The sequence below is a fragment of the Alnus glutinosa genome, chromosome 14, assembly GCF_958979055.1.
Source record: "Alnus glutinosa chromosome 14, dhAlnGlut1.1, whole genome shotgun sequence".
NCBI lineage: Eukaryota > Viridiplantae > Streptophyta > Magnoliopsida > Fagales > Betulaceae > Alnus > Alnus glutinosa.
In genome coordinates, this window is record NC_084899.1 from 7,225,099 (window position 1) to 7,369,277 (window position 144,179).

General features: G+C 37.2%; 4 protein-coding genes and 1 long non-coding RNA gene across 9 annotated transcripts; 2 read left to right on the forward strand and 3 right to left on the reverse strand.

Moving 5' to 3' along the window:
• Positions 1-18,992: 18,992 nt before the first annotated feature.
• LOC133858137 (uncharacterized) lies at positions 18,993-28,456 on the reverse strand. 4 transcript variants are annotated; one of them, XR_009898452.1, is made up of 5 exons: positions 28,271-28,456; positions 27,822-27,998; positions 21,885-22,364; positions 19,563-19,645; positions 18,993-19,397 (listed from the first exon to the last, which is right to left on the reverse strand). It is a non-coding gene; the product is annotated as an uncharacterized LOC133858137 (long non-coding RNA). The 4 variants fall into 4 exon arrangements; XR_009898450.1 differs by adding an exon at positions 19,908-19,967 and having other exon boundaries at positions 27,822-28,456; XR_009898449.1 differs by having other exon boundaries at positions 27,822-28,456.
• Positions 20,012-21,836, reverse strand: LOC133857421 (zinc finger BED domain-containing protein RICESLEEPER 2-like). The gene is made up of 2 exons (XM_062292688.1): positions 20,244-21,836; positions 20,012-20,146 (listed from the first exon to the last, which is right to left on the reverse strand). Exons 1-2 carry the CDS (start codon positions 21,834-21,836, stop codon positions 20,108-20,110), a joined length of 1,632 nt encoding a protein of 543 aa, XP_062148672.1. The 3' UTR covers positions 20,012-20,107.
• Positions 28,457-28,834: 378 nt separating the features above from the next.
• On the forward strand, positions 28,835-50,416 carry LOC133857082 (nuclear pore complex protein NUP1). Of its 2 annotated transcripts, none has more exons than XM_062292201.1 (7): positions 28,835-29,196; positions 31,371-31,414; positions 31,678-31,838; positions 32,090-32,243; positions 45,225-45,536; positions 45,636-45,722; positions 49,154-50,416. In XM_062292201.1, the coding sequence occupies exons 1-7, from the start codon at positions 28,899-28,901 to the stop codon at positions 50,111-50,113; spliced, it is 2,016 nt and encodes a 671-aa protein (XP_062148185.1). In that variant the 5' UTR covers positions 28,835-28,898; the 3' UTR covers positions 50,114-50,416. The 2 variants fall into 2 exon arrangements, with proteins under 2 accessions (XP_062148185.1, XP_062148184.1); XM_062292200.1 differs by having other exon boundaries at positions 28,838-29,196; positions 31,368-31,414.
• Positions 50,417-66,016: 15,600 nt separating this feature from the next.
• Positions 66,017-69,764, reverse strand: LOC133857608 (axial regulator YABBY 5-like). Its single transcript, XM_062292877.1, has 7 exons — positions 69,506-69,764; positions 68,381-68,500; positions 67,430-67,550; positions 67,279-67,327; positions 67,080-67,155; positions 66,879-66,947; positions 66,017-66,323 (listed from the first exon to the last, which is right to left on the reverse strand). Exons 1-7 carry the CDS (start codon positions 69,578-69,580, stop codon positions 66,276-66,278), a joined length of 558 nt encoding a protein of 185 aa, XP_062148861.1. The 5' UTR covers positions 69,581-69,764; the 3' UTR covers positions 66,017-66,275.
• Positions 69,765-97,570: 27,806 nt separating this feature from the next.
• On the forward strand, positions 97,571-100,713 carry LOC133856685 (uncharacterized). The gene is made up of 3 exons (XM_062291741.1): positions 97,571-98,376; positions 99,814-100,109; positions 100,424-100,713. Exons 1-3 carry the CDS (start codon positions 97,571-97,573, stop codon positions 100,711-100,713), a joined length of 1,392 nt encoding a protein of 463 aa, XP_062147725.1.
• Positions 100,714-144,179: the final 43,466 nt, after the last annotated feature.

The window sequence follows — 144,179 nt, forward strand, 5'->3', positions numbered from 1 at the left end:
TGTGGGCGAGAGTGCTATTGGTGGATGAAATCTTCTCTCCTTTTAGAATTCTTTCTCCCACACATCTTTGCCCTAAAGAATGCCAGGGTGACGTACCTACGAGCCATGACTGCGCAGTTTCATCATATGATTCACAAGGAAATGGAGTTCTATGTTGTTGACCGATTTCCTGACCAGCCTCAGCACTTGATGGATGAATAGGTAGGCTCCTAGGTAGGGGTGGCAAAATGGGTTGGCATGTCGGGTTCAGGTTGACCTGGTTGACTCGCCAACCTGTTAATGTCAACCCGAACACGACACGTTCATGAGCCGAGAAGCTCGACACGACTGACCTGTTTAGCTAGCAGGACATTCCGTGTTGACATGACTCAAATCTATGCTGCCATCCGATTTCTAGATTCTCAACTGTATTTGCACCTCTCAGTCCCTATTTTTATAGCGTTGAGCCATAGAGAGAGATCTAATAATGATTTTCAACCGTAACACACACCGAAGCAAACCTAGAGCTTCCCTCAGAAAGGAAAAAACCCAACACAATGTCCATATTGTCCTCCCCAATTTCCATTTTTTAGCTCTTCTGTGCCAAAACCACCTCGGCCACCGTCTAATTTCTTCGCAATCGATCATGGAGTAATGACTAGTGAGTACCTTTTCGATGAGCGACACTGGAGAGGAGAGTCACGAGTGGCTTGGCGGCGCTGGACAATCACGATCAGCGGTGGAGATGAGAGTCACGAGCAGCAGTTGAGCATGGAGATCGAGCGGTGATGGAGAGTGGAGATTGAGCGGCGCTACTAGAGTTTGTGTCTGCTAGGGTTTCTTCAAAGTTCATCGTGTTTTATTTTTATTTTTATTTTTTTTAAAAAAAATTAAATTAAATTAAACGGGTTGGCGAGTCAACCCGCAGTTTGACCCGAACTCGTTTAGTCTAAATCCAAACCCTATAACTTTGTGTCAGATTCGTGAGTTGTGTCAAAAATTGTCAACCCTACTCCTAGGTTGGTTTCTTTGAAGGAGACCCAAACCGAAGGATCTAATTTAGCTAGATTCTGCCTAATAAACACCGGGATTGATTACAAGTTTGGGATCTGGAAAGGAAGTGGGAGCAAGGTTTTTTATTCCTAAGAGTGAATGAGTGATATTAGCTCTTCTAGTAGCTCCTAAAATCACATAATCTATTTTTAGTATTCCAAAGAAATAATTGATTGATCAGTTGACAGATGATCTAGTGGTGCAGTGGTAGCCAGGTGATGAGCTTGAGGATTAGGCGTCCCCAGGGAGGGTTGAGCACGGAGTGGCCGTAAAAAAACCAATGTTGGTTCACACTTCACAATCAATAATATCATCACTGTCCAGAGTAACGATGAGTTAAAAAGAAAAACCAAATTCCTTTATTTGATGTCGATTCATCCACACTTTCATTCCTTGCGAGCGTATGATTTCTTCACTTCTTGCTGACCACTGGATTGAATATCAATAAAGCAAGAAATTCATTGGAGTTCTTTCCACTTCCTTTCCCAAATTTGAGCTCAATTTGGTGTTATGGAAGATAGTGTTCTTCGCTCTATAAATACAATGACCATAATTAAAGCAATGTTTGTACATTTCAGTAATGTACTCAATATTGGACTGCAAGCCTTGCTTGTGCATTTTAATAACAAGAAATGTTACTCAACAACGCTTGCAATATCAATAAAACGGGTATCCAAAAGTACATATCGTTTAGGTACTAAACTCAACAACAATGTAGTAAAAGATACCATAATTATTTAGGTACTCAACCAAAATTACTAAATAAAACAATGTCCAAAAGCTGACATAAGAAATAATAAAATGGTATAACCACATTTTGGCCACACTCACTCTTACAATACCATTGGCCAACCTCTGTGGGTTACTTTGCATTTGTCCATAATGACATACCATAAGTACATAATGTTGCAGAGCCTATATAGACAAAATAAAATATTAACTCCTCATTGCACAACAAAAAAAGTCCCTTAGCTTTTATGAAATTAGTGCTTCCAATCTAACTTCATCATTCTCCTCTTTCTACCCATAATTTCAATTCTCTTTTCTATAATTGTGGCAACATGTTTGCCTTTGCTTTGGGTTGCCAATGAAGATACAATTGTATCACCTCTTGTTTTAGTGCTTCTTGGTGTAACACCTTTTAGACTAGCCCCTATACCAAGACCAGTTGTTGAATCACCTTCAGTTAAGTCAATGTGTATAGTGACACATTGTTTTAGAGGAAAAAAAAAAAAATACCATTGACCCTATCTAATTGTCGAGTCCTTGATGCAGGTCATGTTGTGGTTGTGTTGACACTCTATCTCCTTGTGTTGTGGTTCTGTTTAGCACTATGCCCCGTGCTGGAGATGGAAAAATTCTTGTAGCAAATCCCGGGGGAGGTGTGACTCCTCTTACAACAGTGCCAGGTGGAGGTGGGGTATTTCTTACACCAGATGCTTGTGGACCAGCACTACCGCTAGCATTAGTTGGTTGATTTTTCCTTGTACTCTTATTGCAATAAAAAAACATAAACGTTGATACTAGTGTTAAATAACAATTGCAAATGAGGAAAAAAAATTGGAAATGTTTACTTAAGTACCTTTAGTACAACAAATGCTTGTGGACCAGCATTGTCACTACCATTAGTTGGTTGACCTTTGTTTTCACACTTCTTTGAACAAAAAAAAACATAAACAATTTTAAGTATTAGTGTTGATAAACAATAGCAAAAAAGGGAGAAAAAAAATTGACAAAGGTCTACTGAAGTACCTTTCATAAAACCCTACATTTGTCTTTGGTCAATATACTCTTGTTAATTGTTATAACCAACACATTGTGTGAATAAAGCAAAACATTAAAAAGCACGCAAGTTATTTAACAAGTTGATGAATGAAGCATGACATAAATAAGGATTGCAAGTATAATAAAACTCATGCTTGTTGCAGGTGGGGTAAGCAAGTCATTATGTGTGATAATGCATTCCATTGCCTCTAGCTTCGCAGCAATTTTAGGGCATAACTTACTAGTCAATTTTTCAATGACATCTCTTTTAACTTGATTCCTCCTCATAAGTTTTTTCCTTATCACAAGCATTGTCAAAATAAGCTTGTCATGAGCCTTTAGAGTGTAGGAGTTGAAACATTCACATATGTTGTTGATAAAAAGATCACACTTAGAGTACTTATTGAACCATGCTCTAGACCACCTATTGGGGTCAAACTTGTTCAAGTACTTATGGGCATCCTCGTTCATTCCCTTCAACTGCTCTATATGGGCAGTAAACTCACTTTTTGTATCACTCCAAAATAAAAGTTTGTTTTAATTAATTTTAAGTGTGCATTAATTAACTTTGGAGCTTTAGAAAAGGGTTGAATTTTAGACTTAATACTTTTAAGGAATTTGTGAGTAGTCGAACGATTGATCAATGCAAACCTAGTCTCAAATGATCAATGGACGGTTACAACAACTTGATTTTAAGATGTTTCTAACCTTTAGGACGTGCATGGGTTTGTTTTTAAGATATGCTTATCGACCCTTTAGCCTCATTTCGATATTTCTCATTCTCTAGAGAGAGAGAGAGGAGGATGAGAGAGAAAATGGATCTGAAGGGTTTACATTCATGAAGAGGTAACTAGCTTGTCTAATATAATTTATTTTGCTCTAATTATAGCTTCTAGTATGTTCCTACTTGTTTTACTTGCTGTATTAGTCTATTAATCATAGGATTTCGTAAGGTTTAGTAGATTATGATATCGAGGTCAATATCGATTGAGTTATTGATAAGTTGATGGTTAAATCGTCTTGGATTATGTTTTCCATGGTTATTTGAGATTCTTGGGAGTAATCTAGTTCAGTTTAAAGGTATGAAAGTAAATCTTTATGCTTAGACATTAATCTTTAGTTATTTAGCGTTGATTGAGGTTTTAGATGGTTTATGCATGGATGATGTGTTCCTGATTAGAACAGTGTTAGGATGCATGATAGTACCTTAGATTTTGGTTAGAATGAGTTAGATTAGTTTGAGTTTGAAGTGAAAATTTTTAGCTGCGAATCAAACGTTCGGTGGTCCAGTACGAACGATCGGTAACGATCGATCGACCAACAAATGAATGATCGATTGTCTGGCAGAATGACCATTTTACCTCCAGATTAAGATTTAGGATGTTTTAGCTTAAATTGAGTATTGATATTAGACATTTTCACAGATTTCGATGTTGGAGAATCTGAAGATGGTTACCAATGGGAGTTTAAGCGGCCGGGGTAAGCAAGCTATCATTGTGCCAATACAGTTATGCAAAGCTTTCAAAGAAAAACCCAGGATTACCGTTTGAGCATTCTTAAATGTATGAAATATTATTAAGCATGAAATGTGTGACATTGATTACTTTTATAAATGTTGTCTCAAATGATGCAAGAAGTAATTTAAATACTGTTTTATTATGCATAAATGAAATGAAATGCTTATGTTGTTATCTATCAAATGTTATGGAAAATAGATGAAATGTGAAACAGATTAATGAATGGTGACACCGGTACTATGTGTATAATGTAATATGTGTGGAGGCAATGCAACACACCATTTGTTGGGTGTGGCCTCACAGGCCGTTAGCCCTAAGTAAAAGGGAACTAGGCCAATAGGGTTCCATAGAGAGGGATTGAACAAACTAGTCATTCCCGAAAGGTAATGTGAGGACAAGCACAACCTTGCTATAAGGGTTAAGCAGAGCTAATGATGTTTGAATGATACTCTACGTAGAATAGAATGAATAAAAGGATGATAGTTACAAATGTAATATTTGTATTAAAAGGCTTAAGAGAACGTTTCTAAAAGATTAACCTTGGAAAAGAATGTTAGCTTAAAATAATTTAATTGCATGATGAAATGTTCATATTCACACACGGCACCAAATTACTTGCTTACTAAGTCATGGATTTACACTTTGCTTTTCTCCACCTATAAAACATATTGGATAGAGAGGAGCCTGTTAGGATTAGGAAAAAAGGACCTTGAGGCAGACGCCGCCATTTGGAGTGATGATATTGATCTGGTTAACGCTTTGAGGAGCCATTGCAGAATCTCGGAGGTCACTATGGTAAATAATGCTTTTGGGTGTTACGACAGACTTGGTGTTTTGATATTCATTTGTATATTACAGTTTAGTATGGATATTCTTTATAGTGGTGATATGTGTAATGTAATGTAATGATTTAAGTTAATGTGATGATTCTTAGTAATGCTCTGGTTGTAATAGTTATGTATTTTCAATGCTTAGTATTCTCTTTTTAAAGAGTAGAAGAACCATTGGGGTTTATTTACTTGGTAAATAGATCTTGACGTGCTCAAGAGTCAATTACCAGTTAATTAATTTCCAAGGATGTTACAACTTTAGTATAGGCAGATATTGTAGCCCATAACTTATCTTTCATGGCCACTCCTCGATGCCTTTCATCTATAAAGTTGGCATATAAATGCCTAACACAAATCCGATGATCCGCCATTGGAATCACATCCTCAAAACATGTTAGAAGACCATACAAAAGCAAATCAGAATATAATCAACCATAAATAATTATAACATAGTATGCAAACTTTGTAAGTACTAGATTTCACCTTCTGTCGATTTGAAATAAATGTAGGCCTAGTATGCCGCTCATGTGCTCCAAGATCTGACACTAGGGTTTCCAAGAACCAAGTCCAGTTATCTTTTGCTCAGCTTCAACAACAACAAATGCAATTGGGTACATGTTGTTATTGCCATCCTTACCAAAAGCAGCTAGGAGTTGGCCCTTAAATGGCCCTTTAAGAAACCACACATCCCCCTCTATCATAGGCCCACAACCCTCTAGTAATCATTACTTCATAGTCGCTAGAGAAAGGTATAGTCTTTGAAACGTTGGTGGCACATCAGGGTTTGTTGTGTCCACCTTCATCAACACACAACTTCTCTTGTTGGTCTGTCTGAATGTTTCACAGTAGTCCCACAATCTGACATACTAATCGTCCAGTTTACCATAAGTATTTTTCCCAACCTTTCTCTTAGCCTTAAAAATCATGCTTGGAGTTACGTCTACCTTCTATTCATCTTTCACTTCATTTTGTATCACATCCAATGGCATGTTGGGTTGAATTTCGAACTTGTCAATGAGTTTGTCGGCTACACAAGTCGAGTTTACAATCGAATTCTTGTATTTCCTGCCACACACATGTTTAGGCTGTAAAGATCTTATTTGAAAGGAGTCTTCATTGACCATTTGTCGAGCATATACTCGATATTGACACTTTGGATATGTACACACCACTATACACTTTCTTATTGCATTGTATTTTTTATTTTTAAAAAAATTGATTTCCTTCCCCCTTTTAAAATTAAACTCCCTAACAGCCTCTCTAACAGTTGTATGTTTGAGAATTTCATCTTAAAACTCAAGACTAGATCCTTTAGGTCCACTACATGGGCTCAAAACTGGGGACATATGTAATTCCATCATCTTCATCACTAATTACTTGTGACACTAGTATGTCACTTCTACCAATCTTTGAGTTATTCTCATCATCATTATCATCTTCAAATGATTTGACGAACTTACCACAACTCTGTGACCTACCACCATCATCCCCTGCACTATGATCTTCAGCCTCTTCACCACCATCCCTACCAATACCTTCATCATCACCCTCTTCATCACCTTCCTCATCATATTCATCACTTTGAGTCTCAGCTGGTAAATTCGAAGTGCTAGCATTTCCTATGGAGGGTCTAGCCATACCACCATCATCATCCACATCAATTAGATCTTGATCATCACTAATTTTATCTGCCCACCAAGGATCATTCAAATCAATCCTACTTCCACCATCATCGTCTTTTTCATAATCTTCTTCAGCACCTCCCCCCCTCCCCAACAGATATAATGTATATGTGTACAATAAAATGTCCAGTATAACAGGCAACCATAAAGAGCACATCATGGTCATATGTTATTAGGTGCAAACCACCAATTAGACTCTTATCAAGGCCTTTGAAGTACATTTAATCTCTTGACTTGTAGCCATATTATTTTAAAGTACCTTCCAACTCAAAATTGGACAACTCATTAGGGTGTAATTGACAGAATAATAATAGGATTATATTAATAGGGTGTAATTTTAACAAATTAATAAAAAGAAAAACTTGTATAGGGACCTTGCATAAACCAAGTTCTTTGCGCCCTCCAATAAAAGATAGACTCTTAAGCGTGGAACACCATAAGTGATTAAGACAAAAACACTAATGTTACACTATTCTCTTTAACCTATCAACAAAATCCCCCATTCCCCATTCAAGGGAATCAAATAAAGTTAGATTTTTCACTAAGTTACGTGGTTTTTGAGATGTATTAGACGCATATCTTTTTGTTTTCATTTTATTGATTTTTCTTCCCCTCTCAATAGTTTCATTGGTACTCATCTCCAATTTCAAGGTAAATTATAATCTCTTTCGCCGTGCTGATGGAACATTCAAGCGTGAGTTGGCAGAGTTTCTTGATCGTAAAGTCTCCACCAATATGATTGAAGGTGGCAGTTTGTGTTTGTGTGTTGAGTTTGGGTCGTGTTGAGGCATGCGTATAAGATTATATAGGTCAATCATAACCCGACCTATTTAATTAAACAGGTCAAACTCATCCACCCTAGCTCTCTAATTTTGTATTGGGTTTATGTCGAATTCGCAGGTTATATCAAAAATTGCTTACCATTATCTCGTGTGTCGGTTTCAGGTCGCGTTGAAGTATGGGTTAAGATTATATATGTAAACTCTAACCTGACTCATTTTAATTGAACGGGTCAGACTCCTCAACCCTAAACCTTTAATTTTGTATTAACTTCATGTTGAGTTCGCGGGTCGTGTTAAAAATTGTCTGCCCTAAATATAATTCCATTTGATGGGGTTTTCTCATTTGACCATGTTGATAGAGCAACTGACGGTGGAGCAAAGATGGAGCATTTTTTTTATTTGTTGGGTACACCACTATGTTGATGGAACAGTCTTTTTATTTGTTGCTGAATTTTTCTTTACGGATATCGTGAAGGTGGTATCTCTACAGGGAAAAAAGCTTTTGCACAAGAATGATTTAATCTCTGCAAAGATTTTTCTTTCTGTTTTCCTCGATAAGATTTGAGTAGAAACTAAATATGTGTTGTGCTAAATGGATTTATGGTATTGCATCTCTTGGATAGGCTTTGGAGGTGGCGTTGAATTCAGTGGAGAAACAAAGGCGTTGATTCTCTTAAAAGGGGAATGGGGCTTCAGTTGATGGTTACATAGATTGGTTTCTCTTAAGAGAATGTAAGAGATTACCTAGTGTTTTCGTCATAATAAATTTTGGTATTACAAGCTGAGTTGGCTGTCTATTGTTGGAGAACACAAAAAAACTTGAGAAATGTTACAGGTACTTAAAATTTTATAGAGGGAGCCTTACCAACTGATGCGGAATCCGACATGGCGTTAAAAAATTAAAAAACTTAGAGAGGTGTGTTGGGATAGACTGATGTGATATTTATGTTGGGTTGGGTTTCCCTCCTAAGTAAGGATGGCCCAATAGTAGCCCATGGGTGGAGGCCTATTTGGGAATAGGGTTAATTGACCTAGCCTTTGTTGCTGCAAAGAGACGCGTGAGAGAGCAATAGGAAAAACACAAGAAGAAAGAAAAAAAGGAGCTGCCGCCAGTTTTTGGAATTTTTGTCTAGATTTTATCAACTACTCCAATCAATAAGCATTTTTGGTTCGATTGAGCTAATATTTTGTGTAGATGTTCATGACACGTGAATCTTCATTGTGAATGGTGGAGATTAGATTTTGAGCATCCGGTGTTGGTTTTTCAGCCCATGAACAGTAGCCTCTTTTGGTGAGATCTTTCTTTAATTCTTGTAGAAGTTGATTTAAGCTAAGAAATTGTATTTCTTGAAGACAGTTGTTGATTGTATGCCTCTAGTTGAGACTAGAGAAGACATATGTATTCCCATAATTGTTGATAGCGGAATTGTTTGAGTGAACTACAGTCCAGTGGTTTTTTCCTTCTCACATCGAGAAGGTTTTCCACTTGAAAATTGTGTGTCTTGTGGTTATGGTATTTGGATATATATTTTCACATATATATTGCTCTATTTTGTAGTTTCCTTGTAGATTCATACAAAGAGGGAGTTTGTGTATTGTTGTTTCTCCCATTAAAGTGGTATCAGAGCCAAGTTATTATTTTGTTGAATATCTTGTGTTGAATTATGGAGGCTAATCTAAGTAGAATGGTTTCTTTGAATGGTTCAAATTATCATATATCGAAAGGCAAGATGGAAGACCTACTCTATGTGGAACAATTTCATTTACCTGTGTTTGCTTATGAGAAGCCAGAAAATAAATCTGATGAAGAATGGACTTTGTTGCATAGACAAGTTTGTTGTTATATTAGGCAGTGGGTAGATGATAATGTTTTGAATCATGTTGATGGTGAGATACATGCACGCACACTTTGGAAAAAAAACTTGAGGAGTTGTATGCTCGCAAGACCAGAAATAATAAAATATTTTTGATGAAGCAGTTGATGTATTTGAGATACCAAGATGGAACTCCCTTAACAGATTACTTGAACACTTTCCAAGGAATTATTAATTAGCTGGCTGGGATGGGTATCAAGTTTGATGATGAGGTTTAGGGTTAGTATTTACTTGGTACATTGTCATACTCTTAGGAGACATTTTGAATGTCATTATTTAACTCAGATCCAAATGGTGTAATCAATATGGATCTGGCTAAAAGTAGTGTATTGAATGAAGAGATGAGAAGAAAATCATAGGGATCCTCTTCACAGTCAGAAGTTTTGGTTACAGAGAAAAGGGGGAGGAGTAAGAGTAGAGGTTCGAAGAATAGAGATAAAAGCAAAAACAAGTCCAACAGGTTTGCTAATGTTGAGTGTCATCATTGTGGCATGAAAGGCCACATAAGGAAACATTGCAGACAGTTGAAGAGAGAGAACAAAGAAAAAGGGAAGGAGACAAAGAATGATGATCGAGTTGCCACCACTACTGCCAGAGACTTCTTCACTGTTTATGATGATGAAGTCATTAATCTTGCATATTATGAGGCCAGCTGGGTGATTGATAGTGGCGCCTCAACTCATGTTACATCTCGATGTAATCTCTTCACGTCCTATACAGCCAGTGACTTTGGGACAGTGAAGATGGGCAATAATGCCGTGGCCAAAATTGTTGGTATTGGAGATGTGTGCTTGGAGATGAGTAATGACATGAAGTTAGTTTTTAGAGATGTGAAGCATATTCCTGACATCCGTTTGAACTTGATTTCTATAGGTAAACTTGATGATGATGTGTATTGCAGCATCTTTCGTAATGGTCAGTGGAAGCTCACTAGAGGTGCCATGATTGTCGCTCGAGCCCAGAAGTTTTCTCCTTTGTACATGTTGCAGGCAAGCATCTCCAAATAAATTATTAATGCAATAGATGATGAGTCTTCAGTAGAGTTGTGGCACAAGAGACTTGCTCACATGAGTGAGAAAAGCTTGGTAATATTGGCCAACAAGAGTCTTCTATCTAGGATGAGGAGTGCATATTTGAAAAAGTGCACACATTTTTTGGCAGGAAAGCAAAACAGAGTCTCCTTCAAGAGTTCCCCTTTCACAAGAAAGCTAGGTATACTTGATTTTGTACATTCAGATGTCTGTGGCCCTATGAAGACTAAAACACTTGGTGGCTGCCTTTACTTTGTGATCTTCATAGATGATCATTCAAGGAAGGTATGGGTGTATACCTTGAAAAGAAAAGATTAGGTATTTGATGTGATTAAGCAGTTTCAAGCTTCAACTAAAAGACAAACTGGGAAGAAGTTGAGGTGCATCATAACAGCTAATGGGGGAGAGTATTTGAGTCCTTTTTATCAATATTGCAAGTAACAAGGTATTCGACATCGAATGACACCTCCGAAGACTCCTCAGTTGAATGGTGTAGCTGAGAGGATAAACAGAACACTGGTTGAGAGAGTGAGGTGCTTGCTTTCACAATCACAATTGCCAAACTCCTTTTGGGAGGAGGCTTTGAGTACATCGGTACATGTTCTTAATCTCACACCATGTGTTCCTCTTCAGTTTGATGTACTAGATAGGATTTGTACTGGCAAAGATGTTTCTTATGATCATTTGCGTCTCTTTGGATGTAAGGCATTCATGCATACTCCCAAAGATGAGAGGTCTAAGCTAGATGTGAAGACTCGACAGTGTATCTTCCTAGGCTATGACCTAGATGAGTTTGGCTATAGGTTGTATGATCTAGTTGAGAAGAAACTTGTGAGACGTCAAGATGTTGTGTTTATAGAAGATTAAATCGTACATGACATTGAGAAGACAAAAAAAAGTAATGCCTCAATACAGTGATGGTTCGATTGACTTGGATCTGGCTCCTTCGACAAAGTTGCCAGCACAGGTTGAACATGATGTTCAAAATGACTAGCAGGATGAACATGATTTTCAAAATGACCAGCAAAGTCCAGTTGGTACTGATGTTCCATCATAGGATGAGACTCATGATTAGTTGCCAGTACCAGAGATACCACCAGATGTTCCTCTTAGGAGGTCTACCTGAGACCGACATCCTTCCACTCGGTATTCTATAGATGAGTTCGTGTTACTAACTGATGGGGGAGAGCCCGAGTGTTATGCAGAAGCCATGGAAGATGAACATAAGTCAGGGTGGGTTGATGCTATGCAGGATGAGATGCAGTTATTGCGTGACAATCACACTTTTGAGTTGGTGAAGTTGCTTAAGGTCAAGAGAGCTTTGATGAACAAGTGGATTTAGAGGGTGAAGCAACGAGAACACACGTCACAGCCACGGTACAAAGCTAGACTGGTTTTCAAGGGATTCAGACAGAGGAATGTATTGACTTTGATGAGATTTTCTCTCATGTTGTGAAGATGTCATCCTTTCGTGTGGTTCTTAGTTTAGCCGCTAGCCTAGACTTGGAGATTGAACAGATGGATGTGAAAACTGCCTTCCTTCGTGGTGATTTGGAGGATGAGATATATATGGAACAACCAAAGGATTTCAGGGTGAAAGGGAAAAAGGGCTATGTGTGTTGGCTTAAGAAAAGTCTTTATGGTTTTAAGCAGGCACCCAGGCACTGGTATAAGAAGTTTGAGTCTGTTATGGAGGAGCAAGGCTACAGGAAGACTACTTCTAACCACTGTGTTTTTATGCAAAAATTCCTTGATGGTGATTTTATTATTCTATTGCTTTATATTGATGACATGTTGATTGTTGGCATGAATTCTTTAAGAATTGACAGGTTGAAGAAGCAATTAAGTCGGTCATTTGTAATGAAGGACTTGGGGCCAACAAAGCAGATTCTTGGGATTTGCATTCATAGATGCAGAAAAGACAAGAAGGTGTTTATATCACAGGAGCAATACATTGAGAAAGTGCTTGAGAGGTTCAACATGAACAAGGTTAAAGTGGTTAGCTCTCCTCTTACTACACGCTTTAAGTTGAGCACAAAGCAAAGCCCTTCAATAGATGAAGAGAAGGAAGATATGGAAAGAATTTCATATGCATCAGCAGTTGATGTGGTCTTTTGTTTACCAAAATATATCAATAATAAATAACCACTCGCAATAGGACGAATCCTTGTAGGATAAGGCTATAGAGAGGGTGTCGAACCTCAAGGACTACAGGGGTATTGCTATCAAGTTTATGAAGATTAAAAATAACTAATGAAAAGATTGTTGAATTTGTAATTAACTAAAGTGCATAAAAATAAACGTAAAAGAGAATTGAAATATAAGAGAGAGAAAAAGAGTAGAGTATTGACTTCACCGCTATCCGCACATCAATGGTTAATCATATTTAATTAGAGAAATTCATTCTATGCATGCTATAAATAAACAAGAAATTACCATATTAAAGCATAAGTATAATCCATCTTCGGTTGGCACGGACCGTCCACCTAACCACTAAGATGCGGTACGACCCGTCTTCCCTAGGCATGGATTAGCTACGTCTTTAATAGGATACATACAATCAATGAAAAAGTATAACCCATCTTCGGTTGGCACGAATCGTCTACCTAAATTACACTAAACTAGGGTGTAGTACGATTCATCTTCCCTAGGCATGGCCTATCTAATTCTCTTGATCATATGTCAATTAAACCCGTTGTATAATCATCATTCTCATAATCACAGAAAATAAGAATGATTTGTGTTCAATAAAGGTAAAAAGCTTTCTAAGACAAGAGAAGAATTCTACCAATATTGATTATGAATTGAAGAACAATTGCATTAAAAGATGAAGAACAATATCAAATTGTAGCAATTCTCATAATTATACAACCAACATGCATAAACTAAAATTCTCTAAATTAAAATACAATCAAACCATTGTGCTTGGATAGGGCTACATCAATACCCTACAAAGGTTTTTAGCCGCTCATGAAGTTGCTGCAATGGCCTCTTGCCATGATTACTTCTCTTCAACTCTTCAAGCCTTCAAGAAGTTTTTCTCTGAATTTTTTCTCTCGGTAGCAGTGTCTTTTCTCAATGTTTTTTTAAGGCCTAGAAGCTCTTGCCATTCCAGAAAAATCGTCTCTTGAGTCTTCTTGTCCAAGTAGGAGATTGAAACTTCAATCCAAGTAGGAAAAGGATTCCAAATTCGGCCAGAATTGTGGTCCTTTATTGCGAGGCGATTTTGATATAGTAAACGTCCGAATTTAGGAAAAGCTATTTCTGACATATTTGTTGGAATTTTTATTAGCTTTCCAACGCCACTAATTTCATCGCAATCCAATATCTGATGCAAAAGTTATGATTAAAACACTGAGACATGTGCAGAATCCAAATTTGAACCCAATCCGATTTTGACTCTTATTAGAGAAATTCCGATTTAATCCTTCACTTGATTTGATTAAACTTAACCACATCATATAGGTATTCTATTATGATTGGTTAAGCTTAAACATATCTTCTAGGTCTTCTCAAAGTGTACTTTAAGCCCAAAAAGCATGGAATTAATTGCATCTTTATTTAAAACCTGAAAACATTAAAACAACACAAAATTAAACAAATAACAATGCTAAGGAATTAACATATATAAGTTAAGGGGCTTGAATGTGTAACATTCAACGCTTATCAGCAGTGGTAAGCTTAATGTATGCAATGGTTTGTACGAGGCCAGACATAGCCCATGCAGTTGGTGTTGTTAGCCGTTTTCTCTCAGGTCTGGGAAGAGAACATTGGAATGCGTTAAAGTGGATTATGAGATATTCGCAAGGTACTTCCAAGTTGAGTCTTAGCTTTGGGAGTGGCAAACCAATGTTTGTTGGCTACACATATTTTGATATGGCTGGAGATGTGGATACCCGTAAGTCTACTTCGGGTTATTTGATCACTTTCTTAAGAATGGCTGTTTTATGGCAGTCAAGGTTGCAAAAATGCATTGCACTTTCTACAATTGAAGCAGAGTTGATTGCAGCAACAGAAGCTTGTAAAGAGTTGCTAGGTAAAAGTTTCTGCAAGAGCTTGGTTTCAAGCAACAACAATATGTGTTGTTTTGTGATAATCAGAGTACTATTCACCTTGCTAAGAATTCTTTATTTCATTCAAGATCGAAACACATCGATGTAAGATACCATTGGATAAAAGATACTCTTAATGACAAGTTGATAACATTTGATAAAATTCACACCGATGATAATGGCTCTAATATATTAAAGAAGGCCCTAGCAAGGGAGAAGCTTGATACTTGTTGCTCGATCGCCGGGATGGCGAATCCTTCCACCTAGTCGGGAAGGGAGAGATTTGTTGGGTTGGGTTTCCCTCCTAAGTGAGGATGGCCCAATAGTAGCTCATGAGTGGCCCATTTGGGAATAGGGTTGATTAACCTAGCCTTTGCTGTTGCAAAGAGACACGTGAGAGAGCAACAGGAAAAACACTAGAAGAAAGAAAGAAAGAAAGAAAAAAAAAAAAAAAAAAAAAAAAAAAGAGCTGCCGCTAGTTTTTGGAATTTCTGTCCAGATTTGATCAACTGCTTTGATCAATGAGCGTTTGTGGTCCGATTGAACTAAAATTTTGTGTGGATGTTCATGACACATGAGTCTTCATTGTGACTGGTGGAGATTGGATTCTGAGCATCTGGTGTTAGTTTTTCATCCCATGAACAGTAGCCTCTTTTGGTGAGATCTTTCTTTAATTCTTGTAGAATTTGATTTAAGCCAAGAAATGTATTTCTTGAAGATAGTTGCCGATTGTATGCCTCTAGTTGAGACTAGAGAAGACTCATGTATTCCCGTAATTGTTGATAGTGGAATTGTTTGAGTGGACTACAGTCCGGTGGTTTTTTCCTTCTCACACCAAGAAGGTTTTCCACTTGAAAATTGTGTGTCTTGTGCTTGTAATGTTTGAATATATATTTTCGCATATATATATATATATATATAGTTTCCTTGTAGATTCACACAAAGATGGAGTTTGAGTATTGTTGTTTCTCCCATTAATTTACTGTTCACATCAGTGTCTTTGTTGACAATTTTTTTGAAAAAGCTGCGTTGTTTCTCTCTCTCTCTCTCTCTATTTCAAAGCTTTTCATTTTCTGAGAAAAACTAAGACTAACGGTTCATCTTCCTGCTTCTCTCTTTCCTTCTTTTAGATTTATCTGTATTGTTTTTTTTTTTTTTTGGAGAAATAAGCAATGTAGAGGCCATTCAATGTGGAGAAATCATCTTTTAGATCTCTCCAAGGTTGCTCTCTCTCTCTCTCTCTCCAAGCTTTTCATTTTCTGAGAAAAACCAAGATTGACTCAAAACAAGAGACTCAGGTCTCTATGTTGATTTTCGAAGAAAATTAGCAATGTGGAGGCCATTTTTTCACACTCACAAAAGCAAGAGACTCGGGTTTCTCTCTTTAAAATTTGTTCACATTCACAAAACTACCCACACACATACACACAAACACAGAGTGAGAGAGACAGACAATAAACTCTGAGAGAGAAAAATGTATCTGCTCCTTCACCCACTGCTGCACATGATCTTTTCCATAATTAGAGACCCTATAGTGAAGAAAAAGAGAAATGGGTGAGATAGAATGATGGTTACCGTGTATATGAAAAGAAAAAAAAAAAGATATGATATATAATATATATATATATATATATATATATATATATATATATATATATATATATATATATATATATATATATGAGACAATATTTTATTCTAACATTTAGAAACTGATAAATTTTTAATTTTTTTTAAATAAAAAATCACATTCTTTGATTTTTGTTTCTATTGTAGAGAGCTTCTTTTAGCACAAAAGTTGAAGTGTGAACTTCTCTCCATCCAATTAGGATCTCCTATAACTTGTGAAATTGAGATCGAGGGAAATGATCAATGCATGTAATGATGAAGCTCTTGACCCTCCTCTTGGTTCTCCAATTGGTTAGTAAAAAAAAATTGTTTATACTGTATGATTTGTTCAACTATGTTAATTGTTTTTTTTTAACTTCTTCTTCTTTTTTTTTTTTAAAAAAAAAAAATAATAATATAGGTAATTACCTTTTCCCCCCATGAACTACCCGGCTGTGTCATTTTGCCCCCACGAACTACCACTTTGACAAAAAAAGAGCATTAAACTACCATCTTTACATACTTTGCCCCCTTTCGTCAGTCTAATTCATGCAAAGACTTAAATGCTCTAACTCAATTTCAAAAATTACCTAAATATCCTCATCTTAAAAAAAAAAAAAAAAAAAAAAAAAAAAAAACCTAAAGGAAAAGGGGTGGGCTGCGAGCCACCGGGCCACCTCAGGGGTGGCTGCCGCCACCCCTTTTCCTTCATTTTTTTTAATATATTAATTTTAATATTTTTTATTAATTACTGTAGAGGGCATTCTGGTCTTTAAATCGAACTTAACGGTAAAAAATGGCATATTCCATCCAAGTTAACGAAACTCTCTGACGGAAGGGGGCAAAGTATGTAAAGATAGTAGTTTGATGCTCTTTTTTGGTCGAAATGGTAGTTCATGAGGGCAAAATGATACAGGCCGGTAGTTCATGGGGGAAAAAGGTAATTATCCCGAAATAATAATCTAGATGGTATGCAAATTGAATATGAGTTAGATGTGAATGATAATGAGACAATGATGGACCAGAGGAAATTATTCTTGGAAATCAAATGGTTGAAGAACCGAAGATTGGTATGATTTTCGATTCTGAAGAAGATGTTTTATTATTATAAGCAGTATGCCAAGCAAGTGGGTTTTGGTGTGACAAAAAGAAGCTCTACAACTGGAGATAATGGAAAGTTAAGATACTTCACCATTGCATGTATTCATTAGGACACGTCAAAAAGCAAATCATCTAATATTGTTAAGCCAAAACCAATGGAGAGAATGGGGTGTAAGACGAAGATCAATGCGAAATTAACAAATGATAGAAGGTTTACATTGTTTACTATCGTGCTTGAACACACTCATGTTGTAAGCCCAAGCAAAGCAAAATATTTTACATGCCATAAGAAACTAGATGCTCATGTGAAAAAAAAAAATTTCTAGTAATTGATAAAGTTGGAGTCTGTCCGAGTAAGAACTACAAAGCTCTTGCTATTGAAGCTGGTGGGAATGAGAATCTTTCATTTGGAAAGAAAGATTATTGAAATTACATTAACAAAGTAAGGAATGAGTTGCTTGGGAAGGAGATACTGAAGCATTGCGTAACTATTTAATGAGAATGCAAGAAAAAAAAATGACCGCTTCTTCTATGTCATGGATCTGGATGAAGAAAGTCGTTTGAGAAATGTGTTATAGGCAAACGCACGAAGTAGGGAAGCGTATGAATCTTTTGGAGATGTCATAACATTTGACACAACATACTTGACTAATAAATACAAAATGTCATTTGTACCTTTTGTTGGAGTGAATCATCATGGTCAATCCATACTTTTTGGGTGTGGATTACTATCAAATGTGGACACCGATAGTTTTGTGTGGTTGTTCGAAGTATGGTTGAAATTAGTGCTGTAAATGAACCGAGTCGAGCCGAGTTCGAGCTTTTTTGGACCTGCTCAAATTTTTTTTAGCCTGTTCGAACTCAGCTCGTGAGCTCGAAAAATTTTGGAAATTCTATTCGAAGCTCGGCTTGTTAAGGATTTTTGAAGTTCGAACTCGACTCGAACTCGTTACATATTTTTGAAATGAACGAGCTCGAGCTCGGGTTTTTTTTGGGTACTTTCAAGCCATTATAACAAGCATTTCAAGTTTTTAACATTCAATTTCAAAGCAATTTAAAACATGTAAATTTAAATTGAAACATTGAAAGTTTTACATTGATTCAAACATTCATAAAGTCAACAAGCTATCAAACTTACAACTTAATATTTAAACTTACAACTTACAACTTAAAACTTACAAATTACAAATTACAATAACTTCCAAATAACAAATTACATTAATTTACAAATTACAACTTACAAAATACAAATTAAAAATTACAAACTACAAACAACAAATTAAAACTTACAAGTTACAACTCACTTCATAAAGCCAACATTCAACAAGAATTCCTACAACTTAATATTTAAACTTAAAACTTACAATTTACAACTTAAAACTTACAAATTACAAATTACAAATTTACAACAACTTCCAAATAACAAATTACATTAATTTACAAATTACAACTTACAAAATACAAATTAAAAATTACAAACTACAAACAATAAATTAAAACTTACAAGTTACAACTCACTTCAATGACTTCATAAAGCCAACATTCAACAACAAATTCCAGATTATACATTCTCAAGAGTTCCAACATTAAAAAAAAGGCAATATACAAGAATTCTCAAGAATTCCAAGTATTTCAATTTTCCAACACATCCAAGTATCCATCAATGATCTATCCAAGCTTTAAGCTAACAAGATTTTCAAAAATTTCAAATTTCCAAAACATCCAAATATACAAACATAGAAAACAACATGAACTAGAAATCAAAGTTATCTAAGTTATCTAAGTTCTAACTTCTAACAATAAACTAGCAAGTCTAGCATTCACAAAAACAAATCCAGTAGCATTTCCATGTGGATGGATAGTCCCCATCTCAAGAATTCCAACAAAAACTAGTCAATAGTTAACCTACCAAGGCTGCCAGCTTGCAAAGCTTCAAGCTAACAATATAACATCTTAACATACACAAAATAACATAAACTAGTAAACTACACAGTCTACACTACAGAACACAAGCATTAAAAAAAATTAAGTCCAATTGTCAAGCTTACAAAATAAACAAGTTTAAATACATGGCATTATAGCAGTGCAGCAAATCCCCCAGGAGGCAATGATTAACTTCTTCACCTGTTTATTACACATTTACAAGAGAAAAAGAAAAAATTAGTAAGAAATTAATAATTATAATAATAATAATAAAAAAAAAAAAGCATGTAAACAGAACATAATCAATGTATAACCAGTGTATAAATGAGTCTAAAATTACCATTAAATAAAGTATAATCAACTTACCATGAGCTTACAAAATACTAACAAAAACTTCCCCTAAATACAACACTTCCAGAATAGTTCCAATCCACTTCCATACCAAGTATCTACTTAAACCAAACAAAAAAATAGATGAGTTATTTTTTTCAAGGCAAAGTACAGAATAGCAAAATAAATAAATAAAAAATATATTAGAATTTGGTTTCATTAACTATAACAAAGAAAATACTCCATAATCTAGCACTAAGGTAAGTCAATTTCCACCAAAGAAGGTTCATCCAACTACAAAAAAAAAAAAAAAAAAAAAAAAAAAATTGGTTACTAACTTACTATTTATTTAAGGGAAAAAATAAACTCATAAATACTAACAAAAACTTCCCCAAATACAACACTTCCAGAATAGTTCCAATCCACTTCCATACCAAGTATCTGCTTAAACCAAACAAAAAAGTAGATGAGTTATTTTTTTCAAGGCAAAGTACAGAATAACAAAATAAATAAATAAAAAAATATATTAGAATTTGATCTCATTAACTATAACAAAAAAAAAAATACTCCACAATCCAGCACTAAGGCAAGTCAATCTCCACCAAAGAAGGTTCATCCAACTACAAAAAAACAAAGAACATTGATTACTAACTTACTATTTATTTAAGGGAAAAAATAAACTCATTTAGCAACACACCTACAAATTATAATACTCACATTAGAAGATTTACTAAGTCCATGTAGTGCTCGAACCCAATCAGCTCCACACAGCAGAATCTCAACAGTTTTAGTAGATAAAGATGCACGATAGGGATCAATGACCCTTCCACCAGCACTAAATGTTGATTCAGAACTCACTGTAGTGATAGGAATTGAAAGGATGTCCCGTGCCATCTTAGATAAAATGTGGTACTTAAGTTGATGAGATTTCCACCACTCCAAAGCATCAAACTTCAAATCAGCACCCTCATCACAGATATAAACATCTTCTTCCAAATATATTTCCAGATCCGACTTCACAGGTTGAAAGGTATCAACACTTCTTACAAAAGAGTTAAACATAGCCATTCCACTTTTAGTGCTTCTTTGAACACCACTAGATGAACCATCACTTGAAGATGAAGCAGAATTAGAATTACTTTGATACCCATGGTTTGGGGCAGCAGATAAGTTGTGGGCATCAACATACTCACCATACAACTCATTTAAGATACTATGTACCTTTTCAACATTTCTAGTGGCTTCAGGCTCTTCATAAATTTCAGGGAAACAAAATTGTACAAGTTTCAACTTAAACCTTGGATCCAAAACAGCACCAATAGCCATGAGCAGATTGCATTCCCCCCAGTATTTATCAAATTTCAAATACATTTTTTCTGCCATTGTTCTTACATAAACATTGGCATCCTTAGATTTTTTACCCAACACATCTCTTATTCTCCAAACCTCAGGAAGAAATAAATTAGAAGTTGGGTAATTACTCCCTGATACTATCTTTGTCACCTCATTAAAAACCTCTAAAACATGACAAACATTCTCAACTTTAACCCAATCATCAACACTTGGCACCCAACGAAAGCTTTGATCCCTATCTTCATACCTTGGGAACACCTCCCTAAACTCTAATGCAGTAGACAACATCATATAAGTGCTATTCCACCTAGTAGGAACATCTAAAATCAGTTTCTTATAGGACAATTGTAACTGCTTTGCAATTTCAGCAAATTGCTTCAACCTACCCTCCGATGCAACTATATACTTTATATCATCCCTAAAACAATCCACAATATCTCCAATTTGGCTAATACCATCTTGCACCAACAGATTAGTAATATGAGCACAGCAACATACATGAAAGAGTTGTCCCTTAATAGCTAATGTCTTTTTCAAAGAAAAATCATCTTTTAAAATTCGAATGGCCACATCATTGTTTCTTGCATTGTCTACTGTTATTGTAGATACCTTATTCTCAATTCTCAACTCAATGAAACTCTTTTGAAGTGCATCAGCAATTATAACACCACTATAAGGGGGTGGGACATTAAAAAAGTTCAAAACACGTTTTTGTAAATGCCACCAAGAATCAACAAAATGACATGTAACTACCATATAAGACACTCTCTGACTTGAGGTCCACATATCAGTAGTTATGTTTACTTTGTTAACATTTCTCAACAAATTTTTCAGCTTCTTTTTCTCTATTTCATAGGTAGATATACAATCACTTTTAACAGTTGCACGTGATATCTTTTGCCAATAAGGAGTGTTAGCCCTCATAAACTTGTTAAACAAAACATGTTCCACTACCATAAAAGGATACTCATGGTAAAGTATCATATGAGAAGCAAGCTCTCGTACCTTCTTATGATCATAAGTAAAACATGATGCGGAGCCCACACTGCTACAATCAGAGTCAAATGTAATCACCTTCTGCTTCTTGCTAGCTGCTATGCGTGGAATGCAGCTATTCAAGTGCCTATGAAATTGAGTTGTGGCGCCCGAAGCAGGAATGCCAAGGATAGATTTACAGTGAATGCAGAGCTTTCTTCACACCAGATTGCAGTAATTCCTTAAAGTCATTCCAAATTAGAGAGGTCATCTTCCTTGGCTTCCTTTCATAAGCATGCTTTTGAGGATCATTACCCTCATGAACCTCCTCAACCGCACAAGCACTTTCCCCACTGGGGATACGCTGGACAGCATCTCCATCAGGTGATTCAAGACTTGTAAGTCCATCATCATCATCTGATGCAATATTCATCAGATTTAGGTTCACATCAAGTGAACCTTCATCTACATTAACTATCAACTCGTCCATGGACAGAGAGTGGTAGCAAACTACATTACAATAATAAACATAGACTACAGTTACACAAAGATATACAGAGTATTAAATAAAACAGAATGAATAATAAATCAAACCTAAAAATTTAAATAGCATCATGTTCATACTACAAATTAAAACCTAAATAAAATCATAGTATATTATACAGAGTATTAAATAAAACAGAATGTATAATTAATTAAACCTAAAAATTTAAATAGCATCATGTTCATACTACAAATTAAAACCTAAATGATAATCATGAAACATCAAAATGTATCATTTTTCATGAATTTCTCAAAACCCAAACAGAGACAGAGAGCTGAAAAAAATCATAGTGTATTATCCAGAGTATTAAATAAAACAGAATGTATAATAAATCAAACCTAAAAATTTAAATAGCATCATGTTCATACTACAAATTAAAACCTAAATGATAATCATGAAACATCAAAATGTATCCTTTTTCCCGAATTTCTCAGAAACTAAACAGAGACAGAGAGCTGAAAAAATCATAATATATTATACAGAGCATTAAATAAAACAAAATGAATAATAAATCAAACCTAAAAATTTATATAGCATCATGTTTATACATTAATACCTAAATGATAAACATGAAACATCAGAATGTATCGTTTTTCTAGAATTTCTCAGAACCCAAACATAGACAGAGAGCTGAAAAAAAAATCATAGTATATTATACAGAGCATTAAATAAAAAAGAATAAATAATAAATCAAACCTAAATTGTCATAAAACCCTAAAATCAATTTATGATCGAACATCAAACAATTGAAACAAATCAATTAATCAAAAAAGGAAAAAGCTCTCTGTTTTCTGAAAAATGGATAAATGAGAAAAAATGATTTTTTTTTTTTGCCTTTCTCGGTTATCTTAGACCCAAGACTTAGGGCAAGAGATATGGCAAGAAAGAGTGAGAGAAGATGAATAAAATCAGAAGATAGGCTAAAAGGATGAAGGAGAAAAAGAGATTCACCAAAAAAATCGGAAGGCCTTTGAGATTTTTGGACAAAGCACTCAAATCTTAGAGTTCTTTCTACAGGAGAGGAACCGAACCGACTAAACAAAGAGCAAAGAGTAATAACAAAAAAAATATATATTTATACAACCCATAAGCCGATGAAGCTGAAGCATGCGAATCGTGGTGTGGATTGTCATCCTCATGCTCAAGATTTGACTGAAAATCGTAGATGTGAAGCCTCAAGATCTACTGGTACAGAGAGAGGATGAGAGAGGCTGAGAGAGGGGTTGAGAGAATCTGGAGGAAAAGCTGCTAGCGGTGAGGGTTATAGTCTTAGAGACGTTTGTGAATTGTGAGAGAGATGAGATCAAATCTCATTGAATGCAACAGGTGAGTGGTTGAGAGCATTTACTCTCCTTGAGTCTGTCGAGGTGAGAAACGAAGAGTCGAGAAGAAACTAAGAAAGTGAGCGGCGGAAATGACAAAAATGAGAGAAACTCAGAAAAGAAAGAAACCCTAAAGGCCTAAACTTAAAACAATATATCTCTCCCTCCATCTCTTTTTGGCTGTTGGATTTTCATCATTGATGAAGATCCAACGGCCAAAACAAAGACAACAAAATTGATAAAAAAAAAAAAAAAAAAAAAAAAGGGAGGAAGAGGCTACTTGCCTATTTGGTAATTACTAATTCCTAAAATCCAAATGGAATCAGACCTAACTACTAGTTAGGTTTTTAATATATATATATATATATATATATATATATATATATATATTAATTACTTATTATTATTATTATTATATATGAAAGAGCCTATTGAGCCTAGTCGAGTTTCTACGAGCTTTGGTCATGATCATAGCCCGAGCCGAGCCGAGTATTGACATGTTCAGCTCATTTATTAAACGAGTTTAAAAAAATGTTCAAGCTCTATTCGTTTAATAAATGAACCGATCCCGAGCCGAACTTTGTCGAGCCGAGTCCGAGTATGCTCACGAGTAGCTCTGCTCGCTTACAGCCCTAGTTGAAATGCATGTCAGGTCGAGCTCCTAATGCAATTATAACTGATCAAGATAGAGCTATGCAAGCTACAACTGCGAGAGTGTTTCCAAGAGCCAAACATAGGTTTTGTTTATGGCATATCACAAGAAAACTTCCGCACAAGCTTTACTCACACTCTCAATATGAAAAATTTAAGGGCGCTCTATTAAATTATGTAAATGACTCTTTGACTTGTGTTAAATTTAAAAACATATGGCAACAAGTAGTTGTGAGTAATCATCTTTAGGAGAATGCAGGCTGTGTCAGTTATATGGTGAGCGGCATCAATGGGTACCGACATATGTGAAAAATACATTTTGGGCTAGAATGTCCACTACACAACAAACCAAGAGTATGAATGTATTTTTTGATGGTTATGTGAGGCTAAGTACCCCGTTGAAGAAATTTGTTGAGAATTATGATAATGCTTTGATGAGAATAGTTGAGAAGGAGTGTCTAGCTGATGTTGGTTCGTTGAATAAAATGTTTCCACTCATAACTTTGCATTCTATTGAGAATCAACTACAAGGTATTTACACTAATGAAAAGTTCAAAGAAGTTCAAGAGGAGTTTAGTGGATTCATGATGTGTTTTGCATCCCTACTGAAACGCGAAGGTGCAATTTCTACGTATAAAGTTGATGATTGTGTAAGAGTTAATGATAACTTCACAAAAGAAGTAAAGTGTTGTGTTTATTTTTATAATAATGAATGTGAGGTAAAATGCACTTGTAGATTGTTTGAATTCAAAGGAATCAAGTGCAGGCATGCCCTTGTTTTTCTCATATTGATAAAAAGTATGAAAGAGTTGCCATCCAAATATGTTCTTCACCGATGGAGGAAGGACTTGAAAGAAAATATACCCTCGTTAGGAGTAGTTATGACGATTTGAGTAACAACCCTGAAGCACAAAAATATAACAATTTGTGCAATGACTTTTCAGAAGTAGCATTGATCGCATCAAAAGACATTAATGAAACCTATATGAAGGCGAATATTGGTGTACATAAGTTAAATGAGGAATTGCTTCAAAGTGGGTCAAGGGGTGAAAGCAATATAAGTAGTCCACCTTCTCATCACCTTTTAGGTGCATATTCCATTTGTAATGAAGCAATTCATGGGAGGTCTAAAAAATGTGATAAGTTGCAGAGTCCTATAGTTGCAAAAGGTAAAGGGAGGTAGCGGTCAACACAAATGGAGTCTGTTGTATAGAAGGTAGTTAAAAAGTTAAAATTCATATGATACAACAGAAGAAAAGACAAAAACAAGTTATTTGTTTGTCTTTGTTTTATTTGTATATCTTGCTCGAAAAGCAAGTGCATATTCTGAATCTTTCATGTGTTTTGTAACACTTGTTACTACTTGTTTTTGTGCATATATGATATCTTAATGAGAGACTTTCCAAGCAACAAGAGAAGTTGGAGTGAATTTAAATGAAGCCATCTTACCTTCTGTAGCCGCTCCACAACATGAATATATAATTGGAACTCAAGACGATGTAGTTACTCAAGTACAATTTATGTTTATAAGTGACGGTGAATATATGATCATTGATGCTTTGTACATGGAATTGTATGTCCTCTTTCATGAATTTAAAGCTTTTTTTTAAAAAAAAAAAAAGAAGAAGAAATATTTGCCAGATTGAGAGATGGAATGAGCAAAGAGAAAACATAGGATTTCAAGGTTATCTGTAGACAAGGCAATGACAAGCATCAGGTCAATATTTTGTCATCTTAATTCATTTCACAAATAGCTGAATTGATCATATGAGTTTATATTAGTTTGGTACATGGTCTATATATTATTTTGTATTTTTTTTTGGTTTGGTTGTATTTTGAGATATTTGAGTGATATTAGCTAGCTTTCTCTCTCTCTTGGACTCCTTAGGAAGGATGATTCAATGGAACACGGCCTTCTAATGATGGACAAATTCAGAATGTGCTAAAAGTACAAAGAAGGAATATTATATCTTCTAACAAGAAGAGGAAGTTTGTTGTATTTTGGTTTTGAACATTGAGGTATTTTGTATTGAACAGTTATAGATGTTGGTGGCATTTTGTTGCCTTTTATGATTGTAAGGAATAGTGAATATGTGAATGAAATTTTATGAACTTTTCAAATGTGTATGAACTAGCCATACTAATACTATGCACAATTGATCACGTCTTTGTTTTCTCAAGTTCCATACAAAAAAAAAAATCAAACTTTTTAGATTACTCATTTCTTTTCTTTCCCTGTAGTTTATCAAGAACCAAACAGGATACAAAACAAACCAGGAAATAGTACCGATCTAACAATGCAAAAGGAGGATAAAACATAGTAATAATAATCCATTCTAATGGTTTTTCCAAAAGCCAATTACAATTAGAACCCACACATTGACAATATAAAACAAATGGAATAGATAAGAAATAAGAAAAGTTAGGATCATAGATGAATTTGACAAGTGGAAACAATATAAGAAGCAAACTGTACAAATTCTCTTATGAATTTTATTCGGTTAGATGTGTTCAAGCAAGCCACATTCAGCTTTTGTGATAACATTCTCGTATTGTACAGTATTATTTTGAATGATACAAAAAAAATATCAACAAATCTCTACTGCTGTGAGAGTCATCTGGTCTGCATGTAATCGAAAATACAGCAGAACATGACAAAGTAAACTAAAACAACCGGACTAGCTAGCAGGGCAGCAGACTGGCAGCACATTAGTTCCAGATGAACATTTATATCTCATACGCTCTCTAAGTATCTTCAATCCAACACATGGGGTAGCTTGAACATTCCTAAAAACATTTGAACCTTCCTCTCAAGTTTTTGCTCCAGTTCCTTGGACAAAGCTAACTCATTGCAATTCCTAAAACTTTCCTCTATGTTCTTCCTTTGCTTTTGCATCCAAATACCAACATCCTAGATTGAAAGGAAAACCTAAAAAAATTTAGAATTGGAAGCGAACTAATTTGAAGAAAGAAACCCGAAGAAACAGAACACCACAAAAAAATTCGGACAAAACCTAGCCAAGCAACACCAAATAGAATTAACCCAAAATCAAGCCTCAACCTCAATCGGCCATCAACCACCATCGATAACAAACACTCACAGAAAATCAACCACCAATTAAAAGTCAAAAGCACCCAATCAATCAAAACTCAAAACCATAGAAAACCAAAAAATTTAGAATTGGAAGTGAACTAATTCAAAGAAAGAAACCCGAAGAAATAAAAAACCACAAAAAAATTCCGACAAAACCCAGCCAAGTAGCACCAAACAAAATTAACCCAAAATCAAGCCTCAAACGTAATCGGACATCAACCACCATCGAGAACAAACACCCACAAAAAATCAACCACAAATTGAAAGTCAAAAACACCCAATCAATCAAAACTCAAAACTATAGAAAACCAATAAAATTTAAACACAACCTAATGAAATCACCGAAAATTACCTACCAAAAACGATTCCAAGCTTTCTGCCTTAACCACTACACCTGTCTCTCTCCCCAGCTGCATGGTGGCCGGCATAGGAACGAGGTGGTGCAACGGCCTTCAACCGCCAGACACAAACTCTCTCTTTCGGTTCTCTCTCGATTTCTCTCTATTGCTCTCAGCTTGATCGTCTCTCTCTTGCTGCAGAACAGTTAAAGCAGATAATGTCCTCCACATGCAGCCAATTGAATGGCCTCTACATGAAAAATAATGTCCTCCAACAACTCCAAAAAGCAATCAGAGCCTTTTGCCTCTCTCTCTCTCTCTCTCACTCTCTTTGTTTGTGTGTGGGTAGTTTTGAGAGTGAACAAAGTTCTGAGAGAAAGGTAGAGAGAAACAGGAAGATAAACCAAGTTCGCCGTTGGTTTTTCTTAGAAAATGAAGAGTTTGGAGAGAGAGAGAGAGAGACTAACTTGGAGAGATCTCCTTAGCTGCACGATCTGAGAGAGAGGCTGTCTAGGAAGATTTAAGAAGACTCCACGTTGAATGGCTTTCACGTTGTAGTTGATTTGCCCAAAAACCAATACAAAGAGATCTAAAAGATAGAAAGAGAGAACTAAGAAGATGAACTTAGTCTTGTTTTTCTCAGAAAAGGAAAAACTTGGGGAGAGAGCAATAACACAGCTTTTTCAAAAAAAAATTGTCAATAAAAACACTGACATGAACAGTAAATATCACGTCAGTCTACCCCAACACGCCTCTTTAAGTTTTTAAATTTTTTAATGCCACATCGAATTCCACATTAGTTTATAAAATTTCATCTCTTGTAGCATTTTTCAAAAAACTTGATTTAATTTGAATTTGAATTTGATGTTTTTCCTCGGTCTTTTCCTAGAAAGCAGTCGGCTACACGTCTCTTACTTACTTTTTCTGTTTTCAAAACAGCGTCCAATAAAAAAAGGCCCTGATATAAATAGGTGATGCCACGCGGCCTTACCCCATTGATGATTCCAGCGTGTGGTCCCCACTACTGGACTGAAGTCGTGCGCTCCCTGGTGTCCTTGTCGAACCATCAAGCGCGCTTGGGACTGAGAGAGAGAGATGAGGGGGGACGGGCACACGCCGTCATCGGGGCTAAACGGTGCAGGGGATGAGAGGGGCGCCGGAGGGAAGGCCAGGAAGCAGCCGCCGCGGAAGCCGCCGTCTATTCCGTATGCTAGGCCGCCGCAGCCGCCGAGCCAAGCCGAAGCGGAAGCTGGTGGCCGACGCCGCTGGCTATCGAAGCTGGTTGATCCGGCTTACCGCCTAATTTCCAGCGGCGCCACACGGATTATCCCTTTGTTATTTTCCAAACCAGCTTCCCCTAATGCCCTTCCTTCGCCCACTGATCAAGACCTCCGTTAGTTGATCTCTCTCTCTGTCACTCTAGAATTCTCTTTCTGCATCTGATTTTGAGAGATTAGGGTTTGGAAGAAGTTATTATCTCAAACTTTTGAGTGTTATATATATATATATGCTTGCCTTATACCGAGATGAGGAAAGATTAAAAACTATTTCCTCTTTCCTCTCTAAAATGTTCAAATTTTAGTTTTTACATCTTAGAGAACATATAAAATATATGAATTAATGGATTTGATAATGAATGGCATTGGATTGACATGAAATTTAGGGGTGCATCATTAGCTAGCACAGAAAGAATTTGTAATCTAATTGTGGGATTGTCGAAATATTAATTCGATTACAACTTATTGACTGATGTAACATTAACAAAGCGTTACACCAGGTGTAACTTGAACTTGGCTCCGACATAGTAGTCTTTAATAAAGAGTGTGTGTGTGTGTTGGGGGGGGGGGGGGGGGGGGGGTGGTGCCATTTTGTGGATGATTCTAGGTTTCGCTTATTAGTTGCTTATTCTTGGTTGAATTAAACAGAAGCATAACTTTTTTGCTAACCTTCCTTATCTTATTTTAAGAAAAAAAAAAACCACGTTCATACTAATTTTGGTGCTTAATGAAGGAGTTTGAAGTTGGTTTTATAGAATAGCGTCGAATTAACTCGGAGTAGGCATGTGCCAGTTATAAATGAGTTCATAATCTGATCTGTTCAGCCCCAGCTACTGTCTTTTGGCAGTTTTTTTTTTTGGTACCACTGTGTTTCCAAGAGGAGGGAGCTTTGTTTAATCTAGCTGCTGACTTTTTTTGAAAATTTGAGAAATCAATGTGCACTCTTAGGCTCCGTTTTTATCGACTTAAAATGTTTTCAGTATTTTTGAGTGTTTGGTTGCACTTTGAAAATTTGGTTAACCAAAAAACATTTTTGGTCAACCGTAAAATGCCCTTTTGTTTCTGTAAAATGGTTTACGTTTAATTAAGGTGTGAACATTTTCCTTCTACAGCTTTTCTCTTCAAACCTTCTTGGCAAACGTCCACGCCATAGCACACCCTAGACACCACCCTCTCTCCTGTTGGCACCAACGCCTCCTAGAGCCACGCCCACCAGTGCAGCCGCCACCTGTTGGGTGCCTGTGGACTTTTGGGAAAGGATTCAAATAGCCAGTGAGAAGTGTTGATCCTTCATGTATCTTCTAAGATTTTAACATATTCACGTGATTATGGTGCTCATTATTTTGGTAGAAAGAGCTATTGATGCTGTGAAGATTGTAGATCAAACAGCGTATAATTTATTCTATATTATATACACTTCTGTATGTTCAATATGGTATCCCACGCACAAATAGCCAAGCCCTTTTTCTGGATTATAGCACTCATGCCTGACATATTGTGTCTCTCAAGAAGTATAGGCTTTGATACACTTTGAAATTGATGGGTTATGCCATTTGGAGTGTGTTAATCTACAGAAGAGGACTGGCACATGTGGCAGAGTTGCAATTTCATTTTGACTTGTTCAAGGAAGTTTGATAATTTTGCATAGTGTAAGAAAGATAATGAGGATGAGCACATCTGAAGAACATTGGAATATAGGAGTTACTACAATAAAAAAATTATATAAAAGGCATCATCACCCCAAACTGCTGCGGTAGGAAAGTACATTTTGTTTAGATGGTTTAGTCCTATCTCCTGTGCAGTGGTAGTTTATTAACAGGTGTGTGTGGTTGAGTGGCTCAAAGGAGGCTGTATTAAATACTTAAAAAGATGTGGAGCGACGTGCAGTAGAGAAGGAATATTTCCAGAATAGAATGAATTGACTTGGAATGTTTATTTAGCCCATACTGTTTGTGTGCTTACTTCGCTCGCAGTGCTGAAGTTGATGCTGTGAAATTGGTGGCATTTATCACCAAACCATTCTTTTAGAATATTAGGGATAATTTATTTATCGTTTTTCTATTGTTCTATTTTCTCTAGGTTGTGAAAAGCCTTTTTGTGCTCTCCATGCTTCTGACATGTATACATTACAATGATATCCTTTAAGCTCATTTTTTATTCATTGCTATTCATTTTCACTTTTTATATAATTATAAAAAATCACATACTGATTTGTGCTGAACTTTGGTCGTATAATTTCATCTTACTGATTAATGAGTTATTTTTGCAATGTAAAACTTGCATGCAGAAGTTGAACGAGATGGTGGGTTTGATGATGGCAAATGCACATTAGATGTAAGGATTCTGTCCTTTTTGTTAAAACATTTAGAAACCTTGCCTCTGGCCTTGATCCTCATTTCATTCAGTAGCATGTTTGGTTTTTTAAATTGACTGTTAAAAAAAATAAAAAATTATAAAAAAAATTTTAAATGTTAAAAGTTTAGTTTCAATTACTCATAAATTTGGATTAAATATCTTATATTTTGGAGGGCTTTGATTGAGTTAACCTTTCCATTCACATCAGCATTATTCTTGACTTTGGCCCTAATATTTTGCAGCTTGGATCAAACAGATCAGCTGTAGTAGCAGCTTCTAGCGGAGCAGCGGTGAATAGTGGTTCTGACTTTGATGGGCACAAACAAGACAAAAATGCTGACCTTTCTGATGATTACAGGCTTTTTGAAATCGAAAAGCTGTTGAAAGGGAAAAGATTTTCAAGGTGGGTCAAAATTATTGGCAGTCTTCTCTGATTAATTTGGGTGGCAACTGGTTGCTTGCTTTGAAGAACCCCGCTTCTGATCCCTGAATGATGTTTTGTTAGTTTTATTGATTTATCAAGTCTCCTTACTATTGAAGAATTTTAGTCTTGTGGAATGAAGTTTGTAAGTTTAAGCTTTTCTAGGAACACTGAGTTTGTAAAGTATTTAACGCTGACGTAGCCCTTTCTTAATTCCACTCATTACCATGCAGGGAAGAAGTTAATCATTTGAAGGAGATTTTGTCTTCTAGGGCTGTTGATCTTAATCCAAACATGACTGCAGGAGGAGACCCTGCAGGGCTTGTAGTAGCGCATGAAACTCCAAGAACTTCACTTGAAGAAAAAGATTCAAAGAGAGCTCTATGGGTAAGTTTGACCCCTCTTCTCCAGTCAGCTGTCTAGAGGAAGGCATCACTGTCAGCTTGGCTTTTGAATTGGTGTCATATATGCCTGTAGAACAAACTTTGTTAGGGATGCTAACGTATCCAAAGGTGGCTGTTTTTGGACTAGTAGTGCATAACTTTCTTTATTTATACAAGGTTTTTAAGTTTTACATATGGAAAAACACAATGCCTAGGTATCACATTCTTAATGAATGGAATATAAAACAATTCATCTCAACTACTTTTAGGAACCTATATAAATATATAAATGATAACCGAATTAAAAAGAAAAATACTTCCCGCTGTGAAATGAAACTTTAGCTTTGTTGCTCCAATTCTACAAAATGTGACATCGTTAGACTAATCTCAGAATTACTCGAACACAAACTTTCTAATGCTTCATCATTGCTATGATTGGAGGATGCATGCTTTGGTGTTTGATGGCATATATAAGGGTTGTTTGATAAGCATCCCCACAATATCAATACATGAGTGGAGGTTGGTGTTCTAAGGAGGTAGTGGGACCTTTAGGAGTTGGTGTGTGGGAACATATTAGGAGGGGGTAGGGATTTTTTTGGAGGTTTGTTAGATATGAAGTGGGAGATTGATAGGAACTATATTTGGGAAGTAACGGCTACTGTCAATTAGGGTTCCAGATTATCAATTAGGGTTCCGGATTATCAATTAGGGTTTCACCAAGGCAGGCGGCTGTCCAATAAGGGAAGTAGCAGCTGGCGCCAATCCTGTCCAGCCTCCAACGGCTATTTCCCCCCTTCAACCTACTTTCAGTATGGCAAGACAATAAGTTTATTTCCTTTCCTTGTAATGTTATTTCCTTTCCTTGTTTACCCAAATAAGTTAGCCTATAAGTGTAACCTTAATCCACGAGTTGATCATCAAGAAAATTATCAATAACAAGTCCTTTTGAGTTCCCAATTTTTGGGTTCTTATCATTTTGGTATCAGAGCAATTATGATCCAGTGTATGGTCCATACACGCAAGCAGAAACAGCAGAGAATGGATCTAGATCTTCTCACTCGTTTCATGGAGCGATCAGAGCAGCACATGAAGGAGATGACGGAAGCCATGGCCGCACTCCATCAGAAGTACGATAGTCTGTCCACCAGCGTGCAACGAATGGAAGCCGAATCCAGCAACGGCCGAACTAACGGGGGTGTCCACGGTGGTGCTCCACCACCTCCTCCACACAACCATGCACCGGAAGACGATTCCGGTACCGGGCATAACCACAACCAGCGACGTGGTGACAACTCCATCTACACTCGGGCCTTACGCCTCGACTTCCCTCGATTCGATGGCGGTGATCCGTCGGGATGGCTCTACAGGGCAGTGCAGTTCTTTGAATACCACCAAACCCAGGCTACCCAACAGATTCAGATTGCTTCCTTTCATTTGGAAGGAGACGCCCTTCAGTGGTACCGATGGGTGATGGCGGCCAATCCCTTGGCAACGTGGCCAGAATTCTCCCGGGCCCTTTTAACCCAATTCGGACCAATGGAGTATGACGACTCCGCGGAAGCTCTAGCGAAATTGCAGCAGGTAGGCAGTATCCGGGAATACCAAACCGAGTTTGAGAAGCTAGCCACTCAGGTCTCGGGTTTGAGCGAGCAGTTCCTAATTAGCTGCTTCATTGGTGCGCTAAAGGAAGAAATCCGTCTGAACGTCAAAATGTTTAGACCCACGTCTCTCTCCTCGACCATCGGCCTCGCCCGATTACAAGAGGAAAGGCAGACCCGCAAGCCACAACCCAAAAATTCCATCAAGCCCATCACCAGTTCTGTGGTTCCAGCAACACCGAAAATTCCCCCGGTCAAGCGACTGACCCCTGCTGAAGTCGCCGAAAGACGACGCAAGAACCTGTGCTACAATTGTGATGAACGTTGGGAAGTTGGCCACAGGTGCAAACAAAAAACTTTATTTCTCATCGAGGGTGATGAGACGATGGCTGAGGATGCAGACGACGTGTTTGAGGATGCCGAACCAGCTGAGGTATTGGAGATATCAGTTGCTGCCCTGGCGGGAGAAACAACCCCACAAACCATGCGGGTCACGCTGTACATCAAGTGACAACCACTCACGGCACTAGTCGACTCCGGAAGCACACACAATTTCCTGCACACACGGGTGATGCGACGCCTCCTCTGCCAAATTGATGTTGATGCGGTGCTGGAGGTCCGGATTGCAGATGGAGGTAGATTGAGAAGCACTGGGTGTTGTCCAGGTGTGCTGGTGTGATTACAACAGTTGTCTTTTTCGGCTGATTTCTACATCTTGCCGCTCGGGGGTTGCGACATGGTGTTGGGCGCTCAATGGCTTCGCACCTTGGGGCCCATTCTCTAGGACTTTTCGGAACTAAGCATGGTGTTCATAGTGGCAAACCAGCGGTACAAAATCATGGGCAACAAGAGCCAGCCTGTCCGTGGGGTAGGAATTCGTTGTATGGAGCAAGTATGGAAAAAGGAGAGCCCGGTAAGCAGCCTGCTGATCCAACCGCGATGGGTCTTGGACACCGAACTTGTGTCGATCACCGCCTCAAACCAGCCAGTCTTACCCCAGTTGCACCAGCTCCTAGATCGATTCAGCCACCTGTTTGCTGAGCCCACGGCGCTGCCTCCACAGCGTTCACATGATCATCAAATCCCATTGTTACCGGATAGTGCTCCTACCAACGTACGTCCCTACCGGTATGCCCAAATTCAGAAAGATGAGATTGAACGGACAGTCAAGGCACTACTCGAAATCAGGCTAATCCGACCAAGCCACAGCCCCTACTCTTCTCCGGTCTTACTTGTGTGCAAGAAGGACGGAACTTGGCGAATGTGTGTCGATTACCGGGCACTCAACCAGATCACCGTCAAAGATAAGTTTCCCATTCCGGTGATCGATGAGCTCCTAGATGAATTGCATGGTGTATGTTATTTTTCTAAACTCGACCTACGGTCCGGTTACCATCAGATTCGAGTGCACGAAACGGATATCCCGAAAACAGCCTTTCGAACACATGATGGTCATTACGAGTTTTTGGTCATGCCCTTCGGTCTTACCAATGCACCCTCCACCTTCCAACATCTGATGAACGAGGTATTTTGCCCTTTCTTGCGTAAATTCATTTTGGTTTTTCTGGATGATATACTAGTTTACAGCCCTACTTTGGAGGCCCATCTTCATCATCTCGAGACCACGCTATTACAACTTCAGAAACATCAACTCTTCGTCAAACGATCCAAATGCTCGTTTGGGGTAGAACAGGTGGAGTACCTCAGCCATATTATCTCCAAAGAGGGAGTTGCTGCCGATCCCGCAAAAATCAGTAGTATGCTTGACTGGCCCATCCCAAAAACTATCACGGGATTGTGAGGTTTTCTCGGCCTCACAAGCTACTACCGGAAGTTCGTCCGAGATTATGGAAAAATTTGCAGGCCTCTCAACGCCTTACTAAAAAAGGGCAATTTTGTGTGGAACTCGGGAGCCGAAGAAGCTTTCAACGCCCTCAAGGAGGCGATGACCACCACTCCCGTCCTTGCCCTACCGGATTTCTCCAAGCCGTTCGTGATCGAAAGTGACGCCTGTGGTAACGGCATTGGTGCGGTGCTGATGCAGTCCAACCGGCCCATTGCTTTCACAAGCAAGGCATTGGCATCTCGCCATCTTGGGCTCTCCACCTACGAGAAGGAAATGACGGCCATCATCCGTGCGGTCACTAAATGGCGTACTTATCTTTGGCTGCCATTTCGTTTTCAAGACCGATCACCAAAGTCTCAAGCACTTTTTGGATGCCCGTGCCTCTACCCCAGCACAGCAAAAATGGCTCACAAAGATCCTCGGGTATGACTACACCATCTCGTACAAAAGGGGGATCGAAAATCGGGTCGCAGATGCCTTATCCCGACAGCAGGAGGAAACGACCTCTCTATCAGCCATCTCATACGTACACTTGGACTGGCTGGACCGTATGAAGACAGAATTGAAGCAAGATCCTTGGATACAAGCCAAGATTGGTAAGTTGTAGCACGACCACTTTCTGGCCAAACACTATTCGGTGCAGGATGGACTGTTGCAGTATGATCACCGTCTCGTCATTAGCTTGGAGTCTCCTTGGCGGACTGTTATCCTCGATGAGCTCCATGCTAGCCCTGCCGCGGGCCATTCCGGCTACTTAAAAACAGTGCAGCGGGTTAACAAACTTTTCTACTGGCCCCATATGCGACCAGACATCCGCACATACATTGCGGAGTGTGAAGTATGCCAACGACACAAGTACGAGACCTTGTCCCCAGCCGGGCTGCTGCAGCCGCTGCCAGTGCCGGATCACATCTGGTCGGAACTATCCATGGATTTCATTGATGCTCTTCCCAACTCCCACGGTTATACCGTGATCATGGTGGTCGTTGATTGACTCTCTAAGGCAGCCCACTTTGTGGCCCTTAAGCACCCTTATACGGCGACATCCGTGGCACGAGCTTTCATGGATAACATCATCAAACTCCATGGACTTCCAAAATCAATCGTATCCGACCGCGACCGAATATTCACTAGCAAATTCTGGCAGGAACTCTTCCACTTGCAGGGTACTAAGCTGAAACTCAGTTCCGGTTACCACCCCCAAACCGATGGGCAAACGGAGGTAGTAAATCGTTGCCTTGAAACCTACTTGCGATGCTTTGTTAGTACGCAGCCCAAGCAGTGGGACCAGTGGCTGTCATGGGCAGAATATTGGTACAATACCTCCTATCACACGGCGACGAAGATGACACCATTTGAGGCTGTTTTCGGGTGACCTCCTCCGAACATGGTGGGCTATGATGCCGGCACCACCACGGTGGCCCAAGTGGACGATGCCTTAACATCCCGGGACATCATCCTTCGAGCTCTCAAGCAGCACCTCACCGAAGCTCAAAACCGCATGAAACAACAAGCGGATCAACACCGAACAGAACGAGAATATGCCGAAGGTGACATGGTGTTCCTTCGCCTCCAGCCATATCGCCAAAACTCAATCGCCACCCGCCGATCCATGAAGCTGGCCCCTCGGTTTTATGGCCCTTTCCGCATCCTCAACCGTGTTGGCAAGGTGGCTTATCGCCTGGAACTTCCCGCAGACTTGGCTGTCCACCCCGTGTTCCATGTTTCATGTCTCAAGAAAGTCATAGGTCGCACTAACATTCCAGCTTAAGCCTTGCCCACCTTCGATGACCAGGGGACACTACAGGTATTGCCCTATCGCATCCTCGACCGACGCCAAGTCCGCAAGTGTGGTCGTACTATCACTCAGATTCTAGTCCAATGGACCAGTTTACCCCTGGAAGATGCCACGTGGGAGGAGGCTCATTCCATCCAAGAGCGGTTTCCTAATTTTCAACCTTGAGGACAAGGTTGATTTTAAGAGGGCGGGAATGATAGGAACTATATTTGGGAAGTAACGGCTACTGTCAATTAGGGTTCCAGATTATCAATTAGGGTTCCGGATTATCAATTAGGGTTTCACCAAGGCAGGCGGCTGTCCAATAAGGGAAGTAGCAGCTGGCGCCAATCCTGTCCAGCCTCCAACGGCTTTTTCCCCCTTCAACCTACTTTCAGTATGGCAAGACAATAAGTTTATTTCCTTTCCTTGTAATGTTATTTCCTTTCCTTGTTTACCCAAATAAGTTAGCCTATAAGTGTAACCTTAATCCACGAGTTGATCATCAAGAAAATTATCAATAACAAGTCCTTTTGAGTTCCCAATTTTTGGGTTCTTATCAGAGATGGTACAAAGATAAGGTTCTGGGTACGATTTATGGTGTGGGGACCAGCCATTGAAGGAACCATTTTTGGAGCTGTTTAGTATTGCTTGCTATAAGGAGGCATGGGTGGCAGATCATGTGCAGTTTTCTAACGGTAATTTTCAGTGGAATTCATTTTTTTTTTTTTGATAAGTGGAATTTATCTTTTATCAAACTTGTGTAGGATTGGGAAGTAGAATTAGTGATTGAGGTAAGATAGTTTTATCAGAGGGTAGCCACTCCGACTAGTTCATCATTTCCATGGAAGACTATTTGGAGAGTCAATATTCCATTGAGAGCGAGTTTCTTTGTATGGACAATAACTCTTGGGAAGATTCTGACTTTGGTTAACTTGAGAAAGAGAGTAGTCATAGTGGTGGATTGGTGTAGCCTATGTAAAAGGAGCGGGGAATCCATAAATCATCTTTTTTATTGTGAAATAGCAAGAGAATTATTGAAATTTTAGTTTTAGAATTTTCGGAGTAGAACGCATCATACCTAGAAGGGTGATAGAGTTATTGGATTGTTGTAGAGGTCAGGTGGGAAGTCGTTCCGTTTTAATCGTTTGGATGATGTCCCCTTGGTGCTTAATGTAGTGTATATGAAGAGAGCGGAATGTAAGGTTTTTTGACAATCTTGAGATTTCGGTGGTAGATCTAAAGAATATCTTGGTCAATTCACTTTATACATGGACAAGGGGCGCATAATATCTCACAATTTAATTATTCCGATTTTGCAGGCTTTTGTTCTTTTTCTCATTAAAGGAGTTTTCTCTTGTATATATTCTGTGTACTTAAGATAAGATATTATTCCAGATGATGAGGTGGAGGATGTAGATAGTTTGGCTAGTATTATGGGATGTAGGGTGGCTATGTTACTGTTGAAATACTTGGGTATCCCTTTGGGTGCTCCTTATAAGTCCACTTCCATTTGGAGTGGCATTGTAGAAAAATTGAAGAGGTGATTGGCTTGTTGGAAGTGGCTCTATTTATCTAAGGGAGGTAGGTTGACTCTGATAAAAAATACTGTCTAATTTGCCCACTTATTACTTGTCTTTGTTTTCTATTCCTATTGGGGTGGCTAATAGGCTCGAGAGATTTCAACGTGATTTTTTATGGGGAGGCATGAATGAGGAGTTTAAGTTTCACATTGTAAATTGATCTAAAGTTGGTTAACCGAAGCAAACTGGTGGTTTGGGGGGTAAGAAGTTTGATTAAGTTTAATCAAGCTTTGCTGGGTAAGTGGTTATGGCGCTACGCCATGAAGAGGCAGTCTTTGTGAAGATTGGTGGTGGAAGCAAAATATGATAGTGTAAGTGGAGGTTGGTGCTCTAAGGAGGTAGAGAGGCCCTTTAGAGTTGGAGTGTGGAAACATATCAAGAGAGGGTGGGGAGTTTTATTGAGATTTGTCAGATATGAAGTGGGAGATGGAACTAAGATTAGGTTCTGGCATGATTCATGGTATGGAGATTAACTACTGAAGGAAACCTTTCGTGAGATGTTTACTATTGCTTGTTGTAAGGAGGTGTGGGTTGTAGAGAATATGCAGTTCTCTAATGGTAATATATCGTGGAATTTATCTTTTATAAGATCTGTACTGGATTGGGAGGTTGAATTGGTGATTGCATTATTGGATTTGTTGTATTCCCTTAATTTGAGACAAGGTGGTGAGGATCACATTTGATGGATTCCTTCAAAGAGGAAGAAGTTTGAGTTAAGGACGTTTTATCACGAGTTTGTTGCTTTGAGGGGTGCATCATTTCCATGGAAGAGAGTTAATGTCCCTTTGAGAGTTTCTTTGTTTGGACACCTGCTTTTGGAAAGGTTCTGACTTTGGATTATTTGAGGGAGAGAAAAGTAATTGTGGCGGAATGGTGTTGTATGTGTAAAAGAAGCAGACCATTCATTGATCGTCTTTTTCTCTATTGTGCAGTGGCTAGAGAATTAAGGAGTTTTTATTTTATTTTATTTTTTATTTGCCATTTCGGTGTAGAATGGGTTATGCCTAGAAGGGTGATTTAGTTGTTACGTTGTAGGCGATGGCTGTCGGGTAGTCGTTCAGTTTTAGCCGCTTGAAGGATGCCCCTTTTGTGCTTAATGTGGAATACTTGGAGAGAGCGGAATGCAAGGTTTTTTGAAAATCGTGAGAGGCCGATGGAAGAGTTCAAGAACATCTTGAACTCGTGTAATAGAGTTGTGCCCCTTTGCGCTTATTAATAATATGCATTACTTATAAAAAAAAAAATTTGTGTACTAAGGTTGCGCCTTTTTGTACTCTTATTGAAATGCATTAATATATATATATATATATATATATATATATATATATATATATATATATATATATATATATATATATATATATATATATATATATATATATATATATGTTTGATGCTTGAGTGATATATTTTATATTTTTGGATGCGGGTGAAGCCTCTTCCTTAGAACTTCCTTTTGAGGAAAGGGAGGTCTTAGAGGTGGTTAAAGGGTTGAATTGTGATAAGGCTCCAGGCCCTGATGGGTTGACTTTTGCGTTCTTCCAAGACTGTTGGGATGCGATCAAGATAGATCTCATGGGGGTATTCCAGGACTTTCACACTCATAGCAAGTTTGTCAAAAGCATTAATGCCACTTTTATAGCCTTAATTTCGAAGAAGCTTGGGGCTGTGGATGTTAAAGATTTTCGGCCTATTAGTCTTGTAAGTGGCGTTTACAAGATCATTGCAAAAGTTCTTACTAATAGACCTAGAAGGGTTGTGGAGAAGATTATCTCGAATCCTCAAAATGCTTTTGTGATAGGAAGGCAAATTCTTGATTCTGTTCTTATAGCTAATGAGTGTTTGGATAGTCGCATCAAATCAGGTGAACCAGGGTTACTTTGTAAACTGGATATTGAGAAGGCTTATGATCATGTCAACTGGGATTTCTTATTGTATATGTTGAGAAGATGTGCTTCAGGGAGAGATGGTGTTCTTGGATAGCGCATTGTATCTCTTTGGTGTGATTCTTTGTTTTGGTGAATGGCATCCCTTATGGTTTCTTTAGCAGCTCTCGTGGTCTTAGACATGGTGATCCTCTGTCGCTTCTCTTGTTTGTCATCGTGATGGAGGCCCTTAGTAAGTTGTTCTCTATTACTGTTCAAAGGGGCTTCCTCTCTGACTTCTCTATGGGCTCCGGCAGCAATGGAGTGATTAACATTTCTCATCTGTTATCCGCAGACGATACTTTAGTTTTTTGCGGGGCTAATCCTGATCATCTTCTTTATCTTCGTATGTTATTACTGTCCTTTGAAGCTTTTTCAGGTTTGAAGATTAATTTAAGTTTTGGTTCCTGTGGGTTATGTGGATAATATGGATGATTTGGCTGGCATCTTGGGCTGTGGAGTCTCATCTCTTCCTTTAAAGTACCTTGGACTTCTGTTGGGGGCCCCTTTTAAGGCTAAGTTCAGCTGGGATGAGGTAGTTGGTAAGATTGAGAGGCGACTGGCTAGCTGGAAGCGGTTGTATCTGTCGAAGGGTGGCAGAGTTACCCTTCTCTCTCTAATCTTCCTACGTACTTTCTTTCTCTATTCCCTCCAGTGTTGCTAGTCGTATAGAGAAGCTGCATTGAGATTTCTTGTGGGGAGGCATAGGTGAAGAATTTAAATATCATCTGGTTAATTGGTCCAAGGTTTGTTCTCCTATTTCAGACGGTGGTTTGGGCATCCGGAATTTGAGGATCTTCAATAAGGCTCTATTAGGGAAGTGGCTGTGGCGTTATGCCCATGAGAGAGAGGCTTGGTGGAAATCTGTTGTGGATGCAAAGTACGGTTCTACTTGGGCTGGTTGGTGTTTTTTAGACCCCCCTAGGTCACACGGAGTGGGGCTTTGGAAGAATATTAGGAAGGGGTGGAGTTTGCTTTGTAGCCATACCAGACTTATTTTGGAAAATGGATCTAGGATCCATTTTTGGGACGATGTGGTGTGGTGAGATGCCTCTTAAGGAAGCTTTCCCAGTTTTGTATGACATAGCACGTGACAAGGATGCACATGTTGCAGACTATTTGGTTGTGGTGGGCGGGTCCTATCAATGGGATGTTAGCTTCTTTCGAGCGGCCCACGACTGGGAGGTGGATGTTTTGGCCTCCTTTTTCTCTTTGCTGTACTCAACCAGAGTGGATTGTGATGGGGAAGACCAGCTCTGGTGGTCTCCTTCTCACAAAGGGAAATTTGATGTTAGATCTTTCTATAAGGTTCTTGCTTGCAAAGAGGCTATTCGTTTTTCTTGAAAAAGTATATGGCGGACCAAGGTTCCCTTGAAAGTGGCTTTCTTCGCTTGGACGGCAGCGCAAGGGAAGATCCTCACCTTGGACAATCTCAGAAAGAAGCGTGTTATTGTGATTGATAGATGTTGCATGTGCATAATGAATAGGTAGTTTGTGGATCACCTTCTTCTCCATTGCGAGGTTGCACGCGCTCTATGGAACGCCATCTTTAGTTGTTTCAGTCTGTCTTGAGTTATGCCTCTTCAGGTGGTAGATTTATTCGCTTGCTGGTGGATGCGTGGTCGCTTTCGGAGTGCGGTTGTGTAGAAGATGGTCCCTGGTTACCTTTTGTGGTGCTTTTGGAGGGAACGCAATAATAGACAGTTCGAGGACAAAGAAAGAATCATTGAGGAACTCATTTCCTTTTTCTTTCATTATTTGTACTCTTGGTCGGCTGCATTCCTCGCACCTTTAGTGATTAGTTTTAATTATTTCCTTGTTTTGTTTTCTTCTTCCTCTTAGATGCCTTTCTTGTATACTTCTTGTGTACTTGATTGTGCTTTGCGCTTTTTAATGATATTTCTCTTACTTATCAAAAAAAAAAAAAAAAAAAAAAATTATATTTTTTACTTTGCATATATTGTTTTGCTGTCAAGTATGTCGTATCATTATCAGTATTTGGGAGAAAATAGCTGTGCATAGATAGAGATAAGATGAATAGAGACCTAACCAAACTAATGGTGCTCGAAAAATTGTGCTCATCTAGGGATACACTATACATTAAAGGTGATTAGAAGATAAGTATATCAATTCATCTAATGTTTTTCAGGAGTAATTTGCAGATCAGGGCTTGCAAGGAGATATAAAAGGATCCAATGTCTTCAAGTTGTAGATATAGGTTGAAAAGAAATAAGGAAGAAAAAGGCTTGTGAGAGGAAACAATATGGAAGGACTCTCTCACACATACAAACACTCACACACACAAGACAGACGCATCATAGATAGTTTTTGTGTTGCAATTATTAAGTTTAGATCTCTGAGGAATTAGGGGTTGATTGCCTACTTGTTTGCTGTCAAATTAGGTTTGACATTCTAGTGCACCATAGTAACACCATGTGATAGCTTTCCTCAGGATCTGTGGTATAAGCAGCTTCTTGAGAAGATGTGTAGGTCCAATGCTTTGTATGGTGTTTCAAGCTACTTATTTAGCTGAATTCTTAAATTAGAGAAGTAGAAATTTGGAGCCTGATTGTCAATCAGCAATCCCTACCTGTCAGTTTAATGGTTCTAATTTATAATGTTGCATGCAAAATTATGGGATTTGTTTATTGTCAACTCAATGGAATCCGCTTAGGTGTTATTAGACCTCTTATTCTGTTAATATTACTTATAAGGAACGAGTTTGTTGCTTGACTATCGCCTTTTTCTTTTGTTGACTCTGGTATTCCCATTGCAGTAAATTGTTTCCTTTTGTTGGCCTCCACACCCCCCCCCCCCCCCCCCCCCCCCCCCAAAAAAAAAAAAAAAGAAGAAAGGAAAAGAAAAAATTGTTCCCTTTACTTTTATGTTTCTAATTATAATATTTTGTGTTGGACATTCTTGGTTGGTCTCTTAGTAATCCTTGTGAATTTTGGTGGTGGGCGCATCTGCATTATATAAGGAGATCTTGTCATGGCTTCTTCAAACCTATTACCATGTAAGATCCTCTTAGGGCCAAGTGATTTGCCCTCTTTAAGGGCTTTAGGTAGCTTCTATTTTGGAGATGCCTCATCTAATGCTTGAGGGTGAGTCTTTAAAGATTATAAGATGGGGTATATCATAACATCTAGATTTGGATGAATACTTGATTAGTCGTAAGAAAAAAAAGACGAATACTTGATTAGCTTGATATTCCTTTCTTTCAGTTTGATTAGGTAGTATAAGTGGTTGTTCAGTTTGGCAATTGAAGTGGACTATGACTTAGAGAGGGGTTAAGCTTTGCATTTAAAGGGCATATCTTTCACCCTGAGTGAGGTTTTATGCTTTAGAAAATTTTCTGTCTCCTATGTTCTCCTTATTTCTTCTTTCTCTAGCTCTTAAAGGAATCCTAGTCATATGTATATTACTTCTTAGTTATCATGAATGATGTCCGGCATCACTTAAGATAAGAGCAACAAAAAACAACACAAAAATTTGAGATATTGCTGTATATTTAAATTCAAGGCAAAGTTTTTGCTTTAGAGTCAAACTTTTAGTGTTGCTTAAATTTTCTGATTTAATGACTACTTGGTCTTTTTCTGGGTTTAATGATTATATTTCCTCGTGTTAGAAAAAGCAAATAGATCTAGCAAATTTGAAAACTTTTAGGATGTAACAGAAGTCGCTAAATGCTTGTAATTATCCTAAAGGCCTTTAAGATAACATTTTTACTAGGTTTGTATGATTCTATCTGAAGGGAAGTTCAGAATATCCTTATGTTTCATAGGGTGCGTTGGAATATAATATACATTGTTTTTTTTTTTGTTTTGATAAGTAATTTCAAATTCATCAATAAAGCGTAGAGGGGCATAATCATAATACGTGGGAAGTATACAAGAGCGCCCTTAAAGATAACATTTTTACTAGGTTTGTATGATTCTATCTGAAGGGAAGTTCAGAATATCCTTATGTTTCATAGGGTGCGTTGGAATATAATATACATTGTTTTTTTTTTGTTTTGATAAGTAATTTCAAATTCATCAATAAAGCGCAAAGGGGCGCAATCCTAATACATGGGAAGTATACAAGAGCGCCCTTAAAAGGGAGGAACAGGTAATAAATTTAGAAAGTCTACAAAAGTAAAAACACCTAGGTGGCAAAGACTGGACGCTAACCAAAGAAATAGCGTGTTAATATACATTGTTCATTCCTATATTCTGACAAGTTTAGGTTATATAAAACCTTATTAAATTTTCCAGGTGCGAGATGAAGTTGGTGCTTCACCAGTTGAAATTGCAAGAGCATACATGGGAAACAGAGTATCTGAAATAGGCCTTAGTTCTAAGCATATAACATTAGAAGATGATATGGCATTACTACAGGGTGATGAATCTGCTGCAAAATCATTTATTCCATCACCTTCGCCTAAGCCATCCGCATGCTGGCCTGGTGCCATGGCACAGGATCAACATGGTTATTTGACCCCTCAAAGCCACAGAAGCAGAGTCGGGCTTGATAACTTTCCCCGAACACCTTATTCTAGAACTATTTTTTCAAAGTCCAAGACCAGGGTATGTAAAATTGAATTAAGTAATTTAATGCTGTGATTCATTTCGAGGTGCTTTTTTGCACATGGCATTACCCATTTTACACTATTTGTATGTCATCAGATCACTCAATTACGAGGTGCTGGAAGTAGGGGCTTGAACATTTCATCTACTCCTTTGCAGCAATCACAAACTCCTATATACGGACAGGTATTTTTTCATGTTAGCAATCCCTTGTAATTCATGCCTGGATGTTGTAATATTCTTTTTTCCTGCAAGGATGGTCCTTTTTAAATTTTATAAAGTTTGGTTTGGATTTTGTAGATATTTTCGTGTTGATTCTCTGTCAAGAGTAATGAACTGGTACTCTTGTTGATTCATGAATGTTTTACGAAGTAATGAACATATGAAATCCTACTATTAATTAAGCGCTTAGACTTCTTTTGTCTTCCAAACAACTGGTACATCTGTTCACAGTTCATGTGATAGAGAGGAGTCGTGCTTTATGAACATATTTTGTTCTAATATGATGTACTCGAAAACTGACTGCAAATTTTTTTTTGGGGTTCCTCTGTTGAGTAGGCATCAGGATTTTGTAATAGCATCTTATTTTGTTGTTGCTAAATGCCTAATGGTTTTTCATGTCTGGGGTGTGTTGGTAACCAGATCAACTCAATGATGTCGCTAGAATACGGTACAAATTATTTCTTGAATTTGTGGGAGCCATACAAGCCCACTTTGGTGCTGGAAAAATCTAAGCCATGATATTGATCAGGTCAATATTTAGTCCTGCCTCATGGTCAAGTTTTTGGATTTGTCTCAGCCCATTTAGAGCATTAGCATTGGAATAGACAAATCCTCTTTTCAGCCAAAATTTGGTTAGAAATCATAAAATCACGCCAACATCAGACTCTTTACTACTACAGTAAAATTTGGGTTTGCTACAGTTGCTCTCCTATTGTGTAGAGCAACTGTAGCATCTCTAAAAGATTTTTTATTCATTTTTTTCCTCTCTCTCTCTCTCTCTCTCTCTTCTGCAACATGAGCAGATGACAACGAGCACCAGAGCTTCTCCAAACATGAGCGGAGGGCGACAAGAAAGTGAGTCTCTCATCATCTGAGAGTCTCATATAGTCCAATCTCTCTCTCTTTACCTATGCAGATTCATCCCCATTTTTCTCTGTTTTTGTGTTTGATCTGTGATATTTGACTGACCGTTGTGCTTATTTTGGGCTCCACTACTATGGATCTGATGTGGGTTTTATTTTGATATATGAATTTCGGTGTTGATCATGATATGATATGTGAAGTTGGTTACTTTTTGACTATTGAGTTTGATGCAGTGAGTTTATGATGTATGTTAGGAAAAGAAACTATTTTTTCACGGGCCACAGCTTTGGGTAGAATCCTCACGGTGGACAATCTTAGAAGGCGGGGGTTTCTGCCGATTAATCGTTGTTGCCTTTATAAGAAGGATGAGAAAACTATTAATCATTTTCTCCTCCATTGTGAGCTTTCTGTGGATATCTGGCACTTTCTGCTTAACAACTTTGGGATCTCTTGGGTCACACTTGGTAACGTGCCTCAACTTCTCAATTGTTGGAAATTCTTTGGGTATGGACATCCTAGAGAAGTTATGTGGAAAGTTATTCTTGCTCTCTTAATGTGGAGCATTTGGAGAGAAAGGAACCGTCGGCTCTTTGAGGATAGTGAGTCCAATGTGCTACTTCTTAAATTCTTCTTCCTAAGATATCTTCTGGATTGGACCCTTGCTTATGTTCCTAACTTCTCTTCATGGAATTTGGTAGATTTGATTTGTTTTCTAGATTGTAACAACAGCTAGTTCTTGGTGATCTTGTTTCTGTTGTATAGCAGCTAGTTCTTTGGTGCTATTGTTTTCTTGTATACTCTTCGTGTATGAGGAATTTCATTTTTCTTCAATAAAAATTATTATTATTCATAAAAAAAAAAGAAACTATTTTTTCACATTTGGGTGGTTGGTTTAGTGGATCTTTTGGTTGATGCTGTCACCTCGATTTATTCGTGGGTTGGACTCAGATTATGCAAGACTTTCAAGATGTTGTAGTGGGAGGAGGTGGCTATGATCGTCTCCGTACCACAAGGAGCCCTCCTCCAAATCCGCCTGGGTTTGTGTGGTTCGATCGAGAGAGATAGATCAGGAGGAGAGAGAAATTTGTTAAAAAAAAGAATAATATAATATTTTTTTTTTTTTTTTTTTTTTTTTTTTTTTTTTTTTTTTTTTTTTTTTCCTTCTGTAAGTGATAATCCAATCTTATTAAAAGTGTAAGGTGCTCTTAAGTACACCAGAAGTATACAAAATGAAACACTTAACTAGAAAGAGAAACATGAACAAGAAAATCGTCATAACTAATCGACATAGGAGACACAAATGCCGCTGTCCAAAAGTACAAAGTATGGAAGATTATTTAAAGAATATTTTAATAGAGTGGAGAAAGATTTAGAAAGTGGGATGTATGGTGTTTTTGAAAAGTAGGTAGCTTAAATAGAAAAATGGGGCTTTTTTAGCTAAAATTTGGCTGGTCCAATGCGAATGCTCTTAGAAGGTCCAGCTTGCTGCCCACTAAGCCCCGTTTAGTCCATGGCTCCTTAATTGTTATTGGTAGTGCCCTTGATTGTTCCGGAGAAAGGGATCATGGCGCCATTTTTGAACTTAATTAACTTAGTTCAGCTGTTGCTTGTTTGCTTGTTTGGGGGGACTCTTGGTAGCACTTAGAGTGCTGTTGTGTGGAAGATGGAGCCTTCTTACCTTTTGTAGTGTCTTTGGAGAAATAAATAATAGAAGTTTTGAGGATCGCAAAAGGACGGTGGTGGAAGTCCTTTTTTCTTTTAGTACTTTTTTATCTTTGGAAAACTGCATTTGTCTGTCTTTATATGCTTAGTTTTCATGATTTTCTTATTCTTTTTTCTCCTTCTAGATAGGTGTTTCTCTTGTATACTTCCTATGTACTTGAGTTGCGCTTTTCGCTTTTAATGATATCTCGATTACTTATATATAAGAAAAAAAAATAAAATCCAGCTGTTGAACTTCAGTTTTAGCTGTGAGAGCTTGTATAGCCTCTTTTACGTGCAATCCTACAAATTTTATTGACTATGCTAGTAGTAGATCAGCACCAAAGAAGCCAGGTCACATCTCTTTTCTGGTCTTTAAAGCAACAAATCAGGGTATCATTCCCTCTTAATGAATTTTGGATGGTCTTAGCGCTGTATTTAAGTACAAGATGGACTGGCAAGGTAGCTGAAGTTTTGGCTGCTTTACCATTGATATATTTCTCTGTTCGTGACCCTTTTTTTTTTCTCATAATTTCATAATTCTTGAAATTTCCTATGCTGTATGAATGATTGAGTCCATATGTCACTTTATTAACAAGCGGATATGAAAGATTTTATGTTTGTGTGCTGCAAAGACTTATCAACTTGTTATACATTTTGAATACATGTAAGGTTTACAGTTATGTTTCCATTGTTATTTTAATAGGCCTATCTACCCTTCGCTTTATATAACATCTTGGAACTTGAATATTTTGTATTGGCAAAATTGAATTGCTGTCAACATATATATACGTTGGATTGATCGATTTACTTGCTGTTTAAATGCGTAGGTAAAAAGGAGTGATGCGGATAGTGACTATGGATCAGTGGGACCTATACGGAAGATAAGGCATAAACCTCTTGCAAATTCTTCTTCAAGAGGATCTGCATATTTTCGTTCTTCTTTAGACGGTCCTTCACAGGTGGAAAATTCTAATTCTTCTGAAGGCTTCTTGCCTGCTGTCAAGAAAAATATGGTACTCGGAGGAACAAGTGGCACCCCAAACTCCAAGTCATTAAACAGCAAGCCACACAGCTCTGAGGTGGGTGCTCCTATGGTACATCCACATACTAATCAGATGGCTAGGAAGATTTTGGAACATCTTGATAGAAGTCATCCCACTCCTAAGGATAAGTCTGCTGAGTTGGAGCGAGCCGCCACATGGAAGAAACCTGAATCTTCTGGTGTCACCTATGTCATGTCAAATGAGCATAATAGCTTACCAAATTTAGGAGATTTTGATTCTTCTAAGAATAGAGATCAAATTGAACGGAAGAATTATGCGCAAAGGATTGAAGAAAGGCGGAACTCTCGTTTTAAGGTTCCGCCTCAGGAGAGCACTTCTGAAGCTTCTACTGATGCGATAAATAAAGGAATTTTGGCTTCTTCAGTTACTAAACCAGTTTTGCCTTCCATATCTATCAGCAAGCCCTACTCAAGGTGGCCGTTTACTTCAGATACTAGTTCTGGGTTTACATTCCCGGTTTCTTCCTCTGGATCGGAGCCGCCAACACCAACCATCACGCCATCATTCTCAGCCGGTGGTCCGCAGCAGCCAAAAGAGGAACCTACAGCTCCTTCGTATAATTTTGGCTCAAAAAGGTCTACTCCTGCCCTTGTTTTTTCCTTCCCTTCTACAAGCAGTGCTAACATTCACGAAGATGCTTTGGGTATTAAGTTCAGCTTTGGATCAGATGAGAATACGAGGTTATCTTTCAGTTCGTTTGAAAAAGACGCTGTCTGCTTTTAAACTAAAACGACGACATTTTAGGATTTTTTGTTTTTTACCCTGTCTATTGATTTTACTCTAGTAATTGATTGTTTCTTAGGTAACGGAAGAAAAAGGCGTTCGAAGCAGAAAATGGTACGTTTCATCCATTAATACATTAGTTCTTGTTACCCATGTGACGCATTAATGAGTTTATAATGGATAACTTTAACGGAGATGAGTCATGTCATGGTCGGGATTTAATGCTGTTGTATCAACGGTATGAAATTTAAATAATGACATGGCATCATATGCTCTGTTAGATACAACAATTTTATTATGAAATAGCTTCGATTTATTTTACTTGAAATGAAGAAGATTATATTTTCTAGGTCAGGGTTCAAAATCCCTAGCATCAATTCGGATTTTAAATAGGACGCATTATGTTGGTACGTTTGTAACCAAGGAAAATGAAAACAGAAACTAATTTAATGTGGATTGGATTGTATAATACTCTCATCTCTCTCTTAAGGATTCTGGATTGGACTGTAATTAAAATTATTTTTTTCTTGAGGATTCTGGGGCCAACATAGAGATGAAGAACCAGGATCCTCTCCAGTTGAGAGGAACTAGAGAGGAGCCGGTCAGTTATAACTAGTGATATTTTTGTAATTTCACATGATATCCTAGTCTTCCATCCCTATGTTATAACTGACTAGCTCATCTCCAGTTGAAAATCAACTGGAGAGAATCTTGTTGCAAGGATGGAAGGGATCTACAGAAGGGAAAAGAATATTGGAGCCTATATATATTCAAGATAATAAAACATGGCCACTTTTTCTAAAACCAAATGAGTAATACTACACACACTCTCACTTCTTTACACTCATTTTTTCTCACATTTAGGTGGCTTTTAAAACCACCATTGGCTTTAATATGGATATTTAATGGATTTTAATCTAATGGTAGTTTTAAAAGTCACATAATTAAGGATGTGAAAAAATGGGTGTGGATAAATAGGAGTGCGTGTAATATTATTCCAAATATAAAATACAAGATCGCTCAAGGAAGATCATAATGGATTTACATTCAAGAAATTGTATGGGGAGTTGGATGAAAGTGGATCAGAATCCTTTCAAATTATTTGTCCAAATTTGAGAGATTTTAGACAAGTAGTTATGAGAGACTACTTATGGGATTTACCTTATTGGATTAGTAGTTGGACTCCTAATTTTTATTTATCAGGTGAGTCTCATAAGTGGTCTTTCATAATTACCTGCTCAAATTCTCTCAAATTCGAACAAGTAATTTGAAAGGATGCTAATCCATGGAAATGCAATTTCATCATGAATGACATATGTTGCTGCTACCATCATAAATTCTTCACGCACGACAATGTTGAAGTTGAGCTTTAAAGTGTTAGCTCAGTGGTGTTGGTTCATTTCTCTTGACTTGCGTGTTTGGGAGTCTTTCCGTTATTCAAACATTGAGAAAGATGTATGGACTTCTTGTCAAGGGCACTCTTGTCTCTTGATATCAATTCATTGTATGAACGGTGTCAATTGGCCCAAAGCAAGTGTCTTTCATAAATTTTCTTCCTCCACTAGAATTTCTAATGGACCTCTCTTGAAAATAATAGATTCTTATGTGTGAAGTTTTCTTGTCTAGACTTATAATACATCCTCCCCGGTCATTCCATCTTTTAAAATCACTATTAGATTCGTAGGACTTATGTGGGTTCTACACATGAACACTACAAATCTAATGGTGACTTTGAAAAGTGGAAGGATATAAAAAAACACACGTTTTACAGGTGTAAAAATGCAAGCGTAAGTCCACAACTTATTGAATACAATACACAAGAATTAAGTGTTATTATATGATAAACTCAATTATTTAGCAAAAGGTTTGCTAATCACAAGATTAATAAGATGAGATTCTTAATTTAATGATAAAATGACATGATTATGTAATATAAATATAGTATATGATAATCAAGAGAAACATGTCAAAATTCAATTTCATATGGTCTATTCAAGTCCTTAACTCTTTTTTGATAAGGTTGGTGATGTCCCGAGAAACCTATAGCATAACATCGAAGCCCCGGTGAAGCCCGCATACCATTATCATTAGTGACTTGACCAAATTTAAACCTCAGATAATCCACATTACTAAAGATGTGGTAGTTGTGACCCTAATCGTACATGGTGCGCTAGTCATCTATAAGGTCATTGGATCCAAGACCAAACATAAAAGTAAATCTCTTTGACCATAGAGCTAACCCATATGATAGTAAGCTAATGGATGTTATCCTGTACAGGATGTACTATGTCATATGATGCAATTATTCAGTCTTTTACATGCATGCATTTACAAAAACTCATATTTCATTGTTTCATTATTCATCAATCATATTTACAAAATTAGAGTTCACATCATTCTAAAATATATTTCATGTGAGTTGTAAGCATGCATGTTTGTTACGTAAATTACTCATGTTATGAAAGAATTGAAATAACAACAATCTGTGTGAATTTTACTCACATTCAATGGCGGACCTACATGGGGGCTAGGGGGGCAACCCCCAGAATTTTTCTCAAAAAAAAAAAAAAATCTAAAATAAATAAAATAAAATAAAATTTTGCCCTTAATTTTATTTACTTTTTTAGGTTTGCCCCTCCAAATTTTTTTTCTTTCAATTTGGCCCTCCCATATTTGCAAGGCCGGGTCTGCCACTGCTCACATTGGTCGTATGTACGTAATATTCCTTCGTACAATCTTCTTGGTATCCATCGACCTCAAAATATGATAAATGGTCTAACACCAGTCTCCGATCTCAAGCTAAACACATTCCAAACTCTAAGTTATGTCAAAATGGATTCACTGCCTGTCATCGTTCAGAGGCTAGCTAGCTAAGATACAAGAATAAGACATAAGAGTAACAGAACATGATCATAATGTGCTACTAATGTGATAGAAATCGAGATATGAGCAAGGCTTACCTCTCTTGATCGATGACAAGACTTCAATTAAGAATAACCTCGATCTTCTCTCTCACACTCACACTTGGATCCCTCAGTTGAAGAAATGACAAAAAAGGAGGCTGATCGAGGGCATAAGAATAGTATTTAAAGCATGCGCAACCCATGCACGCACAAACGGCTATGGTGGCCAAACATTAAATGCTATCAGACAGTCATCAAACGTTCGCGATTCAACTTCAATCGTTCGCCTTCGAGTGTTCGAGATCAAACTTTGAACGTTCGATCGAGCAACACATGAAATTCCCGACACTCACTTATACCAATTGGAGTATACTTGATCCAAATTAAAGGTCATGATATTACAGTGAACCCGTGTCCCTTGGCCCAAAGAGGGACTTTGGGACAACTGGATCTTCAGGATGCTATTAGCGGATTCCTTATCAAAGTAGCGTCTAGTTTTTCTCCTCATCCTCGCTTCTGGTGTCATTAATTAATTAATGTTGATAAGCTTCGCCACCCACTAGATATTACCGTTGAGTAGGGGAGTTTTCTTTAGGGCGGCTGTGATTGTACTTGGAGATGTTTGAGATCCAAGCATCTTCCCAATTAATCTCTTGTTTTTAATTAGTATATATATATATATATATATATATATATATATATATATATATATATATGTCCAACCACGCATATTCAAGAGGCATTTTTTGAACGCTTGGGCTTAATTTCAAGATATTAATATTTTTGAGATACAAATTTCAATTCATATATATATATATTTTTTTTGGATGAATTAAGAAACTTTATAGAACTAGCTCAACATTACATAATCTCTCAAGTAAAGACTAGAACCGCATTCCCTAACCCAGGAAACAACTCAAGAAACTATAACAAGCAGCAAAACAACAACTACTAGAACACAAAAACCAGAGCTCAAGCATAGAATACAACCAACAAAATAGCTACAACAACAAGAGCTCAATCATAGAACCAAAAACAAAACCAAAAGAGAATGAAGGTTCCATTTGTGAATAATAGAATTATCCTTAGAGCATTTCTAGTAGTCTCACCAAAATAGATTTTTAGCTATTTTGGTAAATCTATTTTGGTGAGCTAATTTGATGAAAACACTAAAAACTCACTTCCAACAGCCTTACCACTTTAACAAAAAAGTTTTGGTGAGTGAAAATATTCACCAATTTGATGAGTAGTATTCACTCACCAACTCCCTCATCAATTTTGTTTAACCTTTCTCTCTCACACGATCACAACACTTTTTTTATTTTCTTCTCCCAACTCTCACTCGAAGCACCAGCAAGCCTCTGCGCACAGCAGCAAGCATTTGCACACAACTCTGATTCCAGCAAGCCTACACCCCCGCACAGCAGAATACGCACCCACGCACAGCAGAACTCAACCCAGCCTTTGCGCAACTTCTGCTCAAGTAAACCACTAAAAGACGATGGTTTACTGCACCGTAGAAAAACACCCATAAAAAGAACTGCTCTGATTCTTATTCTTTTTAATTTTTATTTTATTTTCCTTTTGGCCAAGAGTTGGAGCTTTTGATTGCTTATCAATGATGTTGTTGCTTTGTGGGTATGTCGTTGTGTTTTTTTGGAAGAATTTATCATTGTTGGTTACTTCTAGCCTTGCCTTTATTTTTTTTTATTTTTTATTTTTTTTAATTTTTTTAAAAAAAATAGAATAAGAGATACCCATTTGGAATTTTCCATTTGTCTGAATATATCAATTTCTAATTCTATCATGAAAATCCATCCTAGCGTGTGCACTTTTGATCTCGGTCGTTGTATGTGCACTTTTGATTTTGGTTATCATGAAGGATTTTGGGAAGAAAAGAGCAACTCTAAAGAAAAAAAGGAGCCATAAGAGTAAAAATAGAGATTGAATGGAAAATAAGTAGTGGTTGTGGTAAATAATAATTTTGGAGGAAATAGTCTTATTTATAGTGTAAAGCATATGACAGATTTTTTGAAAAATATGACTGTTAGGATAAGACAAATTTTCAAAAATATGACCGTTAGGAAAAGACAAACATTCAAAAAAGATTAAATACAGAAAGAATAAAGAAATCTGAAAAAATATTATTTAAATGAAATCGTAATAGTGAATAGTTAAAATAGTGAAGCTGTTAGAGAAACTTTAAAAAAATGGCTAACTAGAATAGATAAAAATGGTTTTTAGCTATTTTGGTGAGTAAAATTTAGTGAGGCTACTAGGAATGCTTTTAGCCTCAAGCTTAACCGGAGCTCAATCTAGCCAAAATCCTAAACCGCACCTCCCATCTAATCTGGCCAACAATGGCTTCATCTGTCTTAGGAGAATTTCCATCAAGCTAGCAGGGCATTTCTTTGTCTCCAAAGATGATAGATGCAAGTACCTAGGCAAAATTTAGCAAGGCAGACTTTAAGACTTTTACCCTTTAACTTAGCAACACTCTAAACCACAACAAAGTCCCAGTCAAATAAAGGAGCAGAAAAGCCACAATCATGCATGATAGTATACCAGGTCCTTCTCTTAAACCTACAGTAAAAGAATAGATGATCCCAGCTCTCAATACAGCCATCACCATCTCTAGGCGGCAGAGTGACAGCTAGCTATAACATGGAGTATCTTATCCAATTGAGTCCTTTATGTTGATTAGGTCCATCTCCATCCGACATTTTAATTTCAACATCTTATCGAAGTACGATGGAGTAAATCCTAGGTGTATTAATTGATTGTTTTGCCTTGTTCTTGTGGTCCAATTAATTCCCATGAAGAGCTTCGATTGGATGACTAGGCACCACGCGGCACTAATCATGTTCACAAATTGGAGGAATTTTGATAAAAGCATTTCTCGTAGAACATGATGCCATGGGAATCTCAAAGTTCACAATATTTCATCAAACCTACAAGGACCCACTCGGGCTAGCTTTGTCTAGAGCACCTCCACCAACATTCCCAGAGACAAGTCCGATTATTCCATAAGATTAGCACCAATCAAATTATGATCCGTCTTATCTATAAAACGTATTTTTACATTGTTTGACAGAAATTAGGTATATAAATCTATTTATTATTTGAAGAAGACTACACATAATTCTTTTTAAGTGTTTACTCTTTAATATAACAGTAAAAATTACTATTAAATATTGCACTTAAAGAGTATGCATACGTATTATTTTTGTTGTTATTTATGCATACCATAGGATTCTCTCCGAACATTTTTTATACTAAAAAAAAAAAAAAAAAAACTTATTGTAAATCGATGGAACTGTATAAACTTATCTTGTATTTTGGTTTTTTTAAAAAGAAAAAAAAAGGGGAAAGAGATAAGAGTCCAAAGTACAAAGTCCAAGGCTAGCGAGTGCGGAAGGGAAGGGGGCTCTGGGTCTGGGTCAGGGTCAGAGGTGTGGGGAAGTAGAGGTGAAATGACATGAATTTGACGTTTCAGATTCTAATTGTTAATTGTCAGATGTGTGTCGCATAGCAGCGGGATACCACCACCATGTACTAAATGCTTCTTCTTCTTTTTTTCAATAAAAAACAAAAGGTAATTAACGGGGACCATCCCATCCTTACTCCTTCCCTTTTTTTTTTTTTTCTTTTTTTTTTTTAATAATTTAAAAATATTTTAACTCATTTTATTTTTTATATTATATTAATAATTTTTTATTACTATTTAAATAAAAAACAACAACAGTACAATTTTTATTTTTTATTTTTTTTATTTAATTATTTTTTTTACTTTATATCATATCAACACTATCTTATTATTGCTAAAAACAAAATTCAGCTCAAAAATTTGCAATCCACTAATACCCACTTGCAAATCCCGAGGACAAGTCAATGATTACCAGCGTTGAGCTTTCTCCTCATTTTGCATCACAGATAAATAAAGAAAAGAAAGAAGATTTTTAAACCTTCTTTGAACAATTAAAATCTTATGTTATGCAGATCAGAGGAGTAAAATGTTGAAGAAGAATAACATGATCCCGTACGTACTTCACCCTCACAGTTTGGGGGCACTTTGTCTGTGCGTTAGTTGCTTCTGGTAAAGCTAGTGAGTCCAAGTTACTTTAGAAGACAATGGCTCCTTTTGTTAACAGTTTTATTTTATCTTTTCTTTCAAAAAAAAAAAAAAATCATAAAATCACAATTCTTTTTCAATGTTTTATGCCAATGGAGATAAGGCAAAAGCTCCATTTATCCCACTATCCTTTCAATTCTTTACATGTTTTCCGGTTTATCACCACACAGCGTCTGTATACGGTTTTTTCCTCCGCCCCTCACCGTGTTCTATGTAACTTTTGGAAAGGTTTTATGATTGAAATTTTCAAATCTAGATCTACTCTCCTACTTCGATTTTTACATGACACACTCCTCACCAACGGGTTCTCCGGCGTCCCCGGCTTCCATCGATGGTCTCCTGTTCCTCCACCGCCGCCTGCTTCCCGGCGCGTGGCTTACACGCTCCAGAGCGTTCCTCGTTCTGGCCGGCGCGTGACCACCCCGTTTGATCCCACCGCTTCCCACCACTTCGGCCACCGGTGGTTCCGGGTGAAACCGACGTTTCCTGTTGCTGAGAGGCCTCCTCTCGGCGGCGCGTGTTCCTCACGCGCCGTCACGGACGGCTCCCACTGCTCCTCCTGCCAGACGGCTGCTGATACTGTTTATGTGTTTATTTCTTTGTTGTTTTTTTGGGCTTATTTGTTGTATCCATCTTCCTCAGTTTACCCCTGTTTTTGTGTTTGGGTCCTTGTGACTCAATACACTTGTGATATCACCTTTAATGGTGACCCCGGCTTTGTGACATTAGTGCCTCGAGCCAAAGGGCCCGCATCTTCGGAAGCATTGCCCCCGCGTACTTTCATTCTTAGTTTAAATTTGGGTTACTCAAGCCCTCCTATTTTTTATTTTTTTAAATTTTCATTGTAATAGTTTCTGATGTACTTATAAAAAAAAAAAAAAAAAAAAATAGTTGAGATTTGAAATCCAAAATGAAAAATATTGCAACCCCTCAATATTATTATGTTCTTAAGCACTACTTGATTATCACCAAAAAAAAAAAAGGCACCTTCAATACATATATATATATATATATATATATATATATATATATATATATATATATATATATATATATATATATATATATATATATATATATATATATATATAGAGAGAGAGAGAGAGAGAGAGAGAGAGAGAGAGAGAGAGAGAACGCTTACAAGACACAATTGCTAGCCGTTTTTGCCAAAGAGCCACCTTCATGGCCATTGAGGGTGGATCGGCCACCCCACAAGGCAAAAAAAAAAAAAAAAAAAAAAAAAAAAAAAAAAGGATTTAGGGTTTGCCCTTCAGTATGGCCAAACCTACCCTCAGGTCAAACGAGGGTGGCTGAGCCACTCTCAAGGGCCATAGAGGCGGTTCAGCCACCCCCAGACCGGCCATGGGGTGGTCGGCCACCCCCTATTTTTTTTTTTTTCCAAAAGTTTTTTTTTTAATCGTTTTATTGTTAAATTTTATTTTTAATGGGACATAGAACGTGTGTCAATTTTTTTTAAGAGTGATGGCATGGACTTTCGTTAATTTTTGGATGAAAGTTGGACAAAAGTACCATCTCCATCTTTAGCCATAAACGGGGTACAATTTGCGGAACGAAATGAAGCATAGGGAACAAAAAACAAAGTCTTTAAACTACAGGGGGTGAAAATGTATTTAACCCCAAGAAATTTACTATTTTATTTGCTAAGTGCGTATGCCACCTTTTGGGCCAAATTAATGTAATAAAATCTTTCATCTTAGAGTAACGTTATTCTTCATATTTATTTCGTATCGGTTCACGTGTCGTGTTTTACGTAACTTTTCGTGTCAGCCAATATAAAATGAGTATAATAAATGAGTGTGGAGAGTAATAGCTAGCATTACTCGAGATCTTAAAGAGACGATTGTGATCGCTTAATTTTAAATTGAATCAAAATCTAATATTGCAGGTACGTACGTATTATATATGAAGATTTTGTTATTCATGAATGCCTTGTTTATTTTCATGAAGAAAGAGTGGTGGAGATCACTTTCCTAGCTACTTCACTAGACATTATCGTAAAGAGTGCATGAAATCCTGATTTTGCAACTTTTTTCTTCTTCTACCGCATTATAAGGATATGTTATTGCATCGATCTGAAGTGCATGAAATCATCGATCTTAGTCAAGAGCTGATAAGTCAAAATTTGAAGCAATCTGCAAAAGTAATTGCTCCAGCTTTAGTCAAGATCGAGCTGGCCGGTGACAACTAACAAGGTAGCTTTCACTATGGGGTTCTTTGGGGCCTTTCCAGGCTATGTTCCAAAACACTGTGCACGTGACTAATCATGGGGTAATCACCTATATATCCCACAGTTACCAAGTTAAATTCCTGGGATAATCACAAATAATTGACTAGTTTTTTTTTTTTTTTTTTTTTTTCCTCCTATAGAAGCACCAATAATTCACTAGATGTTAGTTATGAGAGAGTTGACTCATGTTACTGATCTAGTGCCTCAATGGGCCTTGTTGTTAAAGAAGCATCAATTATGGGATAATTGATTGGTTGGTTGAGATGGAGCTTTCGTTAGTAAGACACTCTCTCTTTAGAAAGCCAAAACCCTAGCTTCACCCTGGATCTCAGTTAGGAGGGAGGGAAGAGCTCCTCTCGATGTTACTTCATTTTTTCTTTGTTTTCATTTGTTAGGTTTTTAGTGTTGACAAATTTTGTATCAAAATATATTTTGATTTATGTTTTAGATCTATGGTTAGATCGGTATAAAAGTTGATTCACGACATCAGAATTCAAGTTTTTGTGTTTGTTGTCCAACATAGACCTAGTCAGAGCTCAATGACCATATCCTTTGATTATGATATTAGATGAAGGAAACCTTGGTGGCATTGGAAAGCTAATTCCAATGGCTACAACTTTGTATTTCACGAATAGTTTCCAATTCCAATTTTTACTGGGTCAAAACAAGCTGTCAATAGAAGTTGAAAAATCTAGACATCAATGGATCGATTGCAAGATTGGTTGCAAGGTGTCCGAACGAGATTTTACTAGAATGGCTCGATTGCAAGGATTCCGAACAAGATTCTAATAGAATGGCTCTATTGGAGTGTGGTTGGACCGCGTTCAAATGCTGCCAGTTAGAAAACCATTTTAACCTAGCCAACTTACCCTAAAAACCCTAGCTTTCTCAGTCTTTATAAGTCTCATAATGCAATACTTTTGGACTACTAGAGACGTCATTTCTTAGTTGTTTTGGAGTGGTTCTACAGTGTTCTTGAGCCTAAATAGTTCCATACCTTATGCTTGATAATTCTCCTCAAATCAAACCATAGAAAAGCCAACGTCCATTGGAGTTTCAGTTTGAAGTGGACAAGGTTCGTTCATGAAGTTGATCTATATAGGAAAAAATGCCAAAAGTTCTAGAGCCACTATTGTAGGACGTGAATTTGTTATTTATTGGGGTTGCAAATTAGATTTTCAAATTTACAAAGATTTTGTAAGTAACAACAATTTGTAACTTAAGTTTTCTATAGTGGAAGCCTTTAAGGTTGGCTAGACCCTAGATTGGTTATACTTTTCGAAGAGTTCTTAAAAAAATGTTTCTATTTCATTGCCAAAATCTTTGTGTTGATTTCTTTTACTGTTTTCTTGATTTCGGTATTGATATTTATGGTTGATGGATTTAAAGTTGAAAACTTTACTTTGTTAATATGACTTCTGATTTAAGATTGAGACATTTTCAAAATTGTTACAACTTGGGGTTTAAAATCCGTTATTTCATTCTATAGTTTTTTTTTGTCTTTTGTTTGAGTTATTGGAGGTTAGATCTACTACAATCCCTCCACCTCCACCTCCACCACCAACGCACCCTTCATCCTCCCTCCACACATCGATCCTCGCCTCTGCGCGTGTACCCCGCGTGCTGTTGTGGCATGCATGGGCTACATGAACTGCAACTTCTTTTTGTCTCCTGTAGCGGATCTTCTCCATTGCAATTCATCTGGATTTCTTATGGAGAGCTCTTTTGGTACACAAGAATTTCTAGATTTGGATCTAAGCATAAAAAAATTTGATCTTGATGTTTTTCTGCAAACTGCCTGTAACGAAGTCTCCACCTCTATTATATATCTATCTCTTAGTCTCCTAAACTCTGTTAAAAGCGGAACGAGAGCTAAGTAAATATGGGTACCATTTGTTGGCACTCACAACATCCGCCAAAGGTTGCTACAACCAGCTTTTCCGATCGCCTCCTCCACCTACAAGGATCCCACCGAGGTTGATTGAGGTTGAACTGCTGTCAAGAGCACTAAAGCTCAAAACAAACCAACAAACATCAAACTAGCATAGCAGTATCCATATTCCAGCTATGCCACAGGCTAATGTTAGCATTGGTTTTCTTAAATTTTCATTTTTTTGCAACTCAAGACCTAACTTCCCAGAATATATACTTCAAGATTTGTTCCTCTTTACGAGGATGGCCAACATGTTGCACTTCATTACAAGTTCTCCACAGACCATACATTGTAGAGCTTAACACTAACCGACAGACCACTCCAAAAATTGATTTAGTACTCCAATTTTTACAGCCTTCCTCAATAACATCTTGTCAAGCAAAACAAGGCTGCGAAATACAACAACGAAGCATACACTCCCTCCAAATCCGAGTATTAAAACTACATTGAAAAAACAAGTGATCACGACTTTCCGTACCCATTCTGCAGAAAACACAACTAGTATCACCCGCAAAACCCCATGACAAAAGACGATCACCTGTGGTCAAACGATTTTGAACAGCTAGCCAACATAAAAAACCCTGTTTCGGAATAGCCTGAGAAAACCAAACAAGAGACCATCATGGGACTAAACTCTTCTTTTGCCGTAGGTAGTCCCAAGTGTCAGCACTAACATAAGAACCATTCTTAGAGATGATCCATATAGGCCTATCAGCAACTTCAAATTTCACTTCAGGGAGACGACTCTGAATATCAACAAGAGCCTCAGAACGGGCCGGTCTCCAACACTACATACCATTCTTCAAAACCGAATCCAACTTTGCATTTAGACAACTTTGGGAAATTATTGTAAAAAATAGACGATATATCATTTTCATATCCAGATTACAAGGAATGATTACATACTTTTCGTTGCCACCAAGAGGTAGCTCAATCGGCTGAGGACCACGCCTCATGAAGCGGAGGTCACTAGTTTGAATCCTTCATCCCCTCTCTTGTGTGGACATGTCAAAAAAAAAAAAAAAAAAAGATTACATACTTTTCGTTAGTGTAACGACTTGTTTTATTATATATTCTAGTTGTGGACTTTCGAAATAAATAAGGTAACACTTTTAACGAAAATAAGTACGTAATATATAAGATAGCCTCAAAACATATATAGAATAAATTTAAGGACCACAAAACATAGTTGGAGGCTTGGAGCTTTTTCAACTTTTCCCCTTTTACCGGTCTAAATATGGTCTAGGAGAATGAAATATATCACTCAATCCATGTGTGGATGACTTTCAATTCCATATATATATATATATATATATATATATATATATATATATATATATATGCACACGTTACCTTCTTTCAATGTGCTTTTCATGACAAATTCAGAATCAATTTAATGATACGATCGAAAAGGACTTGTCTATTTAGGTTTCAAATGGCTCTAAATATAAGAAAAACTTCACTTAATTATCACTTCTGATCTTTCATCATTTTTGCAATTATACCCTTTAATTTTAAAAAGTGTCAATTTAGTATATCAATATTTTAATTTCAACTATCCATTCGGAGTTTTCGTTAAATCCTGTTAAAATTCTTAAAATATTATTTTCTTTTTTAAGAAAAAAAAATTTTATAAAAATTTCAAGCATTCAGGCATGTGTATTTTTACAAATTTCCTTAAATCCTAACCAACGCTTCAATTCATGAGATTTTTTTTTTTCTTTTTTGTTCCTTAAAAAATGAAGGGTATTTTAGAAACTTTGAAACCCCTTCGTTAGGATTTAACGGAAAATTTTAACTAAGAGTTGAAATTAAAAAAAATTGAAAGATGGATACACTAAATTGACACTTTTTAAAGTTTAAGGGTATGATTGCAAAAGTGATTAAAAATTAGGGGTGGTAAGTACAATTTTGCCAAAATACATGCTTCTTTCGTAAGCCGCTAGTAAGCATATAAATGGTCAATTTAGTTTGCATCACATATATATATATTATACTTTCATTGGTATGACCGATATGCCTTAATTCATAAGGGAAGTCTTAACTTTTAGGATTCTTTTGATATGCACAAATAGACTTAAGAATAGATTGAATAGCTATTCTCTTTAAAATACTTATTCTATTGTTTGGTCACATTTTCATTCTTGAAAATATCCATTTCTAAGAGCATTTCAAGCAACGTTATATATTTTAGCTAATAAAAAAGCATTATTTTCTATTTTATCTACTACTTTTTGAATACAAACAACAACAAATTTTATATTTTCTTTAAATATTATTTTCTAGTTTTTTTTTTTTAATTATTGTTTTCTTATATAGACCATAGTTTTCTTCAACCACTGTTTGGAACATTAATTTTGCTACAGTAATTCCCTATAGGCTGAAAATGACTGTAGCAAAAAATGTCTTTAACATGATTTGAAGATAATTTGCTTACTTATTAGGTGAAACTGGGCTTTGTAAGTGATTTTATGGAAATTTCAAATTGACTAGTTTTTAATTTTGGGGTGATAGGGCAGATGTAGCTAGAGCTTTCGGTGCCAACCGTGAGGTGGTGCTATTCCAGTGTTATTTTATGAGTAAGGGTATTTTAAAAAACTTGGGTTGAAATCTAATTCCCTTCCAACATCATATCTAGGAGTGGGCAAAACCCGCCCAAACGTGCAAAACCCGACCCGTCCGCCCCACATGTGCAGAGCGGGCCGGGTTGCGGGTATGAAAATTTTAAAATCTCGAATACTTAACCCGCCCCGTATAAAACTAAAAGACCTAAAAAACCCTAAACTACCCACTCCTAAAAAAACCTAAACTCCCGAGTCCCTCCCTCCCTGCACCACTTAGCCTCACCCCCTCAATACCCAAACTCCTTTCTTCATTTTCGTTCATCCGTGTGCCCCATCAGAGAACACGAAGACGAAGATGAAGATAAACCTAAAAGGATTTGATGAACAAAAGTGAGATTCGTCTGAAGTAGAAGAAGAAGAAGGAAGCCATGGCTGATGAGCTGAAGCTGAAGATGAACAATAATGTTTGCCATACTCATACATATCATCCCCCATTACTTTCCCTTTCTAGGTCTTTTGGATCTCTCAGAGAGAGAGAGAGAGAGAGAGAGAGAGAGAGAGTTTTGGTTATGAGCTTTGATTTAGTTTTGATTTTCTTGGATTTGTTGCGTCTGCTACTTTGTCTTTGTAAAACCAAAGTGATGTGCTTAGCAAAAATTGAGTGTATGTAATACCTGCCCCACACTGCCCAACCTATTCTACCCGCCTCGCCCAAACTGAGACTCGGCGGATACTGCACATTGTAGCCAGGTCACGGGTAGGGTTTTTACAACCCGAAGTGTGCAGGTCCGGGTGCCAAAATGGCCAATATAATACATGTCCCGCCCCGGCCAATGCCCACCCCTAATCTTATTGTGTTTTACCAAACCATGAAATATAGATTCAAAGTTCTATTCTTGTGTTTAGGATTTTAAATGAACAAGTCCGTTTGACAACAGGATCATATAAACTTGACTCGAATTTGGTTCATTTAATAAATGAGCTGATCATGAACACAAAAGTAGGCTCGATTATTAAATAAGCTATACTCAAATAAAGTCAACTTGACTCGACTTGTATAAACTCATTTAAACTCGTATAATGTCATTTGTATTATAATGTTTTATAGTTACATTTTAATTTTGTAATTATAACATCTTAAGTAAAGAGGAATTATATTCCTTATATGATATATAATTAGATTATTATTACTGTGAGTCTTAATATGGATATATGTGTGAGTGTATGATGAATTTATATATATACTATAAAACATACATATATATATATATATATATAAAAACTCAAGATTAGATTATTTAAGATTCAAATTAATTTATTTAATTAACTTAAATGATAAAAACTTAACAGTAATTAATTAACTAATAATTAGTATGTATTTACGAAAAGATAAACAGTTATAATATTTATTTTATATAAAGAATGAATAAGTTAACTGAGCAGTTAGGAAACAAGTTTGAATTCGTTCGAAAAATAAATGAGCCAAGCTTGAACAAATTATCTAGCTCAATGATAACCTCGAGCTAGACTCGTATTCAAAATAAAATTAAATAACAAAGCTTGAATATTTAGTAGTCGGCTCGATTGCAACTCTATTTGTGTTGTCTCTAAACAAATAAATATGAATAGTTGTTCCATTCTAACTTATATGGTAATACTTATTCCAATTCTCCATTAATCATCATTTGAGTGTACTAAACATGCCCTTGGCCTTAATGCTAGAGATTCATTTCGAGTACTAGAACACAAGAAGTGGAGTTCATGTAATAGTTGAAGAGGTTTATATATATATATATATTAGCGAAGTGGTTGGAAAGTGGACAATACTATTGTAATCTTTATAGAACATACTATCAAGAATGTACTTCTACCACTCCCTACAACTCGAAACCTACATATCCTTTCCCACCATGCCAAGGCTTGTAAAATAATTAATATTAGGTTGCGATTCTTAATCCTCTTAATTGTATTTCTTAATTTGATGACCAAATCTAAATAATTGAAAGCTGGTCACCAAATTATTCATTCATATATATATATATATATGAACTTCTTCCAGGCATGAATGATATGTGTGTATGCATGACCTTGCAAATGAACTTAATAATGGCCATATATGAAACTAACAAAATGATTGAATTTATTTAGTCATAATCTTGGAAGGAAGTAAAAGGATGATGACGATGACAACTAAAAGTACGTAGCGTACAGTACTTGAAGTCTTGAAAATGAAATCGATCCGTAAACAACTAGCCACAGATACAATGAAGAAGGATAAGTTAAATGCATGTCCTTAAAACACATTAACGTGAAGGCTTTTGTTTACTTTGAAGAACGTGAATATCTCCGAAGCACTGGTCATGAAAAATCAAGACGTACCCTTCATTTGTTCAGTAGTGTAGCCATCGACATTAAATGCTTCTCAGAGCCCTGTTGAAAATCATCAAGAAAAAAAGAAAAGAAAAAAAGAACAAGTTATGACATGTATCAATATATAAAATCTATGAATTAGCAATGCGAAGTTAATTACTAACTAACACCCATTATGATAATTAAAAAAAGAAATCCTACCACAGGAAATAGGGTTGTACTGTTCACGAAAGATAGAAACTGAAACTCCAGGAGAAAAATTATATTGTGACTCACTCTAATTTAGTGGGGACTTTCTATAGCAATGTTCAATAGATTCTCCATCTACAAGACTATAGAATTAACAAGAGTTTTTGTAATTCCCCTTTCCCGTTTCCTTTTTTGAATTGAAAAAAAAGAAGGGTTTTTGTACTAATTACTAATTAGTACTCATGCCTAGAGGGGGTTCAAGAAGCATGTTTAAAGAGGCTCTTAGGACTTCAACTGAGTTGAGTGATATCGTATACAAATTAAAATACAGAAAATGAAAAGAAGTCAATGCCGGAACATAGAAGTAAGTAAACAAAAATGGAAGAGCTTTTGTTTTTGTTTTTTTCTTTCTTTTTCAGAACTTACATTGTCCAACTTAGCCTGATTATTGGTCTCCAACATCAGCCCGAAATGAATATGAGGGAAGTGTGCCCACTACCAAAGAGAGCATTAAAGTAGTGTAAGTCCATATATAACAGCAAAAATAGAAAAGAAAACATTGAGATAATATAATTATAGAAACCCAAAACCAAAACCAAAAAAGAGTTTGTGATCGTGTGCACTTACATTTTTGGCAGCAGTGCTAAACGCTTCCCTGTGGCTAATATCCGGATTATTGGCCTTGATCCTCTGGATCTCCTCTCTACATAGGAAAGGAGTTTTGTCTTACATGAGAAATGGGGATGTTATAGTTTGAATATATACAATGCTTTTATTACGCAAAGGATAAAAAGAAATCCAATAGAATCAATTGCAGATTTGTTACTTTATAAACTGATTGTATGCAGATGGCACTCGCTGCCTCTTCTCGGGAGCTGAAATGGAAAACAACAGCTCATGATCAAACAAATAAAAAAAAAAAAAAAAGAAATAATTTGAATCACATAAAATATAGGTCAAATGGGTGGCTCACGTACGTCGATTCACAACCCTTTCCTCAGTGGCATTTTTTGTCTGTGCTCGCATTGCAATCTTGTTGTTGCATTTGGAAGAGGAGCCCGAATCAATCCTGTAATCCGGCGTCGTGTAGTTCGGTGCCTAAGAGTACCAAAAGAAAAAGCAAAGGAAATGAAAGTAAGCCATTGATGAAGAAAGTATGCTTTTCTTTTCCTTCGTTCTTTTTATTTTATTTTTTCTGTTTTCAATTGTTCTTCTGGTACAAGAGAAGGCACAAGCCATTCTCCTCCTCTTCAATAACTTTTAATGTTGGCTAACTGATCAAACAAAGAGGTAATATACCCATCTTTGTAGCGTGGACAAGGAAGGATATATACAGGTGAGAGAGAGAGAGAGAGAGAGAGAGAAAACGATGATTGAAAGACTGAATCAGTTAGAATATAATGGTCTGAAAAGAAATCAAATGATGTTTAAAGAGAGAGAGAGAGGGAGAAAACGATGATTGAAAACTGAAATAAAGCATATATAACCCAGATTGACAGTTGTAAATTTTCAGGGTTCTGAAGAAACCACCCATGTTTCCGCAGTAGAAGACAAAGCCCATGAAGAGAAATCATTAAAACCTCAAAACCCTACTCGTCAATCAAATCAAGGTATCACATTTTAAAAAATGCGGCTCAAATTTTTTTTTATATTTTCTTCAACTTAGACATGCTTTCCCGTGATGGGTCTAGAGAAAAGTAAAAGAAATATAGGTTTGGGTTCTGGCGGCTGATTGCTAGGGTATCAGTACTGCAACCGACCACTCCACACAGAGATCCTGAAGGACTTCGATTTTCTCAAAAGGAAGTAAGACCCAGAGACCATAGGCCTGAGAGGGCTATCCCAACTCCCTAAAAATAAGCTGAAATTTATTTTTTTGTCTGTGGTTTGTGCGGATATTTTCAACAACAAATACAATAGGGTAGCACCTGAAAATCTTGCCATGACAGTGACTGAAACGCGGCGGCCATGTTCACGGTCCATAGATTGGTGCAGTGCCCGCATCGGACGGTGACCATGTCAAACAGGTTGCTGCATGGAACACTCACCTGAACAACCGCCCCCAACAAAAAAAAAATAAGGAAAAAAAAAAAAACCTTAGACTTCATCGAATATCAAATCAAAAAGAAAAAACAGAAAATATCAGATCAGAAGCTCCTTTTTATTTATTTATTTATAAAAACTAGATAAATGAAATTCAAAAAAAAGAAAAAAGAAAAGAAAAGTAAAAAGTAAAATAATGAAATAGGTTGTGAGTGCGGGCAGTACTAATTCATTCTTCATGAAAGCTCAGGGTCCTTGATTAATGTCTTTGGTGATTCTGAAAATAATTTGGCCTTTTCGTTTGAAGACCCATTTCTAAAATTTCTTTGCAAAACTAGGCTATTTCTTGGAAAAAAAAAACCTAGAAGGCACAGTTTCTTGGTCTTTCTAGGGAAGTGTACTGAGTTCTAGAAATAATTCAACTGAGATCTTCATTTCTCTTTTCCTCTTCAGCTAAGGAAGCTTGGTTTCCAGGTGGTGCAGCGTTTTGGGCAAGGGAATCAAAAGGTAAGTCAAAGAAAGGAGGTGGAAATCAAAGGACGAAGGACTTGTCCTCATCAGTTTATCATCAAATGCTTGGCTTGACGCTTTAAAGCCCCAGATTTACAAAAAACCACCATAACCCAAAAATCTTTCTCTCTCTCTCTCTCTCTCTCTCTCTCTCTCTCTCTCTCTCTCGTTGCGTCTGTGTGTGTGTGTTGAGCCCTTGAGATATGCCTTTTCTTTGACTGCAGAAAAGAGAAAAAGAAAAGTCCGACGATGGAGACCTGACTGTAAAAAACAAGAAATCCCAGAAAGCAAATTAATGGATTTGAGTAAAATAACAATACATCCTGTTAACAAAAGCAAAACTAGCTTTTTTGAGGATCATAAAAATGTTCTTTCCCCCTAGATATGCGTATGTGAAAGAAACCACACATACAAACAAACAAATATATAAATATATATATAAAAAAATGTTAATAAAAAGTGGGAATTTATAAAGAAAAGAGTGATCAGATCAGAGATACCGCAAGAACGATATTGCAAAAGCTACAAGGGATGTAGCAGAGTTTCTCAGGCGCAACATCGATGCAGTTCGACATGTCTCTTTGAGCAGTCAAAGCAAACTTGTTTACCCAATAAGGAGAAGCAGAAGCAAAGAAAAGAAAAGAGAGAACAAGCTCTTGCAAATTGCAGAACAGCAAGGATTAGAAAGCAAAAAGCTTTTATTCTCTTTTAGTCGCCCTCCTGCTTTAGAACTGGGCTATGTATCACAACTGTAAAACTTAATGGTCTTTATATATAGGAATTTATGGGGGGGGGAGAGAGAGAGAGAGAGAGAGAGAGAGAGAGAGAGAGAGAGAGAGAGAGAGAGAGAGGAGAGGAGAGGAAAAGAAAAGAAGGCAGGGCTGGGATCCAAAGAGCTAGCAAGGGGAGCTAATTAATTTGATTAAAAAGAAAAAGTTGATTTAGTAGTGCCCACGGCAGTCAGGAAATGCTGGGACCGGGAAAGGAAAAGAAGTGGTTTTTTAGGAAAACCTGGTTTAATTGGGAAGCCAAAGCTGTTTATCTGCTGCTATGGGGATGGATGTTAGGGTTTCAGGAAGGAAGGGGGAAGACCCTTTGGCTGCGTTACGAAATATATAGTTACTACTACCATGGAAAAATGAGTATGACCACACCCTCTCCTTTTCCCTGCAACAAACGGATGAGGGGGAGAAGAGATATGTCAATTCTTTTTCATTATAATACTACCAAATATAAACATTTGCTACATATAAAAATTTCTGTGGACCTATCTATGTTTGTATGTATAAATGTGCTAGTATGTATGCATGTACCGACATATGTATGTAAAATAGTATATTTCTAGCTCTTTTTATTTATGTTGAAAATTCTGAACTTATAGCATGCCAAAGGGCATACTAAAATATTGATGTATAGCTCTGGTCTAAATTCTAGTTCACACTAGCTAGCATCAACAAATTTACTAGTCAAAATAGTTTAAAAATAAATAAATTTCTCGATATTAACTTTTTCAAAGCATCTATATCAACCTAATCATTTTAGCTATCTACTTTCATTATTTAATTTAAATATTTTTTGTCTTTTTTCTTTCTCCAATAATCATATTTGTGAAAACATCCGAAAACCATTTTTACCCCAACTGAAGCATCTTTGTCTTCCCTTCCATTTTCTTCTTCTTCTTCAATGTTTTATTGCTATTAGTGGCGCTCGAGCAGGAGAAGAAGAAAGACAAAAATGATGACGAATTTCTCGGCAAAGCAAAAGCCAAATTGGAGTCATCGTCCACCCACCGGCCACTTCTCAACGGCAAGCTGAGGAAAGCTTTTAGAGTCGTTGACGGATATGCTAAAGAACCACTTCTTAATTTATCTAGGGTTAGGTGCAATTTTTTTTTTTTTTTTTTTTTTTTTTTTTTTTTTTTTTTCATGTAGAAGTGGACTGTGACAGGGTTTTAGGTTTCTGGATCTTCTTGATCTACAGTGGAACTATTGTTGGCGAACATGTTCTCATTGTTTGAGTCTTTGGTGAGTTGGCTTTTGGATACCATGGAAGACATTTTTATAAGGAAGGAGAGAGAGAGAGATAGAGAGGGAGATGTTAACATATTTTAATATTTTTTTGGTTATTTGCTGAGTGAACAACACTCAACAAATTTGTTGAGCACTGTTCACACTAGCTAAAAGTTTCAACAAATTTTTTAGGCTAATGAAGGATGATTTTAAGCTCTTTCAGCAAATTTCTCACCACAACAGTTAAAATTGTGAAGTTACTGTGAAGCATTCCTAATGGTCTACCCATTTTATAGTTTTAGCTAAAATGGTTAATTAATAAAAATGCCAAAAATACATCCATCAGCTTATCTAAAAGCAAACAAAAAATCTGTTCGTGAACAATGTCACGCCACATGTGGCGTGACATTGTTCACGAACACTTAATTATTTCACTAATTTATCTTCTTTCTCTCATTTTTTAATCTTTCTTTCTGTCTCTTGAACACATTCGAAGCATCGTGTCTCTGCTAGCCATTTTGTACGTTCTAGCTCCAATCCTGCATAGAGCTAGCCACTACCACCCAAGACCCACGACACCGCCATCCATAACCTAGTGACCCACCACCATAGAATTGCCGCACGCTCTAGCTCCAATCCTACACGGAGCGTCCTTCACCCAAGACCCAGAGACCCACCACCACAGAACCGCCGCTATCCAAGACCCAGAACAACGCACACTCCATCTCCAATCCTGCACAAAGCCACCATCGCCCAAGACCCACAGCACTGCCATCCACAATCCAGTTATTGATTTTCGCCTTTGTAGATAATTTGCCTGATTTGCAATTTGCTATTTGTTTGATTTCATGCGATTTGCGATGATTCGTTTGATTTAAAATGATTATTTTAATAAAATAGAGAAGAAATTTAAATAAACGGTTAAATGCAGGGTTTGATAAAAGTGATTAGCTAAATTAGAAAAAATAAGTTTTTGTTAGCCATTTTGTATGCATAGAAATGTAAAATAAACCACTGTAAATGCTTTAAGTATATCTACCTGCCCTCATAAACACCTTAAGTCCTATTTCACTATATCACCATTTCAATCGAAGTGAGGACTATTATTTCACAATGAACAGAGAGATAAAGAGAAACTACAATACTCTATAATATATTTGGAAATAAATTAAATACCATCCAATTAATTTCCGGAACAATTATGAAAGAGGACAAACAAAATAGAGGCCAGGCCTTCAGCGCATCCGAACACCGGAGAAAATGAGAATACGAAATATATATTATTAGGATCTCTTCTTCGTCAATAGTAGCCACTTGATAAGGGACTCTGAAAATGCCTGTTTTGCTCGGGTCCTTTTCCATGTCTGCATTGTCTGTCATGTAATAAATACAACTATTCTAATTTTCGCTATTAATTTGCTCATATATGGTGCTTACTTTGTTTTTCTCAAATATATAGTCGTCTGGAAATTAAAGGAAATGTTATATTTTGCAAAATTTTGGGTTTGGATGGGATTTTAGTTTGATTTTGTTGTACATGTGTTTTTCCCTTTGTACTCAATCATCTTGATGGTTCTTTAGTTGGGTACGTTGTTCTTTAATTAGTTCTCTTTTGGTTTAGCTCTGCTATGGTTTCTTCGTAATTAGATATGTACGTAGTTGATAATGAAAGGCTACTCATTCATAAAAAAATAAAAATAAATAATAATGTTACTTTCTTAATCATGAAGTTTTAATTGACATCCAACAAAGACGGGGCATGTTTGAATGAAATGATATAATTGGTGATTTAATATGATATTAGAGCAGATCTCCCTTATTCACTTTTCATTTCAATTAAATATTTTAAGTGTTAGGTCTTATTAAGGAAAAGTTTGAGTCTACACATAAGGGGAGTGTTAGAATTAAATAATTAAATTAAATATTTTCTATATGTTTAAGCCGATTTAACCTGGGAAAGAGGGAAAAAACAAAAAAACAAAAAAACAAAAACAAAAAGAAAGAAAGAAATAAGCCTTGAGCAATCCTTAAAATTTTCATTTCTGAACTCATATTTCGGTTTCATGTGTTTTAGTCAAGTGGAACGGAGTTGCCCATTTTATGGGGCATCAAAACAAATTGACATAACGATATTCTAATTGAAAAGTACCCTTTGTCTGATAGTACTTGGGAGTTTAATGTATCTTCCTGTTCTAGTTGAGGCTACATATGTCTAATGATAATTTCTAATGCATTATAATTTACATCTAACTTGTTATGTCTTGTCTATGTACATAGTTATGTTTTTTCCAAAATGAAACAGGAAAAAGAAATATTCAATGCAGTGGGGTTGAAATTACTATATATACAAGTTTATTACAACATATATATGTCTTTAAAAAACTAAAAGTTTATTACAATGGTTTCACATTCAACTGTACACATCATCTGGGTCTTGTTAGTAGATCTTCATGTAAATTTTGAATAGTAAAAATTGAAAGGCCGTAAAAAGAGGGTTATTCGATATAGCTCACTCCAAGCAGGTCTTTTACATACAGGTCGGCCGGATTCGTTGCTTGTCTTACAGGTTGCGTCCCATGCACGATCTCATGATTAGCTAAAGCTCTTCTTTGTCACCTGGGAGGCTAGTAGAGTCTCCTTATTTTTTTTTACACTTCAATTTTTAGGGCTTATGATTGTTACACCTAGAGATTATGGATGTCGAGAGAGGGACACAACTTTTCTCAATTTTTAAAGAGTATTCATGAAATGTACATTCAATGCATTTTAAAACCAACATAACGTCTATCTTCTAAAGTCTTATATACGAAGGGGGAAGTTCTAGTAGAGAGAAATTTATCAACTCATGATAGTAAAGTTCTATTCCAATCCAAATTGGTGGTGAGTTATCAAATATCCACCTCACCTACTATTTGATCTCAATCAGGATTCTAGCTCTACCAACCCATGTGGATGTTCCATGGATTAATTAATTTCCAACATCGATCACCGACTCGTTCACATTGGGGTGCACCATATCCATAGACCATCTCCTGGCCTCCTTATCTCTCATCCGATCATCTCCTCATACAAAAAATGAAGTGTGCTACTTGACAAGAAGGCATATATAGGATAGGAATGCTATCTTAAGTTACTATCTAACTAATTAACATAGTACATCACTCATTCTATCTCGTCCATGCCCCAGGCTATTTGATCATACCAGATCAAGCATCTTTTATTCCTTTCGAGTTTACAACTCAAAGCAATACTCGACCCTTGTACCATGTAATATGCTCATGATTGTATATAAAAAAAATGACATAATCTGTCTTGTGTATTTTAGACATAACCTAATGGTTATGTTTGAAAGGGTGAATGGCGGCTAAGAGTTGCTAGGGTTTTTGAATAAGGCGAAGAAACAAAAGAGAAAGATGAAGCGTGAAGGTTAAGCGAATGGAAGGATCCAAAAGTCAACGCGGCGGCAGAGTAGGAGCTCGGTTGTATCCCAAGCTCAGTTGGTCTTGGCAGCTAATGGCTTATAGTTGTAATGTAACGACCCAGGGAAAAAGCGCTAGCCACATCTGCGCTATCACCCCAAAATGATTAATCAATTTTGAAGCTTTTTTAGAATTCATTATAAAGATCAGTCTCACCTAATAATTAGGCAATGTGGGACTTAGCACTCATGACTATCTTTATAAACCACCCACTCTATGTGGGCTACTCATCTTTCTAATGTGAGACTGTGGTGTTACAAACTCTCCCTCTTAAACTCCTGATATCCTCGTCAGGGCCACGTCATGCAACGCTCCATTACCACATGACCTGACGTTATTAGGTGTTTTTGATACCATTAGCAACGAACCAAGGAAAAACGCAAGCCACATCTGCGCTATCACCCCAAAAAAGGACTAGTCGATTTGGAGCTTTCCTAGAATCCCTTATAAAGCCTAGTTTCACCTAGTAACTAGACAATATGGGACTTAGCACCCATGAGTATCTTTATAAACCACTCACTCTATGTGAGCTATTCATCTTTTCTCAATATGGGATCGTGGTGTTACAAACCCCCTCCCTTAAACTCCTGACGTCCTCGTCAGGGCCACGTCATGCAGTGCTCCAGTACCACATGACCTGGCGTTACTAGGTAGCTCTGATACCATTTGTAACGACTCAGGGAAAAAGCTCTAGCCACATCTGCGCTATCACCCCAAAAAGACTAGTCAATTTTGAAGCTTTCCTAGAATTCATTATAAAGCCCAGTCTCACCTAATAATTAGACAATGTGAGACTTAGCACTCATGATTATCGTTATAAACCACTCATTCTATGTGGGCTACTCATCTTCCTAATATGGGCCTGGGGTGTTACATGTAAGCCATTGTATCAGTCGAAACTGTGCGTTTGGCTGAGATCGTATCACCCACGTTTCTGTTGCTTAAGGAATGTGCGTGGGCTTGGATTTTGCCTGGAATTCTAGGCCGACTTGTTGGGTTGTTATTTTTAGTTTGGGCTTTAAATAGCCTTTTGGAAATTTTGTAAAGACTATCAAAAGTTTTAGCCTTGTTTCGTTTACTTTGGTTTTCTTTGGAGAAACTAGGATTCTCGAAATTCCCAAACTATTGTTCCTTTCCTGATTCAATCAATATAGATACTGAATTCCATTCCATATCCATCTCTATCTCTACATCCATTTCTATATCCACTCCTATCACTATTTCCATATAGTTTTACAAATACAGTAAAAGAATACAAGGTTCTTTACATAATCACCCGAGTAGCTTTGAGTCATAAAATAAAGATGTGCTTCAAACAATCTACCCTAGACACTCATGTTAATTAATTTATACTTGACCGCTTTCCTAGACATGCTCTGCTAGACCTTATTAATCATGGTCATAAGATAACATGCTAAAGTAGTGACATCAAGTATCCACTTCATGACATAGTTCAAGGTTTAAGTTTAAATGGCATAGAATAGACCATCATTTTTGTCCATTAGGGATCACTTAATGACAGAGCAGGGATCCATCTAGTCTTTCTTTTGATTGATCATCTATAGCACATAAAGTATGAAATGTATGCTATGGTGGAGCTCCCACTCAATTGGGCTTGTCACACTCAAACGTCATACAAATCTTAGTGTAGTCGCCATAAAGGTGCCCCAACTTGAGTTTCTTAGCACATTCGCTTGTCGAGCGTCTATCTAAGATCTCACATTCAACTGTATTCAAGCTTTATGAAGTTGTGAAAAACTTCATGTGCAACTCTTATGAGTCTCATCTTAGCCAAGCTAAGTCGACATTCCAAGAACCTATCTTGCACACTTCTGAAGTACTAAGATATTTACTTGCTTTTTAAGTGCCATAAAAATCATTTTGTCTCATCCAACTCGCTATTCAAGCGCTAGGATGATCATCCATGTGAGTGGACTAATCTTAACTTAGTGACATGTTAATAATGTGTGCTCTACGTAAAATATCCATCAAATTAGAAAATGAAGCAAAATGAACAATTTCATTAATGCAAAAGATACTAGTAATTGAAAATGTCTAACAAGGTATTCCCAAGACAACAGATCAAATCCTACGGAGTTCCAAGTTCCTGACATGAGTTTAAAAAATATTTATAGCAGTAGCTTTGGTAAGAGGAACAACTACCACCCTGCTAGTAGAGACATGTTGTAGGATCTCCTATCCTCTTGTAACAACATCGCGAATGTAGCTAGTGAAAAAGAATATCTATGTGTTTGGTTTTGCCATGGTATTTGGGATCCTTGACATATGCCAAAGTTTCCATACTATCACTATATATCTTAACAACATCATCTACTAGAGCCATATCTCTTAGGTGCTGAAAGAATCTCCTTAACCAAATAGACTCTTGTACTGTTGTTGAATAAGCAACATACTCTGATTCCATCATGGACCAAGCAATACAAGATTGTATCTTACTGCACCAAGAAACAAACCCAACATTAAGATCACTAGTAGTAGCTTCTCTTAAACTTTTTATTAATTTAGGAAATAAAATCATTTTTTTGCTTTCATATTTAAATGCACTCCACAAATAGCTTCCCTTATCCATTCCTTATATCATTTAAATATTCTTTAAATTAAATGCTATAAGAAAGAGAGAGGAAAGAGAAATCATTTAAAGATTGTTTCAAATAATTGATAGGCGAATGAGAGATGAAAGAGAATTTTTTTTTATTTTTTTTTATTTTTATATTAAACTAATATTAAGGGAAACCACTTTTGCTCTCCTAGATTTAGGGTATAACTTTTGGTTCCCATGATGTTTCTTTAGTTTAAGAAATAATAAGAGAATCAGATTCAAGGGGTTTTTTTTAAAGAGTTTTCTTTACATGTTGGGAACAAAGTTAAATTTAGAGAAGTTGCTGCTATTGTTCTAAGTAGAAATGCATTACACATAGTGGATTTAATGCTCATCTCTATAATTGGACAATCAACATCACCATATCCTTTCATCTCAAATCTCCACCTTGATAGCAAAAAACGAGATTTGATGTCCCATGAAGGTATCAGAAAATCCTCGTAACTGCTTGCCATTGAACAGGTCCTAAGTTACTCTGATAACGACTAACCATACTAACCATAAAAGCAGATGGCTGGTCGTGTACACAACATAGCATACATAAGACTTCCAACTGCATTTGTATTGAAAATCTTAAGCATTTATTTCGTTTTCTCATCACTATTAGGGAAATGGTCAAGGCTGAATCAATATCCCTTCTCGATTAAAGTGTCTATAGGTTTAGAATTTTGCACACAGTATCGCTCTAGACGATGTTTAAGGCCCTAAATGGAATGTTTAAGGCGGCATACTTTAAATGCTTATCGCTTAATTTCAAAACCAATAGGTTGGTCAATATAGATCTCTTTGTCTAATTCTTCATTGAGAAATGTCATCTTCACATCCATTTGAAAAAAATTCCAAATCCAATTGGTAACTATAACTAGAATGAAGCAAGTAGAGGCAAATCTGACCATTGGGGAGAATGTCTCTTCATAGTCTATACCCTCAATTTGGGTATAGCCCTTTGCCACGAGATGGGCCTTATACTTGTCAACTGATAAGGTACAATTTCTTTTTTCAATGGTCTTATGCTAGGCAGAAGATCAACCAAGTCCCAAACTAGGTTCCTTGCCATGGACCTCATCTCTCATAGTAGCCAACCATTCATTTGAAGCAGGTGAAGTTAATGCTTCCTCGTAAGAAGTGGGCTTATCAAGGTCACATAGAGCACACATGAACGACTCCCCTTCAATCTCAAAATGACAACAGGAAATGATTCCATGTTCACTTCTACATAATTGAAAAACTTGTGAGTTACTCTCTAGTGGTACCGTCCCACTAGAAGGTAAGTCAAAGCTACTATCTTGGGCAATTTTAGGATGAGATTTGAGATTTTCTAACCTAGCCAAACGATTGTGTAACTTTGTCAAGTTCTTGCAACTCATAAAGTTCAAGATCTTTCTTTGCTTCACCAATGCTTGGGAAATCATTCTCAATGAATGTGACATCAGGTGACTCTATCTTAGTCATTACTCCAGTGGGATATTCACCATACATTACATAACCCTTTAAACTTTCTGAATATCTTACAAAGATCTATTTATTTGCTCTAGTGCCAAGTTTTCTATACTTAAGGAAAATTCTATGAACATATCCCATAGAACCCCAAGGCGACATATGCTCAAAATTTGATTTTGTGCCATTCCATAATTTATTTGGGGTTTTGGGAACTGATTTCAAAGGCACACAATTGATGATGTAGGTTGTAGTTAAAAGAGCATCCCCCTAGAATGATATTATGAGGTTAGCTTACGCCATCATCGATCTGACCATTTCTAATAAGATTTCTTCTTTCTACAACACCATTTTGTTGAGAAGTAATAGAAATTGTTAAGTGTCTGAATATCCATTTTTCCTCATATAGTGTCTAAAAAGGATTAGACAAATACTAACGACATTGATCAATTCGCAAAATTTTTAAATTCATTTTCTTTCAGATTCTCAACCTCTCCTATAAAGTGCTTGAAGAGTCCAATGCTTTAAAGCGATAAGAGATTAGATAAACATAACTAAACTGCACACAGTCGTCTATAAAAGTGAGGAAATAAGAGGTGCCATGACATGCCTTTACATTAATGGGTTTGCAAGTGTTAGAACGGACTAGCTCTAAAAGATAAGATGCCCTAAGTGTCTTTGCAAAAGGCTTCCTACATGTAACAACCCACTTCCAATGACACAATATTGTTTGTTTTTGGTTCCCCCGAACTAGACTTCTCAAGAGGTTACCCATTCTGGTACTACTCTCACAGAAGCATGGTTAATTGCAGAGTTCTGATAGGTTCATGACCATCACGGCTTTAAAACGAGTTGTGTCAAGAAGGGTGCGGATATATGTACAAGCACATACTCATTCCTATACCCAGGCAATGTGGGACGTCACAATCACCCCCTCTTGGGACCCAGCGTCCCCGCTGGCGACCCTCATGGGATCCTCACATTCTTGGCATCCTAGCGAGTGCCTGCTAGTGACCCTCATGGGCTTGTACATGCTCCCCCCATTTCAGGCTGGGTAATGGCTCTAATACCATTTGTAATAACCCGCTCTTAATGACACAATATTGTCTGCTTTTGGCTCTCTCGAACCAGACTTCCCAAGAGGTCACCTATCTTGGTACTACTCTCACAGAAGCACACTTAACTGTAGAGTTCTGATTGGTTCATGGCCATTACGGCTTTAATACATGTTGTGTCAAGAAGGGTGCGAATATACGTATAAACACATACTCATTCTCATACCCAGGCGATGTGGGAAGTCACACTACAAGCTTTCCCTACTAATTAAGACTCACACACAAGTAGTCTTACATTAGTGAGAGACCCTAATAGGCCTTCTTTGGCTATTTTAGTCATTCTATCTTTTCATATGTACCATAGTCTAGCATGTCATTTCAAAGAATTAGAAACAACATCATTATCATACGGCATAAAGAAAAGAGAAGAATTATCCAAACCTAGTATATAGAAGCTGCTTGAAAGAAATGGATGTCCATATATAGAAAACCTTATTAAATAGAAGTCCATGCAACTTAGGGCCATCAAAATAAAAACTAAAACCAAGTTTCAACATGATAATAACTAAAAAAATATTACATTGAACACCAGGTATATACATAAAGCACATCATGAAGAAGCAACGAGTGTCCTTGACATATCTTGAGCTGGTAGGTTCCAATTCCAAGCACTTCTTCTTGAGACCCGTTACCCAATATAACGTATTGTCTGCTTGCTGGTATCCTTGTAATGCCCCACAAAATTTACACCGATATTTTTATACTATAATAAAACAATGATGGTAACTTATTATTCAATCATTCGCATGTTATAATTCGTTAATAAAATGAACGTCTATCAATAATTTAAAAATAATCTCTTTATATTATTTTAAAGTATTTAAAAATATACAACCTTTGGACGATCGAAGTTGGGCTCGAATGATTGTCCTAAACTGATTGAAGTTTTCGATGAACATTCTATTGGTCAGCTTACTATTATTATTATTTTTTTCCTGAAAAAATGACTCGTGAGGCACCTCAACCATACTTATCGCTTCATCTCACCTCTATCAAGGACATTGCATCCATTAGTCATCATTTTTGCCACTTGTAGTCTAGAAAACCCTTGACTTAGAGAGAGAGAGAGAGAGAGAGAGAGAGAGAGGTTTTAATCCCTCAAAGCTGGGAGACCTTCTACCTTGGGGCAAGAAGCTTAATCTATACCTTTAATCTTTCATTCTCAAGCATATTTATAGTGTTTAAATTCGTATTTTCTTATACTTATCTTGATATCTACCTTGAAGAAATTAGTTCCGTATGTGAAGTCATGAGATTTCAAAAAGGTTTTTCCTTTTCTTTCTTTTTTTTAGATGTTAAGTTACGGTGCATAAAAGTCATAATCTTTAAGCATTTTAAGAAATGCGTGTGTTCGGAACTGATGGTTATGTGCATGTTTATGAGTTTGTGTATTCTGGAATTGTTGTGTTATGTAGGAGTTAAGTATTGCTTGAAAATAGGACTTAAGTTTGATTTTGAGGGTTTTAGTTCCCGACCCAAGGGAATGAAGGTTCGATCCTTGAGGAAAGAACGATCGATGACACCAAGAAATGGATAAATAGGATTTTAATTAAAGGTTAGGGTTTCATTCGCTTGACTAGGGTTTTACGAGTGTGAATTAGTATTCTTAGCATGCGATGTCTAATATTAGAGTATTGATTTGCAGTGAACCGGTGATTAAGATGTTTGGAAGTGAGGAGGATCGCCCAAGATCAGTAAATGCTTACGAAATTGTATTTTTTCAACATGCGATATGTTAATGAACTGAGCATACTTTACTTTTCAAAAGAATATGTCCTAAGCCTATTAATTTTTATAACTGCTTTAAACGGATATTTGCTTATATATGACTTATAATAAATGAATAATAATTGCATCGTATGACATGGTACATCGTATTATGCGGGATAACGGCCATGGACTTAACTTTATATGAGCTTGACCCTATGGTCAAAGAGACTTACTTTTATTGTTTGGCCCTGGTTTCGATTGTTATTTGTGACGGCGCACCATAAAAGGATGGGTCACCATTATGGTTTTGCTAGTAGCGTGGGTTGTTTGAGGTAAGGTTCAGTCGGGCTGCTAGTACATGACGATATATGGTAATATTTGGGGCTTCGATATTGTACTACAAGTCTCACGGGACAGTACCAAGCTGAGTGGGAAGGGGTTAAGGGCCCAAATAGACCATACAGAAAAAAACTATAACTACTAATACTTATATATGTGCATGACTTCTCTGCATTTAAAACATAAGTTAATTGTTAGCCCAATTATGCCTATTTTTTTTTTCAAAACAAATTACAGTTTTCTATAGCATAATAACAGAGACAACGCATAACATTTTTGTGAAAAACCCATGCTCGATAATTACAGGTTAGAAGGTGTTACTTAAGGCTCATTGTATAAACTAGTTCTATAATAATTTACTTACTAAGTCGTGGACTTACATAGTTACTTTCTTCTATCTGTGGAACACTTCGATGTTTTATAGTTTAAGTAGATTGCGAGGTTGTAGAGTGAGAAATTCTTTAAGATAAAGATTCTCAGGAAATGGCTTGCACTATGAGGTTTGCTTAGCTAGCTAGAAGTTAGTTGTTAATGTTATTAGAGAGTCTGTTTGGAAGCTAGTTTGAATGCACTATGAATAGTACTCCAAATTAAGTAAATTTAATTATTTAATTTTTGGGGCTTTATAATCCTTCTGTAATCTATGAACCCAACTTAATCTCGAGCACCATGTTTGATAGGCTTCCATGTCACGGTGATGTTAGGTTCTAATTAAGACTTCTTGTTCATTTAAGTAGATACCGGATTTTCCTAATGGGATTTGATTCCTACACTACACCATCACAACAAGTGCACAACAACCCCTCACATGAAGGTGGGCCCCAGTGTGTGGGCCCACCCTCATGTGAGGTGTTGTTGTGCACTTGTTGTGTTGGTGTTGTAAATCTAACATTTTCTTTTCCTAATTTGCAACATGTCATAGTTGGTCCCATCTAGTCCCTCTCCCTTGGTAAAGTCAGCAACTACGTACTTGTTCATTAAATGTATTGATGAACGGCAAGCACATCCCTTTAAAAGGCCATTAAAAAATAAATTGCATTCCCGTAATTAGATTTATGTAGAAAATCATCCTACAAATATTCTATTTGAAGTAAGTAAATTCGCCAAAAAAAAAAAAGGATGGGAAAAATATAAATCAGTTCCTTCAATTAACAACCAATTTTAAAATAGCCCTATAAATTTTGAAGTGTGCTAAAAAGTCTACTTTTTCGATGATACTCTTATTCTCTTAAAAATTAAAATAAAAAATTAATTAAAAAAATATGTTTAAAAAAAAAACTTTTTTTTTTTCCTGATAAATGTAAAATCAGTCTCTGTAATTGGTTTAAATTACAAATCCCTATCTGCGATATAAAAATAATTCAGAGGTCATCATGGTAGGCTAAAATAACAATTTAGTCCCTGTAGTTAAAACACTTAACATATTTTGTTAGTATCCATGTCAGAACCAATAAAATGATGATATGTGTTACTCTCAGTAAAGAAAAAAGAAAAAATATGTAAAATTACTTATTGTGGTTTACTTGATTTATAATTAATTCTTTGAGGTATCAAAATGAACTCAGAGGCCTTTGTAGTATGCCAAAATACAAATCTCTTCCTCTAGTCAAAATTCGTCAAAATAGCTGATGGATTCTGCTAGTGTGCTACATTAGTGCCAATAAAATAAAAACACATGTCATTGTTAATAAAAATAAATAAATATATATACAAAAGATATAAAACTAAAAAGTTAAAGAAATTAAAAACTTAAAATATTAAAATTTATTAATTAAGAAAAAAGAAGAAGAAGAAAAAACTAAGGGGTGGCTCGACAGCCACCCCCAGAGGTGGGTAGGGGTGAGCCGTGCGCCACCCCCAGCCACCTCTAGGGTGGCTCGTGGACAACCCGAGGTGGGAGGTGGCCATCGAGCCACCTCCTGTAGTGGCTCTAGGGTGGCTCGTGGACAACCCGAGGTGGGAGGTGGCCATCGAGCCACCTCCTGTAGTGGCTCTAGGGTGGCCCGAAGGCCAGTCTAGAGGAATTTTGAAAGTGGTGCCCAGCCACCCTTAGTCATGTATGGGGGTAGCTCACAGGCAACCCCTAGCCAAGGGGTGGCTGCCGAGCCACCCCTTGGTTTTTCTTTGTTTCTTTTAAATTAAAAAAATTTAAAATTTCTTCAATTTTTTAGATTTTAATTTTTGTTTTAATTTTAATTTTTAAGAGAATAAGGGTTCTATCGGAAAAGTGGACTTTTTGGCACACCTTATTAGTTTGATGGGTCACTTTTAGCACAATTGAAAATTCATTAGGCTATTTTAAAATCGACTATTAGTTGAGGAGTTTTTTTTTTTTTTTTTTTTTTTTTTAATAATTTTCCAAAAAAAAATAAAATAAAAAATCAATCATCTAATCAATCATGGTATGTAATAGGTTATTAGATATAGGAAAAAGCCCTATTCACCACCTAAGAGCGTTTGTAGTGAACTCATCTCTTTGACGAATTCACCAAATTCAACCAAAAACCCTCAAAATTACGTTTGCATCTAGCTCGCCTTTGCTACAATAATTCAGACGAGCTTAAGAAACCCTTGTCTCTTCAGCTGAGTTGATTTCTCTCATCTCTTATTATTTTTCATTTTTTTATTGATTTTGTGCGGTTTCGACGAAGCCAACTTCTTCCTTCGTCTCTTTCCTGTCCCTCTTCCCTCTTCCTCTTTTGTGTTAGGCATCGGAGGTCGTCCAGGAAAAGCTGAAGAACGAGTTGGATCTAGAAGCAGAGGAGAAACCAGAGGAGAAGCCAGTCGTCGAGGGTCCGTTGGATCTTGACTTGGGTCTGATAGAGGAGAAGCCGGAGAACGGGTTGGGTCCGGTGGATCTTGGGTCTAACAGAGGAGAAGGTCGATGAGGTCTTCACCTTCACGTCGGTGAAGGTTGGAAATCGGTCCTTGAACCAAGGCAATCTGGGGTTTGTGGACCAAGAAGGGGATGGCTCGCCGGAGATAGTCCGATTCAGGCCGGAAATCGGCGTCGAAAATGGCTACGTACTTGCAGTGTTTGACGCCCTTGCTTGCTGGAGATAGTCTGATTTGGTACGTTATGTTGATGCCCTTGCTTGCCCATCTCTGTTCCGCCGGAGGCTGCCATCGAAGAGTCGGGTTGGGTAATTCAATTTTGGTTGATTGAAAAGTGGCTATTTTAAATCTAATAAAAAATAGTATTTATTTAAAGTAGAGAATATTTAAAGAGTTTGGTGTTTAGAGTTTTTGAAAATTAGGCAGCTAAAATAACAAAAGTGACTTTTTTTAGCCAAAATTTGCTTAAATTTTAACTAGTTCATTACAAATGCTCTAAGGGAATGAGATCAATAGCTATTAAATCCTGGGACACATATATTTTTATTTATGCATTTGACAAACAATTAACTCAATCAATCACCATAAATAATTTTTCAAGATTTTGGGTTAATTATTAAAAATACTTGCAAATGAGAAATAATGATTTTCGTAATGTTTCTCAATTATTTCAGCCCAAATAGTAGATTCAAAATATATTTTTAGGAGAATTTCTCTTATACTCACTAATCTTTTATCACTTTCGCAAAAATGTATACAAACTTTAAAAAGTGTTAATGTAGGATATTATTCTTTCAATTTTTTTCAATTTCAATCATCTGTTAGAATTTTCTATTAAATCTTGTCGAAATTTTCAAAATACTCTTTTCTTTAGGAACAAAAAAAAATTGCTAGGATTTAGGTGTTGGTAAGATTTTAATGGAATTTGCACAAATACCCATGCTTGAATCTTTGAAAATTTTTATAAATTTTTTTAAAAAGATATTTGCTAGGAGTTTTTTTTTTTTTTTTTTTAATAAAATTATTTATTAAATGGCTAAACTTTGATTAGCCACATCTTAATAAGCATATAATTTGCTGTCTTAAAGCTTAATTATGAAACAAGCATTTTTCCAAATAAATTTTGTTTGCAAAGAAACGACTTTTAATTTACTGGGTCTAAAACAAATCAAAAGTTTTTGCCCTAATTAATCAAAACATGCAAAAACTAGGGTTTCAAAATACTCTCTCTACAAGCCACAAAATTTTACCATTTTTTAAAGTTGTTACTGACATCATAAGAGAGAGAATCATGTAATACGTTTGGCCTAAAACATGTTGTAGCATGTTGTAGCATATCATTATAACCCCATGCCATTCAAACGCATTATAAAACATGAAACCACATTCACAAGGATGAAAACAAGCATAATATCAGGGCTATGATACCAATGTAAAATGAGGGTTATTTGATATACCTCCCTCCAAGCGGATCTTTGAAAGGTCGGATTCGTTGCTTGTCTTACAACCTACATCCAATGCACAATCTCACACATCAAATTCTAGGGCTTGTAATGGTTACCCTAGAGATTATGGATGTAGAGAGAGGGATACAAAATTTTCTCAATTTTCTAAAGGAGTTCATGAAACATTCCTTCTGTTCCTTTTAAAACCAGCGTAGTGTCTCTCTGCTGAACTAGTCCTAAGAAGGGAGAATTTCTAGTAGAGAGATTTATCAACTCATACTAGTAAATTTCTATTCCAATTTAAATTGGTGAGAATTTTAAAAAATATTAACCACCTCACCTACTCTTTGATGTCAATGAGGCTAGGATTCTTATTTCAATTCTTACTCTACTAACCCATGTGGACTTTCCATGGATTAATTGATTTCCAACACAGGGTGCTGGTTATGTTCCTTTTGGCCCTACAATATGTGCAACCTTCCATGGTCTCTATTATAGACTAGGAGAGATACTTTAAATGATTGGTGTTGGATCTTTATACCCAATTATTTCATGCTAGTTGCAACAACGTACGTATTACTGATCATGGAGTGGTATGGACCCGGTGGTGTTAGGGAATTAAGGATCTACTTTTGGGATAGGATATGGTAAGCAACATTGGAAAAGGTGTGGCTACTTCGATGGAACTACAGCCTCCTAATTTTCATACAATATGAAAGTATATATTTTGAATAAGATATTGTTTGATGATATGATTCAAGAAACTAGGGTTTATAGAGAAACCCTCATAAGTGATAGAAAAGATAATCGAATGGAAAAATAAAGACAAAAGCGGAATAATAGAAAATAGATAAGAGATTTTACGTGGTTCGATCTATGACTTACGTCCACAAAGTAAAGCCCAAAGGGCTACATTGTTGCTCTTATTCCTTAATTGATTTACAATACATAATACTCATATTTATAGGAGAATTGAGATAGCTAAAGATTACCATCAAACCTAATTAAAATCAACCTTATAAAGGAAAATACCATAATAAAAAATGTACAATATAAATATAATATATTTCTTATATTGATAGGAAATATGTTCTCTAACATTCCCCAATAAACTCAAAGTGCGCGCAAGGATTCTGGAAGCTTGAGGTTGCAATAAATTCTTCTGCTTCGTTTAGATATGACAACGATCGATGGAAATCGATGACGATGACTGGAGGAAGTCAGTGACGGTGGAGATGTGCCTTAAATATCAATTTGCCACTATGGGCCAAAATCAAAGTCAACTATGAGCTAAACAGGGTATAGGTTTTAAACAATATACCACAAATGTCAAAAATGTGGGCCAACTGTGGGTCAAATTGATAGCCAACTATGAGCTAAAATCAGCTTGGGTTTTAAACAATACCACAAAGGCCAAAATATGGTTATGGGTCAACAATGACCAAAATAATGAGCCAACAAAGGACCAAAATACTATAGGCAACTTGGCCTCTTTTGATTTTTGATTTATATTTTTTTTTCTCGGTTTTCTTCTTCCTCTTTAACCTTTACATCTTCCCTAGAGAATACCCGACTACCCATTCACTACCAAAACTACACCATTATCTCTCTCTCATCATCATTTTTTTTTTTCTCGTCTTCTTCTTCTCTCTTTTAGAGAGAGAGAGGACACAATACAGAGAAACAAAGTAGAATCTTCTGTACAGAATATAACCCCAAAACAAGATAACAAAACACACGCAAAAAAAAAAAAAAAAGGACTTGCAAGAGCGAATTTGGACGAATCTGCGGTGAATGGTGGCTGAGAAGCGGATGAACCTGGTGCATCTTTATGGGCTGCTAGCGGCACAGTTCGATCCATCGTGAGTTGTAAAGTATAGCTAAGGCTGGTGGTGATCAGATCATGCACAGTTGGTAGGGGGCGCCGGCAATATTAGGCGAAGGTCGGCATCGCTGCTATAGATCGACAGTGACGAAGACCAAGCAAGATTTGATATTCTTGATCTGCAATTTATTTATTTTTTTCTAGGCTCCTTTGATTGAACAGCAACAAAGACATGAGTGGCATGGGTTGGAGGAAATTAAATTTTATCTCCAACTCACACACACCATTGTTTGACAAAACAAAAGAAAAAAAAATGTAAAAAAGAGAAATATAGGGCCTTGATCGAACCAAATGGATGATGTGGTGAACTGATTGTAAAATCTTTGGGGTGTTTTGACTATAGAGAAACTGGCAATAATTTGCGGAAAAACAGAAGACCATGAGAAGACAATAAAACATAATAAAAAAGAATTCACAGGACCATTGGATCGAACATTGATGTTAGCCTATAGCTCTGATACCATAATAGAAAAGATAATTGAAAATAAAGACAAAAACGGAATAATAGAAAATAGACAAAAGATTTTACGTGGTTCGATCTATGACCTACGTCTACAGAGTAAAGTCCAAATGGCTACATTTTTGCTCTTATTCCTTGAATGATTTACAATACAGAATACTCCTATTTATTATAGAATCAAGATAGGTAAGGATGGTAATCAAATCTGATTGATTTAATTACCATCAAACCTAATTATAATCAACCTTATAAAGGAAAATACCATAATATAAAATGTACAATATCAACATAATTCTCTAACAATAAGATGGTAAATTCTTACATTAAAAGTATCCCTTCAAATAATCTTGCCAAAAAGGAAATAATTGAAACACTATTGCCCTAAATTCTCTTAAGAGATATTATTTTATTTGTGCCTTATATAGGTCGATAACATGGAGAGAAAAAGTACAAGAAGATATTTGGCGGCAAACCTAGGAGTATATATTCACAATATTGTCCTTTTCTAGAATCTGGGGGTTAAGTCATAGATTAATTTTCTTTTTAGTTTTTAGTCTTCTGCCCTAAATAGATGATTAGTTCCAACTTGCAGGGTTTATCTAATAATGTTGCAAAAAGGTAGTTGATTTAGTTGCTTTTGGAGGTAGTTGATTTGGTTGATTTAGTTTGTTGTTGTTGGTTGGAATGTTGGATATATATGTTACGTGCTTACGTAATGTAGGATGAGGACCAACAAGAACAACAGATATGGTAGAATTTTGGAAGAATTCTAGACCTCCTATTGTAGGATTTTCGAGGAATTCTATACTTCATTGGTTGAATAATTAGAGGTGCTTAGAACTCACAAACACAAGGTTTGATAATTTACTTGATTAATTTCTTTTATTCAATAACAAAGCAGTATTTAAAAGAACGAAATACAATAGAAAATAGAGTTCCACATGAAATAGAACTTCTATTTGACTCTTAACTCAACAACCTAATCAGCTATCAACAAGAGTACTCCTAAAAGATAAAGATAAAAGAGATAAACATAACCCTACCCAAATAATGACATAAAAGATAGACATGAGACATCTACCCACACAACAATAGTAAACTAACAAAATAACTAATGAACTAAACAACTAGTAAAGCAATAAAGCACTACTACTGAACTGAATAATCTAATAAATAATACTTCCTAATAGACCTACTACCTAACAATAACTATATACGTAACAACATATATATATATATATATATATATATATATATATATATATATATATATATATATATATATATATATATATATATATGTGGTTGTGGAATCCGTGTTGTACAACAATATATCCAACATGTTGTTGGGACCGGCTGTACGGCTTCCCTGAGCAGTGATTGTGTAACAATAATGAACCAAGCCTTTCCTTCCTCCGGTAGTTATGTTACATTCAATGACGTTTGGACATGAGAGAACATCTAGGATTATTTCTTTACAAATATAACCTAAGTATTAATTAGTACTACAACCCCAAATACAAATGGGACGTTTAGCAATATTACACAAGAATCAGATGTATGCATGGATAAAGTTTTTCACCAAACTGGACGTTAGAAGAACTTTCTTTAATTTAATCTATGAAAATAACATGTGTTTCAATTCTTTACACGTAAGGAACACTTACCTTTTTATAGGTGACAATTTTTATTTACGTGTTGAGTTCAAATCGTATCGAGGCATGAGTATAAGAGTATATAGATCGATCAATTATATCTTGACCCATTTAATTAAATGGGTCAGCCCACCCAACCATAACTCGTTAATTTCATGTTGGTTCTTATTGAGTTTGTGGGTCATAAAAAAATTGTACATTAATCCTAATATCACATGCCGTGTTGTGTTCGTATTGAGATATGTGTATGATATTATATAAGTTAATCCTAACTCAACTCATTTAATTAAATAGATCAGATTTCTCGACCTTAAATTCAGTAATTTCGTGTTGAGCTCGTTTCGAATTGACTAATCGTGTTAAAAATTGTTGGCTTTAATTCAACATCGGTCCTATTCCTGCTTGTACAACACCGACAATAGTTTGCAGCAAGTGTATTACAACAAAGTTGGTACACTGAGTAAATAATATTAACCACCCAGATTTACATCTGTCGGTTGTTTTAGTTCTTGCCAATAATGATATATAGTTCGCATATAGGGTTCACGAGCGAAAGCCAACATGCCTTTTCGTACCCCCCCCCTCCCCTTGTTACTCTGTACCTTTTGGTACACGCACCAGCTGCAGAAGTTTCACAGAATGACAGTGGAGACAGTGGACCATATTCTACACCAGTGCGCGCCCTTTATGTTCGGGGCACCCATATATTTGTTCTTGAGCTAGCCCATAGTACTAGTGTTACATGAATAGCCCTTAATTATCTTACTCTCAAAATATTATCTACGAGCTAGTCTGTGACCATGAGGAAACTAATAAGAACCAGCCAACCTAGTGCCTAGTGGAGCCTCATGTCTCTCGAATAGTGGGAAGGGTAAAGTGAAGGACGAAAAGAAAGCAAACGAAAAGTATTTTGGATAAATAAAAGAGATAAAAAAAAAAAGGAGAGAAACAAGAAAATTACCCGACTAAAAGGAAGAAGAACCACAAATGGTGCTGAGGTAATGCGATCCAAATAGTAAATGCGGTTAAGTCAAGTGAACGATGCTGAGGTAGATGTGAACATGTAGTGGGATGAAACTAGATGTGCTTAATTAGAATGGTATCGGTTTGACCGATAGTTCATGTAAAAAGGGAGGTAAATTGTAGCTGCCCACGGTTTAGGTAAAGCGACAATTAAACATGTCATAAATTAAGTTTGAATTGAAGACTTTGTTTTTTGTATTTTCTTAAATATATATATATATAGGAAAAGTACACACAAGTCTCTTAAACTACCACATCATTGTCAATGTACCCCCCAAACTACCAATTGTGTCAATCTCCCCCTTTACCAGAAAATGTCAATGTCCCCCTAATGACAAAAATGTACTTCATAAAATTATTAAAATAAAATAAAAACTAAAAAAAATTATTAAAAAAATATAAAATAACAAAAAATTATTCCAAAAAAAAAATTAAAAATTAAAACTGTTTTTTTTTTTTAAATAATAATTTTCATTTTTTTTTAAATTGTTCTTTTTCGTTTTTTTAATTTAATAAAAACTGGTTTTTTTTTCATTTGTTTTATTTTTTTAAAAAATAAATAAATAAATTTAAGTTATTTTTTGTTTAAAAAAAATGTTCTTTTTCGTTTTTTAATTTAATAAAAACTGGTTTTTTTTTTCATTTGTTTTAATTTTTTTTAAAATAAATAAATTTCAGTTATTTTTTGTTTTTTCGTTTTTTTTTCTTTAAAAAAAATTGTTCTTTTTCGTTTTTTAATTTAATAAAAACTGGTTTTTCTTTTTTCTTTTTTTTCATTTGTTTTTTTAATAAAAAAAAATTCAGTTATTTTTTGTTTGCTTTTTAAAAATAAAAAAATAAAAAAATCGTTTTTTTTAATTTTTTTTTTAAAGTTTTTTAGTTTTAGTTTTAATTTTTTGAATTTATGAGGACATTTTTGTCTTATTCAAAAAAATTAGTGTCATTTTTGTCTTTTTGTTGGTTTTAAGGGGGACATTGACATTTTTTGATAGTTTAGAGGGTACATTGACAATTGAGTGATAGTTTGAGGGGCAGGATGTAAAAGTAAAAATGAAAAGGGAGATAGGTGGGAATGAGAGTGGCATTTAATTGCGAGGGGGCCTGGCAGTCTGGCTTCTTTTGCCGTGGTCGGGGGACTTACTGCGCTGATGACACTAGCTCTCTCCTTCTCATAGGCCTCATATATTGTCATAGGTAATAAAGGTCCTTTTTGAGCAGCTTATTAGATTTACATTCTCGCTCCTTCGCATCTTCAAGGAATATATGATTGTTGTTGTTGGAGCAACTTCTCTCTCTTGATCTCTCTATCCTGTATATATCAAAAATCAAATAGCTAGCTAGATCGCAGATCGAGTGTACTAAATTTTTTCTTCTTTTTATGAGGCCTAGGAGAGAGTACGTAGCTGTCTTTGTCCCAAGTGTTGGGGGTGTACGTGTAAAACACTAGACAGCCCTTCGGTTTATAGACACTGAAACAGTGGTAAGAGCGACACATGCGCACACACAGATAAAAAGAAGAAGAAAATCCTCATGTGGAGTGTTTTAATTTCGTGAGGTCGAGAGTCGACTCATGTGGCTATCTTGATTTGGACTGTTCCTTAAAAAGAAGAAAAGAGGGTTTCTTTAAGTTACGAAACCAAACGAATCAAATTGTCAAGATAAAAAGGAAACGGTGTTTCTTGTCTGCTGGGAATAAATTCACTCATATCAGCCCATCTGAAAAATCATTGACCGCCGGGTCAATATCGGCCCAAAGAAAACAGATGGGCCGATATAGTCGCTAAATGGGCCAAACGTCGCTAAATAGTTAGTGACGTTTCATTAGCAATGTTTGCGTTCTGTCGCTATTAGTTTATGATTGAAGAACGTGAATTGGCGTCACTTACAAGAAAAACAACGCCAACATGTTGACGTCGCTTGTCTAAGGGACACCAATTGGCATCGCTTATAGAAGATATGATCACATCTGATACATCACATGCGCATTGGAGATAGCTAGCTAGGCTAGAGAAGTTATGTTGTTGCAAATAAAAATATATACATAACAGGTTCGTACGTACTGGAGAGCCACCTCTATGACCAATCTCTTTGTTGCATCAGAATTTAAATTAACAGATCGATCGACTATGAGGACAGCTATTAAGATGAGTACTATGTTCTCAAACATCTTAAAGGTAGCATCATAATAAATTAAATTAAAGAAGCACAAATTGAAAAGTCCTATATATATATATATTAAGAGAATAATACTACTCCTTGCCAATGACAGAATCCCATTTCCAATATACAAAAAATCAAAGCATCCAACAGCACGGAACATACTTCCAACAAACAACAATACAAAGATTTGATCATCAAAATAACAAAAAGAAAATGCATGTGATTCAGAGTAAAAACCCTCTTCTCCAAAATTTGTAGGTTGTAGCCAAAGTCTCTATAAGAGTTGCAAGGCAAGGTTACCTAGAGAGATGGAGAGAAGCGCCGTTCGTTGGAGGAGGTAGAGAGAGATTAGAGAAGCCATAATTTGAGAGAGAGATTAGAGAATCCACAATCTGAGAGAGATTAGAGGCGGAAGAGGAAAAAGAAAAAGCTAGGAAAAGAAAATTAAGGTGGGAAAAGGGCTACGTTTCTCTCACGCGTAGAGATTATGAAAATTATTGTCATTATTCCCGTCGTTTAAAAAATCAACCGACGCGACAAATGAAGATTAGTGTTGTTTCCTTAAGAAACGACGTTGACCGCTTTAACGTCGCTTGTATTTTAAACTACGCCAATGTTAAATTTGACGTCATTTTTTCTTTAAACAGCATTAATAAAAACGATACCAAAAACCTAATTTCTTGTAGTGGTTCTAGCATATTGCCAATAAACTTATGAAGTGGCAACCTGGAATACAGCTAAAGAAGCTCTTGTTATCACAGATTCCTATCTGGATAAAGTCGCTTCATTAACCCATGGGATATTTTGAGTTCTACTTGTCTCAGCAATGTGGCAAGTGGAGTTAGAAGGTCTCTTTATGCTGACTCTGTTACGGAGGAACAACAAAGATTGGAGTATGCTCAGGTATTGGTTAAAAGCAGTGTGGAATCTGAATTTCCAAAGGAATTAGAATTAGACATGCGGAAAGGTAAATTCATAACCATTGGTAGGGAATACCCGTGGATTCCGATTAAGCGTTCTACAAGTCGAGCATTTTCACATCCGGCATATGCTTGCTCTAGGTAAAGAAAATAAAGTATATGGGCGCCAAAGATACTTGCTAAGAAAGATGAAAAAGCAAGTGTTACAAGAGAAATCAACACAATTAACCAAACAAATGTAAACATAATCTATATATACTTAATTCAAAATGACGTTATTTTAGTATCAAACACCAAAACGACGTACTTCCCTTTTCTAAAATGCCTGATTGGTCTGCCTAAGCAAATGTACAAAGTGGGCAGCAGTTAAAGAATTGAAGGTAGACTGGTCGATCATATATATTCATTTTGGTGAATTTATTAAATATAATATATAAAATATATATTATATATAAAGGATATGCGGATGCAGTTAATAATCGCATCCGCATATCTTAAAACTGTTATTTGTTTTCACAAATGCGGATAGTGTTTTTTTGTTATCTGCTCCGCATACGCATGTGCATATAGATAGCAAATGCAGATGGTTAATATCCGCCCGCATGTACACCCCTAGAGTTGAAGTAGGCTTGTGCAAGATTGGAACAAATCCCAAAGGGCCGGACTATATTGAATATAGGGGGAATGCCCAATATTGAGAAATGAGAAAGAGTGTCATCACGAATATGTTTCTATAAGCAAAGCTAAAGAAGCTTTCTTTAAGCAAAGAGCGAGAAAAAGTGGCTGAATTTAGGAGACTAAACTAATGCTTAATTACTTTCATAGAATGGTGAAGGTAAGGAATGCCCAAAACTTGATCAAACATTTGTGGGATGAGAATGGAAAGAAAGTTGAAGAGGTGGAAGAAATCAAGCAACTTGAAGAGGGCTATTATAAGAAGTTGCTATGGATATGGACAAGAAATTGCAAGTTTTAGAAGCCAATAGAATACAACAAATGATTAAAACCAGAATTTCTAAAGAGCAAAGGGTTGTGATGATGCATGAAGTTACTGCTGAGAAGATCAAGGATACTTTGTTTTCTAAGAGTAACAGCAAAGCACCGGGTCCTTGTGGATTCTCGGCTGGTTTTTATCACAAAGCAAGCATGGGCTTTAGTTGGCAAAGATGTAGTACTAGAAGTTATTCAATATTTTTTCCAAACGGGTAAACTATTAAGGGAGTAGGTAATTGCAACCATTATTACCTTAGTTCCTAAGAAGATCAACCCATCTTCAATGAGTGATTTTCAACCCATATTGTGTTGCAATGTGGTGTATAAATGTGTTACAAAGATTCTTGCTAATCGTTTATTGCCAAGGTTAGATATTCTTATGTGTAAAAAAACATATTGCATTCATTCCAAATAGGAGCATAGCTTAGAATGTTTTACTTGCTCAAGAGATTGTAAGTGATTATCATAAGGATAAAGGAAAAGCTAAGTGCACTATCAAGGTCAGCTTAATGAAAGCCTATGATTCAGTTGATAGGGAATTTATCCTGCTTTGTTTGCTTTGTTTTGGAGTTCCCCATCATTTTGTTAACTGGTTAGAAGAATGCATCACTAGTACCCCGAGGTTTGAATGGGTCTTTGGTGCGATATTTTGAAGGGAAAAGAGGTCTTAGACTAGGAGATCTTTTTTCTCTTCACTCGTTTGTTTTCGCTATGAAATGCTTTCTTGTTTATTGAAAGAGGCTACAGTAATAAAGAAACTGTTCACATTTCATGCTAGATATGAAAAATTGCAACTAACGCACTTATGCTTTGCTTTGATGATGACCTTCTTTTATATTTTCCAAGGCTAATTTGGTGACAGCAGAAAAAGTTACCCATAACTCTCTGGCAGTAGTGCATTTGACGACATGCACAACAACATTTTCCGTGAGTGAGAAAATGAGAATGCTGAGAACAAGTTGATCTCGCATGTGCCAATGGAGCCAAGCTGGGTTTTGGGAGACAGTTGTAACATCTTCAACTTGAGTTGTGACAGTTGACGATGGAGGATCAGTAGAGCCATCAATATAGCCTTGAAAATCTTTGGCTTTTGGGATAAGGCAGGATTGCTCTTTCCCATACAAGGTGGTTGGTGCGTGGGGGTTTGTGAGGGAATGATGAAGGAACAGTAAGGTGGGTGACAGTTGAAGATGGATCCATGGGCAAAAAGTAGGAGAAAAAGATGTTTGTCTCTTAAAAATGCTCTGATACCATGTAGAATTCTAATGTATTTGGGTTATGCTGCCTTGCCATAATCATGGTTAAGGGGTTGTATATATAGAGGAATTAGTTACACATGAGATAACTAGAGATTACAAGCTAATAAATTCAAAACACAAAGGAGCTCAATATCTGAAAAACTGTTAGGATTAACTAATCCGTTTGTTGAAGTCTTGAATTTATCTTCATTTGAATATTTGACAGCAGAGGTAGCATTTGAATTCAAGATAATTTTGAGAGAGTTATCAGGAGATAACTCTCTAACACTATCAAGTCACTGCTGAATGAGTTTGCTAGCCTGTCGGGTTTGGTATTCAATCCAAGTAAGGGCACAATATATTGTAGTGGGGTTCCTCCTGGCCTATAAGCAACAGATTCTTGAGAGTATTCAAGTGAAGGAGGGTAGTCTTCCGGTTAGATATCTTGGGGTTCCTCTTCTGTCAAGAAAATTAATTGTTTTGGATTTCTTTGGTTTAGTAGAACACGTGACAGCAAGAATTAATTCTTGGCTGTCCAAAAATTTAGCATTCCCAGGAAGATTACAACTGGTTTCGTCTATTCTTTAAGGCATCCAAATCTACTGGTCTACCAATATATAGTTCTTGGCTGATGTTATTGAGCATCCATGTGTTCAGCATGGAAAACGTGCGAGAATTCCAGCTCATGTACTGCACAAGAGAGATTGTATTTAGACTACTGTTAAGTTAGTTTTGTTAACTAGTCATAGTTAGTTCTGTTAACTTGTAATAGTTAGTTAACTTGTCATAGTTAGTTTTCTATTATACTCTGTTTTGTATAAGAACAGATTGCTGGTATCAAATTATTCATTGAATGAGAATCAGAATTTTCTCCCAAACTTCAGTTTCTAACATAGTATCAGAGCGAATTTTCTAAAATTTCCGCATCAATCTTTTCTTTCTGAATTTCTCAAGCTTTTTCTTTGAAAACATTCATCAATAGTGAATTCTACTTCCATTGAAAATCATCCTTCTCTCTCAGAATTGGATTATACTAATCCATTTTTTCTCCATCATGGAGATAGTCCCAGTGCTGTCTTGGTTATGCAACCACTTACCGGTGACAACTACAGCTCATGGAGGCGAGCTATAATCATGGCGTTAACTGCGAAAAATAAGATAGGGTTTGTGAACGGATCTTTGCTTCAACCAGATGTTTCTGAAACCGATCCTTTGAATTTTTCTTGGTGCTGATGCAACAATATGGTGTTGTCTTGGTTGATCAATTCTGTCTCGAAGGAAATAGCCGCCAGCATCATTTACATTGATTCTACAACAGATATGTGGAAGGATCTTCAAGATCGCTTCTCGCATCTAAATGGTCCAAGAGTTTTTCAATTGCAGCAGAAAATGTCCCCTCTTTCTCAAGAGAATGATTCTGTGAGTACCTATTACACTACTTTGAAGGGTTTATGGGATGAATTTGATCATCAGGAACCATTGCCCTGCTGTACATGCGGTGTTGTGAAGGCTTTACAAGCCAAGCACAAGCGTCAATATGTGTATCAGTTTCTCATTGGTCTGAATGAGAGTTACTCACACATTAGAGGTCAAATCCTCATGCTAGGTCCTTTGCCCTCGATGAACAAGGTCTTCTCTCTTGTTCTTCAGGAAGAAAGTCAACGAGGTCTTTCGATTTCCAATAGGTCTTTTAATCATAACACCACTACCTTACTCACTAAGGCTAATTCTTCCACTTCAAATCGTGGCAAGGGTTATTCAAAAGGCAAGGACCGTCCTGTTTGCTCCCATTGTGGGATCACAGGTCATACGATGGAGAAATGTTATAGGCTCCATGTTTTTCCACCCGGTTTCCAATTCAATAAGGGCAAGAATGCATCTTCTGCAGCAAATCAAGTTTCTTCTGAAACGAAGTCTGAAATACCTCAGTTACCGATTACATATGAGCAATGCCAACAGCTCATGAACATGTTCAAGCCATCTTTTTTGGAGGCCTCTTCTTCACACAATTCAGCAGCAAACCAGGTGTCCTCCACTTCTTCTCAAGAGTAACTGATCTCTCACATGGCAGGTAGTATTTCAATCACTTCTCAATTCTCTTCTATAGACAAATCACATTCTGTGTTTGCCTCTTCAACATCTTTGCTTCAGCAAACATCTTTTACAAATTCAATTCGTGCTCCCTGGATCATTGATATTGGAGCCACAGATCATATGATTTGTACAGTTTCTTTGTTTACTACTATAACTGCTGTTGTTTCACGAACAGTTCGTTTACCTAATGGTCAATTTGCATCAGTTACTCACATAGGCACAGTTCGAATTTCTGAATCATTCATTCTAACTGATGTTTGGTGTGTTCCTTCATTTTTCTTCAATCTGATCTCTGTTAGGAAGTTGATAAAAATGATGCATTGCTGTCTCATTTATTTATTTATTTATTTTGTCTCAATTCTGTTTTATTCAGCACCTTACAAGATGGAGGATGATTGGAGTAGGTAAGGAGGAAGGTGGCTTGTTTCATTTGCTGCAAGTACCAGTTTCGGTTAAGTCTTCTTTGTTTGATTCTGTAGTACATGATTTGTCAAATTATGTTGTAAACACATGTTCTGTTCTGTCCAATAATGATGTATCTTCTGGCTATGTTAATCATTCTGTAGATAATAGTCTATGGCACTAGAGATTAGGTCATTTATCTGATAGACCACTTAAGATACTCTCTCATGTACTGCCTCATTTCAATTATGACTCAAATAAAGTTTGTCCAGTTTGTCCTTTGGCCAAACAACATCGATTGCCTTTTCCTTATAGTGATTATATTTCTCAACATTTTTTTGACTTAATTCACTGTGATATTTGGGGACCTTTTTCCACTAAATCTGTTAATGGTTCAGCTTATTTTTTGACAATTGTTGATGATCACTCTCGTTTCACTTGGGTTCATTTAGTGCAACACAAGTCTCAAACTAGAACTCATATTCTGAATTTTTTTTTTCTATGATTGCAAATCAATTTGATAGCAAAATCAAATGTATTCGATCTGATAATGGTGTTGAGTTTAACATGCCTGAATTTTATTCATTTCAAGGAACTCTACATCAACTTAGGTGTGTAGAGACACCTCAACAGAATTCAGTAGTTGAACGAAAACATCAACACATTCTTAATGTTGCTCTGTCCTTTAGATTTCAATCTCACATTCCTTTATCTTTTTGGAGTGACTGTATTCTTACTGCAGTGCATTTGATTAATTGAATACCATCTCCTGTTTTGCATAACAAATCTCCTTTTGGGGTATTATTTTCAGTTCAACCTTCATATTCCCATTTAAAAGTTTTGGGTTGTCTTTGTTATGCAAACACACTCACTCGATCTAGACACAAATTTGATGCCTGGGCCAAACCTTGTGTTTTTCTTGGTTACCCTGCTGGTGTTAAGGGCTATAAGCTTTATGATCTAATTTCTAAATCCTTTTTCATTTCCAGAGATGTCCAATTTCATGAAACCATTTTTCCCTTTGCTCTTTCACATTCAGAACCTAATAGCTCTTCTTCACCTGATCTTGTTCTTCCTTTACCTTCTTCAGATTTTGCTCCTTCTTCTTCTATTCCTCCTAACATTTCTTCTCCTACTTCTTCTTCTCCTTCTCCTATATTTCATCCTTCTGAACCAGCTAGAAAATCTTCTAGGCTTAAAAATCGTCATGGTTACTTGCAAGACTATCACTGCCACCTTGCTACTTCCTCTGGATCTCTTTCAAGTTTATCTCCAACGACTTCAAGTATTCTCTATGATATTACTTCATTTCTTTCTTATAATAAGCTTTCTTCTAACCATAAACACTTTAGTCTTTCGATTTCTTCTATTGGTGAACAACACCTTCCTTCATGGTGATCTAGCTTCATGAAGAGGTCTATATGACCATGCCTCTCGGATTTGGTAGAAAGAGGGAGTCAAAAGTGTGCAAGCTTAACAAATCTTTATATGGTCTTAAGCAAGCCTCTCGCCAATGATTTGATAAATTCTCTTCTGCTTTGCTTGAATTTCAGTTCACTCAATCAAAAGCTGATTACTTTTTGTTCACATGGCATCAAGATTCATCTTTTATTGCATTACTTGTTTATGTTGATGATATAGTAATTGCTAGCAATGATCAAGTTGTTGTTTCTCAGCTTATTTCTGTTCTTAATGTCAAGTTTAAGCTCAAAGATCTTGGTCCCTTGAAATTTTTCCTTGGTCTGGAGATTGCTCGGAACCAAGATGGGATTTCTCTCAGCCAATGGAAATATACTTTGGAAATCTTGGAAGACACTGGTTTTCTAGCCTCTAAGCCAGCTAAATTCCCTATGGAACCGAATGCCAAGCTCTCTCAAATTATTCATTGAATGAGAATCAAAATTTTCTCCCAAACTTCAATTTCTAACAAGTTTCCTCTTGCTATATTGAGACATGCATTTATCTTATGGCTTGCAAAGAATAATTTATCTACTGGAAATTGGCTATTGCAGTGGGCCTGTAAAGGTGATACACTACGCACATTCTATAGAGGGTGTATTGAAGATAGAGATATTCTTTTTTTCCAGTCTAGTTTCTGAAAGAATTGATGGAAGAACTGGTTTGGTTAACTTACCAAAACCAGATAATTGTCTTTTATTTATAGAGCAACTTAAGGTAAATCAGTACAAGGTTTACAACATAGGAAATATAGAAAATATGGTAAGTTACAAAAGAGGAAAAGGTCATGTGCTGAGTGTAGAGAGACATCCATAAGACATGGAGCACAAGGGATCAGCAGGAATCCAGGACAGTGTGAGCTGTGGACTTCTAGCCTGCAGTGTAGCTGCTACAAAAGGGTGGCTGATCAGCAGAAATTGTGGAGTTGCAGGTTTGACTTGCATGCTGATTTTGAGGAGAGAAGAGCTGTTGATTTTATCCTCTACCACTCCCCCGCAAATTGATGGGAGGAACTTCTATCAGTTTGACTTTTATTCTCATCATCATTTTTTTTTTTTTTTTTTTTTTTTTTTTTTTTTTTTTTTTTTTTTTTGTTCTTGGGATTGGCTTGGGTATTTTAACTGTACCACAAGGCTAAGATTGGGCCAACTATGGGCCAAAAGAAATTAAAAATAGGCTTGGCTTTTTGAACATTACCACAAAGCCCAAAAGATTTTTTATTTTTTATTTTATTTTTTTTTTTAAATAAAAGGCTTGGGTTTTGGAACAGTACCTCAAAGCCAATAGGAAATTTAAAATAGACTTAGATTTTTGAACAGTACCACAAAGCCAAAAATAGAAAAGAAAGGCATGGGCATTTTAACGGTACCACAAGGCTAAGGATTGGGCTAACTATGGGCTAAAAGAAAAGAGCCAAATGGCTTTAAAAATAGGCTTGAGTTTCAAACATTACCGCAAGCTAGAAATTGGAGAGTGGGCAACAATGGGCTGATTTTCCGGGTAACGGCTTCAAACCCACTGCAATTTTTTAAATTTTTTAATTTTTTTTTAATTATTTTTTATTTTATTTTTTTAATGGAAGAATTTCTAGCATCTTCTAATGCTTCTGGACCAAAACAAAAACAAAGAAAGAAAAAGACGAAAAGAAAATTCTAGAGGCTTATAGAAGCTCGAGAAAGCAAAAGAAGAACCTTGGAAACAGAATCCTCCATCATCAAATCATCAACGCGACCGCAGCAGGACTGGGAAACAGTGCGTCTGAGGTCAATGGAGGCGACGCGTGCAATGGGTCATCGGCTGGAGGCTAAAATCGTCCGCCAGGGAAACCACTGGTACGTAAGCAAATTTTTTTTTTTTTTGTTGGGTGGAAGAGAAGGGAGATTTGGGAGAACCTTGGAGAAAGTTATCTCTGTGTTGGGTTCGTTGAGAAATAGAAGATGGGTGTGATTTATGGAGAAACAGGGGTGAAGATGAGGTGTTTTTGATAAAAGGTTGCAGAGAAGCTTCAAGAAGAAAAGAATCTGACGTTGGTGGAAGATGGAGATGAGTCGGACTGGGCATCCCGTTGAAGAGAAGAGGGATTTTGGGAGAACTGGTTCTGAGGATGTCATGTGAAGGTGAGGTGTTTGATAACAGTTCTGAAAGAGAGTAAAGTGTAAGGAAAACTCTTGTAAAGCTACCTCAAGGCACTGCCCGTGTGAGCTGTGTGAGCATGGCTCACACGGGCTGTGCTACAGCCAAAGGAAGAGGAACAACAGGATTAGGGCGTTAGCCAAAGGGCTCTGATACCATGAAAGAATTGATAGAAGAACTGGTTTGGTTAACTTACCAAAACCAGATAATTGTCTTTTATTTATAAAGCAACTTAAGGTAAATCAGTACAAGGTTTACAACATAGGAAATATAGAAAATATGGTAAGTTACAAAAGAGGAAAAGGTCATGTGCTGAGTGTAGAGAGACATCCATAAGACATGGAGCGTAAGGGATCAGCAGGAATCCAGGACAGTGTGAGCTATGGACTTCTAGCTTGTAGTGTAGCTGCTACAAAGGGGTGGCCGATCAGCAGAAATTGTGGAGTTGCAGGTTTGACTTGCATGCTGATTTTGAGGAGAGAAGAGCTGTTGATTTTATCCTCTAACAGTTTCAACAAGAGTTTTTGGAGGGAAGTGTTAAGAAGATGTTTGGTAGATGACCCTGCTTTAATCTGGAAGAAGTGACGAAATGGGCAATTAATTACAGAATTAATGGGAATTTGTTTTTGTGATGAATGGGTAACTTTCATTAATTATCAACAATGTATCTGATTACAAAGAAATCTTAGCAAAGTTAAAGCAAAAGACAACAGCCCACCTACAACAAGAAAACACGCAATAAAATCGAACTAAAATCTCATCTAAACCCCAAATTCTGCAAAGGATAAATTTCTTTTAGTGCCCTTGAACTTACTTTTAGAGACAATCTTAGTTCTAACCTCCCATACAATCTATTTGAGCAATTGTTCTTCAGTTTTGGGATGATTAACATAACATATATATAACATTATGATTTCTCCAAAGGTTGTAAACAACAGAACCAAACACCAAGCGGGAAAGACAAGCTATTTGTGCAAATTGGTTCTTGGAGTTGTAGTTTATCATGACCTATGGCAATGAAGAAAAGACTTAAAGCATGGCAATGTGGTTAAGGAGTTACGATTGTGTCGTGCTGCTGAACAATGCAGCGGAGTTTCAGTTTATTCTGTAGAGTGAGTCGTATAAACTTATTTGGGGTAATTACCTTTTTCCCCATCAACTACCAGCCATTGTCAACATGCCCCCATGAACTGACACCTCGACCAAAAGAGAGCATCCAACTACCATAGTTACCCACTTTGCCCCCATCCGTCAGAAGATTCCGTTAACTTGAATGGAATATTCCATTTTTGGGCGTTAGTTTTTGTTTAAAGACCAAAATGCCCTCTACAGTAATTAATAAAAAAATATTAAAATTAATATATTTTTTTGTTTTTAAAAAAAAAAACAAAAACAAAAATTAATCTAAGGGTGGCGCCCTTTTTTAGTTTTTTTTTTTTTTTTTAATATTAATTTTAATATTTTTTTATTAATTACTGTAGATGGCATTTTGGTCTTTGTGTGAATTAGACTGACAGATGGGGGCAAAGTGGGTAACGATGGTAGTTGGATGCTCTCTTTTGGTCGAGGTGTCAGTTCATGGGGGCATGTTGACAATGGCTGGTAATTGATGGGGGAAAGGTAATTACCCCAACTTATTTTGTTAGAAACCCCAAAGTAGGGCAGGGCCTTAAGTATAACTACTTCATATTAGCAAATCCTATTAGCCATTTTCCCTATCAATTGAAAAACTGGTCTTGTCCATGGACCGAAAAGGAATGGAGTTGTTATGAACAGCTTGTGTTTCACTCAACTTTGGTTTTTTATTAAATATTTTACTCGATTTCTGTTTGTTTATTAAATAAACTAATTAAGCCTAAACAAAATTTATGCTCTTTTATTAAACGAGCCCAACTCATAAAAACTGGTTCGATTCGTGTAAGCTGTATAACTTTTTTTATTATTATTTTTTTTATAGTATTATATATTTATAAATTTATAATGAAAATATTTTAAATGTTTAAAAAGATATAAAACGTTAATCATATTCTTAATTCTATCTATATGGTTTTCAATTAATTAATGTCAGGAATTAGGTCATTGATACAATCTGTCCAAGCTCAATCAAGCTAAGAACCATCAAGAGCTAATTAACAATATCTCACCTTTTCTCCCCCACCTTGTACTGAAAAAAACATAAATAAATCATTAATTGAGAGGACATGCAATCTGGACAAAAAAATATGGTTTATGTAAACAAAACGAGGTGTTCCAACCGGGTCCTGCGGTGTCTCGACGAAGTCCTGTTTGTAGTGGCGGATTCAGGATTTTTGTTCAGAGGGATCAAGATTAAACAATAAAGTTTGACAAAAATTGATCAAAAATATTAAAGAATATAATTAACGAAATAAATAAATAAATAATTCAACAAAATTTAATTATTATTTAAAACATATAAATCTAATTTAATTATTCTTTCAGTTGTCCTCGACACGTATTCCTATTTTGAAATTGTTGCATGATTTTTTTCATTGCTTAGTTTTTGCTGTGTTCTAGGCGGATTTTTCACAGTATACCTCTAAAAAACAAAGCACTTAATTTTAATTGTTGAACTGAAGAGAAATTTGACCGACTCTAAAAGCTTTCAGAAATTGCAGTGGACCGTGGTATATTGTTAAACTTGTTTGAGTTGTTTCAAACGTTAGCAATTTAGCAAATTGGAAACCCTCAAATCACAACATGCAGAGCAGAGACTTTAGTTTTTTTGAATCCTACAACGTACACATACTGCTTGAGACTACACAGTATAGCAGGTCGCAACACATATATGCTTCAGGTTTTTATGAGTTATGTCGGCATGAATCGTGATTCAATTTCAACATAATATAAAAACGCACGTTTTGTGAAGTAATCCAAGTGTTCTAACTTGGAAACCGCGACACTTCATCATTGAAGTAGAAAAGGCGAAAAAAAAAGAAAAAAGAAAAAAAAAAGGGGGTGTTTTGTCAACCTCAAACCTCCATTATTTAAACGGTGTGTTCTGTCAATATATCTAAAGACTAATACATAGCGTTTTGTATTGTCTTATATCTTTGTTAAGTGTTAACCTAAACTCTAAAACAAAGTCTAAAATAGTTCAAAAAAAAAATTAAATAAATAAAAACAACAAAGACTGAATTCCAATCATCCTAATCTTGGAAAAGCTTTGTCTGTACAAGACCGATGCCCCAGTTGAATGAGTGAGGGTGGATAATTGAGATATCAAGGAAAAATATACCATGAGTAGGGGAAATTTTGGGGGGTTGAGAGGGGGCAAGTACCCCTTTCGCCCCCTCCTCCCTCCTCCCCTGCCTCTCAGTGTCCCAACCGGCCCTAACGAAGTCCTGGCCGAGTCCCGATGACATCTCAACCAGGTCCTAGCGAAGTGTCGGCCAGGACCCGATGACATCCCGACCGGGTCCAAGTGACGTCTCGGCCGAGTCCCGATGACGTCCCAACTAAGTCTCGAGCGAAGTCCCAGTGGTTTTCCGATCAGGTCCTAACAGTGTCCCAGTCGAGTCCTGGCAATTTCTCGATTGGTTCATGGCAGTAACTCGAGGATTTGAGAATGATAAGCTAAACTCGAAAAATGATTTACGAAATTTAAAAAAAAAATCATTTTTGTAAACTAAACCAAAAATATTTTCGGTCATACCAAATTCTAAAAAATTTAAAAAAATTAAAAATATTTTACACGAAAACCTAATAGAGTTAGTAGAGAAAAGCTGTATCCTTGTCATGGTCCCCCCCACGATCCTGCTCTTGGTTTCCATTATGTACACAACGAATTGGTTTTTTTTTTTGAAAATACAATGAATTGGTTTTGAGGCTGGTTTGAAATGAAATATTCTTGTTATTGGGTTTAGAATATTCGCATTTTCTAGAAAGTAACGGAAATATCATGAAGGAACCCATGCACCAAATTCACCAATGACGAATGTGAATTGCTGACTCATGGGTGGGGACCGCTTAATCAAATGATTTTCATATTGAACGTGAAAGCTACCAACATGATCGAACTTTAATGGGAACTTAATTTGCGTGCCGCTGGTCCACTACCCGTTCTTTTCCGGGCTTTACCAAAGTCCAATTCAACTTAAATTGGACCCGAGAAACCGTACTGAACCGATTCATGCCCAACGATCCAAAAAAGCTTTTTTTTTTTTTTTTTTTTTTTTTACATCAACTTTTTTTGTTCTTAGAGGAAACTCTAGTTACTTCGTCAAACTATTATACAATTTATAATCTCCTCGTATTGTCTCCATACAAATTACGGAATAGGATGGTGGTGCATTTAACAGTGTATATATAAAGTTAATATTGATACGTCTTTTAAAATTTAAATAATATGAAATTATGTACATTATTAGATTTATCAACTTTAAATCCTGACTATAAAATAGATAGTATTAATTTCATTTGAAATGGAGAGGATGTGCCTATTCCACAAATTATCAACCCATTTCACTTAACTTCCTTTATTTGAGTTTTTTGTTAAATTGCAGGTGATCCAAAGTAATAATAATACCCATTTAGATAAAATAAAAATAAAAAGAATAATAGAAGAAAAACACAACCGCTAGACACACGGCCTGGCCGTGAGTCACCCTATGTGCCCAGCCAATTTTTTAAATCTAAGGGCATAGTTGTATTTTCACCCATCTTGATGCAGCGTGGTGTAGTGGTTCGTAGAATTAATACACACAAAACTCACAACTCTTCTCAAAAAAATTAAAAAAAATCTAGTATTATATTTGTGGCAAAATATAAGAAAATTCTACCTTTCAATATTTTTTATTGAAAACTGAAGAAATAAATACCATAAATTGTTGGTCAAACCGTCCTTATTATGCTTTAATAGAAAAGAGGGTCGCAACCGTGAAAAATAAGCAGGGCTGACAATTTTGACACGATCAGACAACCCAACATGAACACGATATGAAATTAGCGGATTTGGGTCTACCTTAAACAAGTTTGGGTCATAAACGGGTTGACCCGTTTAACTAAGTCTGGCGAGTCAGGTGAGTGACCCACCAGACACGATTAACTTCTTCTTCTTCTTCTTTTTTTTAATGACTTTCTCTTTTAGTCGAAAAGTTAAACACAACACAAATTTTACAAAAGTTCAAAACCCTAACTTTTCTTTTTCGGTTTTTCCTTCAGCTGAATCAGCTCCTCGTCGCCACCGCCCTTCTCTTCTTCTTCTTCCATTTTCTTCTTCTTCAGCTCCACTCCACGTTGATTTCCATTTTTATAGCATTTTGATTTCTTAATAAGAACTAAGAAGCAACCGATGCCCATAAATTGCCAATTCAAACCTTTCTCCTGTTGCAGAAATCAATGTTGCATATACATGAAGATAAAATGTATATAAAATAAAAGAAGAAGAAGAAGAAGAAATTAACTCAAGATTATATACAGATAAAGAGATTGAAAACAAACAGGAAGAATGCATAGAAAAATATACCTCTGAGTTGTGAAACAGCTCTCGTGATACCTCTTTCAAGAAATCAGTCATCAAGCAGCCAACAAAGAGACCAAGTGGAATCATCAGTTCTTGGTTTCTTGAGATGGAAAATATGATATCTGATAAGGAGCTAAAAACAAATCGAATAATAAGAGTCCACTTTAATGCCTTCTGTCCTAGGAAAAGTAACCGCTCCGTCAGTATTTTCTCTATTTTCTTCCATGGAATTTCTTTGACTGAGTCAGGGATAATAAGAGTCCACAATTAATATGCTTAATTGTCTAAAAAAAAAAAAAAAAAAAAAAAGGCACTTTTAAGCTAAACAGGTCGGGTCGATATGACCCATTATGTTAAACGGGTTTCACAGGCCGTGTTGGGTGATCCGTGAAATTGTCATTTTCATGTCGTGTCTGGAGCTCTGAGCCGTTAGCATAAACGGGTCGTGTTTGGGTCTAGCTTAAAAGGGTTGCGGGTCTTAACAGGCCATAAACGGGTCATGTCGGGTACCTGTTTTGCCAGCCCTAAAAATAAGAGACAAAAATACCATATCACAACTCGGTTGATCAATTCACGAGCCTACAAGAAAACCCCTAAATTTTACATATGAAAAAAAAAAATTATATACGAAAAAAACCTAACAACCCTAATGATTGATGATCAGTCGATAGAGCAATCGTCCAAACATCTCGGGTTTTACTACCAGGACCTCAGTCAATTGAGCATCTATTAATACATCTATCGGGCTCCCCAAACTAGATTGTTGAACTTATCTTGATGACCCACTTTTGACCTAGTAAATGTTAGAATTGGAAAATAATAATTGAATATGAATTTGTGGTCCTTTGCATAAGCTTTCAAAATCTAACAAAATTGTCTTAATCCGATATTGGAATCTCAAGATATGGCTGATTTAGTAAGACTGGTATGCTTGAAAACTGGTCTGCATCACATTTCATAGAGGGTATAATGAAAATCTTATGCGCTTCCTGTCCAAATTAAAAGAAAATCCTAATGGCGGGGGTTGAGTGAATGGGTTTTGTAGTTTGTTGGGGGACATTGTAGCTTTTCAATTTTTAGGAAAAAAAATTCATATTGAGTGGTAGTTTGAGAGAGTAAGTGTAGTTTCCCATTGTTTCTTAATTCTTTTTCTATTGAGGAAAATACATTGAGTCCCCTCAAACTACCATCATTTTGGCATTTAGACAATCAAGCTTAAAAAGTAACATTTCATCCCCTTTAACTATCATACAGTTACGAGCTACAATTGCCGTTAAAATCTAGCATTTAAGTGGATGGAAAAAGACACGCATTTTTTTTTTTTTCATTTGAACTACCCAAATGATCCTAAAATTATTAATAATAATAATAAAAAAAACAACTAAAAAAAACAAAAAAAAACTCAAGGGGAGTGGGGTGGTTTGACCACTCCGTTCCAATTTTAGCCCCACAGCCTGGGCATGAACTACCCCTACAGGCTGCAAGGGTGGTTTGGGCATGCCTGTTCCATTTTTAGGGTTGCCGAACCACCCATCACGGCTAACTTTAGTTTTTTTGATTGTTTTTATTTTTAGTAGTTTTTAGTGGCAATTTGTGTATTTCACATAAAAAATGCACATGCGCGTTACGTATGGCATTTTTATGTTCATTTTAACACCAAATGCTAACAAAGGGTATAACTTATAATTTGGTAGTTGAAGGGAATTATGTATGGTTTGAGATAAACACAACATTTGATAGAATATGAAAATGTTTATAGGCTCCTAGTCTCGACTTTGAAAATTAAATCATGTCTTTGTGTTGCATAGGTTGCATTTTGTTAGTAAATTTAACATAATATGGTCACCTCGTTCTTTTTTTATTTTTGGATAGATTGTAGCGTCTCCAACTTAATTAACTAGTAATTAATCAGCGGTCAGTCACGGAGCTAGAGGCTGGTTGGTGCGTGCCATGGCCCCCCTCAAGCCCCTTCTAGCAAATAAAATTGGTTAAAAATGCATTTTTAAGCTTTTCAATTTGTTAAAAAATAAAAAATACATTTTAGGTTTTTTTTATTACTATAGTCTGGCCCCCCCTAAAATTAACTCTCTAATTCCATCTCTGCCAACAGTGCTACTAATAACCCTCCTTAGTGAGTTTTGCAATAGAAAAATTTCAGTGTATATATATAACCAAATAGCCAGCATGCATGTCACAATTATAAATCATAACTTCTAAAAATCACCATAGCTAAAGTTTTGCAATAAGATAATCATAAATATAAGTCTTACATCTAAGTTAATCAAGTCATAACTTAGGTACAATATCGTCAAACAAAAAGATTGTTTGACATATATATATATATATATATATATAACCAAACGACCAGCATGCATGTCACAATTATAAATCATAACTTCTAATAAATTACAAAAGTTAAAGTTTCACAATAAGATAATCATAAATATAAGTCTTACATCATAAGATAATCAAGTCATAACCTAGGTACAGTGAGGTTTGAATGTCCGGTATGACAGTTTTTACAACCAGAAATTTGAGACATTGTGAGCTACCAGCTAGTTGATTGAACTAAGTTCAACCTTGGGTGATCCACCCAACTAATGATACCTGTACCATAGTAAACCCACTCCGTAAGTGGTTGCACTGGTCACAATAACTTTCAAATCTCAGATAAAACTCACTCATCACAATAACGAAGGCATAGATAGGGTCAAATCTATCTGTCTATATAAATTGGTATGCACATGCCACACTTTCTTTTCATCATTTTCTATGCATTTAAATAACAATGTAAGAGTCAAAATCATTTATTTTGTAATTTATTTAGCTTCACTTAGAAACTTGAGGTATACCACATTAAATCAAAAAGCATTTCATGATAGTTCAAATACGCACATTTTACGTCAAAATAGGCATGCTCAAAATCATTGTTTAGGGTTTCACATGATTTTACTCCCCTTGTGTGAAGTAGTCTTCAACAAGGTCTCCCTCGAAGTACTTATTTCCCTCATTTGTAATGGATTATATCATTAGTTGGGTTTCTAAGTTGTAAACCATAGCCTAACACCTAAAACTATAGTTTTTATGCATTTTGTCAAGTACTGTCAAAACGGTCCCTAAGCACTGTTCGAAGGATATGCACCGTTAGGATGGTCCCTAAACAGTGTTCAAATGGTCAACACTATTAGAACAATATTTGACCATTAGTCGAATGGTATCATTCTAATAGCTTGCATAGTGTTAAAATGGTATATTGTTCATCATCTCCTACCTTCGAAAAATCCCATTTTCACTTCCTACAAGGTCTCTAGTTGTAACACTCTAGTGAAATTATTAATTTTTTTTTTTGATGACTAAAAGCTTTCATATATCAGCAAACACTACACACTCCAGTGAACACTGGAACACAAACCAAACTCCAAGTTATACAAACAAACAAACATTAGCTACAGCAAACCCAACACACTGAACCCAACCAAACAACACAAACTCATGGCTAAATACTACAAGACAGAGCAGCAACTACACAACATGAAAACAACTAAACATTCCACCGAGCAGCAAGTTCCACATTCTTCCACTTGTAGTTGCCTTTGGCCAATAATCTAACACGAATTTCCCATTTAATCTGCACCAACATAGCTTCCTCAGATCTTGGAGCATTATGATGCAACAAATCATTCCTCTGCCGCCAAATGTGGTAAATAGAGGCCCCCAAGCTCAGTCTACCCAAGGTAGCTCACAATCCTTTTCCTTGCAACACATTTGCACCCCAACTAAGTATATCTTCCCAATCCAAGGGCACATTGACCAGAGAACAAGCAGTCATCAAATGAAGCCGGATTCGAGAGCTGAAACTACACCTAAAAAATAAGTGTTCTCAGCTTTCAAAAGCACCATAGCAAAAAGGACAGAGACTCGGGCCAATATATCCCCAACTATGCATCTTCTGCTTCGTTACCAGAGCATCTCTAAATGTAAGCCAAAGGATAAAAGAATGCTTAGGTATAGCCATGGGAAACCAAACTAACTTCCACCATGACACAACCGGAAAAACCTCCTTTATTCTCTCCCAAGTAGCAGCACAGGAATACTTACCACTCCTGGTGTCCCAAACAGCCAAATCCGAGTCTCCTACATCAACCTCATGAAGTTTAGCCTGGATAGCAACCAGATCCTCAGAACGGGCAGCAGCCCAAAACCACTCCCCATCCTTGATGATAGCAGAAAGTTTAGAATTAAGAGGTAAACTAGAATCATACACAATTCGGTATCCATATCTATCCAGAAGATAACTTGAGGGGTGCCATTGATCATGCCAGAGAAACACCCTACTACCATTTCCCACTTTGAAAGGACAAGATTCTTAGCAAGGTCTCAGAGCTTAAGGATCTTCTTCCAACTCCAAGAACAAGAGACAGGAATGGAAACTTGCTAGAAGCTCCTACCCCTTAACCAAGTAGATTCAATCCAAGCAACCCACAATGAACTGGCTTTGGTAAAAAGATTCCAAATATGATTCATCATTGAGGCCTTGTTCCATACTTCAATTCTCTTGATCCCTAAACCTCCTTCCTGTTTTGGAGCACAAAGCTTACTCCAAGCCACTTTAGCATGAGCTTTAGAATCACTACCTCCCCAAAGGAAAGGGTTAAGTTTCTGCTCAATCAACTTAATAATCTTCATGGGTAAAATGAAAACTTTGGTCCAATAAACCGGAAGACTGAGAAGAACCGAGGAAATGAGTTGCAGCCGGCTTGCAAAGGGGAGATTCCTAACAAGCCAAGAATCCACTCTAGAAGTAATCCGACTCACTAAAACTTCACAATCAGAAGAAGATAGACGCTTAGTTATCAATGGGACACCGAGGTATCAGCGAAATTATTAATTGTTAATTAATTTCATGATTCACCTTCCAGCCATATTCTCTACAGAATAAGACTCAAGGATCTCACGCTCTCCGAAGAGAGCCTGCAGCAAAAGACTTTTCCCTTACGTACAAAGATAGCTACTAATTAAAAACCACAATCTCATAGACAACCAGAGCAAAACTAAAACATCAAAAATATAAATAATTGTCCCAATGTTACAGTAAAAGATCAGTCATCAACATAACATAATATTACAAACCAAATTTAAGAGTCATGAAATCACATAAGAAGGTGAAACAAATGTAGGATCTTCAACATGTCATGACTAGTATCTCCATCACCATCTCACATGTCCTTCAACCACACAAGATCCAACTCCTCGAAAATGATCCTGACTATATCCTCCAAAAGAGCCATCGTCCTCACGGGGGTTTGTCATCTATTCGACTATCTATTAAAGAACACATGATTTACAAGTGGAAAAGATACAAGTGTAAATCCATGACTTAGTAAGCATAAATGTGCATGGTATACATGTTATCATATGGTGAACTCAGATGTTTAAGATATAAATCACATACATCAATATAAATTTATAGTTTCTTATTTGACAAAATGATCATGAATGCAATATAGATATAGCATATGTTGTAATAAGATTATTACGTCATAGTTCAACTCCATATGGCCTACTTGGAATCAAAGGTGTAAACGAACTGATCTTAAGCAAGTACCCCTTGTTCGAGCTGGACTCTTTTTTTATTTTTCTTTTTCTTTTTTATTTTTTTTTTGTCTGGCTCGAACTCAACACGAGCCTCCATTTTGTGTTCGAGCTCGGCTCGCTAGGGTGGAATCCTCGTGTGAGCTCGAGCTCAAGTTTAACCATTTTGGACGAGCTTGAGCTCAAGTATTCAGCTCAAGCTCGGCTCACATAGCCTGGAAAGGCTGGCATGCCTCAGCACCGAAAAATCTCAAGACCAAAGCCAATGACCCACAGAATGACTAAGAACGGTACCTTTGCATGATGGGAAGAAGAAGAAAATGACTAAGAAAAGAAAATGAAAAAGAAGATAGAAAGCCCATGCGTGAAAAAAGAAAAATGAAGAAGTAAAAAAGAAAAAGAAGATGGCAAACAGACATGTTTGATTAGGGTGGATTTCAAAAGAAATTGAAAAGATGAGAAGATGATTCGAGAAGCACGTTGTTGGATTTGGTAAGTGAAGATTTAGGCGTGCAAAGTGATATTTCAGCTTATTTTCTTGCGCAAGATTTGTTCAATTTGCCCAAGAAGACAACTCATTTTGCTGCACACAACTTATCTCCACGAGGTGTAGTACGTGTGGCCTTATGAATTTCCTAAAAATTAGATAGAAGATAAGGTTAGTAAAGTGGATGCCAGCTGCAGATCTCACAAAGGCATGAGGCGTGAAACTTGAAAGCATTTTTCTTTTCCTACGTGTGAAACTTGAAAAGCTTGAGCTTTCATATGTTGTAGGAAACTTTTTGTATTTTGAAAGTAAGAGTTGTAGGTCTCAATTGCACGATAGTTAATAATAATAATAATAATAATAATAATAATAATAAAATCATATGCAAATTTCAGTAGACATGAGGCAGTGGTACTTTATTGATTTGAAGTTTGAGCAAAGGAGCAAGCAACGTTTTGATTTTTATTATTTTTTAGTCATATATATAATTGACATGTTAGCATATGTTATTAATATATACTAATATTAACTAATTAACTAGTTAAGTAATAGGTTAGTGACATGTTAATATATTAAATGTTATATGTTACTAACATAATAACTATTTAATATATTAACATATATTAGTAAGACACTAACATATTAATATGTTATTAGCTATTTAAGTAATAGGTTAGCAACATATTACATATTAATATATTTAGTAATTAACTAATTAATATGTTAATTGGTAGTAATATATTAACATATATTAATAATATACTAAACTATTAATGAGGGTTAAATAACTCAAAGGTACCTACGGTTTGGCCCTAAATTCACTCACCGCCTCAGTTTCAAAAAGCATCACAGGTGATACCACTCTTTAATGGATATTTCTAGTTGATACTTCCGTCGGTCCTCCATCCATTATTTTAATGGACCTCCACATCACACACCTTAGACTGCCAACACATGTCCCAGTTGTCACGTGGCCACATATCACAGATAATACTTATGATTTCAATACCACGTAGGATGAGAAAAATTAAAAAAAAAATAAATAAATAAAATACCTTAATTTTTGTTTTGAACAAAATAATGGGGGTGACCGAACCCACTCCCAGGCCAAACGCCTCGGGGTGGCCGAGCCACCCTCATGACCCTTGGGGGTGGTTCAGCCACCCACAAGGGCCAACCCTCAATTTTTTGTTTTTTCTTTTTTGGGCTTTTGGGGGTGGCCAAATAGGTGTCCATTTTGGCTATGGAGGTAGCCATATTTTTGTTAAAAAAAAAATCACCTTTTTTTTTTAAATATATATATTAAAAATAAAAATTGGGGTTTTTTTTTTTAAATTTTTTTTTCCTCATCCTATGTGGCATAATCATAAGTATCATCCATGATACATGGCCACATAGCAACCGAGACAGGTGTCAGCATTCTAAGGTGCATGATGTGGAGGTCCATTAAAAAAATGGACAAAGGACTGACTGAAGTAGCAACTGGGAATATCCATTAAAGAGAGGTACCACCTATCACGCTTTCTGAAACCGAGGCGGCGATTGGATTTAGGACTTAACCACCATCTCTGCCTCTTGTTCAATTCCTTATGAGTGAAGAAATACTTTAAGCTCTTGTGTCTCGTGTAAATAGTGCCTCCAAATTTTAAAAGTCAAGACAACAACTGTCAATTCCAAATTGTATGTTGGATAGTTCTACCCGTAACTCTTCAACTATTGTGAGGCATATGCAATCATCTTGCCATTCTAATAACTACACCGCATAGTCCTTTCTTTGAGGTGTCACTGTAAACCATGAAATTTCCATATTCCGCATATTTAGAGTTATTTCTCTAAGATGGAAAGAGCCTTATTATGATAAGTTCCAGTGTCACAAGCTGCAAGAAGGCTATTTCAGTGATCAAGGAAGATTCTGTGCAGATTCCAACTCAGAAAAGTCGGATCCCTTGTTTCCGTCCAGAAGTCCTAGTAAAGCGTCCGGACGCTCATCAGTCAGTAACATTCGTTCGAACGAAGTGGCAAAACCGTCCGGACTTCCATTAGTGTCGAGAAACTTCGAACAATTAAAGGTTGCATCCGTCCGGACGTTATGGCAACATGTCCAAACGCTATTCAGAGTTCAAGAAGATTCTAGCATTCAAGTACATCTGTCCGAACGACGTGACAATATTGTTCGGAAGCCAGTCAGAGTTCAAGGAGAATTAGGTTTTCCTTCACATACACGGATATGGGAAGACAACTGCATCCGTCCGGACGATAGGTTTACACCATGTAGACGTCATCCTTGATAAGGCAAGACGTGGAGAAGAATTGCAACCGTCCGGAAGTCAGGGCAACACCGTCCAGATGATTGTCCTTATTATGGTAATTGCGTGCAGCAGAGGTGCAACCTTTTGGACGCTAGGGCAAAACCGTCCGGACGTGGCCTTATTCAGGAAAGCTTTTCAGTACTTTATGGAAAGCCGGTTGCACAATTCACCGTCCAAACGGCCTCAGCTTGAGTCTGGACGCCGCCTATAGAAATCAGAGATATACACGTTTTAGGTCTTCTTAGCCTATAAATAGAGGCCTCTAGGCATGTAAAAATTATGTATTCAGTGTTGAATTCTTTTGTACTTAGAGAAGGTGTTTAGGTAGAAATTGTGAAGATTTGCTAGCTCTCTAAGGATTGCCGGTGTGATGTTACTTTGCTCATTTTGAAGTATATCTTAAAGAGGAGCCCTAAGGTAAAAGAATCCATAGAAGACCCCATCAAGTAGGAGACTTGGTTGGGAGGTGTTCACGTTGAGTTATGTGTCAAAGTGCTAGATACGATCGCTGGATCGGGTATGTGAGTGTTACTGTCTATATACAAGCTTTGTTTTTTGATAGTGGATTTCCTGGGTTTTGCAACCCCAGAGTAGTTTTTCTCTTAATTGAGTTTCCACTTCGTTAACAAAATGTCTCTTTTAAATTCCGTACTTTTGATATTTTGTTATACATTGCACACACACACGATTAAATTAGAAATCAATTTATTTTTCAATTGATATCAGAGCTTGGTACACTCTGTGTAGATTAAATTCTTGAGTGTGATCTATATTTTTGACTTCTTTTATCATGAATTCTTCTATGTTATCTGAAGAGATTTCTGATAATGAGCTCATTGAGAATTTTCTTAAATTGAGTAAAATTTCAAAAAATTCCAATAAAGAGCTCAAAAAGGTTAAGCAAGAAAAAGAGTCTTTAATTATTAAATTGTCTAAATCACATGCTTTGATTGACTCTTTAAAATCTGAGAATACCATGCTTTTTATCACTATTGATACACTTGAGAATAAAATAAAAGAATCAGAAGATTTCTTGAAAAAATTTTCTAGTGATAATTTAAAGAGCATGCTTTGTATTCATTCAGATATTTCTAACAAGCCTGACTTAATTATTGATGATTTGAGTACTTCTACTTCACATGCTTTTGATTCTGAATTAGATTCTATTGTTATTAAGCCTGTGATAGAAGATACTGCTTGTTTAGATAATTATGAAAATTCTTGCTTAAATAATTGTGTGAAGACTAAATCCAAAGATACAAGAACACATGCTCATGGTAAGTTTGTTCCTACTTGTCATAATTGTGGGAAGGTTGGTCATATTAGACAAATTGTTTTCTGTTAAAAACCCACATATCTTGGATTAAGCATGATGTTCTGAGGAAAGATAAAGTTGAAAAACCTTCCTTATCCAACTATGTCCCTCCACATAGGAGAGTAGGGAGACATATAAAAGGTAAGGATAGTGTTATTTGTAAGAATGCTAAACTAAAATCTACAGAGACTGTCAAGAAGCATTCAAACAAAAGAAGCTTGCTTACCTGTCATCACTGTAGCATCATCGGCCACATCTGACCCAAATGTCCACAGCTCTAGGCTCAAAAGTTGAAGGTTCAGAAGGAGCTGCCAACAATAGCTACATCAGGCACTCTACTTCCAACGGCACATCAGGCTCAACAGCATCAGCAGAAGTTTGTTCTTGCCAATCAAAGTGGCAAGCTAAAGAAGAACAAATCAAGGCGCTACAAGAGAAAGCAGTAGAAGCCCAATAGCAACCATGGCTATGAGGGGTTGCTGGGCCTAATGCAAGGTATGCTAATGAGAATGGCCAACATGGACAAGACCCACAAACCACCTCCACGGGTCAAGTAGGTATGGGTCAAGAATGATAAGACCATTCACCCCTTAGGGGGAGTGGCACTCCAAAAAAAAAACGGTTCGTTGAGCCGTTTTTTTTTTTTAGCCATTTTAAGGCCTAAAAATGGCTCAAAATGGTTTGAGCCGTTTTGAAAATGGTTCAAGAGTGCCAGTATTAAAGTGATAATTTGATCCCCTTTTTAGTAAAACGGCTCTAATTAGAGCCATTTTATGTAATACCTGGAAAACACTACGCTTAGGATGATAATGCATAAATAAAAAAATATATATGTGCATATGCATGCATAAGTATTAGGCTTAATAATTATTATTGCTAGTTTAAATAGAATTGTATTTATATATATATATATATATATATATATATATAGAGAGAGAGAGAGAGAGAGAGAGAGAGAGAGAAATCGGATTAGTAAAGAAATTACTAACCAATGTCGACCGAGCGACTCTACAGTCGATTGAGAGACTTTGAAAGCGAAGTCTATCAATCGAGTGACTTAATATTTGTGGGTAAATAGGATCGATCGAGTGACTTTATGGTCAATCGAACGATTATGGATCGAAGTCGATCGAGCGACTGAATAGTCGATTAAGCGACTTAATTATCCAGTGCAGTGCAGTTTACGTGTAAGCTACAACTGGCGATTTTCTACCTTTGATCCATGAACCCATTTCGTGTTATTGACCTCAGAGGATTGAAATTCGTCTAGTTAGTCTAGTTAGCTCACTTTAGTTCAAAACCAACTAGATTTTTATAGATATTATATAATCATTGCCTAAAGATGTGGAATAGTAGCCTAGGGGATTTGTGCTACAATTTTTGGTGATTGGTTGGCTTAAATCCGGCTATTGAAGCACTTAGTTGTTGGCTTGACCTCAGCCATTCAAGATTACTATATATAGCTTGCATGGGTGATTGATTTTCATGAAGGAAAAACCAAAATTCAGCTAAACTCTTTCTCACGTTCATGCTGTCTTCTCCCCTGTTCTAGTGCAGCAACTTTGAGTACGAAAATCCCCTTGCTTCACCTTATTTTCTAACACCTAGTAAGCTAGATTTAAGTCTCAAATTACCCTCATTCCATCAACAAATCAGTTGGAACCAAGTTAGAATCAATCTCTGTTTCTTTAGACCAAAAACAAAGCATCCATTGGTGGAGTTTCTGTTTTGATAACAACCTCTCATCCTCAGTTCCTTTAGCCCAGTGAGTATCTTCTTCCTTAAACTCTTCAAAGAATAAATGGTTTTGCTGATTTATTCCTCCATTGATGAAGTAACAATTATGTACTTATGTATGTGTGCTTGGGTAAAAAGAAAAAAAAAAAAGAGAAGGAAGAAGTGAGTTGGTATGTGCAAAGAGGTGTATGTATGTTTGTACGCTTCATTAAGTGACACTTTGTTAGTATTTTTATTGGCTACATTCTGGTTAAAACAAAAACACTTTATGTAATGGTTGCAGGACAGTCGGTTTTTCCAATCTTCAGATATTTGACAGTCGATTTTTAAATTGGAATCATCATACATAGAGACATTTACTATTCACAAGCTTCTAGAAGATACCCATGAAGTGTCCATTGCAAAAACCAAGACAAATCAGCTGGTTCCTGTTCAACCGTCCGGATGGGCCTTTGAAGGCGTTCGGACGCCCTACAGTGTCTTACAGATAAACATTGAAGACGTCTGGACGTTAGAGCAACACCGTCCAGACGCTCGGTCAATCGGTATTCAACAAGGAGTTTGTTCTCATAAGTCGACACTATTTGGGAAGTTTCAGCAATCCGTCTGGACGACAAGGCAACACGTCCGGACAATGTCCAGTCTCTGCAAGCTGTCCGGATGACTCGGCAATACGTCTGGACGATATCCAGTAATTCAAATAACTCTAGATTTTCGTTCGAACGCGGAAAGGATTTCAGTGAAGACCGTCCGGACGTTCGGTCAAGCTGTCCGGACGCAAACCTGATAAAGATTGAATTACGTAGTTTCTGAAAGATATCGCAGAAAACCATCTGGACGGGGCTAACTTCCGTCCGGACGCTCGACAAACAGAGTCCGATTTTCAGCAGTTTTTAAGGTCTCTTAAAGCCTATAAATAGGGGGCTCTAGGTCTGTGTTTTGTACAGAATTTGACAGTGAATTCCATAGTGCTTTGAAAGGGTATTTAGGGAGAATCGAAGATCCACTAGCTCTCAAGCTGGTGCCAGTGTGTGCTCAAGTGTTCGTGTGAAGTCTATCTTAGGGTTCGGCCCTAAGGTAAAGGAATCCATCAAAAACCCCTTCAGGTGGAAGATCTGGTTGGGAAGCATTCGTGTTGGGCTACACGTCAGAGTTAAAGGTATGACTACTGCATAGGGTTATGTGAGTACGAGTGTCTTGTAACTAGCTTTGTTTTTGGATAGTAGATTTCCTAGGTTTGGCTGCCCCGGAGTGGTTTTTTCTCTTCAGAGTTTCCACTTCGTAAGAAATATCTGTCTCAATTAAATTCTGCATTTAAGATATTTGTTTGCACACAAACATACACTTGGTTTAAATTAGAAGTCAATAAATTATTTTCAATTGGTATCAGAGCTTGGTACACTCTGTTTTTAGATTTATTTCTTGAGTGTATCCTTTTGACTTCTATTTTTGATTATTATGTCTCAAAATCTTAATTCTATTCCGTCTTTTGATGGAACAAACTATGGCTATTGGAAAGCCCTAAAGCGCTTTTTTTTAAAATCTATTGACGTCTGGAAAATTGTTGAAACTGGTTGGATTAAACCAGAAGAAACAGACAAAATTACTATTGTTCAAACAAGCGCAAAGCTGTCCAATGATAAAGCCCTACATGCACTATCTCAAGCACTTTCGCCATCTAAATTTGCAAGAATTTCAAATTGTGAAATTGCTAAAGATGCATGGCAAATTCTAGAAACAACATATGAATGCACAAAACTAGTAAAATCTGCCAAACTTCAAATTTTGATTTCTAAATTTGAAGAAATTAAGATGCTTGAAGATTAGACATTCAGAGAGTTCTACACTAAGATTAGCGACCTGAGAAACTCGATGGTGAGTCTTGGGAAGCAAATCTCAAATGTAAGACTCATCTGAAAGATACTAAGATATTTTCCTGAGCGTTTCAGGATTAAGGTGACAACAATAAAAGAAAGCAAAGATCTGGAGGAGATGAAGATTGAAGAGCTGGTAGGATCTCTTCAGACATACGAATACTCCTTACCTCCGGTCATAAAGGCAAAGACAATTGCTCTCAAAGCATCTAAGGTATCCAAGAAGAAATCTGTAGTCTCATCTGACGAAGACTCGGATGTTGATAAAGATGCATTGGCAATGTTAGCCAAGAACTTCGAGCGCTTTGTGAAGAATAATAAATTCAAGAAGAAGTTCTCTGACAGATTGAGAAAGGCTCCTCACACAACTGATACAGTAGAAGCAGAAAAGAAAGATCCGAGGGGTCCCCAGTGCTTCGAATGTTCAGGTTTTGGGCACATCAGGACTGAATGTGCAAATCTAAAGAAACAAAGAGGGAAAGCCTTTAATGCAACTCTCAGTGATGAGTTTGAGAAAGAAGAAGAAGCTCCTAAGGAAGAAAAATTCCTGGCCTTTGTGGCCCCATATGAAGATAAGGAGGATTCTCAGTCCTACTACTCTATAATAGTGAAGAAGAAGATATGTAGTCAGCCTATCAACTTCAATATGTAGAGTTTCTAAAGCTGAGGGAGAAATACAAGCAGCAGGTACTAGAGCTGAACAGTCTCAAAACTGAAAAGACCTTTATGCTCATAAAGATCAATGAGTTAGAAGAGAGGCTATTAGAGACACAGTTACAACTGGAGAGAATCTTAGACCAGAAGCTCACTCACATGCTCTCCATTCAGAAGTGCCCAACTGACAAGACCGGACTCGGGTATGTTCCTACTTCTGATACTCCTACTTCCAAGACCATTTTTGTGAAGCCAGTTATTCCCGATACTCCACCCCCAAAAGTGGATAAGGGAAAAGCTGTAATGGAAACGGGAGTTCGTTTCATTCCTCAACCTCTTGCCAAGCTTCCTATAAGAAGAAAGCTTCTCACATGCCTTCACTGTGATGAGCCAGGGCACATCAGACCTAACTGCCAACATTGGCCAATTCAAAGGAAGGAAAAATGGCAGGCTCCTAAAACTCCCATGTGTCACCAATGTGGAGTTAGCAGTCATGTCAGACCAAGGTGTCCTCCAGTAAAGTCTTCCAAGCATCCTAAATCACCGCCCAGAAATCAAGTCCCAAAGTATTAGCAGCTGCAGAAGCCTACTCAAGCGAAAAAGACTTGGATCCCCAAGAAGACTGCAAGAAAGGAAATCTCTAGTGAAGGAACACCTTCCGCCAGTTCCTTCATGCAAGATCTGGTCAGATTTTTGGCACTACAACTGAAAAACGAAGGACAGGACAAGGACGAAGACACCCACTCCCCGAGAGGGAGCAGACCTACCTAGTAGGTAAGGTCACACATGCCTAGGATTTTTGTTCCTAAATCCTAGAGCATGACAGGTACACTTGCAGATTTTACTTTATTTAGTCATCTTTTAAAATACTTTGAATATTGTTTTGGAACCATCTGGTCTATCCCTATATTCCCTCTTGAGTTGTCTTGAGGAAATTCTGTAGGTATTAAATAGGGATGATAGTAAAAGCATGCCAAGTGGCTGTTTTTCTATCTTGTTTCTTTCAAACCTCTCTCTCTGAGGTCAGGTTTGTTTACCGTACATGCTAGGTCAACTCAACTCTTTCTTTTGAAAGCATGTTTGTTTTTAATAAAAAAAAAAGGGGGGTTAACAGGATGTAGAGATATTTTGGTTTGTAACTTCCAAATATCTTATGTATGTTTAATTGATGTCTTAGTTTTTGATATTTATTCACTTGGCTTTATATAACTGAGAGTTTTTTTTTTTATCTGTGAAGTTTTTCGGTGGCATCTGTTGTGAGTTTTAAAGTATTCGCAAGTGCACGAATCGTTTGTAATAAAGGGTTTTACAAGTGCGAGGTCGAATCCATAGGGAAACGGCTGAAAATCAGTGTTTTTGTTTAACTAACCTCATCTTAACCTAGTTCCAAATATTGAGGTTTAAGTGGGCAAAACAAGACTAAGCTAAAGATGATAAAACAAAATATGTAAAAAGAACTAAGGTTAAAGAATCCACCAAACCAAATCCAACAGCACACACTCTTGTTTTCTATTCAAACACCTAAAGAACATTTAAGCTTAAGTAGTCATTCAAGTTTTTAACTACAAATGCTAGAACCATTTAATGAATCCAACTCAAAGATAAATCATAGAAATTACCCATTTGAAATCAAATCATCCATTGTATCCATTGAAAGAACAAATCACAATGGATATCCTCTTTCAAACCGATAAATCGATGTATCCATTGGTTGAAACACATTAAATGTCCTACTTCTTCTACCAAACACATTCATTCCAAGAGATGAGGCATTAAAGTAAATGGAACTTGAATAACATAAAGATAGAGCATTAAATATACAAATAGAGTAACAAAAGTGTGAGTGTTATCAATGGTGAGGTTTCATCCTCAACCTTAGTTAAGAGTTCTAGCCTCCCATGACTAAAAACACCCCATGAATTTGAAGAACAATCATAATATTTGAAGCAAACTTTACAAAAGAGAAGTGTCTAAGGTGTTAGTATTTTGGCCTCATTCTGTGTTTGGACAAAATCACTTATGTGTAAAGATACTGTAAACAGGGATTCCACTATTCAGAGTGATGTCAGACGATTCTGCTTGCAAGTCAGAAGAATTTCAAGTTCCCTGTCAACCGTCCGAACGATTGAGCCATCCCGTCTGGATGCTCATCTATCCATTGTTCCATCCGTCCGGACAACGTGTCATCCTGTCTGGACGCCAGACAGACCAAGCATCATCCGTTCGGACGACGTGTCTCTCCGTTCGGACCTTCCACTGTGTCGAGAAGGTTCTATCCAGCTTGTATCTGTCCGGACGTTTCAGCAGCACGTCCGGATGCCTCTCAGTACTCGAACAGTCTTAGATTCTTTCCAAGTTCCAATAAAGGGAAGATCGATCAACCGTCCGGATGATGTGGTACCCCATTTGGACGCGCGTCTCCCTAAGGCAAGAATCGCAATTCAAATATCACCGTCCGAACGTCTGACAGCTGTGGTTCGGACGCGCGTTCATCAAAGAAGGAACTTGACGATTCGACGTCAACCGTCCGGACGACTGCCTATCATGGTCCGGACACGAGCATTGCAGTTATGGAAATTGCGTGTTGAAGAATAGCCATCCGGACGCTCATCCCCCATGGTCCGGACGCCCGAAGCCTTATAAGGAAATTACTTACAGCGGACGTGCGACCGTCCAGACGATGTGCCATCCTGTCCGGACGAGGCTCTTAAACAGGAAAGATTTCCTCATGAAATTTTCAAAAAATATTGTCGCACAGTTGTCCGTCCGGACGGCCCATGTCCACCGTCCGGACGGCGCCTAGGTATATTTTACCTGACGCTCATTTGAGCCCCCAACCTATAAATAGAGGTCCCTGGGCACTGAGAACTGCAATAATTCGGTGTGAATTCCATTAGAGCTCAGAGAAGTCATGAATCCCTCTGAAGCCATTTTACAAGTGTACTGTGCTATAAACCGAAGTCTATCTTAGAGGTCGGCTCTAAGATAAAGGATTCCATTGAAGACCCCTTCAGGTAGGTGACCTGGTTGAGAAGCATTCATGTTGGGTTACACGTTAAAGATCAAGGTACAACCACTGCATCGGTACATGTGAGTGTTACTATCTTGTATCTAGCTTTGTCTTCTGAATAGTGGAATTCCTGGGTTTGGCTGCCCCGTAGTGGTTTTTCTCTTGATTGAGTTTCCACTTTGTCAACAAAAATCTGTGTGTCATTTATTTTCCTCTATGCTTTAATTTTTGTTGACACTTATGCACACACTTTATTTTTAGAAGTCAATTTCGTTTTTCAATTGGTATCAGAGCTTGGTACACTCTGAGAAGATTAATTTCTTGAGTGTTATTTTTTACTTCTATATTTTGATATGTCTCAAACTCTTAATTCTGTTCCTACCTTCGATGGTTCGAACTATGGCTATTGGAAAGCTCGGATGCTATTCCTACCAAAATAGTCCCTCTGAAAAACGCCTGACTTTCCATTGATAAAGCCCTCCATGCTCTATGCAAGCACTTTCTCCCTCTTAATTCGCCAAAATTTCAAACTGTGAATCAGCCAAAGAAGCATGGCAAATCTTGGAAACAACATATGAAGGCACGAAATTAGTTAAATCTGCCAAACTTCAAATGTTGACTTCAAGATTTGAAGAAATTAAGATGTTGGAAGAAGAGACTTTTGGAGAGTTTTACTCCAAAATAAGTGACCTTAGAAACTCCATGGTGAGTCTTGGGAAACCTATCTCAGATGTAAAACTCATTCGAAAAATTCTAAGATCTTTACCTGAGCATTTCAGAATTAAAGTAACCACCATTGAAGAAAGCAAGGATCTTGAGGAGATGAAGATTGAAGAGCTGGTAGGATCTCTTCAAACATATGAGCTGTCCCTGCCCCCGGTCAAGAAGTTAAAGACCATTGCTCTAAAGGCTTCCAAGAAGAAGGTAGAAGCATCATCTGAAGCTGACTCTGAGGATGAAGATAAGGCTGTGGCTATGTTAGCCAAAAATTTCAGAAGACTAATGAAAGATGATTGGTTCAAGAAGAAGTTTTCTGAAAGAATGAAGAAATCTCCAAGAGAAGCTGAACCTGAGGAAGAAGATAAGAAAGATCCCAGAGGACCCCAATGTTTTGAATGCTCAGGCTTTGGGCATATCCGGGACGATTGTGGGAATCTTAAAAAAGGTAAGGAGAAGGCATACAATGTGACTCTCAGTGATGAGTCAGAAGAAGAAGCTCCAGAGTCTGAAAAATTTCTGGCCATTGTAGCCCCACATGTTGAAGAAGAAGACTCATATTACTCAGAGCATAGTGAAAATGAGGAAGAGCTCAAGGAGGCCTACAAGACACTCTACATAGAGTATGAGAAGCTGAGGGAAGGCCGAAAGCAGCACCTGAATGATCTGAACAGTTTGCAGACCGAGAAGAGTTCATTGCTGCTCAAAGTACAAGAGCTCGAGGAAAAGATACTAGAGACATAGCTCCAGCTAGAGAGAGTCACTGATGAGAAGTTGACTCGTATGCTATCCATCCAGAAGAGCCCAAATGACAAGACTGGTCTCGGGTATGTAGCTTCCTCTTCTGATGTTCCTTCTTCCTCAAAGACTGTGTTTGTGAAACCTACAGTCCCAGAGCTTCCCCCTGCTGTCGAAGATAAACAAAAGGAAAAGGTCAATGATGATGTTCCAGGCACTCAGCAGCCTCATTCCATCAGGAGACCTCCTATTTACCATCACTGCGGTCTCATTGGGCATGTTCGGCCTCAGTGCTCCCTCTTGAAAGCGCAAAAGGCCAAAGCCAAGAAAGAAGCGCCCATACAAGCTCATTATGGCGCTAGACCTGCGGCTCAGCATCAGACTCCTTGGCATCAGGCATCCTATCAAGTACCATGGGGACAAGCATCAAGGCATCAATATCAAGCCACTTGGTCTCATGCTCCTTAGCATCAGCGGCCTCAGAACGGTTTGTACCAGCCAATCACGGTGGCGCCTACAAGAGCAAACCCAAGCAAGTGAGAAGGCTTCAGAAGATGCAAGAAGAGCAATACTCCAGTGAGCCTCCTGTCTGGATGCAGAATATGATTGAGTGGATGATGCAGTCTTGCCAGTAACCACCCACTGGAAGGCAGACTTGGGTCGAGAAGGACAGTTACCCCATGAGGGGGAACCGACGCACCTAGCAGGATCAGGTGTTTATGCCTAGGATTTGGTTCCTAATCCTAAGGCATCAGGTTTGATTGCTTGCACTTTCACTTGTTATATTTGTGTGATTATTATGCAATCTAGGAACCAGCTTGTTTTGCCCCCTGTTTCTCTTGAGAGAACTTTGCAGGTATTTATTGGGAAGACAGAAACAGCAGGTCGAGCGACTGTTTTTCTATGTTGGCATCATCGAGCGTACACAGGTGTGATCTTACCTTTGCATATGATGTCATTTCCATATTGCATGTTTTGTTTGTTTTAAATAATAAAAATATATATATATATATATATATATATATATATATATATATATATATATATATATATATATATATATATATATATATATATATATATATATATATATATATATATATATATATATATATATATATATATATATATATATATATATATATATATATATATTTGGGGAGAATTTGTAGGATTTTTTTTTCCTTGGCTGTTTAGATATTGTATGTATCTTTACCTGATATCTTAATTCTGTGAGCATTAATTCACTTTCCTTAGATATATTTGAGAGTTTATGACTATTTTGGCCAAGTTATTTTTCCTGGTTGTGCAAAAGTAGGATAGCTCCTTTCCTCATGCGATGAAAAAGTGCACTATCCGAGACTCCCTAAAGGTACATCTTTCCTTCTCTGACTATTTGCTTCTAGAATTTCTGAATAAGAGAAAAGGTTTGTGATAAGATGGTCAAATTGACCACAGGCTAGTTGAACCTAGGATCTAAAAACTCTGGCATTTCCTCTAGCTTGCAGCACCATACGAATTGAGCAGTTATCCGTATGACTTATATGCTTTAAAATTGTTTTATTCACTGCTTGTGTACTGCAATATGCCTTGCCCTCTATGAGCAAGTAAAAATTTATCTTATCCTTCATGGTACAAGTAAAACAATTTGGTGCTGTATCTCAAGGGGAGTGTATCAGATGAGGATGGCTAGGCCCTAGTAAGAGTAAGGTTTAACTTTTGGCTAATCTGTCATGGATTCTCTCTCTTCTTTAGGAAATCCGGTTGCTCTTGTCATGATTTGTCAACCCTTGTGGGTTTAGCCTTCACACACACACACACATTGCATGAGTTGAGTTGCCTATTTGAATTTTCTATGATCAAGAAAATTATTTGTGCTAATTGAAATCTCAACTCTCATTTATATCTCTGTTTAGTTTTTGAGATGCTCTCTGATTGTGTTATCAGTTGATTATACATGCGTGTTCTGACACTGACTTGAGGAAATTTGATCTCTGTAAATTTTTCTCAGTTTTTCTGGTGTTTTAGTGTGGAGCATCCAGACGGTCTCCATTGACGTCCAGACAGATTAGTGGTCCGGACAGCACTCTCTTGGAGTCCGAACGGGTATGGAGCCCAATCGTCCGGACAGGACCTGATTGAGTCCGGACGCATGCGGCAACCACCGGGCAGACGGTGAGTAAAACCATCCGGACGCGCGTGACCTGTCCTCATGTTCCCAATGCAACGCGCGTTCGGACAACGTAAATGCTCCTTCCGGACAGGGACCCCACAGTAGCTATAAATTCCCCTGCTCGCCGCATTCTCTCCTTACCCCACAAAATTTTTCTTTTGGCTGCTTGTGAGTTAGTTGGCTTTAAGTTTTTTTGGCTTTTTGCATATTCCTCTCATATTTCAAGTATTTTTCTAGTCTTTTTCTGTTCAGTTTTTTTTTAAACTGTTAGAATGTTATTTTTTTTTGGAATATGAGATGCATATTGCTGCCATGTTAAAATTCCTTGGACTAAATTGTGATATTACTCTGTATTTATTTTTACACAAGTCATTTTTACTGCTGTTATTCTGCCGATCTTTTTGTTATCCTAACAAGAATATTTTTGGAATATTTTTTTTTTGACAAAATTCTTATTGGATCTTTTGCAGAATCATGTCTGCAGGCAGTCCACCCCACAGGGTCCGTCAGAGGATTGTGGAAGATCGGGCTGCAATTCAGGCCAAGATTATGAACCGCACTGTCATTACCGAGCGGAACATCCTTTCGGGCTGATATCATGTTGCCCCCGCTGGACAATATTCTTGCCATTATCCAGATGTACAATTGGGAATATCTCCACAGCTGTGCTTGTGTGGTGTACACCAGACTGGTCAAGCTGTTCTACGCCAACCTGGAAGTGGTGCAGAACGATGATCATGGAGTGCTGCTTCAGTCCTCCGTTGCAGGTCATCTCATCACTGTTGATCCTCAGGTCATCAGTCACATCATCCGAGTCCCAGTGCTCGAGATTTCGGCCAGCCCATATAATGAGGTGGTGCTCCCTCCTTCCCTGGATGATCTCAGGGAATTCTTCCATGCCATCCCTCACGGCGAGGAGCACTCTACTGCCATCAGGATTGGTGCTTTGTCTCCCTCCCACCGCATGCTGGCCAAGATCATTCAGCAGAACATCTGGCCTGTTGCTCGGCGCAGTGATTTGATCCTGAAACGGGCCCAGTTTGTCTATGCAATCCACCTTCGCTTGCCTTTCTGCCTATGCAAGCATATTTTGGGTGTTATGTTAGAGGCCCGTGATGAGGGAAACGCTGGTCTTCCGTTTGGCTGCCTGCTCACTCGGATTATTCTTCAGTCGGGAGTCAATGTCACTGGAGAACCGAAGATGAAAATCCAATAGCCCATCAGCAAGCAGACATTGATGAAGTCCAATGCGCAGCTGCGGAGAGATGACTCCGATGATGAGGTGCCCCCACCTGCTGCTATGCCAGTTGGCTTTACAGATATGGCTTCATCCTCACAGACTGTTCCGCCATCTGAGCCAGATGTCAACTATGCTCAGATTATGGAGGCTCTTGCTGCTCTTCAGGGGGGGATGAGCAATATGCAGGTGTCTATGTCCTCCATGCAGCAGTCCATCACTTCCATGCAACTAGAAGTGCACTCCATCAACAAGCGTGTGGAATAGAACTAGCTGGACCTCAAGGAGTGCCTGAAGTTTCATTATCCTAGCAGCAGTGATGATGAGGATGATGCAGACGAGACTTTACCTCTGCCTGAGGATGTTTGATTCCCTCTTGTTTTTGTTGTCTTTGTGTCTTTTTGTTATTTTTGAGACATTTTGTTGATTTTCTATTGCTTTGTTATAACTGTTGAGCTTATATTACTCTGTTTCCGGGGTCCTCCTGAGACCGTTAGGGGGAGTAATTTTTATGCCAGTTGGTTTTTATTACTCTGTTTTACCCTTTGTCCCTTTGTGACAAAAAGAGGGATTAATTTTTATTTCTGGACTGTGAATGTATTTCCAAACCGGTCAAGTGATTTTTGTCCCAGAATTGCCAAAGGGGGGAGTTAGTTAGTATTTTGGCCTCATTCTGTGTTTGGACAAAATCACTTATGTGTAAAGATGCTGTAAACAGGGATTCCACTATTCAGAGTGATGTCAGACGATTCTGCCTGCAAGTCAGAAGAATTTCAAGTTCCTTGTCAACCGTTCGGACGATCGAGCCATCCCGTCCGGACGCCCATCTATCTACTGTTCCATCCGTCTGGACGACGTGTCATCCCGTCCGGACGCCAGACAGACCAAGCATCATCCGTCGTGACGACGTGTCTCTCCGTCCAAACCCTCCACTGTGTCGAGAAGGTTCTATCTAGCCTGCATCCATCCGGACGTTTCAGCAACACGTCCGGACGCCTCTCAGTACTCGAACAGTCTCAGATTCTTTCCAAGTTCCAATAAAGGGAAGATCGATCAACCTTCCAGATGATGTGGTATCCCGTCCGGACGCGCGTCTCCCTAAGGCAAGAATCGCAATTCAAATATTACCGTCCGGACGTCTGACAGCTGTGGTCCGGACGCGCGTTCATCAAAGAAGGAAATTGCCGATTTGACTTCAACCGTCCGGACGACTGCCTATCATGGTCCGGACATGCGCATTGCAAATATGGAAATTGCGTGTTGAAGAATAACCGTCCGGATGGGTGAAGCCTTGTAAGGAAATTACTTGCAGCGGACGTGCGACCGTCCGGACGATGTGCCATCCCGTCCGGACGAGGCTCTTAAATAGGAAAGATTTCCTCACGAAATTTTTGAAAAATCTTGTCGCATAGTTGTCCGTCCGGACGGCGCCCAGGTATATTTTGCCTGACGCTCATTTGAGCCCCCAGCCTATAAATAGAGGTCCCTGGGCACTGAGAACTGCAAGAATTCTGTGTGAATTCCATTAGAGCTCAGAGAAGTCATAAATCCCTCTGAAGCCGTTTTACAAGTGTGTTGTGCTATAAACCGAAGTCTATCGTAGAGGTTGGCTCTAAGATAAAGGATTCCATTGAAGACCCCTTCAGGTAGGTGACCTGGTTGGGAAGCGTTCGTGTTGGGTTACACGTCAAAAATCAAGGTACGACCACTGCATCGGTACATGTGAGTGTTACTATCTTGTATCTAGCTTTGTCTTCTGAATAGTGGAATTCCTGGGTTTGGCTGCCCCGGAGTAGTTTTTCTCTTGATTGAACTTCCACTCTGTCAACAAAAATCTGTGTGTCATTTATTTTCCACTGTGCTTTAATTTTTGTTGACACTTATGCACACACTTTATTTTTAGAAGTCAATTTCGTTTTTCATAAGGGAAAATAAACTATTGAACTAAGCTATAAAATGCATGAAATTAAACCTAGCTGCTGCTCTGAATCGCTCTACAACAAGGAGGCATGGCTATGGCTTTATAGAAGAGAAATTAGGGCTAGAAATCCATGTAAAATGACTTCTCTACCTCCTCTAGGGTTCCTCTCTTGCTAAAGACAACCAAAGTCACGAAACCAGCATGCTTTCCTGTGAAAATCAGAGGGAGAAATGCTTTTTGTCATGGAGAAGCCCCTGATTGGGCGTTCTGGTGCGGGTCTGCAAAAGCAATTTCTGGAAAAAGTCGATCGATTGACCTCGGCAAAAATTCGCTCGATCGACTTTAAAGGTCGATCGAGCGACATTCTAGACTTTCCAAATTCCATTTATTTTTGCTTGAAATTTGTCATTTCTCTCTTAATGTCCTACAAAACACAAAAGCACAAAAACTAGCCAAAACATCAGAAAATAACAAGGCTAAAGGTCTAATAGTGTAAATCAAGGGGTCCAAATATACAATATTTGGCACTCATCAAATACCTTCAAACTTACATTTTGCTAGTCCCTTAGCAAAAATAAAATGAAAAGCCAAATCAAAGCATGAAACATAAATCCTCTTTCGTGGGAGAAACGATTGCATTTAGCATATGCAGGAAGCCTTTTAAACCCCTAGGACTCCCTAGTGGACGAGTGAAGTCTCTTGAGTGTTTGCCAGAAATGATACCCACAAACATTGAAGTGTTATATTGTCAACTAAGCAAAGATCCCCACACACACATATGGTTCGTACGTCATGAGCATGTTTAACAAAATGAACATCACATCATCAAGACATCAAAAATCGATCAACTCATAGTTAGAATATTGAGACAGCACATGTTCAAATACGTGTAAGGTGTGATTAACATAGACTCATGAGGTTTCAACTCTTCTTAAAGCATGTGTACCCAAAAACTCATAGGAATTTCATCAGCTGAATATAACCAAGGCTTAAATGTGCAATTTTTTTTTTTTTTTTTTTTTTTGTGTAGGTTGTGCATTGGTTGACTCTCTTAAATTTTCTAATTGACTCTTGTAACGAGTGTTGGGCCAGTGACTCCCAAACCAAATGGTTTTAAGGCACTAGATGTAAAAACATCCCTTAAGGCTTAATTACTTAAGTCAAAAAGGTTACGAAGTCAAACTAGCCAAAAAATCAACCAACTTGAAATTCTCATCTTTTTACGTTAACACCCAATGCTTAGTGAGGCAAGGGGCCCGGTTACTCAATGAGAACTCAAATTGATGATATTATTCTTATGCTATATTATAATATTTTATTATTATTATTATTATTAAGCCAAGGTTTCATCAACAAGTCATCCTACAAATCTCAAGACATACATACTCAAATCACATTTCATACCTCACAAATCCTATGCTAAAGTGCTTGTGATAAACAATATAAACATGTGAAGTCTCTCTAATCCAACAAGTGAGTCAAAAGATTTCAGATTTTAATGACATGCAACATTCAACATATTAAACAAACCAATGATATGCAAACCATAGTAAGATGTAATCATGCTCAACTAACAACAAATTTTTGTTTTGTTTTTTTGAAAATGAAAGCAGTCAAATCAAAGTATCAACAAAAACAATCAACAATAACAGATAGAAATGTATACCCCACCCCCAACTAAAATGACACATCATCCCCAATGTGACTAGAAATACAATACCGAACTGGGTGATGCAAGTTGGGCACACTGTAAGAGAACACTCCCCCAAACTTGAACTGCAGACATTGTCCTGAAAATCAAAACTAAAACAGAAGAAACAAGATTAAATGATAAGGAAAAACAATGAGGGCTGCCTCCCACAAGCGCTAAGTTTTTAGTCTTCAGCCAGACTCTCCATCCTGACGACAATCACTCCGAGTAACTCGGATCCTCCAAAAGGTTCATCTCAACCTCCTAGCTTTGCAACTCCAAGAATGGCTTCAGTCTTTGTCCGTTCACCTTGAAAGTACTGCCATTCTTTGGATCCTCAATCTCAATGGCCCATGAGAAAAAACTGACCAAACAATAAATGGGTCTGTCCATCAAGATCGGAGCTTCCCTGGAAACAGATGCAGACTTGAATTGTAGAGAAGGACTTTTTGACCAGGTTCGAAAGATCGTCTCACATGAGCCTTCTTCATCCTCGCCTTGTACATCCTTGCACAATCATATGCATCATTCCTCAGCTCTTCCAATTCATTGAGCTGGAGCTTCCTTTGTGAGCCAGCCTTCATGAGATCGAAGTTCAGCTACTTGATGGCCCAGTAAGCTCTGTGCTCCAACTCCACCGGCAGATGACATGCTTTTCCATACATAAGACGGTAGGGTGACATGCCAATCGGGGTCTTGAAAGCTGTCCGGTATGCCCACAATGCATCGTTCAAACGAAGAGACCAATCTTTCCTTGACGGGTTCACCGTCTTCTCCAAAATCCTCTTGATCTTTCGGTTTGAAATCTCCACTTGACCACTCGTCTGAGGGTGATATGAAATGGCAACCTTGTGAGTGATGAAATACTTCTTCATTAGCTGCTCGAAAATTCGGTTGCAGAAGTGCTTCCCACCATCACTAATAATCGCTCGAGGAGTACCAAAACGAGCAAATATAGTGTCTTTTAAAAACTGAACCACAACTCTGTGGTCATTGCAGGCAACAACCTTCACCCATTTGGGCACATAGTCCACAACAACAAGAATGTACAGATAGCCGAAGGAGTTTGGGAAAGGTCCCATGAAATCAATGCCCCACACATCAAAGATCTCAACAATAAGAATAGGGTTGAGAGGCATCATATTCCAACGTGAAATACTCCCTAGCTTCTGACAGCGCTCACAAGAAACACAATAAGTGTGAGCTTCTTGAAAAATGGTGGGCCAATAAAATCCGCACTGCAAAATCTTTGCAGCGGTCTTCTTTGCTCTGAAGTGGCCTCCACAAGGATGATCATGCAAAAGGAAATGACATCGGATTGGTCAGGCTCAGGGATGCATCTCCTAATGATCTTATCGGGACAATACTTGAACAGATACGAATCGTCCCAGAAAAAGTACTTCACCATGGCTATGAACTTGGACTTATCCTGCTGCCCCCAATGTAAAGGCATTTGATCGGTGACAAGATAGTTTACTATATCAGCAAACCAAGGTGAAAGAGTGTGAGCAATGTGCATCAACTACTCATCAGGGAAGGTCTCAGAGATGGGGGTGGCCTCCTCAGTGAAATCCACGGTAATCCTCGAAAGATGATCGGCCACCACATTTTCGAAACCCTTCTTGTCCCAAATCTCAATGCCAACTATTGTAATAGTAAAATCCACCGAATGAAGCGAGATTTAGCATCTTTTTTGGAGAAAAGATACTTCAATGCCGTGTGATCCAAGTAGATAATGACTTTCGATCCTAGCAAGTAGGATCAAAACTTATCCAAGGGAAAAACAACTGCCAGCAACTCCTTCTCAGTGGTTGAATAGTTCAGTTGGGCATCGTTCAGAGTCCGACTTGCATAATAGATGACATGGGGGAGTTTATCAATGCGCTACCCCAAAACAGCTCCAACAGCATAGTCTGACGCGTCACACATGATCTCAAAATGTGCACCCCAGCTGGGGGGCTGAATGACAGGTGTGGACGTCAAAATTTTCTTCAAGGCCCCAAATGCCTTCCTACAATCCTCATCAAAAATAAATGGGGCCTCCTTCACCAACAGTTTGCACAAGGGCCTGGCGATCTTGCTAAAATCCTGGATGAATCGCCAGTAAAATCCTGCATGGCCCAGAAAAGAGCGAACCTCTTTCACCGTACGTGGGGGAGGAAGGTTGGAGATCAGATCCACCTTCGCCTTGTCAATCTCTATCCCTTGGTGAGAAATGATGTGCCCAAGTACAATCCCTTGCTTCACCATAAAATGGCACATCTCCCAGTTGAGCACCAAGTTCTTCTCTTTGCACCTCACTAAGACTAAAGTGAGGTGGTGCAAACACTCCTCAAATGTTGAACTGAAGACCGAGAAGTCGTCCATGAATATCTCTAGGAAACGGTCCACCATGTCAGAAAAAATATTGATCATGCACCGCTGAAAAGTAGCAGGTGCATTGCATAACCCAAAGGGCATATGTTGGAAATCGAACGTCCCAAAAGGGCAAGTGAAGGTCGTCTTCTCCTGATCATCGGGGTCCACAGGGACCTGGTTATATCCAAAATAACCATCCAAAAAATAGTAGTACTCATGCCCTGCCAAGTGCTCCACCATCTGATTAATGAAAGGAAGAGGAAAGTGATCCTTCCTGGTGGCAGTGTTTAACTTGTGGTAGTCGATGCAGACTCTCTATCATGACTGAACTCGGGTCAGTACCAACTCTCCCTCTTTGTTCTGCACTACCGTCACTCCAGCTCGCTTGGGTACAACATGAATTGGGCTCACCCACTTGCTATCAGAAATTGGATAGAAGATACCTGAATCCAATAACTTTGTCACTTCTCCTCTCACCACTTCTTGCATGGCTGGGTTGAGCCTTATTTGTGGCTCCCTCGATGGTTTGGCGTCCTCCTCTAGATGTATCTTATGCATCACCACCGAAGGGCTGATTCCCTTGATGTCTTCAATGGTCCAGCCTATTGCTTCATTGTGCTCTCTCAAAACATCTAACAACTTCTCCTCCTGAGCAATAGGTAAATCTGAAGCTATGATTACAGGAAAAGTCTCTACTGGACCTAGGAACTTGTACTTGAGATTGTCAAGGGCTTAAGTTCCTTCTTTGGAGGCTCAGGTATTGCTTCCTCATCATTGCTCTCTAAGGGAGCAAACTCTAGAATGGCATTGGCCTGCTCAAGTAACTCTCCTCTGACTTGTAGCTTCTGGATTTTTTAAATGGGAGAGATTTTTGCCAAGATGGTCAAATTGACCAAATCGCTAGTTGAACCTAGAACCCATAAACTCTAACATTATTTCTAGGTTGCTGTACCAAGTGATAGAATGCATTCAAAACTGAATAATCACTGATAAATAAAAAGATCCACTGCTTATGCTAAATCTGTTCTTGATCTTGTCCCTAAAGAAACAGTCAGGACCACATCATTGTAGAAATAGATGGTCACTAAAGGACATAGTAAAAGAAAAGTGCTGCAGCTGAGGGGGAGTGTATCAGATGATGGTAACTAAGCCCTAGCATTATAAGATTTGACTTTTGACTGATCTAACAATGTTTTTCTCTCTTAGAAAATCTAGGTGTTTTAAGTCATATCAGTGAATTTCATACCTTATTGAGAAAGCCTTCACACAAACTCACATTGCTTGAGTTAAGTTTTCTATTGAAAATGTTCTTCCGCAAGGAAATTATTGTGGTGATTAAAACATAACTCTCAATTATATCTTGATTTTTTTATAAATGCTAATTGAACTAAGATATTAGTGTTATATACATGTGTGCTCTGGAAATTATTTTGGAAATATTTTTTTGTTCTTTTTGTTCTTTTCTTTTCTTTCTTTCTTTCTTTCTTTTTTTTTTTTTTTTTTTTTTTTTTCCAGATTTTTTGTGTGAAGCATCCGAACGGTATGCTTGGGAACGTCCGGACGGATATTCTGGTTGTCCGAACGATAAGGTTTCTTCGTCTGAACGATAAGGTTTCTTTGTCCGGACATTTATGGTTCTTGTCTGGACGACCGTGTTTTTGCGACCTCTAAGTTCCGTCCGGACAGTGAACCCTATAGGGTTAAATCGTTTTCTCCCCGCGCCGCAGCTCACTTTTTGGCCTCCTTTCGTGTTGTTTTGTCGTCTTGTGCGTTTTTCTAGTACTTTTTATGTAAAGTTCTCGTGCACGTGTCGTCTTTGGATTTTTTTTCTCCACCCTAGGTATATAATTCTTGTACTCCTTTCCTACCTTATTTTAAGTTTTCTTGCTTAAAATAGGTTGTTGTTAGGTGTTTACTATTTTGAGTTTAATATGTAATTTTTTTTCTCAAAATATACTATTAGTTGGGTTGAGATTATGTCTATTGGGTTCTCTATATGTTTGGGCTGTGTTTTCTTGATATTGTAAAATTTTGGATAGTCCATTTTACAGCCATTATAATGTCAAAAAAAATTTTGGACTAACTGAAATTAATGTTTTCATGGATTTGTGTCTGTGATTTATTTGTGTCCAGAAATTATGTCATCAGACAACTCTCCTCCCCGAGTCAGGCAAAGAGTTGAGGAATCAATTGCAAACCGGGTGCACCGTATGCAATCCCGACAGGTCTTATCTGAGCGGAATCTTCTTCGAGCAGATTTACGTGACCCAATTCTGCTTCCTATTGCACAGATGCTCTTGGAGAACAACTAGGAGTACCTGTACAACTGTGCCTGTGAGGCATTTCCCAGACTGGTGCGGGAATTTTATGGCCATATGATCGTCACTCAGGATGATGATCGTGGACTGATCATGCAGACTATGGTCAGAGGCCAAACTATTCTGATAGACCCCTAGCTTATCAGTTCTGTGATCGGGGTCCCTGTTCTGCCAGACTCCGGAGCTCCATTTCCTAATGAGGCTCCTAGCATTGATTTTCTCCATGACTTCTTTGGGACGAGACCACAGCGTGAGGACAGATCTTTGGCCTCAAGCTCGACGGAGTGAGCTGACTCTCAAGAAGGCCACCCTTATGTATGCCATAGTGATGCGGACTCCGTTTTGCCTGTGCAAGCACATCTTGCACACTATGCTCGAGGTTTGAGATGAGAAGAACACGAGTCTCTCTTTTGGGTGTTTGATCACTCAAATCTACCTTCGGGTCGTGCCAAACATTTCAGACTCGGAGCCCCGCTCACGGATTCCAGATCCCCTTGCCATACATACTCTCATGAAGTCTAATGCCAGTTGTGGTATGAGGCTCAAGGGACTGTTCCTCAGCCTCCACCAGATCTCCCTATAGCAGCCGCATCATCATCATCTCAGGCTGTGCCTCCCTCTTTTGACATTGAGGCTGCTTTTGCACAGCTCATGACTTCCATGTCAGCTCTTTAGCGGAAAGTAAATCTTATCGGGGAGTGTGTCGAGCAGAGCTAGATCGACATAAAGGAGTGCCTGAAATATCATCATCCCAAGCTGAATGATGATGATGATTGAGTGTTTATTTTTTGTTGTTCTTGTCTTATTTTTCGAACAATTTAAATTTATGTTGACACTTTGTGTACTGCTTAAACACTTATGGTTTTAATTTCATACTCTGTTTACCCTTTGTCATTGTGTGACAAAAAGGGGGAGTAATTTTTTATTATATTTGGTGTTTAGACCGGAAATGTATTTCCAAACCGGTCAAGTGTTTTTGTCCTAGAATGGCCAAAGGGGGAGTTTGTTAGTATTTTTATTGGCTACATTCTGGATAAAACAAAAACTCTTTATGTAATGGTTGCGGGACAGTCGGTTTTTCCAATCTTCAGATATTTGACAGTCAGTTTTTAAATTGGAATCTTCATACATAGAGATATTTACTGTTCACAAGTTTCTAGAAGATACCCATGAAGTGTCCATTGCAAAAACCAAGACAAATCAGCCGGTTCCTGTGCAACCATCCGAACGGGCCTTTGAAGGCGTCCAGACGCCCCGTAGTGTCTTACAGATAAACATTGAAGACGTCCGGACGTCAGAGCAACACCGTTTGGGCACTCGGTCAATCAGTATTCAACAAGGAGTTTGTTCTCAAAAGTCGACACTGTTTAGGAAGTTTTTACAATCCGTCCGGACGACAAGCCAACACGTCCGGACGATGTCCAGTCTCTGCAACCTGTCCGGACGACTCGGCAACACGTCTGGATGATATCCAGTAATTCAGATAACTCCAGATTTCTGTTCGAACGTGGAAAGGATTTTAGTGAAGACCGTCCGGACGCTTGGTCAAGCCGTCCGGACGCAAAATTGATAAAGATTGAATTACGCGGTTTCTGAAAGATATCGCAAAAAACCGTCCAGACAAGGCTAACTTCCGTCCGGACGCTCGACAAACGAAGTCAGATTTTTAGCACTTTTTAAGGTCTCTTAAAGCCTATAAATAGGGGGCTCTAGGTCTGTGTTTTGTATAGAATTGGACAGTGAATTCCATAGTGCTTTGAGAGGGTGTTTAGGGAGAATCGAAGATCCGCTAGCTCTCAAGCCGGTTACAGTGTGTGCTCAAGTGTTCGTGTGAAGTCTATCTTAGAGGTCGGCCCTAAGGTAAAGGAATCCATCAAAAACCCCTTCAGGTGGAAGATCTGGTTGGGAAGCGTTCGTGTTGGGCTATACGTCAGAGTTAAAGGTATGACTACTGCATAGGGTTATGTGAGTATGAGTGTCTTGTAACTATCTTTGTTTTTGGATAGTGGATTTCTTGGGTTTGGATGCCCTGGAGTGGTTTTTTCTCTTCATAGAGTTTTCACTTCGTAACAAATATCTGTCTCATTTAAATTCCGCATTTAAGATATTTTTTTGCACACAAACACACACTTGGTTTAAATTAGAAGTCAATAAATTATTTTCACACTTTATTTTAGCTTTAAACTTAAATGTCCACTAAGTGTTATATATATGTCAAAAGATGTTTTTAGAGGAAAGTATGTTTAAAGAAAAAGGGTGATTTTAGTCTTGTCATCTAACTATTTTTAGTAATAGATGTTGTCAATATTATTTTAGGCTGCCCATCTTTTTAGATAAAATATTTATACGAGAGAAATAAGTATGAGATTATATTTATTATAATTAAATCTAAAGCCGTTGCAATTTCTGGAAAATAGATAGTAATAATAATAAATATTTTCATAAGTGTTTTTATTAATCTATTATTATTACATGATGATAATTATGTAGTTGTAGAGGAATAACCTTTGGAGCAGAAACTAGTAAGTATCTCTATACTTATTGAGAACGAAGCTGGTGGATTTTTCCTATAATATTATGTTTACTGCTTTATTTATTTGTTTGCGCTTGTGATTTTACATATTTTCTATTTTAACTAAAATGGTTAATAACAAAGCTGATATGCAGCGGGAGGGTGATGGCTGGGAGTTGAACCTAATAAATAAACAGGCTAAGATCTTTGGCTCTTAGTTTGCTGGGACCTTTGGATTTCAGTAACAAACAAATAAGCTTTAAGAGAGAGTTGGCTAATACAGCGGGGGAGTGATGGTATTGCTAGCTGGGACCGTTGGCTCCCACAACACGCTAATCCGGACCGTTGGCTCCATCACGAGAGGAGTGCAAAAGATAATAATTAAACGTTGCATGTAAAACTATCATATTACCGCTTCATAATTATGTTTATATTCAATTTATGTCTATGATTCGCGATCATAGAATATATATTGCGTATACGTGTGATTATAAAGCCATTGCATCATGTTGCATTTATTAAATAAATCAACACTCATATTATTATGGGAAACAGTGGACTCACTTTATTATTTTATGTTGTTGTTTTCTCTTTGTACTATGTGCTAAACCAGGTTATGAAGAAGAAGAAGAATATCAGGACTTTCCAGTCCCTTAGATGGATCCTGATACTGATATTCGAGGCTAGACTGCCTTTCTTTTTGGGAACTACCATGTTGTAGTCCATTAACTTAGTTTAAAGACAATATTTAAAATTCTGCAGTTATGCAGTTATTAAACCTCAAATATTTTGGCTTGTATGACTAATTATGCCCTGTGAGGCATGACAACTGCTACTTTGTATAATCATGCTGACTTGCTTATTATATCTATTTTGAGGTATTTCAGTAGAAGTTCTGAAGTGTTATTTAATTCCCAAGTTTGTATCATATTTATATATTCCGTTGCCAATATTTAACTTTGATGAGATCGTAATGTCACGTGAAAATTCAAAATTTTTCACTTATGCTTTTTGTAAAAGCGGGGCGTTACAGTTTGGTATCAGAGCGGTTAGCTCTGAGGACCAGTTACAGCTTAGTATCAAACTGTAACTTGGGTAAGTTACAGTTTGGTATCAGAGCGGATAGCTCTGAGGACCAATTACAGCTTAGTATCAAACTGTAACTTGGGTAAGTTACAGTTTGGTATCAGAGCGGTCTGCTCTGAGGGCCTTAGACTTGACCTTATTATAGGATGGAAACACAAAGAGCTATAGGAATATAAAAGTATTTTTGTTTGTATATATATATGCTAGACACTAAGTAGAATTTCATAAGTTAGAATAAGACTTTTTAACATGATTCATTGGATAGATGTATTTGTGCACTTAAATCTTATTGTTTATAATTATTGTTTACTTGAGTGATTTTGAGTATTATAATTGTTTACAACATAATTTGTTTATTATTGTTGATGAATCCTTTGTCAATGATTGATTATTAAATGATTAGTTTATTAGCATTATTGGTTGGTTATAAATGTTATGTAGTCATTTAAAGAAGATTGATTTTATTCTACAAAATGTGGAATAACTGTTCCTTTAAAACACAGATCCATGCCTCCTAGACGCCGTCCTCTTTGTGACTTTAACCATGCCCCTCGTCCCGAAGAAAATGGTGAGGAAGAACTGCCACCTCCACCTCCATCGCCACCATACAATGATGGCATACACCCAGCTTTAATACAATTTATAGCCGATGCCACTAGGCACCTTACAGAAGCAATATCATGAATTCCATGACCCAACGAACGAGCCGAACCCATAGGTTGTTCGTTGCGTGATTTTGTTAGTTACCGTTTCCGAACATTTGAAGGGACAGAAGGGCCGAATGCTGCGGAAGCATGGCTCACAGACATAGATGTGTTATACACTACTCTCGGTTGTACAGACAAGCAGAAAGTTTAGTACCTCGCACTACAGCTGATGGGTGAAGCTAGGAGATGGTGGAACGCGAGGAAAATACTACATGGAGATGAAACAGTGATCACTTGGGAGATGTTCAAAGTGGAGTACAATCGGTGCTTTTTCCTTAGATCCTAAAGTCAACTGCGGGCAATAGAATTCCAAAACCTTGTTCAGGGTGGCATGACTGTAGAACAATATTCCGCTAGGTTTATAGAGCTAGCCAGGTTCGCAGCCAACCTCATTCCTGATGAAGAAACGAAGGCAGAATGATTTGAGAATGGCCTCAACTAAGGGTGTAAACGAGCCAATCCTGAGTGGGTATTGCCTGTTCGAGATCGGCTCGTTTAAGTAACAGTAAAGCTCGAGCTCGGGCTCGAGCTCGACACGAGCTGAAAAATCTTGTGCGAGATCGGCTCGTGTAGGAAAAAATACTGTCCGAGCTCGAGCTCGAGCTCGGTCATTTTGGTCGATCCCGAGCTCAAGTACTCGGCTCGAGCTCGACCCATATCACAATTCAAATTTATTGATTTAGCATGAAAAAAAATAAATAAATAAAAAATAAACCACAAAATTTCAAATAATGTGTAACTTGTACAAAATTTCAGAAATGTAATTCAGCTGTAACCAATTAATTTCTCAAAATAACATAACATAAATTTGCCTAATAAAATCACGATGTGGCGTTCCTTCATGGGCAATGAGTGGAGGTAGATCTGCTCTAATGACTTTATGACTTTCACGAGACGCCCCAGCTTCGTCACCGGCACCCACATCTGTAATGAAATCTATAGTGGCCTTCAGCAATGGAGATGTTAGTAGCTACGCAAGAGCGAAGGAGTTATGAGTAAGGAGAAGTTCATGGGGTGTTTGTCTGAATGAAATATTAGCTAAAAGGAAAGTCGAGGGGAAAGAACATAAGAATGAGATGTGTGAAAATTGAGAAATTGTGGTTTTGGAGTGGATTGGAGTCTGGAGAGTTCGAGAAGATGATAGGTTTTGAGTCTGGACTGTTTGGGGCGCTGATGGGTGGTTGCGTAAAGGAGGATAAGTGAAGGCTAAGAATTGGTTACAGCTGTATACAATTATCTCGCAACGAACGGCTCAGATTTACCAATAGAAAATCGCACGGCCCATAAAATTAAGAAAATGAGGCTTTTTTTTAGAGCAGTGTGCGAGAATTGTGGACCGTTTACTGTGCCGTGCAATCAGCCTGTCAGCTTCACTGCGTCAGTGCATCAGGTTGTCAAGAGTCAAGACTCAAAAGACTCAAAACCTAGGGAAACCAAGCAAGGCACGCGTGAGTTGTGACGCTACAGTGAGGAAAAGACTGAAAAAAAAAAACTCAGGCGATTTTTAATTCTCAATAACTAGGAAATTGAGAATTAAATCTGAATTATGAAAGAAAACTAATGCTCCTCGGTAATGCAAATTGATTGGCAAATGGCTGCCACACATTTATTTTTTGAGATTTTTATATTAATTTCTTCTTTATCCCACGCAACAACAAATCCCACACATTTCCTTATGTAATCATCTCTTTGACAGGGTGGAAGGGTGGAAAATTGTCAATTCAAAGATGCCTTCAATTTATATGCATCAGAGCATCTCAACAAACTTTTTAAATTTTATTTAAATTTTAGCTAAAATTTTATTTTTATTATTATTTTTAATTAATTTTTTACACCAAATTCTTTAA

What these genes read in the sequence shown, in the direction of transcription:
- LOC133857608 (XM_062292877.1), bottom strand. Translation starts at nt 69,580, where the DNA reads ATGTCGAACTGCATCGATGTTGCGCCTGAGAAACTCTGCTACATCCCT. An exon ending in GGAAAGGGTTGTGAATCGAC is followed by an intron (nt 67,328 to 67,429) that starts GTACGTGAGCCA and finishes TTTCCATTTCAG; the next exon opens with CTCCCGAGAAGAGGCAGCGA. An exon ending in GCATACAATCAGTTTATAAA is followed by an intron (nt 67,156 to 67,278) that starts GTAACAAATCTG and finishes TTTCCTATGTAG; the next exon opens with AGAGGAGATCCAGAGGATCA.
- LOC133857082 (XM_062292200.1), top strand. Translation starts at nt 28,899, where the DNA reads ATGAGGGGGGACGGGCACACGCCGTCATCGGGGCTAAACGGTGCAGGG. An exon ending in GCCCACTGATCAAGACCTCC is followed by an intron (nt 29,197 to 31,367) that starts GTTAGTTGATCT and finishes ACTTGCATGCAG; the next exon opens with AAGTTGAACGAGATGGTGGG. An exon ending in AAAGGGAAAAGATTTTCAAG is followed by an intron (nt 31,839 to 32,089) that starts GTGGGTCAAAAT and finishes ATTACCATGCAG; the next exon opens with GGAAGAAGTTAATCATTTGA.
- LOC133856685 (XM_062291741.1), top strand. Translation starts at nt 97,571, where the DNA reads ATGGTGTTGTCTTGGTTGATCAATTCTGTCTCGAAGGAAATAGCCGCC. An exon ending in TCCTCCACTTCTTCTCAAGA is followed by an intron (nt 98,377 to 99,813) that starts GTAACTGATCTC and finishes TTTCATTTCCAG; the next exon opens with AGATGTCCAATTTCATGAAA. An exon ending in TTTATCTCCAACGACTTCAA is followed by an intron (nt 100,110 to 100,423) that starts GTATTCTCTATG and finishes CATGGCATCAAG; the next exon opens with ATTCATCTTTTATTGCATTA.
- LOC133857421 (XM_062292688.1), bottom strand. Translation starts at nt 21,836, where the DNA reads ATGGTAGTGGAACATGTTTTGTTTAACAAGTTTATGAGGGCTAACACT. An exon ending in GACTTAGTAAATCTTCTAAT is followed by an intron (nt 20,147 to 20,243) that starts GTGAGTATTATA and finishes GTTTTTTTGTAG; the next exon opens with TTGGATGAACCTTCTTTGGT.